Source organism: Anoplolepis gracilipes, chromosome 4 (genome assembly GCF_047496725.1).
Source record: "Anoplolepis gracilipes chromosome 4, ASM4749672v1, whole genome shotgun sequence".
Classification (NCBI taxonomy): Eukaryota; Metazoa; Arthropoda; class Insecta; order Hymenoptera; family Formicidae; genus Anoplolepis; species Anoplolepis gracilipes.
Window position 1 is genome coordinate 6,397,387 of NC_132973.1, and position 144,179 is coordinate 6,541,565.

The following is a 144,179-nucleotide window of genomic DNA, read 5'->3' on the forward strand; positions in this document are numbered from 1 at the left end:
CACGAATTAACGGCGCATTGTTCCGCCAATGTGTAGCGTACCGGGATCTCACGACCGGAACCTTTATGTAAACGCTCGTGACTGGTATCTTCGAGACACCTCCGAGATGATTGCCGAAGGATATCTGCTTCTCTCCGGTTAGTCCCGTCTAATTAAAGTCAGGTAGCGGTAATCGTTGCACTAGATTGCCTTCACGTGTACATCGTCATTTGTTATTTCCAGCTGATTATTATGCTCCTACCTAACTTAGATCGCGTTCAGTTATACTTACGTTCGAAGGAGATTGCGCAACAGAACTCATTACGGCTTCTTATTAGCGATTATGAGGAAATCAATATCGATAATTGCGATAACTTGCGCTATTGTATATTGAATAGCAAGTAGGAAATAATGTTGGAGAATTTTGCATGTAGGGTAAATTAAAGTATGATGGCCATAGGCTGTAATTTTTTCAATAATTGCTACATAGTGCGCTTTTAATCATTATCAAAGATAATCGATATTTGCAGTAGTTTATGCGCATACATTATTCGAAATAACAATATTGTGAATCTTATATCATATTTTTACTTTTGACTACCTGCAAAGTTCTTCATTTGTCCATTAAAAACTGTTATAACGTCGAATAAATTATAGTCAAGCTATCGTAATCGACGTTAGACATATTATAAAGATATGTAAATTGTTATATGACCTATAATTTTTATTTTCGTTTTTACTATTTTTTTATAAATATTATGGCCATCTTTCCGTGGACCACTATGGTCATCTTTTCTTTAAAAGTTGGACTATTTTGATAATATAAAATTTCTATTAAATATATTTTCCTTTTAATTTCGATAATATTACGTAATTTAAGCTTCAGTGAAGATAATATGTCAAACATTATTAAAAAATAACAAAAATAAAAGTATGTTTTTTGCATTTTAAAAACCTATAGCCATTTTACCCGAGTTTACCCTATATAAACCGCGTTGGTATTCTCCGCGGCTTATTCTACAATGCACCATTCTTTTGAGATTGATATAAAGTGTTTATTAGGCAATAAATTTTTGTTTTTAGATATTATATTTAGAAACATGAAATAAATTTTATAACACAATTGTCATGACATATTGCAGTCATTAAGAGGCCAATGTATATATCGAGCTTGTAATAATTAAATACAGTACGCGCGGTCGATGTTCAACCTATCTTTCTATTTTTCGAACACGGGAGAAGAATCAGCATGCCTCGAGGCTCATTGATCATCTTATAAATAACCATGAAGATTCTAAAAGGACAGCTCTCTCTCTCTCTCTCTCTCTCTCTCTTAATGAAAATGTCAGAGATCGGGCAAAAACTTATCGGCGAACGGAATTATTCGATACTCATTGCAGTCTGCCAAGAAGATACGCGTCATTTCTTGTCGTCGATTTTTCTTCGTCGATTTGCGCCTTATCGATGTTGTACTTCTCATCGTGAACACTTCTTGTCTCGATCACGAAGGAAACTTTTTAACGTTTCACGAATTTCTCTCGTGCTCGCGACATTCTTGCCGGCGAATCATCATGTGGGTGATTCGGATTCTACGGTATATATTGCGTGTATCGTTCTCTTATAATCCACGAGACGTATGTACCTTTCCAATTTCGAGGTGAAACCTGGCAATCCATAGTGTTACTACGAAGTGAATGTCATTTCGGATGCGTTGTCGGTTTTTTTTTCTTGTGCTACGGCATTGTCGCGAAAATTATAGCAATTTTGTCTTTCATGCTTTTACAAGTGTTTAACTTGCATTTTGTCACGGTGGCGTTAAGAGTATTCCGGGAATTGCCGTAGCGAAAGGAGAATTAGCGTTGAAAACATCGAGATTGCTGAAGAAAATTATACAAATTCGTGCTAAAAAAATAACGCACTTTCTTTTATTAAATTAAAAAATAACGCTTTAGCCTCAAGACTCGACAAATTACAATCATGCGTTAATTACTTTTGAAGAAATTTTTACAAATTATATAAAATTTCTGATAACTTATTTTCGATGTCATGTGAAGGCTGTAATTGAAGCGCGTGCAATAGCATTACTCAATTGCACTAACACACTGCAGGGTATATTCATGAGCATCTCAGGTAGATGTGATCGTCTGTTCGCCTTTTAAAGATTTCTTGTCGCGGCAGACCACGGTAACTCGTAGGAATTAACACGTCCTGGAGAATAAACGTCGGAAGATAGATTTATGATGGCCTTCGGTATACTTTTATAGAGGCCACGCTACTGCAGATAAATGCATGAGTCACTCTCGCGATTCTTGCTCGTTTTATTTACTTCACTATAATTACATATGCATAAAGTCATTTACAAAAATTAGCAACACGGACGTAATGACAAGATTACTACAACTCAATTTATATATCGGTACGTGATTTATAATCACCATTATAAATATCATTCTAACATATTTCTTATAAATAATGGAACCATGTTAGAAAATATGTAATAAGTAAACAGAAAACAATACTAATGTTTGTAACAGAAGAAGTCATTCGAAATTCTATTAGATTAATTCCGTAACACGTAAATAGTAGTTTCTTGTTATTTCCGGCATATTACGTATTAAGTTTACGCTGTGTCAAACTCGATGTCAATTGCGCGCACGCGACACTAACACATCCGTAAGAAGTATCGGAGAAAAACTTGAACTCTCTCTTCTACGTCGACCGGCCGTTTCTCGTCGTTGCACTCTAACGCAGCAACGCAGAAATAAGTGCAGCGGGACGCGCTACAGAGCGCCATGCGTGAATCGATCCAAGGCTCAGTGCGCACGATCCTTGCACGATAGTCTTACAATCAATAGTATACAACTGCCATCGCGTTATTACGCGTATGCTCGACGTATATCTAAATCAGTTATAATCCGATGAGAAATTGGGATAACTATTTTCTCACAGAGAATATGCAGCTTCCACGAGTTCATATTTGCGCGTAACGATATAAAAAGACAGATTGAAATTATAAGCTTGCAGAATATCGAAGTAGATATCAATATTTCAATTAAAATGTTCTAATATATTAAAAAACATAAATAACTTTTATCTTTAAATGTACATATTATCACCTCAACATGTAAAACTTCGGTTTTCTTGACGATGTGTTATATTACGTAAATTGATTTCATTTCCATTAGCGATATCAAAAATATTCCGACGCTAAGCACATATATCGTAATAATGACAGGCTGGTGATTATATTGATATTATCTATTATTTAAACAGCATCACTTCTCTTAATAATATAAATATAAATTAATAAATTAATATGAATTGACAGTATATATAAACTTGGGTAATTTTATCAATCTTCTATTTGTTTTAAACAGTTAATTTTGTGACAGCGCGTTTAACAGTTTTATATTTTTTAAATTTCTCTGTTGCATACATAAGTTTGGATGTTTTTTTGTATAATACTTAACGTATATTTTTTTATACTTTCTGTATTTAAAAAAAAATCATTTATTTACTAGTATATCTTACCGTAATTTGTATTTCAATGCAAATTTTTATTGCAGTATGTCATCTGTTTTCCTCATTCACTTTATTTACGAAGAAAATTACTTTGAATTTTACGAATCGATAATGTTTATCTGACAATAATAATGTAAAGACACAAGGCAGCGAAGTTTTTTTCAACGTGCCGTAAAACCTCAAGTGGCGACATAGATTTCGTAATACCGTAACGACAGTAGTTTCCCTTTTGTTCGCGCATTCTGCACTGCGTAAGCATGCGTGGGCGAGTGTAACCGCACGTGCAAGTGAGCCACGTGTCGGAACGTGTCGTACGATACAACGCATAATCCGCTTGCTCACGTGTCAATAATTCGGTGAACGAAAATTGTTTTACACGTGGATTCTTTAACCCGTGAACGCGTGTCGCATAGTTTTATGCTCATAATGTTTATGCGAAAATTTAAAAATTATATCTGCGAGACATAAAAAGTCAATGTAAAAAGTTTTTTCTAATAATTGTTTATCGAAATAAATCAAAAGACAGGCAAGAGACAATGTGACACATAGTTAGATCATTCTTACGATACGCGGCAAGTTTTTGCCATACGTGACTATAAATGGAGTTAATTCAAAATACCAATACGGTAAATAGTAGCGATTAAGTTTACGGCGTACTTGCAGTAAGGTTGTGCAAACGTCGCGGTCGATCGTGTTCGCGAATTTTATGGCTGACAAAGATCGATGCTTTTATGTAGAGGTTTGCGTAATCGCGAAGAGACAGGAGATGATCGTGAGAGATGTGAGGGACGAGTTGCCTTGCTTTTCTTAAGCATTCATACATATTAAACGCCTCAATTTCATTCTTGGTCGTGTACGCGCCATCTTTGGCTTCCATATTCACGTTAAATTGTGCAACTGCACGATGATGCATCGCGTACGCGCATTTCTGACCATGCTTGTCCGTCCGACGTGCTCTGGTCATTTGATCCGATTAAGATAAACTTTCGTAATTGTGAAAAGTCTCCAACGTGGGATTAATATAATTATAAATAAATAATTCCGAAAATTTCCAATTCTTTATTGATATATGTATGTATAAAAAATTTGACAAATATTTAGTTTTGCAAATTCGCTCATATACAATTTAATCGTCAAGCAATTTAGTCAATGTTTTTTTTGACGTAATAGTCAGGTACTCGTTTATTGTTAGACATTTTACGACGGACAAGATAGAGGCTTTTTCTCAGAAGCTGAACTAGGTCAGAGCGATTATTGAGGGCAGTATTGCGATGTTAATATTGTATAATTCGTAGAATGTTTTCTACATAAAAGTCTGCGCACACGTGTACCACTACCGGCCGAATGAATAATATTACTTCGGTATTGTTCGCAATTTTTATCCGCCGGATGGAGATAATTTGAGATACGCCAGGTTTTATGAATGTATCGCGAGGCAAGTAAAGAATGCCTTTAAATGTCTGCTACGGTCTTAGCCAATGGTTGCATAATTTATTACTTCGCAAGATTTACAAACTGATTAACTGTTCGTTTGTATCTGATACAACAGTCTATAATTTTATTTAAAACAACGAAATAATTTATGTTTTTTTGAATATTTTCAGTGATCGCATCGAAAACTCTCTCTTTCTCGCTTGTCCGTCAAATTATTTTAAATGTCATTAAAATTAATTCTCTTATAATATGCGTTCAACATGCAAAAAATTAAAACAAAATTAAAATTTCTACAATTTTACAATACAGTAAAATAATAAATAACATATTTAATATTAAAAATATATAAATATTGTTAGAAAAGTATGTCATATTTATTCCTGAGTTTTAGAAGGAAATACATTAGAGTACTTGAAGTTAAATGGAAAGTGAAAGCGCGATAAAACTAAGAACATTTGCTTTTATCGCTGCGGAAAATTGATATAATACTGCATTTGATAAGGATCGATAACGCCAGTTCGATCTATGAATCAACGACATTATTTGTCATAGCATCGGCCATCGGATTGGCCATCGACGCCTTTGCGATAGAGTGACCGGTTGTGTTCCGCGTGCCCAGCGTGTCTGGTGACCAGAGTAGCGTGCAATCGTTTCTGATCGACGGAATATATCCACGACCGGGTTGTTGTATATACGATGCCGGTTTTATATACTGCCACGAACAAGCGCGCGGCGCATTAAATTACCCATATCCGTGTCAAACGCGTCGTTACGGAATTACTTATAAACCGTTAAAAACGGCGGATAATGCCGCATCGTTCGATGATTTTCTTAATCCGTCGACGGAGCTGCGCATAAAAACAATTGAGAGATATGATGGAGTGAATTGATGGTGATTATAATATTTCCGCTTTCTGGCACATACTTTTAACTGCACATTCTGTAAAGAAATTCTGCGAAGAATGTGAAAATACATTTTCTTAATAAAAATTTGATGATTGGTTATCATACAACGCATTTTTTGTTATTTTATTTTAAGTTTTAAGTCATATTTTAAATGTTAAAATTAATATATGTGTACATGTGCGCGTTAAAATAAATAAATCAATTAATTAATTAATTAATTGAATAAATATATACATATACATATACATATTTTTTTTATATAAAAGTATACAGGGTGTCTGGTAAAGTTTGAATCAACGCTCGTGAGTAAGTAGAGCGCATTAAACTGAACATAAAAGTCCTTTACCGTTTTGCGATTTTCGCAATAATTATTGAGAAATTAATTAAAAAAGATCGACCAATTCGTGTGAGTATTAGCACGTGGCGAGAAAAGCCAGCCCGCTGTCATACGGTTGCTAGTCGCACGCACAATAACCATGTAACAGTTCTTGCTGTGCTCCTAGCGACCGTCTGACAGCGGGCTATCTTTTTGCAGAGCGCTAATTATATCGCTCGGCGCGACTTGGTCGATATTTTTTAATTAGTTTCTCAATAATTATTGCGAAAATCGCAAAATGGTAAAGAATTTTTCTGTTCGGTTTAATGCGCTCTACCTGCTCACAAACGTTGATTCAATCTGTACCGGACACCCTGTATATCATGCAAAAAAATTACTTGACAGTTTTAAAATTTGTATATAACTTTTAAATAGGACAACAATTTAATAATGAACATTCTGGAATTCTATAGCTATAAATTGAAACTAAAAAGTATGAAAAAATATAAGTATTTTAAAAACAAAGTATGAAAAGGTTTTAAAACTTTCGAACGATTTTTAGTGCGCACAAATTGTTTTTACCATAGTGTCGCGAGACTGCGTTGCATGCGTATGTTTTGATGCCGCGTGCGTTGTAAAACCGGACGGTTGCCTAATACGATACTCGTGAATCGTGCGGAAATCTCGGATTAACGTGAGAGCTTGACGAATAATCGCGCGATGGCGCAATAATCTCGTGAGAAACGTTCCCGCTTTTATGATCTATATCGGACCCGCGGAGGTTCGTGCCTTCCGGGTCTCTGAACGATCTTACGAGTCATCCCGACAACACGCCGGCCGCATGAGAGATGATCGAACTAATGACGGAAATGATCCCGGCAAATGACAGTGTTGGACCCGATAAGAATTCGCTTCCTGATATACTAAGAAAGATACTTCGGGAAATGATATGCAGCCGAGTTCTTTGAGAGATTGTCGTTAGCACCTCGTATATATTCTCGATTGCGTTGATTATGAAACCATTTGCCAGATACGTTGCGTAATTGTTGTAATAAATGATCCTTATTATCACAGAGAGGCGCGCAACAGGCAGGGCGTGAAAAAAACGGTAATTATGTGCTCCCGCAATACGCGTTAAGTCGGGGCCACTATACATCCGGAAATGTGTGTCGTGAGTCGTTTATTCAAATGATATAATTTATTTGATCTCGATTAACTTCACCATTGATAAGTGTCATGTTACGTATGTAAAACTCATAGTATTCCTGAGAATTATTCAAAGATTAATACATTTTTTTAAATAAATGTTTAAACTCACATTAGTAATACAATTTTTCTCCGACAAACGTAAAAGAGAGAGAGAAAAACAGAAAGAGTTTAATGTATGTGTGATGTAAAAAAATTACTTAACAGCTTTAAAGATATTGAATATAGCTTATAAATAAAATAAAAATTTGAAAATAAACATTTTATTTATAAATAATATGATTTATAAATAAATATCTAGAATTCTACTTCTACTATAAAATATAAGTTTAGATATTTTTTGGAACTTTAATTTACGAAGTTGAGCATGTGGACTTGTTTTCTCGTCTTATATACTTCTATTTCGAGTACGTTAGCGATGCATTTTTCTTGGTTCAACGCAAAGTGCCGGACATGCAACGTTACATAATGATAATAATAAGCCATCCTCGTAGTTTCAGCCGTGAAAGCAGCGTTGCGAGGTAATTATTATTGCAGCGCACGCAGCTCGCAAAACTCTAGGAGAAACGTCGTGAAATTATTATCTAATGAAAATAAAACGTCGCACACGCAGGCGTCATCCGACCATCGTTGCTGAATCGGAAAAAGTTTGCCGACCTCGTCGTAATATCTCGCAAGGCGAAACGCACGAAATACATTTACGCAAGAATTCACGTTTTACGCTTGAGAAACGCATAACGGATAGGTCCGAGTTATTGATTTATTTCTATTTTTTACGTATCGTTGCGGAAAAGATACGCGCAAGAAGCAACATCATTTCAATTATCAAATCTTATTTTACACTTACAAACGCGTGTGCGTTTATCAGTTTTTGGAAAGTGATAATATTAAACAGTCAATGATTGTATCTGTATTTCTCCAAAACTAAAAATATTATATAATTAAAATAATGACAATATCACAATATTTAAAAAAAAACTCATCTTTTAATTTGTTTAATAACATTTATAGAAACATAAGAGATTATTGCGTATTACTTGTGTATCAAATTAAATCATTATTAAAATATATTAGTTGATTTAATTTAGAATACATTTTAGCAGTCTATTCAAACATTCGTATAACCCTATATGCATAACGAAGTCAGGTTTACTCAACGTCAATAGTGTACTCATGTCGTGACTGTACACGTGAATGCTGAAGCCGGTAGTTAGTAATAGATTTACCTTCATTGCCGACAAAGTGGCAGGGTCTTTCAGAGATTTTAATTACTTGACTTAAGCACTCGTTAGCTCCGCTCAATTATAGGAAGGAGAAACGAGGAAGTGAAATAAAGTTAACGCCAATCGCTCGGGTCCGCATTGCTAGGCATCTTGCCGTTGGTTATCGGATCCCATTTATTTATCGCCTCTGCCTGACAAGCCGATATCTCAAGTGTCATAATACGCTACTTTAAATGGCATCGAATTTTAAATTATTTGATAATGAATGAGATGTAGATAAGACAAACCGAGCTTTTTTTTTTACGCGGTATGAATTATAATCAATTTTTGAGACAAACAAAATTTGACATTAGTTCGATTAATTTTAACACGTTATATGTTGTGCTCATAATATCAATCTTTCCTAAGTGTCGCAGAAAATTATACAGCTATCATAAAGTGAACCCACTTAACATAACTCTCGACGGAAAAATCGGATGGAGACTGAAAGCTATCGAGCCTTAAAATTGAAATTGAAAATTGCCGCGTAGGTGTTCGAGTGCTGACATATACCAAAGACAATGTAGCGGACAACATCGCCGGCAATGTAACCGGCTTCGATATGAACACGATATTTTCGCTTCATCCATGATCCGGGCGATTCACTCGCACGAAGACGAGACGCATCGCGTATTCTTAAGATAGGGACGTGCAAAATGCGGCCAGTCTTCCGACTGTGAGCTCTGTCGCGCGAATCTCATTATGTGATTTGGTTTAAAGTCGTGTTTAAAGGAATCCAGGTAAAGTCCCGCGTAAAAGCAACGGAGTATATACGCTCACATGTGAGCTGCGCGCGAATAAAATGTTTTCGCTCGTTTAACGGCAACAATCGCGTTCTCACTTTCGATAAACCGCTCGGACATAAATAACGACCACTGGGTGCTGTATGCATAGGACGCCGGAAAAAAAGCCCTCACATATGCGCAAGGACGTGGCCTGCTGCGTGCGCTACGCTTGTGCAACGTGCATCTCGCTTCGAAGAATTCCCGGTTGGCGTTAGAACTTGTCGGTGAACGGATACGCCATGAATATAAATTATGAACTTTACTGATGTATTTTCAGAAATAGATAAAAAAATGTGATCTGGTTATACAGTCTTTGTATAAACGTACCAAAAAAATTTTCATTCACTTAAAATTATCATAAGTATTTTTAGTATTTGAATAGGATGTTGCTTTTTGCATACAGTTATTATACTCAATATGCAAAAATATTTTTAAATTAATTTAGAAATATTTTATGTATAATTAATATAGTGTAGGTTTTTCTTTTAATTATACATTAATTTCTATAGTGATCTTGCCATTGTCGCATTATGATAATACAACTAAAGACCAGACACAAGACCATGGCGTAATGGAAAAAAATTGCGATTTGTAGGACTGAGTAGTACAGAATTTCAAGGATATCTGTTTCTTCAGTAGTAAAGAGAAATTTGCATTTATGAAATACTTCTGCGCCACACAAGTGTTCACGTGACAACGTCTCGATTATCAAGTATATGGTTAATTTCAATGACGAGTGAGTTGCGAGTGGAAAAATATTCTTTGCGTTGAAAAAATATAAATCGCTGATATTTTATTCTCGTTCTCGTCATGCGATGAGAACATAGCTGTGTGGTTGCACGGAAATTTACTCAATTATCTTGCTACTTGAAATACATCCACTGGACAAGAGAAAAAAATAGAGATTCGTTTCATCAGAATGATTTCACAACCCATATCAAACTTCTCTTGGAGTATCAAGTAAACAACTATGTGAGAAGTCAATTATTCAGATTGTTTTCGTGAGATAAGACCTATTATACCGCTGTTAAATCTTAATTGACGGCCCAACGTTCGCGCTCTTATTCCATGTTTATCGGAATAACACTGTCGGCTGTACTCTTTTGCGTCTCGATGTCCCGGAACGTCTTTATTATTACTAAGCCCGGCGACACCTCGCCACGTTGCATGTTCGTCGATGTCCGGACGATAGCCTGATCGCGATGAGAACGAGCTCTGGGGCCGCGGGCGATCGTTGCGGATAGAAAAAAAAGTCGCAAAGGAAAAGAAAAAGATAGCCGTCTTTCGAACTTAGCGAGACATTCATCCAAACTGGATCTTGATCTGGGCGGGGTCGGCTATCGAATCGATCTGAAAAGAGACAGCGTCGATTTCTCCACCGCAAAACCCAAGCCGCGGTGCGTCGCATCGTTTCGATTCCGTTCTCTCGGGGAGATATATTCGCGGAATGAAAGGTACGATTGAGTAGAGAGAAAAAGAGAACGAGAGAAAAAAAAAAGCGAAGCACATCGAGAAAAAAGAACGGACCGAAGAGGCGCGAAATGCAAATTGATCGCTCCGTGATTGGCTCTATTCATACTGTCGACGTTTGCGGTCCTTTCTGATCCATTGATTGATGCATCGTGAATTTGTTCGTCCAATATCTGACCGAGATCGATCCGTCTTTCCTCTACGAGTTGCGCGCGCGTACGTCCTAGCAAGGATACGCACGCGTACGTCAATGCACACGTGGGTGTATGCGTTTAGGTATGCGTGTAGTAGAGTATGCACTTTGGTCGATGCGGAGACACACGAGAGATCGTGCATTATAGACCGTGTGCCGTACTCGGGCGAGGCTCTTAAATCCTCGACGACGAGGCTTAAATCAATCACCGTAATTAACGTGTGCTTTGTACCGCTAGAGAGCAGATTAAAGTGTTCTTATTGCATACGGCAGAATACGATCGTTCGCGCTTGTTCGTTATGTCGGGTAATGTCTATGTTCATCGTTCGTTAGTTTAGTCGTCAAAAATTCGAAAGGCGAGGTTCCGTTAATTGGAATTTAAATTTCATAATCTATGAGACTATATCATAAATTTATAAATATTCTACGTCTTAATTTGTTTAATCCTACTTTTCTCTTTCAGCACCGAATGTATTTTAAAAAAAGAAAATTTTTTATACATTGTTTTATTATTCTTTTTATTATATTTTTTCCTTTTAAATTAGATTGATACTATTATTAATATTGTGTGACTATATGTAGAGATTTTATCTACTTGTAGGCACACGACTTTAAAACGATAAGTATCCAAGACAACTTATAATTATGACACAATAAATTCCATCATGTTAAAGTTATTAGTAATACTATTTGGAGATAAATGTGATACGTAGATTGGCACAAAATTCGCGATTATTATTTCACGATACAAGTACGTAAAATTTATCGCATATCTCTGCGCAAGAGTCGGCAATTAACCTCTCGACCTAAAATTAATACAGACGCGACAAATAATCGGTCACACTCCGATAATCTCGAGACGCGGTGGTACTCCACGACAAGCCATGCGTATCGCAAAAATTTTAATTTCGATCAGTACAGTCGATCGATAGCTCAAGACTTAGAACTTATTGTTAGTGTCGCTTAAATCACTTTTGATTATGGAGTTGTTGTACCCGATATTCCGAAGTTAATTTTTTACGTATGATTCCGGCAGAGAATTGACCGGCTTACTGTTATGCGGGCCCCTATTCAATTGCAATTGTACCAATACACAAACGTGCTATTTACGATCGATGTTAAATGTTCATCACTCATGCGGGATGACACGTGTGACTAATAAAAAACCGCACAACGGATAGAAGTAATGAAATTTTATTTTTGTAACAGGAGAAAGCGATAATGCTTTATACATCGGCGAAATAATCTCGAAAATAGAAACGCTGTTAAAAAATTTCGCTTCACTTTCGCCTCTCTGAGACGAATGTACTGCACGCACGCATCGACGCGCGAAAATAAATATTAATTTTACGTAATCTCTGAGAGAGAATATTTTTATCGCGCTCTTGCGAGGTTTGCGAGTAAATATACCCAAGGCTCTCGGATCCCTAACTTGTAAATTAATCTTCGTAAATTCAATCGCACTCTATACTAGCTCTCATTATTTCTTCACGGTATGTTCAAGGTAACGCGAGCCATTATTGTATTCGAACGCTCGTGCTTTGAGTTCCATTCCCCTCCAGCGATTCAGTTCTCTCGCCTTTGCGCGAACGGTATTTTAAGTCGGTCGAGAAAAAATCCGCTGATACTCATCGTCGTATTTTACACGTGGCACGAGAGGAGAAGAAAAAAACCTGTAGATTTTTCGCGAGTTAACAGCGGTCTGCTGCCCTTCGGGATAACTGTAATCCCTATTCCATTCTCTGGGCGCATGAACCGTAACGACGGTTGACAAGCTTATCAAATTGCACGCCTATTTGAGATTCTCATTACACGCATTACAATGGATGACGTGGTGATATCTATCATTATGCACACACACACATACACACACACACACACACACACACACACACACACACATACGTGGGTGAGGAAGGCCGGTCAGTGCTTTCATCGGGTAGCGTATGCACGCGAAAACTCAAGAACCGCAAGGTCATCGATGATGATATAATGAATGTTCAAAAGTCATTTCGATAGATCATCGTTAAATGTTTATCTTTCAACGTCGATTAAATAATTGTTATGAATCATTTATTATTAATCGATAGAAAAATACTTTGATAAATTTTACTTATATTTTTATTTTACATTTTAATATTATAAGTAAATTTAAGGAAGCGTTAAATCATACGCATTTCATATCACATACATTTTACATTTCTAATATCTGATTTAGAAGATGGTTTTATATATATTATAGTTTTAATTTTTTCTACATAAATATACTGTACAATATTATTCTCAAAGAAAATTCTCTAAACAAATGTATACAGAATAATAATATAAATATTTGATATTATAACGTGTTCAATATCTAGCACATCGTGCGGACAATTAATGTGACTTTGCACCGATATTGCGCTCTCGCACGAATATCTGCATTTTGATACGCCAATTCTGTCAAACGCAGCACAGTGTTGGAAACTCGAGTCTCATTAATTCCGTCGAGCCGGTAGCATGTAAATAGTCGGCAAGCAATCCACGACTGGCAGCTTCGGTTGTTTATCTACCCAAGCGTCCTGCCTGGCTGATTCCGCTAGAAATCGTACAGGAGAACGTATCAGCGCATGTTCTAGCAAAATTCAGTAACGTTTACTTCTTTTCGATGCAGATCGGATCTATTAAATTTAATCAGTTTCTCACTTAAAATTCATATCAGTAGATTACTATGCATTGAAAAATGTAATATAATTTTTCGATGAATTTTTATAATTTGATAGTTGGTAAGTTTTTATACCTCGTTAAACAAATTTTTCTTTATTCAAGAATAGGAATGTAAAAATGTTTATTTAAAAAAAGAAACAGAATAGTCTTTAATGATTTCTATTCTCAATGTGAGTTTACATCTGTGTTTTCTTCTTCCAATTCCAAAGGATTCCTCTCATTTTCCTGAATCCGCATACAGATAGGCTATTCCATTTACATGTGCGAATATATATTCACACGCATGGCCACGTGTGACAGTATTATCTGGCGCGCACGTGTATTTGTCCGCTCGCACGGTCTTAAACGGCACACCACTGCTCTCAGCAAAACAAGTGGTCTAGCCAGTCGAGCAAATTACCAACACTTATTCCCCGGCTACGTACGTAAGCGAGCAGCCAGGACGTCTTCATCCCGGCATCAGCGGGCTGCTGTTGCTGCAGCAGCAGCCGGTGAAGCGCGCGCGCGCGCGCGCGCGCTCCAGCCTGTCCCGTTGCTTAGCCGGCCATGATTTTTCCGATCTCACGCACGATCGATTCCATCGATAATTATCGAATCGACGTTCTGCTTCTATATCTGTGACGTGCCCCGTGACTCGTCTCCGACGAGTCTCGAGATGTGAATATGCATGATCCTTCCCGTGAGACGCTGATCTGCTCGTTTCCGCGAGATAAGCACAAATAAATAGTTTCTTTAAATACCAGCGATAAAACAAAGCGATCATTTAAGAGCTTTAATTGGTTCCATAATTTTATAACTATATATAAAAATTATAATTATTTTTATTGTGGCCACTAAAAGAGTGAAATTCTGCTGCGGTACGAAATTAAAAAAAAATGAATGAGATTTCATCTTTGCATACTGCATTCGGATCATGTTTCACGGATGAAGCAAAGTCAGTCCCACAGATCCCGGTTTTAGCAATTTATCTGTCGGCGATCCTGTTATTCCTTTGGTCGACAATCTCGATGAATATCGCGATCGGCGCGATAAAGCGGCGTCTTTTGCTGCACAATGTCGGCGTTTGTCCTTTTAAATGCGAAGCAACAACCGTCTCGCAAGTGAAATACGATGTCCGCGAAATATGTCGCGCGAGTTGCGTGTGAAGTTAAATATATGACAGGGATTAATGGACCATTTTATATTTTTCTGCAACTAGATAACTGGAAAAAAAGACTACAACTGATAAATGTTCAGAGTGAATCGTTCCCTACGGGATAATTTCGCGCTTACATGTGCTTCGATGCTTTCGTCTCGTCTTGTGCACGTTTTTCCCTTCCTTCGTAATTAGTTAGATTTGTACGATGTTTTAATCTTGAGATTTTACGGTAATATCAAGCAAGATACGAAATAACTGGATATTTACATGTTAAGTAGTCAGCCTCACCGTGTGAAATTGATGATCGCCTTCTAGTTGCGACTGAGAAAATTAATAGTGTCTCTGTGTCAAAAGCGAAAAATTAAAATTTTTTTATACACACACATAATGATTTGTGATGCGCTCTGAATGATTATTACAAGGGCATGTAACTTTAAAATAGTACAAAAGAAATTATTTGATACTCGGTAGATTATTTTTCCACGATTTACAAATTACACAATCGTTATTTCTATCCGAACTCTCATTTTTCTTCTACTTTAGCCGTTACGTCCTATAGCTTCTTTTATTAGTACGCATTAAACTAAAGTAGCTGCGTATTTTTTATAACGTCAAACGGGTCCCGGCGCCGCAGCATTCGTTTTTGCGCCACTCGCATGTGAGAACGATTCCCCGCGCTTGAACGACGGGTGGGCTTTTCGGTGCGACATAGAAAGGTAGCCGTCGTCGAGGAAAACATTATCCGAATCGCTAGAAACGAGTCTGCCCGCATTTCTCGCAATTAGTCCGGTGTATACTTGTTCCTGCGATATCGCCACGATGCGAATAAAGCACTCGCATAGTGAGATGAGACCTGAAAGAGCGAATAGAAGCGAATCGATCGGACGGACATCACGAACATCATTCATTGCTCGTCCAAGAACCGGCCGCCATGAAATTGCTATCGCGATAGAACGAATACGCGGAAACGATGCACTCCATTATTGTGACGCTTCAGTGTTCATAACTGTCACATGCTTAACGGTTTCACTTAGTCTCAAGTTTTTCAAACTGCATATTTAAATAGATTTAATCCTCACATTTGCGAGAAACAACCTGCGTGGGCCGGTACCGATAAAGATATTAATGCACAAATTTATATATATATATATTTTTATTTTTTTTTTTTTCACTGAGAAGAGAATTATAAGTTGGATTTAACTATATTATAGAGATACATTATGTTTAGTAGTTCGATATATATTGAATAATATCAAATTTATTTTTAGATATCGAACGATCAATAATAATATGTGTATAATAATAATAATAATATTCTTATTATTTTTAGTCGTTCATTTCGTTGATTTTTGAGAGACTGAAGAAATCATACAATATTCAATGACTCGCTTCGTTGAGTAAGATTGATTGAAGACAATGTTTATGGCAGCAAAATTATTTCCAAGCGCTTCGCGCGATATTTCGCTTGACTGCTTGATATCATCGGTAATTCGCACGTGCAACCGAGCCTATCAATGCGTCTTCTCTTAAAGGCCACTTATAACTTTCGACATGATTTCGCAATATATGATAGAGCAATGCGAAATAGTAGTCCGAAAAATCGATGTATTAAAATTTTCAAAGATTTTTATCTCATATGCAAACATTTTTTATCTTTTTTTATAAATAATCTTTCGATCGTAATATTATCAGTTTCAAAACATTCTATGTATATTTGTTTATCGTTAAAAATATATTAACTATTTCACGGATAAACACGCACGTGCATCGGCTTATGTTTCCCGCGCTACTAAACATCCATTCGGATGGAACATTGGGCAATATATCGGGCAGTATCAAATATTTTTCCGCAATATAAGTAAGAAGATTATTTCGAATGCCGTTCTCTTTGAGAGTTGTAAATTTTTCTGCACCGATTTAATATGTCATTCCATTTTAAAATAGAAAATAGATGTGAGAAATTTTCAAGCTTCGGGTTTAGTTAAAAACTTCCTTGAAAATCTGAAAGAATTTTTTAAATGTTTTTTATCTCTTGAAATAATATGCAGATAACACGGTTCGATTGTTGTAATTGTGCATGACCGATAGACAATTAATCTCAATACGGACAACGTGCATGTGGCTACACGTGCGGTTGCATACATCGTGATACTTTCATACGATAGGCACGCGAAGGAGAAAAGGTTCAGTTGTTATTGTGAGTAATCGCGCTAAAACAAGGCGGTTGATATCACGTATAAGTATTTCTTAATCAGTGACAGTAACAAATGATTAATTGATTAATGATTTTAATATGCAACTTGAAAATGCTAGGTATGAGAGATCAGGATACTAATAGATATTAAATATATTAATCAGATAATTAATTATTATGATGTAGAATAATTTTCATAAACGACAACGAAGATTTGTAGAAAAAAGATTATTCCAAAAAATATTTAAAAAACCTAAAAGGTTTTATAAAATTAATTCTCTAAATTCCAAAATTAATACATTCTCTAACGAGCTTGTGATTTTGAGCGTGTTACTTCACGAATGTTGCGAGGCAGATATAATTAATCCGTGATTAAGGTAGCTGATAAATTGTATATGCCGCCGTTAGTCGATCGTCACAGTTTAACGCTTTTTGGTTTCTACACTCTACACTCGCGCGCAAAAACTTCGCCGAGTCACTATCAGCGATCCTCGCGCGAATAGGAATTTCAATCTTTGCGCAAATGGAACACCGTGGTCCTATGGCGTAAAGGTCACCAACCGAGTACGAAGTGGCGGACGACTTGATGATGCTCCAGGTCGTAGCGGTCCGAGCGGTTGTTACCCAGACTAAGTGGTCCGTCGTTACCATAACCAGAGTAAATGCTCTACATTTCACGTGTAACCCCTTCGAATAACGAGGTAATATACGAATATCGTCCACAGAGTCCTCGGCATCAAGGCAACAATTTAAGAACAGCGCGCAACGGCATGCCACTTACCTTGGGTTCTGCCCACGTCCTATCGATACTAGAACTATCGTCATATTCTGCTTTGGTAATCGAAAGTTAATCGCTATTTGCGCGACAAAATGAGAGACGGGTGTGTAAATTTTCTCATTATAATACAGATAGAAGAGATAAGCTTCAGTATGACAGATTAATTAATGAATTAAAAAAAATGGATGCTTAATCGATGCTGAACCTAATATAATAAAAACTTTTTATTTCTTCCATAATTTCGATCATAAAATGTTAATTAATAGATAACAAAATAAAAAAGTTTAGATAAATCTTCGCGAAAAATAAAATTACATCGCAATCTTGATTTGCAAGAAACGCGCGAGATGCATTTTCACGCGCTGTAACTCTCTCGTTAGATTGTATTATCCAGTATTACATGAAGAAACTGCAGCGTTATTTCTCGATTGTTGTGTCACGTTCGTGTCGTTTTCTCAGCGACAGCAGACAAGACAGCGACGGCGTCCAATGGTGTTGTATGATTTCGCGAAGATTGGAGGGGAAATTTGCGCGCTTCCGCGTGCGCCGGCAACAATGAATCGTTGAAATAATCGTCCTTTCGTAACGTTCGACGGCGTTCCTCGCGCGACGATGGCGGAAGGATTCAGTAAGTCACTCAGTCAGTAGTCGTGAAGACGTGGGATCGGAACCCGAGAGGTGCGACGAGAGAGTTAATGAGTGCTCGTTACGCAACGCGGCTCGTTAGAACGGCCATTTATCCTTACGGTTTCTAAGACAAGATTGTAGACGCGTCCTCGACGGAAGTCCTTGTGCAGGTGTGACGTTTTCTTGCGACATATCTCTCTTTTTACGTGACAATTCGTCGACTTAAACCCTACCCACGCATTTAGAACGTCGTTACATTAGAAGAGAGCTGCCTTCGCGCGTCGCCAGATTAGTACGTTCTTGAAAGGCGTGTCGAAAGACGACGCACCTTTTTTACGAATAGACGACAAAGTTTCAGATAGTTTGGCAGTTCGCATACGAAAGTAGTATATATGTCGTCAGAATCTGGATAAAAAAAAATTGTCATAAATATTATGAGAAAAAAAAAGAGAATTCTTTTCTAAATTAAAACATTTATTAAATCTTATTTTATTATTGACTTATGATTGATCACTATAATATAAATTTGTTGTCTAAAAAATTTAATCTCTGATAAAATATCTCTCTTACTAATAAATTTATTTTTTATACATTCTTTATCGGAAATATCTCTTCAAGAATATCATATTGCTATAAATACTCTTCTGCGATAACGAGCACGGATAACTCGACATTGTACTGGATAAAAATCATACCAGTTCACTACTTCCACGATAACTGACCGAAGAAGATATATACCAAGAAATTCTTTAACGACAAAGTTCTTCTCAGGAGAGACTGGTCGCTCCGGTCTTGCCCCAGTCTCTCCAATAATTAATCGACGCGAGTATTGGTCTTGCAGATATAATTAGTCCAGTCTTTGTTAGATTTCAAAATTAAGGTCTTGGATTACACATTTAAATTCTTTATGAAGTTTTCTATTTAATCGATCTAAAAAAGGAGCAGTTCTTTTTTTGGTCCTCGTATCGTGATATCTAAACTGTTTTCATCATCCTGCACGGATGATGTTAATTATCCAGTTTTATCGCAATAAATTCTACTTCACATTTCAGCATACGCGAATTTTTATATAAAAACAAATTAATTGCTTCTTCCCTACAAGATATTCTTGAGGAAAAAACTGGTCTTGTGTGATGGTAAAGATAATATCGAGTTTCTCGTTTAATCTACTCCAAACTTGGATTTTCATATCGTCTCGATACACTTTAGCTTTATAAACAGGCTCCTCTAGTTATCGGATAATGAGAATTTCGTCTCAATACGAATATATGGGCAAGGGTGCAGCCGAGCTGCAATGCGCCTCGCGGGTCAAAGGGCAGCACGTTTCTCTCATTATGTTCTTCGCCTCTTCGAAATCCTAACTGTACAGTGTACTCACCCCGCCCAAAGGAGTTGCCATCACCACCGCCATACATGCAGGAACGTGGTCGATTATTTCGCCGAGTCCTCGACGAGGGATCGTGCGAGAAGGTCGAACTGCACGATGCGCGCTAAGGGTCTCTTCGAGAATCGGTCATCGTAATTTACGACGACGGAAGCGACCGACGTCGCTTCGATCATTAAACTCTGTCGATTTTTACGGAACGTAAATTATGATTTTTACGAAATAGAAAGACACGAATATAAATATACGCGAATCCGAGATAGGATTTTATTGCAGTTGAAGATTAAACGTTTACATCTTTTTGTCGTTTTGATTAAAATTTTTGAAATCTTATATACATATATATTTACGTAATTTATTTTATTCGAATAAAAATTTACGGATTTCTTATTTAAATTCACGGTATAAATATTACTTTCTATATCAGTGTTCATTACAACTCATTATCTCATCGTAACAATATAGATAATCTATGCAGGATGTCGGTTTCGAAATCGCGTTTTCTCGCGAAGCAACTTTGCTGGAACGAAATGAAAATTTGCAATTGCCGGCAGAGAGGCCGGATAGATTAACATTACGTTATTAGTTGGGAGATTTCTGAAAGAAATTCGAAATCTCCGTGAGTTGCGCGATCGGCAACACTCTCTCACGCGAGAGATGTTAAAGACCGGGATATCTGCTCTTTCCTTCGTAGCGATGATCCACGAACGATACATGTCGAGTAAGTACGTAACCCCGAGGTGCTTTCTTAGAACGTAGGGCTTATTAATCGGCGATAATGCACGGCAAGGTTGCCATGCGATGGCGCCGGAGTCACGCCATCTCGAGAAACACCGTCGCTTGCCGTGCCTTCTAATATACGACATCCACTTTTCTGATATACGATTACGTTACGACGATAGAAAGTATTTTCATATTTTTCCCCGACAGGATGATATAAATAACGAATATAAGCGGTCGTTGCGTGGGTCGTGAGTTTCCAATCAGCCCTGTAATCGTTTTAGAAAAATTATTTAAGGAAGAATCGCTTTTTCAATATGATAAACACGCGTCATTTACACATGCCTTTAATAATATTATCAGCTAATTATATTGTGACAAGAGTTTAATTAATTACTTTTTGAATGAAGTCATAAAATAACAGCTGACGGTTGGAGAGTTTGCATAACACGATATCGCATAACGTGTAATTGCCCAGTCTGGTCATTTATTCGCTAATTTATCGCCAAGTTGTCGCTAATTTTATCGATATTTATAGATGGATATTATAAAGATGAAAAAGTGCAGTTTTAGGAGAGTATTTTAATTAGCCTGCATATAACCGAGCTCGCCCGGAATTGTTGATCATGATAATGACATTTGCACGCGAGACGTTGGAACTGGTCTAGCCGTAATCCGTTAACGAAACTAATCTCAATTAAGTCGGAAATACCCTTCTCCCCTCTCTCCCCCTGCTCTCGCGCGCAATAATGAGGTTCACCGCGCGCCATCGGCACAAGGTACACGACTAGTCGTCGCGACTTATCTATACTTTCACATTCCGCTGAGCGCGAAACGATTTGCCTCCGGTGCTTTATTAACGGACTTTAATTGCAAGTGCAATAACCCTCCGTATTCGGCGGCCATTAATCTCATTTGTCGGCGCCGTGCATATACTTTCCGGTGTGCGAGTGTATTATTTCACAAGCGTTAATATAATCTTGCCTAAAAAAAAATCTCGACGTTGCACATGATTGATTTGTAATTAATGCTCGAAATAAAATTGCAGCTTCGAGGTATCTCAAATCATAAGAATTCAAAGAGTCTATCTCGGGTATTAATTATTATCGTCTATTTGCATGTGGAAATATATTTAGAAATCTTTAAAGAATTGTAAGATTAATATTGTGTTTATTTCGCGTAAATTTTTAATAATTTAGAACAGCGAACTGAGACAGGAAATATCAGCAATATGCTGACAAATAAATTAAAGAAATAGCGGGTTAATTACGAGCCAAGCATAAGGTTATGAATGCCAGAGTGTAAATAAAAATAATTTAAAAATAATAATAGATAAATTTATCTTACACTTGGCTCGTATATTAGCTTATTATTTCTTTAATTTATTTGTAATACTCCGATCTTTATTTGATTCTTATGCTGACAAAATTTATTTAGCATATATTATAAGTATGCTAGTATGTATGCTGATTTGGTGTATATTAATTAAGAGAATGACTTAGTCTTCTCTCCCAAAATCACCTTTATTAGAATTTATTGTTTAAAAATACAATTATGTACTCAATTATTTATTTATTTTAACACATTTTAAATGATTATTGAAAAAAATATTACAGACATCGTTAATCGATTATAAAAGATTCGGTAAAGTTCGCTGCTGATCCAACGGTCAAGAACCTCGTGCGCGTGATATCCATGAGAAAAGAAAATAGCAGCGGGTGTAAAAGAAAAAATCCTTCCCGTATGCACAGGGTCCTCGCTCAATGAAAGATTTTAAAGTTGTACTCAAATACGATCGACCGCGCGACTAACAATAAGTTCCTATAATCCGACGTAACGCGTTGCAGGAATTTTATTTATTAAACAAACTAATTACCGCGATTAATTATCGGCGAGACACGCGCACTCTTCCTTGCACGCGTTTCTCCACGCAAAGATATTCGTAGGATATTTGAGATTCCTGGCGCTTATAATGCCTCTGGAATACTAGTTACTCATAAGTAGCTCCCGGAAAGATTAAGGGCTTATTACGACTATGACGGACGATTAATGAGTCGGCTACCACAGCTTTTACACGCACGCTATCTAAGCAGCACTGTACAAATAAATTCATCGGCTTCTGATTGCAACAAAAAACTTGCGTCGTGGACGTGTGTTATTTATCGCAGCTCATTCAAATCTCTAATCGAAGCGTTCCAATCGCGTTGTAAAGTCGCGAGTTTGTGTTCAATTTCTAAGATTAAGCTTGTCATCAATAAAGAGCACATTATTACAATCGATATTATTCGATCACCTTTTTTCTTTGAATCTCGAGGCTATTATAATTAAAAAGAACAAAAAGCGAATTATGGAAACTTGAGAGAATTCTTTTATAAAAATTTAGGAATTGATCTTTGATTTCGAGGATTAGATACAATATCATAAATTTTAATTCTTTTTAATATATTTTTTACTTTTAATTTTACTCATCGAGATTTTAATATTTAACATTTTTATCAAGAAACTCAAACCATATAATTATATATAAAATATTTATTAGGAAAAATCCGAAAAACAATTTAAAGATTTTATGATTCATAATAAAAAGCGATATTAGAAACTGGACAAGTTTCTCGAACGATGACGCAATGATACCTACCAGTGAAAAGGTGCAATTTTGCGTGCTACTGCTGCATTAGACAATTTTAGATAATTTACTTGACCTTCGGAAGGAAGAGAAGTGCGGCGTCGAGAAATTATTCATCTGGTTGTTAAACGAAAGCGAGTTTGTTGTATCCATGTGAAGAGCAGCACGAACTCGCCGCGCGCAATATCATGCCTTATAATCATCATCTTACCCAGTACGATGAGCGTACCTTCCTTTGAATCGAATAATTCGGGGTCCCGCAAAGGCGAATGAATGGTTTTGTCTATGACGGAATTCACATAATTGCGAAACGTCCGTCACATTACCAAATGATATACAGACGTTAAAAAGTGGATTTAATAACCGGTTCGGTCTAAACCTTTCGGACCAAACCGCGCGACAACATACGTTGATTATAATTAATGTCGTGATTAGTGTCGGCCGATCGGTAGTCGATCAACTAACGTCACAGCAAGACGTTTCAAAATTTATCTACGACAAATTTGATTGAGTCATCGACACATCGATGAATGTCGAACATTTTTGTATTTTTTATTTTTCGTCGGTATTTTCTTTATTTTTATTTTACCTCTCATTTCGTAATTTCCTTGCCATTACTTATCTTGCCACTTTCAACCGGTTCTGACATGAACATCTTTGATTTTCTTCGAAATATATTATCGACAATGAAAATTATTTAAAATTAAAACTACTCTAAGGTATATTAAATTCTATTATAAGGAATTTCCTATCCCTTTCTTTTCTTCTTTCTTTATTCTCTTTTTTTATTTAATATACATATACATATGCACACAACTAATTTAGATCACGAACAGTTTCGCTATGCTTTGCAAAAAGGTTTAACGCTCTTCACGATCTCTATTTCTATTTTTCCGAGAAAATGGGGCTGTTTAGGTAAAAATCTAGCATAGCGCATTAGAATCACGCAAGGCTAAAATTGCTCAAGGCTGTGCCAAGCGCAACGGAAGTGGCGATATTATTACAGTCGCACCTGGGAGTGAATCGCGAGACGGAAATGTGGAAATATTTTGCGTGCACGACGTACATAAAAAAACACATTAACAAAACGCTCGACGTTCAACAAGAAACTAAACGGACATTCTCAAAATATCGTTCATTATTGTTGATATTCCAGGCTATAAATTCATTTAAGCAAGAAGTTTCACGAACGAAATTATATTTCACATTAAATTAAGAAATGTGGGAACAACTGTAAACGTGACAACGATAAAGCTTTTACGCTCCTTGGTTTCCTGCTAAAATAATACGTGACATATCACATATTATCTTTGTGAAGTTAACACACTAATTTTCAGAATTTGCATATAATTAATAGAATTATTACGATGGGAGTAATGGCTCTTTAATTATACATAAATTTTGGAAATAGGATGCTAATTTTACAGAAGTACTTGATGTTACAGCAATCCATTGTTGCTATTCATGTAGGTTAATAAATACTTGCGTAATTATTCCGCGTTAAGCGAGTTTATCGATCTTGTTGCGATCGTTAGCGTGATACTAAAGCGAGTTTTATAAATATTAATTAATTTATTATTCACACCAACAATAGTTGTGCATTAATATAACACATAACTCTTGCTTATTTCTATAAGATCTTGTTACTGTTTATATTATATATCTCGTTGATCATAATATATACGTTATGAAAACGAGTTTAATAATGAATGTTAATTTTATGATTGTTTATATATAAACACACGCGTTATATTTATATTAAATATTTATATAATAAAATAAAATATTGTTATTATATAAAAATTATTAACAAAAAAAATTGTATTATGTCTTTAATATAAATACGTTTATTTATTATGAAGGAGTGAATAAAATGTTTTAAGTTTGTAAGGTTAAGAAGTCCGTCATTTTTTATTAATTATATATTTAATTAATTAAAAATAATAATAAAAATTAAAAAAAATAAATTATTAAATTTATGAATTATATTAATTAATTAATTATTATTTATTTATTATATACATATTATAAGATACATAAATAAAATATATAATTATACTTTTATATAATAATACTTTTATCTTTATACTTACCTTAAAATATATAATTACTTTTATACATATAAATATTTTAATATAATAATACTATCTTAATACATTGATCTTTATATTTTTTATTATTACTTCTATTTTTAGCGTTTTTGACAGATCGTATATATAGCTAACAAAAAAACACATATTAAAATTAGTGCCGAGCTTATTACCAAAAACTATCATGCTAGCACGTACAGCAACACAATATTTCAAGTTTATATAGTTAGTATGACTGCTAGTAAAATGTCTCGTATGCGATCTAGTACGAAAAATCGTATCGTGTGCCGCTAGTTTTATATATTGTACACACAATGAATGATATTATGTATATGTGTAAAAATATGTATATTTATTACTTTCGGCAAAATTCTTCACTTATTATTTCGCGTTCCCTTTATTTAAGAAACGGCCAATAGGATGAAATATTATCATTTCAGTGGGATCATCTTTCGGAAAAGATGATCTCTCTGAGAAATCCTGCTAGGCATCAGCTAGCTTCACTAGTGCATGAGAAAGAATTGCTACAAAGACATTCGTTATGGTTGCTGCCACACCCAGTGTAACCAAGAACGACGAGTCTATTACATATTATTTCGTCGATCGTTACACGGATACCAACACGTGGAATACGTTTCTTTTATCTAGAATGGAGACGTGCGCGTACATACACATAGATGTAATTATTATACATTTGCAGATGTCCTTAGCCACAGCTTTCAACGTTCGTAAAAAACACACTGACCCCGATGCTTTTACGTGACCGCCTCTACAGGTTAAATGTACACACGTAACGAGTGGCGTGTGAATGTTTGCTCGCCGCGAAACGATTACGTGTGAATTTTAAAACGTGTTGTTTTTGATGCGGGTACATTCCTGAGCAATTTAATTATACAAACTTGCACTTGCTTACAAACTGACCGTCCTACTTAAGCGAAGTTATGAGATCGTCGATAGAGAGCATGGTCGATGTTCTACATAGTTAATCTTCGTCCTTGGTAAATCAAGAATGTAAAATTTCATATAATGAGAAATGTTTTGTATCAAGAGATTGATTATTCATTGTAATATATAAAAAAAAAAATATGATTTCTTTTTAAATAAACTCTAGAACAAACCTATTGTCGTGAGAAAATTTCATGCGTACTCGCATATGTGTACATTTGTAAAATCATGTATGTATTCAAGTACATTCAAACTATTCGTTTCATAGTAGACACGGCATTCTCCTGAAACTCGCGAACCATTCGAATGCAAAGACCTTCGTAAAGCCCCTGATGCATTGTCGGTTGTTAAAAGATACTTTGTAAGACTTGGTACAGAAAACGGCTTTACGATTCTTGGCGAAGAAGCGATCTTATGGTCTGATATCTTTTGTCTCGAGACACGCAAACCGATTTGTATTGCGTGTATGCGCGCACTTTAAGTGAGATTTCACGTCGCTCGTTTGCTCGAATAAACTCTTGGTCAAATGTCATTTTTTGAAAATGATGCTGCATGATTACATTCGTCCGGTATGCGATCTGATCCGATATGTCTCATAAGACGATATATCGAAATTGCGCAACGAGATCAAGAACAATGGATTTTCGGATTTAAAACTGACAAAAATATGTATTGATATATATTAATTCCATATTCCAATATTAGATATTACATTAAATAAATTTTATATTATTAATAATTACCATCGCGATATAATGTATATAATTTTGAGTATGTTTATTATATATAATCGTGTGTATATATAGATTATTTCAAATATTTTTTATTTTACGTCAACGGATTTAAAAATATCAGGGAAGCAATTGTTGGACGGAACTCTTAAACTCTTTAAGAAGAAGCTAGAACTCTAATCAGAACTATAAAAATTGCATTTTGGGGTGTTAACTTTACACACCCGGACCAAAGGCTTAATGGAGCGAAACATTTGTAACGACACGGCCTACCAAGCGCGATCCAAGTATTCTGTCCGAGTTAACCAGTACCATTTACGCAATCTTCTCGCATCAAAGATCGCGCCGACTATTCGTTTGACTTTCCATTGTGCACTGTATAAGATTATATTGCACTACCGCAAAATAGTATCATTTCTCAGATTTATATTGCTAAGCGATTTTGCTAATTAAATGGTACTTCGCTTAAACGCTTCAGTGATATCCTTTACGTAAAGAAAGAAATCGGTATATCGTAATAAAAATATATAGTCGATAATAAAATTTCAAGATTAAGTTAGATTACAATATCGACATTATATTACGTAAATTTCTTATTTGGTGCGTATAAAATAAACAACGTCCGCGCAAAAATTTCTCAAAAAAGAGAATGAATGGACATAATAAACTTTAACTCTTACCACATTGTTGCGAGAAGGTAGAGTTTCACAATCCGGCCAAGATCGTGATCTTGCGGCGCACCGGTGCTTATTCGACTTTCCATTGCTTTCCATTTCGTTCGATACGTATGCACATAATACATTATCGGGTCGATTGCTCGTCGCGTTTAAAGGCGCCGCGATTATGCATGCGTCTGAGATATATTTATGACCGTGCACAGACCGCAGCTTTACGGGATTTTTTCGGCGACGTTAGTCAAGCGAAAAGAGCGAGTGGCAAAAAAAAAAAAAAAAAAAAAAATAAAAAAAAGGGAAAAAGAAAGAAAGAAAAATAATTTATACCGAGTCGTAAATCTTGCCGGTTGACGCAGATAAGACTGAACAATTAAAAGAACCAGGATCGAAGTATAAGTTGAATAATCGATTATATTTGGTAAAACATTTACAAGGTAATAAGATTTTTTTTTCATTTAACGTGTGTTACATTTACAGGCAAGGCATCCTCAAGAACCGTACCAACTCTACAATAATCGTAGTAATGTATAATGTTACTTATAAGAAAAGTATGTACCATCAAATTATCATTATTATTAATATTAATATTTTTATGGTATATTATATTATACTACTCTTATTATTTCTTTAGGAACAAATACATATTTTTTTTTATTTAATCAATATACACCGATTCGCGACTATATATATAAACTGCACTTCCGCATAGGCGAATTAAGGTACACACGACGGACACTTTTTTATCGAACAAAAAGAAAAAAGAAAAACATAGTAAGTGTCGCATATTTCTTCGGTCTCTATAAACTTCCTTCTTTATTTCGTCTCCTTCGTCTTTCCCTTTTCCTTCTTCGTGTTTCGGATGTGCCATGGATCCGAATTTTCTCCAAAACGGGCAACGTTATCGATGACACGATCAATTCGATTCGATTCTTATTTAATCGAGAACAACATTCAATACAATAAATTCTTTCATTGCTTTACGAATTTTACAAATGATAAAATCGTCGAGGCATAATTATAAATCACTATCAATTATCAGCAGAGCGCGCAGTGAACATTATTGCTAGTCGGACTTGCGGGGGAGGGAGAAATATGTATGTAGTTCGCAAAAAGGAGCTTGGTCCTCGCGAATATGTGGCTACAAAGATCTGAGAGGTGGATTACATATAAATGTACAATGCTAGTGGTAAGATATAGAACTGTTGATAGCTTATATTGGTAAAGAAATATGATGCCTGCTTGAAATTAATAAGACAATGCGGAGAGGCGTTGACGGGAGGGATGGCTGAGCTGAGACTATTTACGTCGTACATGATAGAAACATGATTGTGACGACGATTGATAATACACGGTATCGCTATAGACTATTGCACTGTGTCGATTAGAGACATGTCCGATTACTACGATATATGGGCGAAAAATTGTATTCGGCGCGATGTGTTTGCATCATCATCGCAAGAGTATTCAAAGTTTCATGTGATTGAAGAGATTAAGAATTAATTTCAATTGAAACGCTTTATTCGATACTCTCTTACTAAATGTGCCGCAAACATTATTGTGAGTTTGATCGCGCGACGGCGGGCGCACTTTGCCGTGACGATCTGCTTTGCAAACGGAAAAGGAAAAAGGAAGTACTCTTTCTTTCGTCGGTCAATAAAAGTCGCGATTCCTATAGAATCTTCGATGAGTGCACGTTCAGCGATCGCGCATGTACGTTACGCATACATACACACATGCATACATTTTTCTCGCTTCTCTCTCTCTCTCTCTCTCTCTCTCTCTCTCTCTCTCTTTCTCTCTCATGTTTTCTTTTCTTTCTAATAATATTCTCTCTCTAACTTTTCGTTCATCATCGTGAATTCTTTTCATATACTTCTCTGTTTGCTTTGCTCCCATTGGAATGTTCTGCATTTGAATTTCAACGGTGATAGCAATCAGCACAATCTCGCATAAAGATATTTTACATTTATATATATATATATATATATATATATATATATATATATATATATATACATACATACATACATACATATATATATATATATATATATTCTTTTTTTTATATCTAGTTACTTAAACAACTTATATCTATATAATTTTTATAATCTGTATATGTACTCCGACAATGTATATAAACTATGTACAAAACAACGACAAAGCGTAGACTTAACAAGCGGAAATTTTCTGTATAAAATAATATTGGAACTATTAAGAGACACAGAGCATCTCGCTCTATCTTCTTGCTCTTCGAGATTTGCAACCAATAATATCATGATGACGACAATCATATTAAATGACGATGTGATGACGATAATAATAAAAATACAATAATAACGATAATTATCGTAGCAGTGTAACAATGTGTTAATGATAATAAGAGAAATAATAGGTAAACTCATCAGAGATGACATATACAGTTATCACGTAATCCACAAATAGTTATTATCTTCGTATGATTAAGAAGAAAATAATTTCTTGTTTTTGTTAAAAAAAAAAAAGTCTAAAAAGTCTAAAAAGAGAACGGAAAAAAAACGCGATCCTTACATAGTATTATAGGTACATTAACGATAATAATTAATGTTCTTTGGTAACACAGTGATGCGTCCGGAGACCACGAATACGAATATAACGTATTGTCCGATCGTGACAAGATGGTCCCGAAATTATATTCTCGATCACTACGCTCCTTTCCCTCTGGTCTGACTATATTACGACCACGTTGTACAATTATCGTTAATCAATTAATCAACTAATTAACTAATCAATTTCCTTTGACGAATTCTCTGACGCATCGCTAATAAAAAAATCCATCTTGTCTTGCAATCTACTTATTATATACACGTGTATCAATGCATAAACAAATTTCTTGGTATGTACACGTACGACTGTCGTAAAATCTTCTGAATTTATTTACTTCAAAAATGGCGAAAAGTAACTTTGATCTCTCCACAATACGCATCTCTATCTGTCATATTATTTTAAGTTTTCTCTGAAGCGCTTTCTGAAAATTTTATGTATTCGCCATTCTCGAAGAATAGTGCGATTCACTCGCACAAATTAATCGCGCTCTCTTGTGGAGTATCGTTCATTCGCGTGAGAGTAACTATTCGTATTATAATATAATTTACGACATATGTACATAACAACAACAAATTAGCGACAAGATTAGCGAAATTAGCATCTTATAAGAACACGTGACGGCTTCTTTATCGGCCATCATCAAAACGGTGAATATACTTGTAGTAGAATTATGGAGCTCACGAACTGTTTTTCGAAGCTTACGAATCTGAATAGGAAAAACTGCAAGCGCCATCAGCTGACTTTAACGAAGAAAAAGTGACGCTTCCATTTAGGAAAAATATGTATTAATACATAGTACATACTTTCAAATAACTTCGATCCGATAGCTCTCTCGACATTTTTCATACTAATGTATACGGTAATGCGTATGCATTCTAATTCATCGCATCAATTTTTAAGTTTACCAGTAATTAGATAAATCTTTTGTAATTTCTCTTTATGCACACCCTTGAATAGGTTTTTAGTCTAAAATTAAAAATGTCTGATGGCGACGCATGTAATGAAATATGCATTTTTTTTTACTTATTTTATATTTTTTCTTGGAGAGAAAAATAGTTCTCTCTAGAAAGAAAGAAACATATTTTTTTTATTTTACATATATATTTTACGTATATATACATATGTATATATTTCTTTAATATTGTCGCTAATTTGTTGTTATGCAACTATAATGTAAATTATATGCATAATATTAGTTATTCTCATGCGAAACAACGTCGATACTCTACAATCTACAAGAAAACGCGATTAATTCGCAACTTTAAAAATCGCGAATACATAAAATTTTCAGAAAACGCTTCAGAGAAAATATAAAATAATGAAAGAGAAAGTGATACGTATTATGCAGAGATGATCAAAAAGTTACTTTTTGCCATTTTTGAAGTAAGAAGATAAAAATCTAGACAGAAATTTCGATAAAAAATTCATATTATTTTTTCTCTGAAAATATGAAATGACAAAAAAAAATGCATATTTCATTATACGTCGCTATGATACATTTCTAATTCTAAATTTAAGGGAACTATTCAAACAGGGAATACGTAAGAATTATGAAATATTTATTTAATTGTTAATAAGTTTAAAGGATGATGCATTAATCTAAGAAAGACATTGAAAAAGCTTTTGGATGACAAATCATTTGAGAGCATGTAAGTCTGTCGAAAAAGAACAATCTTTATGCGGATTCGTCATTGAGTTTGATTAAAAGTATCAAAAATATAAATATACAAATACATATACACCCATATATATATGTATATGTATATATATATGTTACGTATATATGTATATACATAAACTTGTATGTATAACTTTATATTTGGGACTTTTAATGAAATTATGACGGGTCCGTATAAAGATTACTTTTTTCTAGCAATATGAACCTTACGCTGTGATTTCAAACTCGACCTTTAGCTTTACGTCAAAGAAATTTTTTTGTCCATTATAAAGTAACTCTGATTAATTTTTATAATTATTCTCAAACTAGTTTACCGCTTAAATATAATTTTGCACTCTTGTCTTATTAGATCGAATCGATCTGTTTAGCGCACTTTGCAGCAGAGGGTAAGTTTATGAGAAAAGTCGCATTTGCCGACAGAGTACAAACGCCCTTGAAGAACTATTAATGAATCTGCGTTGGATCTGACTCCAACGTTACTCTCGATGATCAAATAGAACTCGCAGTGCTCATAGCACGGTATATCAATACTCGCATCGCTTTCCCATCGACTATTGTGATTATGAGCCAAGCGATTGAGCGCTGGCCATATAAATGTAGTTCTATGGTTGCTGTAGCAACAGTTGCTCCAGCTCGTCGGCGGACCTGAGCAGAAAAGCGGCAGATTCCCGATATCCAGTTATCAGTTGTCTCACCGCGGTCATTTCTGTCGCGTTCAACTTATGACTTAGCAGTGGTTTCGTGTTCTTCATGCTAAGATCCGTCGGTCCTGCAAGGATAAAGTGGATTTAAAATCGATTGCAATTTGAACGTTATCATAATTTATCAAAATATACATATTCTATGTTAAAATAAATTTTCCAGTGTTGTTATTGAACTTTGAAGATTATTACATTGTCGTAAAAATAGAAGGTAACAAGCAAAAATTTTTTAAAATTAATTTATGTAATTAATTTTTGATTAAATGTCAGTTCAAGATTAAAAATTTAATATTTAAAAAAAAATAAAAAATAATTTTAAAAAAATAATTGCTTGACACTAAACCTGTTTGAAGACATTTCGCAAGTTGATTGTAGTTATAAGCGAACGTAAAAGGACACCAATAACCAATATTACTTTGTGTACCGTTGCTCAGTAGGCCCGATGTGAAACTTTGGGTCGGATAGAGTCCGGCTGAGAGGGTCGGCGGTACCGTTGTAGGCCCAGCGCGTTGGAACGCCTGGCTAAAGTTAGGTCTGTACATGGCTGTCGGTGCTCCGCCACTGGCGACACCATTCACCGTCGATGAACTGACTATCGTCGCCTGGCTGAAAAACGCAATGAGAATGAGATGCGCGTGAACGATAAAGGCCGCACTGATTAGCGCTTCACGTTCCGTTAAGGACGTGTACCCGTTTAACGAGGCGTCCGGTGAATTTTTGTGCCATGACCTTTGACCGAAGGCGAAGTCTTATCTACAACTCGGCGACGGAAATCTTAGCGTCCGATTGCGATAATCGGTTACGGTAATTCAAAGAGAGTTAATCGTAATCATACTGACAATGAGCGAAAAAGCGATAGTTTTCTTTCATTTTTTTTTTTTTTTTTTTTTCCCAAATGAGAGAGATTCAGTTAATAATATGTAAATTGACGCGAATAGAATTTTTGACTCGAGAGAAAAGTTTATTTTTGCACTTTATATCGAATCGGCCTTGCTGCTGCTAAGCAGTTAAATAAAAAAAAAAAAAAAAAAAAAAAAACAGATAAGAGTTTGATTCTACTACGCCGCTAGTAAGAAAATACGGATTTCATTCGTCTTGCCTTCGTCGTAACTAGTTCATCGTACTGACCTCATGAGACTCTTGTTGTCCGTTGGCGTGAGCAACTTTGACGCGGATGCGAGCGACAAAGGCGTGGAGGAAAGGGTGCTGCTCGGTAAGTTCGCCAAACTGGTTAGAGGTGCCAGGGACGTTAGCGATGCCGGGGGAGTGTCCTCTCTCTTACCCGGAAGTGATTTAATCGGTGTGCTCGAGAAATGGTCCAAACTTGATCGAACGTCAGTTTGCTGTAATCGATAAATAATAACATTATTGCAATTAAATATCATTATAATTTTATCTTTAATAATTTTTAATTTATCCATACGTGAAATATATATGTATGTGTATGTATTTTTAAATAATTTATATTTATGTATGTTTATATATATATATATATATATATATTTTTTTTTTATTTTTAAATTTATCAAAAATAAAACCTCGATTAAAAATCTATTTCTTAACACATCTTGCGCGGGAAGCGACTAAAGTCGTTTTGTACGGGAAAACACTCGCGCAAGATGTGTTAAAATAAACGGAACGTTTGCTAATCCTACGTTATTCTTAATGCTAAAATTTTATATATAAATAGCATATATATATATATATATATATATATATATATATATATCATACATATGTACATATATTAATGTATAAGTACTTTTAAATTTAAATTAAATTAAATTAAAAGTTTATTTTAAGAAACCATTAAGAAGAGCTCTCTTAAAAATAATAATATTTGGAACATAAAGTGCTGTAAGTGCTGTAGAGGGCAAAGACTCAAAACAAAATAAAATAAAATAGGATAACATTAAACCAATATACAATATATTCTATCAACTTAGATATACATATGAAAATAGTTAGTACAAAACATTATATAAAATTTTAACATTAAGAATAACGTGGGAATAGCGAACGTTTCGTTTATTTTAAGAAATAGATCTTTTCTCGAGGCTTTACTTTTGACAAGTTTGAAAATAAAATTGATTAAATAAGATAAAATAATATGCTAGTTTATATTGGAGGACCGTAATTATTAGTTTCTCATTCACAAAATTCAAATTGCACACTCAAAAAAAAATGATTATTTTTTTGCTTTAATTTCTTATTCAATCTAAAATTAGTACGATTGTAAATTATCGTGTTGTTTTAGTACTTAATAGCAAACTACTACTTTAGTAGCAAAATGTTAGAATTTCGCAAATTTTTCAAATTAATTTAATTAAATTAAGTATACTTTACTCTAACAGCGATTATAAATGATACAAAAAATTTAAGATTTATAAATCTATCTAGATAAGATATAAAAAAAAAATGTTTTTCACTTCATTGTAATTACATTCGGATATCGAAGAATGACAGCGCACACGGAATAACGCCATGAGAAATCCTATATATAATACCTGCTGAATTTGATCGTGATCGCGAACCAGCTTGTGAACGACCGGTAGATTCTTTTTCCTCATATTTGAAAATAACCAACCGATGTCTCGCAAGCACGTGACTAATCACTGAAGCAGCACGGACACTATCGATCGTTTTACGAATTATCGATCATCAACCCCGAGAATCGTCCCGACATGAGCTAATTGAACCTCGATTATACAGTCTATCCGCTCTCGTTATCAACACGATCCCGATCATCGAACACGATCGTATTCACCGCTATGAGCAACCGAGCGTAACAAAGCGCGCCGGCAGTTTCTTCACTTAGATTTCCTCTTCTGCTTCTTCTCTCGGTCTTCTTAAACTTCTGCGTTCGCGCCCCACCCTGCCTACTGGCGACGTATCGACGAACGATAACAATAACGTTCGCGTTTACTCGAGCGAGATTCAGAAAAGCGAAAACGTCGTTCTCGATGAAGAAAAAGGAAAGACGAAACGAATGAGGACGATGAGGAAAAAACGAGTTGACACGAGGGAGAAACGTCAGGAACAAGAAAAGAGAATGTCTGGATGCATCGGAACGAAACGATGAGGTGTGAGTAAGCTCACAGAGGAAATTAATTCGTGGAAACAAGAAGGAAGAGAGAAAACAAGCATCAGAAGAGAAAGAGGAGACGAGAGAAGAAGACTGCTGTGAATGTCAAGAGGTGACAATGTGCGTTTCCACCACAGAAACGGATGACTTGTTTGGTGAAGGAGGAGATCGAATGAAACGCATACAGAGGGTTGGACGAGAGTAAGAGTAGGAGGAGAAGGAGAAGAAGTGCTGAAAGATCGCGGGAAGAGGGTACGAGCACGACGAGAGCACAGAGGAATGAAATCTTCAAGCGGCGTAGAACGGATGTAGGGAGGTGTTTTTATGAAAGGCCAGCAGTGTACGTTGACGTCAATTATATAGGTGGCCACGAAGCACAGATAGCCGGCTTCGTCCGACGCGCACGAACCCCGGTATATACGTATATGAAAGAGGTCTTCTCCTTAATGGGTTAGGTTTAGGTCGTCGGAGAGGTTATCGAATCTTTCTCTTTCTCTCTCTCCGTTTCTCCGTCTCCTTGTCGGCCAGGGATTTTCAAAGTAGATAAATCGGGGCCGCGATGGATAGGGAACCGCGTGTGCGCTTCAGCCTCTCGTTTCGTACCGCGAAGGGGAGGGGGCAGAGCAGACAGAGTGAGGGAGGGCGACGGTGTCATCGCGGCATGTTCGCCAACTGCGAAATTCACGGTAGAATAGAATCGCGTGGAGAAAGAAACGTGCGGAGATACCAAGAGAGAGGCGGGAGGGGGGGAAGAGGATTAAATGCGCGATAATTGTGCGAAATTGGATGATTCGGACCTATCGCACTGTATCTACAACATCTCGTCCGAGAGAGAGATCGTACCGTAGACGAGATCATTTCCTGTTCCCGCTTTTTCGCGCTATCTTATTAAACTCTACACACGCTTAATAAGTGACGAACAGTTTAACCGCATAACGTTGACGCTGTCGTAATTGTTTCCATATCACCGAATCGTTTAATGCTCTTGTCGCGTAGATTAGATGGTGACGTCAATAAGAGTGATTCGTGAGATTGATCAATGCTTTTCGAGTGAGCGATCGATTCTCGAGAAACGATCAGTCCAATTTTATCCGAAAATTTCGCGGACATCTTAGCAACGATTTCTCGACGTTCACTTCTCGAAAGCCAAAGTCTCGATCCGCATAGCTGACGTAATGTACCGCGAAATTTACGGATACACAAGACTAATCACACGTCGTGCGATCGACGTATTCCTTCTTCGGCGCGTGAAAGCGCGCGCAAAAGTCCGCGACGGCTTTTTTTTTCCCTTCCCTTCTCTTCCCCTCCCTTGCCCGCATCGCACCGCGCTTTTGCGCCGCGTTTCTCTCTCCCGAGAATATTTTCAGTTTCTTTCGTTCCGCATATACGCGCGATCGTTTTTATAAAGCCGAGGTTGTGCTTACGCCATCGCCGGCCCTCCATAGAGCGCGATCTGTATACGCGGTTGTCAGAGTGGGAGAGGTGCGCGACCCGCGGGTTATCAGTGGTCTCTCTCGCGGTACCTATATCAATCCTAGCTCTCCGTCCACGTATATCTTCGCTGCCAGGCGTTGCGCAGGAGCTCGTCGAATTTTCACGCGCGACAATGTAACGTGAAACTATACGCTCTCAAAATCGAAAATCTTTCCTTCTTGCGCATTTTTAGTTCCTCATTTTATTTACGTTAATTATTATTTTCAGTTTCTTATTTTTTACTCATCTTAATTTTTTTTCCTTCCTCTCGTAATGTTTATTTTTTCACGTTAACGTTAATTTGTATTCATTTTTAACATTTCTCAGACTTTATGTATCTAAATTAGGCAGAATAACGAAACAATGTTAAATGACAAACTAAAAAGCGAGCTTAGCGAAATGCTTATTTATTTTAACAGCTTTGGAATCTTCTGCGCGTGATTACGAAACACAAATGCATTAAACGGAATGTATAAATGAATTAAAAGATAATTAGGTAAATGCATAGCCCCTTTCTACGAAGATGAGGATCGATCGAAATGCCAGCAAGCTGTGCATACATTATTTGTACACGCGCCTACTGCGTGATACGCGTCGCTGGTACACGTTTGTGAATAAAATTGCAATAGTAAAAACTGAGACAGATGATGCTTTTTTTTATAGTTTAAAATGTTATTTACTTGTTTATTCGATACATATATATATATATATATATATATATATATATATGTGTGTGCAGTTAAATGTTATCTATTGCTTTTATGAAAAATACTTACAATTAGATTAAAATATTCAAATATTTTTTCATATCTTTTTACACACTATGAAGTTTTGATACCACAACGAGTAATTAGTTTATATTCTCACAATGATTCACACGTTTGCATCTGTCGCGATAAATTATTACTTCCCGCATTAGTTTATGATTCATTAAGCGTGTCGCGGATACATTCGCAAGTTGTCTAAAAATCGTTTGATTAATGAATCCCATGTTCTTTGTACGCCAGCAAGAACGTCCGAAGGTTGCGCACGTGTAGCATCTAATTACGGTCAGCCACGCGCATGCATTGTTAGAAGCACATCCGTAAAGACACGTGTGATTCTCACGAGGCAATAAAAGAGAGCATTAAAATTAATCGGCGATGCATTTCGATATCTGTGTTACATCGTCGTCTATATGCCTGCTGCTGCAGTCTAGAATGCATTGCGACACGTAATTATTGCCAAGTTAACGATGTTGAAATGTCTTATTCGCCGGGGGCAACAATGTCGCGTGTCCCTCCCTTCGCGTGTGATTATTACTCACCGTTGCGGCCGGAAGAGTTGGCATAGGCTGCGACACAGGCTCTAGACCGACTCTCATGCGTTTCGCGTTGTCGCTCTCGTTTTCGCAGGCAGTTGCCAGAATCTGCTCGGCCTGCACGGAGGTCAAGTGTGCTGGCGTGGGTCTGGCCTAAAAAGAAATGCGTACGTCACACTCGTGCCCATAAGTCGTATCGAGCATGCGCTTGACTCATGCCATGAGAATGCCCGAGTTTTCGTGAACAAAATTCGACTCAAGTATTTCAGATACATATCCATAAGTCTTAATTAATAAAATAAGCAAACTCCAAGACATCTCGAAAAACGTAAATGTGAAATTAAAATTAGAAAAAATTGTAACTTTGAACTTGAAAGCGATATTTTATCTATCGAAATGGTTAGAAAAAATAATTCGTAAATAAACTGTACATTTTACATTTTACATTTTACATTTTACATAAACATGGTGGAAAACTTACGGTATCCCAAGGACCTTCTCTGCCGCGTTTGTTTCTTCGACAACTCTTCAGGTACGTTCGGATCCTCTTTCTGGCCCTTTCGGCGAACTCGGGAAACTGTCTCGTGCAACTGTCGATGATCGCCTGTATCTTCTCCTTCGGCTGCTTCGAGATCGGCACGATACGGTCGAGATTTTCGTCGACGAACAGCCTCACGAACATCTGCCGCAGAACACAACGTAGCGGCAACGTTAGTGAAATGAATTAAGCGGGAGTTGTTACGCGGCAGTCTCGCTAACCGCTCAAGAAATTAAGAATTTAGTGGCAGAGTGGGGCGCGCAACACCGGGACTCTATTAAACTAATTGTAATTAATTAAGAAGCTGGCCGGCACATCAGCGGCAACCGCCGCGAAACTACGACCGCTTAGCTTTCACGAGGAAAACGGACGAAAAAAAAAAAAGAAGAGATATATGAGAAACGGGAAACGAGGGGGAAAACCTAGAGAGAAGCGGCATGTGCTGTTCCCCTGTTCCCTTGAGCCTGCTCTCTTGGGGATCGTACACTCATAAAACTTTACGATAATTAGGGTTTTTCGGGAAAGCTCAACGCGCCGCCAATATGCCGACGGCCTTAACTTGTGCGCTCATTCTCCGTTGCCGTTCTCTTTTCCCTTTGCATAGTTTTTCTATGGCATAAACGACGCTTTTCTTGCAACGATAGTTGCATAAAGTGACCGGTTAGATATGCAACTAGGTGTAATTTAGTTATTATACGTCTTCCATTCTCTGAGATTTCAACGTACAATATTTGCAGCAATAAAGATACTAACTAACGCTACTGTTTAATTATATTTTAAAATTTCGAATTCAATATTTTTTGAAGTCACGATATTTAGAAATTTTCTTCTCTTATATAAATTTCTTTGAAGAAGGCAAATTTCATAAAATAACACACGTATAAAAAAATAAAACTGTATATATGCTTACATTGAACGCCTTGAGACGTTCCGGATCATGATGTCTCGGGTCGAGTCCTTCATCCGCATCCATGTCATCATCGTCTTCATCTTCCTTGTTGCCACTACTGCTGGTTTCATCGTGGGCGCTTCCCGTTCCCTCGCCACCGGGCGGACTGGACTCTCGATCGCGATCCGATCGCGAGGGCGTTGCCGACGACGCCGGCGGCGGCGTTTTCTTAAACATGGTGTAAGATGCCCACAGGGAAGCCATGTCCTCGCCGCCAACGCCCGCTACGGCGCCCAAACTCGGAACTGTTCCCGCTGGCATGTCCATCAATTCCGAAGAACCGTTTCGGGAATCTGCAAAAGTAAATGTCACATAACGATTTAGCACGTGTATCCGTAATTAGGATTTTTGTAGGTTCTATATTAGCGAAGCACGTATGGATATAGGTATAATTAACGTTTTAATAATGGTAATAATAATACCTGTTATTATTTAAATGTCATTTATTGAAATCTCTCGGCCTTGTTAGTATTATTAGCATCAATAATGATTGTAATATGAACAATGATATTTTTAATAATTATTATTAATTAATAATGCAAATTTGGTGATAGAAACACTTTGCGTTCGCGATCGGTAATTATCTGGTAAAAGAGGGAACTTCTGCCGGGGAAATAATAACGTTCTCGTTGAATGCCCGCCGTGATGATTAGATCGCTGCCGCGCGCTGTTTCGATTTATGAATAGAGAACGTTGCAGATGGAACAAAAGAAGAGAATACTTTTTTCCTTCCCACGCTATGGTCAGATGAGGAACCAGTCATGTGCGGCCGGATAGATATTCTAATGGTGAGAGAGAAGGAGAGAGACACGTGGGTGGTATTTATCCCTTGAATATAATAAGCACAGTATAAACGCGTTCGGCTTGCGTGACAACATTGATTAGGAATGATCGACTAACAGGAGTAGCATTTATGTTAACCAAAATTTTTCCCTATAATTTGTTTGCAAAAAATTAATTTGAAGATGAATCAAATAATCTTATTGAGTATTAAATAATGCTTTGTGTCTTTTTCAAACAGTAAAATGTTTATAAATCGATTATAATTAAATATGAGATTATCAATTTTTTAATGTTTCGTTATCTTCTATAATAAAAAAAGTTCTTTGTAAACAAGAGAATAAATTAAAAGTATCTATCACTTTTTAAAACAATTATTAAACATATAAATATGTATAATAATATCACACATAATAAATTTCTTCTAAATTATTAATAGAAGAATCTTCTAATATTTTATGCGTTTCTATAACACGTTAAAATTATTGTACGACAAAAGTCTCGTTTCTTCTTTCATTGTGAATATTACGTGTTACATTTTATTTTCACAACTATGAAAATATTTTTTCACTTAAGTTTTCTTTTCATTTTAAGCCAAGATGGTAGAATCAAAAGGAAGAAATTATATTTCACGTTACTTTACTTTAAACTTTACACGTTAATATGTACTTTAAGACTATTGCACGAATGTTATATATGTGTATTTATTATTGTTGTCAGTAAAATTTGAACTGATGTGATGAGAAACTTGGCATATAAATGTATACATATAATATGATTGTTTGAAATTATTTTTATAACTTGTCTTAATATTACTTAATATTACTGTATTGATTTGAAATTACTTATTGTGGAAAGCATTTTCTGTTTATAGTTTTTTAGTCTTACTTATTTTAAATCGAAAATAACATATTGAAACAACTATAGAATGTGAGAATATTATATTCTCGCAGAAATAATATTTATTGTTGTGTGACATGTCATATTTTTCGACCGTCAGCGATATTAGAATAAGACATCTGATAAATAACGATTGCATGAAAAACAGTAAAAAGGAAAATAATTTTGACAGATGACGAAAAAAAACAGATAGTATTAATTATAGTGCAGTGTCTTGGCAAAGTAACTCTGTTTTGGCAACTGTATATCACATTTTGGATCACAATCTCAATTACAGAGATATATAATAGTAGAGATATAACATGATATATCTTGAAAAATAATTATGTTAGAATGTTATAATTTTATTGTATAAATTCATATTTTTTTTTATATTTACATCAACTGAATTATAAAAACAAATTATAAACAGAATTAAATATGCAATATTAAAATTCTTATGAAAACTTCAGAAAATTCTTCAGAAATAGAAATAAAAATTTCAGCGCATAATTAAATTTTCGGAACAGGTAAGTTTGTGTCGAATATTTTTTGCGAAAAGCAGGCTAAAATTTAGTGTCAATTGTGTCGATGACAACAGTAAGATTGGACCGTCGTTCGACCCACGTTTCTTCTCTACGATAACAATAGCGACCCGTTTTCAAAACCCGTAATAAGCTCCGATAGCATGTGTGAAGTGTTAAAAGGCGGTGCGGTCTTCTACTGTCACGATCTCGGGAGAGAACGTACCGTAAAGGCGCTTTCACGAAGAGGATGTCGACGGGGACAGGTACGAGGTCTCTCGTGGCCGGCGAGAGGCTTCATGTACGAAGAGGCGTATGGATTGTCGGTAGGGAGTGCCGCAGGAGGATCGTAAAGAGGCTACGACGAGCCTCGCGGACTTCTTCCACCTGGGGCTCTTCTTAGTTCTGATTAAAAAAGGGGCAGCCTTGTGGCTTTACACATTCGCACGATCGATAGAGAACGACGGGAACGTCTATACAAAGCGGACAAGTCTGCCTTAATTTTCACACTACTCGAATTATATTTTCGATGTGTGCGACATGTACAATATTTTGAATATATATATATATATATATATAAATACATAATATATATAAATATATAATATATATAAATATATAAGATATATAAATATATAATATATATAAATATTATTGTGTAAAATATTTATTGAAAAAAAAAAAATATATATATATATATATATATGGTTTAAAAAAATCTAGTTACGTCACAAGAGAGAATGATAGAAAAGAAAAAGAAAAAAAAAAGGTACAATATAAATTTTTTCAATAAATATTTTACACAATAATATTTTTAATAAATATTTTACATGTTAGAGATAGAAAATAGATATATATGATAAGTAAAATATTATTTCTACTGATCTCATTACAAATATGTAGGTTGAATATTATAGAGACACGCTAGGGAAGATGATGTAAAATAAGAATCTCCCTCTAGACGGATGATACGATCGTGTTTGTTTTGCTGATAATCTAGCTCATCTCAGCCAAGCGCACAATTTTAGATGTACTTTTCTCGCGATGTGCGCGAAGTAATCTGCATTCTAGAATCGAATTCTTCCGAGTGTAGTTTCCAAGACGCCACTTCGCCGTCGCGTCGAGGCGGACGCATTGCAAGGCAACGTCTTGAAACATTTGCATCGTCGCGGAGCAACTTTCTGCCAGGCTCTTCAACTTCTCTCGCGCGAAGACGCGAAGTCTATCTGGTCGTAGCTATCTCATGAGTGCATGAGCGCGCGATTCTGATTTCTCGAGTCGTTCAGCGATCGCAACGTATCTTTCTAGGAGGATTCCGGTAGAACCAGTAACTGAACGCGCAAACGGACGACCCAGGAAACTGGACCCTCGTCCAGGAGGCGTGCTGACGATGCTATACACCGTGCGTTTCTATCCCTCCTTCCCTGCTTCGCTCCCCCCTCCCCTCTCTCTCTCTATCTCTTCTCCGTCTTTCTCTTATTCTTCACCGGCCCTCCGGAGGTTGCTGCACTACGATTCTCACACGCACACGCATACGGTACACGTAACTACGTGGAAAAAAGCACGTGCGTGCGTGTACATGTGTATACAACACTCTAGGAGGGTACGGCACTGCGCACACCGAGAGAGGAGGGTTCCCGGCCTGCGGCGAGGTATACACACGTCGGGTATCGCCGAAGACTAGTCGTAGAAGATAGGGAACAACACGCACATAAGCAAAACGCTAAGGCTAGGCCGCCCCGTGCACGGTTAGAAAGCCGGTTACCAATCCCAATCCCACACCGCCTTAGCACCGTTCCTGAACTCGCCTCTTGGCCGCTGGCCTGAACCTGAAATCAGTCGGCGGCGCCCCACCCGGCACTTCTTCGTCCTCTTCTTCGTTCCCTCGACTATGCGCGCGTTCCCGCAAAGGGAAACTAATACCACGGCTTCTACGACCATACCACAGGCACTTCCTCTTTTTCTAGGCAAGTCTCTCCGCGCCTGTTCTGCGCGCCTCGTGCGTTACAAAATTCGCAGACAAGCTAACGTACGCCCACGGGCCAGGTATGAAACTGTCTACCGCTCGGATGCCAGCTACGATAGGATGGTAACGTGCAATTGCGAGGACGATAGACGAAGACGTATTATCTTGTCCCTCATAAATGTCACTGACCATAGTAGGATGTCGCGCTTGATGGCATGTGTGTGCGCGTCGATGTGAAAGAGAGAGATTCGGAAGTTCTAACTCTAATTACGTTTTACACGATAATTAAATGATTTCTATCAAAATATTTTCATTTATTATTATTGAATCAATTACTTTCATTTTACTAGTTTAGTTCAAGTTTGCAGAATTTTCTCTCTGGCTTTTTAAAATAATATTTTTACAATTTTCATCAAATTTCTCGAATTTGAATTAATTTGTTTATTAATTTGCTCATTAATTTATTTTTCTCTAACGAATGCAGTGGTAATATATATATATATATATATATATATACCTTTTTTTGTGGTTACATTTTAAATATGATTAATTATTTAAAGCTATAAAAATTTGAAATAAAACATTATTTAAATATTTAAAAGAAATGTATATGATTATCCTGATGTATATGTATATACGACGTAAACAGAAGGAAAAACGGTAAACATAGAAACTTAAGATATTGTGATTTTGTGACATATCGCAAACATATCGCATAATCGTGCCGCGTATGCGCCCAGGGAAAGTTGCGCGTCCGCTGTAAATTATAAATATTACACCGCTGACTCTGCCGCGAAGTACATTAAAAGATGAGAAACCAAGATGTCCTCGCGACCATCATTATGTCTTTTTTTATCAAGATCTCTGAGTGGACGAGGCTTTATCGAAAAATCGATGTGCAGGGGGAATCTAAAGTTATTTTTATAAAACTATCATTTTGCAGTTTAAACAATTTTTTTGAAAAATTATTCTCTGTATCAATTATTAAAATAAAAAATTAAATATTTATATAACGTATAATTTGAAGATTAAAAAAGTATTTTAATGAATATAATTTCTAATACATGTATATTAAAGTATATTAACTGGTCAAAAGAGAGAGAATGTGTAAAAAATTATAAGAGAGAATAAGAGAATGAACGACCGCGAATTCTTAGCTGAAAATGTAAATTGCGCGAAAGCAAGATTACATTAAAAGATCGCAACGCAGATTACATCGCGCGATCAACCGACAATCTTTGTCGCTTTTCCCGCTCGAGATCGCGCGGTAGAAGTGGCTCTATCGAGAAATCGATTTGCGAAATGCGTGTCTATGAAGCAGGGTCCGGTGAGAGAAGTCCTGCGCGAGATGCGGGGAATCTGCGCTGGTCATCACGTAGGAGGGAGGGAGGGAGGGAGGGAGGGAGGGAGGAAGGCACGAACGACAGGAGAACTATCCGTTGTAAAGTGTGTGTATTCACGTATATACGCGTGTATGTATTTTATATATATACATATATATAAAATACACTCATACATCCACATACATATCTACTCGTCTCTTCGGCCGATGGCTGGTTCATTACGCAATGACTACGTCCGAGATATAGAAGCCCGCTTCGAAACCAGTTTCAAATAGCTGGCAGGGAGTAAGGTAGAAGAGGCGTACCGAGACGGAGGGGCACGATGAATTATCCTTCCGCAACCTGGTCTAACTGAACAACAGGCGAGTCCCAAGGAACGTGCAGTACTGTGCGGAAACGCTCGATGCCTTGGAGAACGTTGCGCGATTATCGCGACGTTAAGGACGTGTGTGGCAATTAACGCGTACGCCTTCTCGCTGCTAGAGATGTTTTCGAGTACAGGGAAATTCACAGAGGAAAACGATGATATTATAAAGAAAATTGAGCCATTTTTTGCACATAGCTATTTGCATTTTGTAAAATGATAATTTTTGATATACAATAAAACTTTTGAAACTTTTATTTAATATATAAGCAATATGAATTTTAGTGAAATTATAAAATTTTAATAAAAGTCAAATTTTACAAAAATATGATTTTAGCTTTGTGTAAAAGGAATTTTAAATAATTCCTAATATAGGAAAATTATGTAGGAAATATAATATTTTCTCGTGTATATGTAACATTGTCCTCTATAACATAATTTTACTGGAAAAAGATTACTTTTGCCACTCTTGCATCGAAAAAATAGGTAGCCCGCGAAAGCATTAACAATGCGCCGTATGAGACTATAATCCAAAATCATTTTAAGAAATCCACTTGCGATACCGTAATAGTGCGACTAATGGACTTTTCGCGCGCACACTCTGCAATTTTCGATATTCAACTTTCAATGTCCATCAGCCGACACAATTACCACGTTACATCCGTCGCTCCCATTCACATAACTCGCTTCTTTATTCAAGAAGGCCAGTCGAGCGCGAGGTATCAAAGTACGTCTAGAAATATACTTTTTCTCCTTCTACTTATATACACATACGTAGAAAATTAAAAATATAACTGATATTTTAATGCATATTTTAAAAGTACAACAGTTAGACAACAGTTCTTTAAAGAACACGGTATTTAAAATTTAAAGTTTCGACAAAAGTGGAAAAACGATTTAAAGAGACCAAGCATAAATTAAAAATTTTAAAAATTGATTTCTTTTTTAAAAAATGGTCGAGTTCGAACGACGCTCAGATGAGATTATAATTCGTTTACGAGAAAGCACGCGAATTTCCGCCACACCGACGACGATTACGTAAGGATTAATGAACGAGGATGAAATATCGCTGCGCGTACCGCAGACTCCGAGTGGTATCGATACCCGAAGGTATCGGTTGCATTCCTCATCTGGTACACGGCTTTCCGCCCGCACTGATTCATCGCCGGCGGGGGAAGAAGGAGGATTCACGGCGTGCTTCACCCCCGTGATTCACCCTGACGTGGATTTCGCCGGAACGCGTGGGTGTGCAACGACGGAGAAGGTGCTCGCGTGTACACGCACGCTCACCAATCCACACATACACACACACATATATATATATACACACATATATATATATATATATATACACACACATAGATGAGAGACGCGTCGAATTTCTCTTTCTACGCCACGGGGTACGTTCTAGGCCAGCGATCCATTAGTCACGTCGCGCGCGACGACAAAACTTTACGAGCTAAATGGCCGGTACACCTTGGCCCCGCGAAACCTGCAATTCACTCCGTCGCACCGCACCGCGCCGAGCGGAGCCGAGCCGAGCCGCGCGTTGCACGCGCGCGCGAGAAGGACGCAAAACTTGAGCATTAAAGCCTCCCGGCCCCGGCCATGCGCTTACGCCAGGCGGAGCAAGGTTCTTTTCATAAGTAGGATTTCGTCAGTCTAGGCGACATCAATGGGACGTTGGCGTACGTAACTTCGTCGAGTCCTTTAGCGATGGAAAAGAAAGAAAGAAAGACGTCTAGACGTCCCGTAATGGATTCCGTTAAACGTCGCGTCTGTCGATTTTGTGAGGCAAATTCTTTTTTTTTTCTCTCCTCCCTTCTTATGTGACATTCGCGCAACCACAAAGTCGTGATCGACATCGCGCTTAGTGCTACCATGACATCAACGGGTTCTCGTATACACTAGATTTATGAAGAATAGTTAACGGCTTTAAATCTAGGAATATATGAGTTTATAGTAAAAATTTGTAAAAATTAAAATAAAAATAAATTTGAAAAATCTTTTCAAACACTATTATTATAATTCCAATAAGTACTAATAAATGCTTTACTATACTATTAAAAAAATAATTTTAGGATAATTGTTATTTAGAAGTTTACATCTTTCTTACATTTCCTAGAATTAAAAAGAATTTTGAATTCTTTTAATACATATTTTTCTCTTATTAAAAATCATAAGGATAATCTATAAAAAGAGCAACTTCGAACGTAGAAAAAAATATTTATTCGCAACTCGCAGATATATTCGCATGTGACTTAAAATATCGCGATATCCGGCAGCGCTATATGTATATATCCTGCTTAGTGAAATAAGGCATTACCTGTGAGTGTAGAGTTGTTAATAGTGTTGTTTGCCGTGGAAATGGCTGATTGGCTGGTGACAGGTGTGCCAACGGTAGTAGCCGTAGTAGTCGAAGAGTTATTTGGCGAAAGGGCGTTTGCTTGTGCCTGGACCTGTGCCTGCGCCTGAAGATTATAATTCCACGCGAGCAGCATCAGCTTCAGCTTATCCGGGTCTTTCATAAGCGAGCTTGAAACTAAAAGTAAATCGATTCGCTTGAAACAAGTTAAAAAAACATCATGTGTTAACGGAAAGACGATAGCGCGTGCAAAGCTCGCGTTGGCCAAGTTCTCTTTATGACCAAGGCTCTTTCGAGCCTTGTTCAGGAGAGTATAGTCATACATCCGGACACGATTTCATATCGCGAACGAGTCTCGACATTCGTCATCTATCTCTGGCAAACTTCAAGCGCGCCGGAGGCCATTATCACTTATCAGCTACCTGAGCTCGAGAAGCGACTTCAACCGAGCGAGAAGCGCCGAATAAATTAGATTTACAAAACAACAATATCGTCGACTCGATTTAATCGGTGCTTAATAACGCAAAAGGTTTAATTACCCGAAACTGATAAATCGGCCGCGTAGCTCGATCGTCACAGCTGGCGGCGAACTCGTATGTACGTTGGTTACGATTATTAATCGATCGGGTAATTTACACAGACCCTGACAAAAACACGAACCCGCGGGTGAATGAGACTACGATTAACTCTCCGCCAAAGTATGCGCTCATGATTTATCCTCGGACATGCTCGAGCCGGCGAAAGCAGATCGTTTGTACTTATTGATCGGCGTCGCGGTAGAATTCGATGGCACGATTATCGATGCTCTGTCTACGATTCGCTTGGTGAGATATATACCGGCAAGATCTACGAGCCAGTTTTAACGTCGTACACGCCACGACTCGTCGCGATGCATCAGCGGACTGATATCCTAGAGCCCGCGATGACACGTGCCTTTTGGCGTTCTTCCCGCTCGCGCAGATTGCATCTCATCAAGCAAAACGACAAACAAATAACGCGACTCGCACGGGTCGCGTAATGGAAATAAAAAATGAAACCCTGGATGACGATAGCTTTCGAAATCGTCACTGATACAAATGAAAGCCACGCATGCATATATTCGCGTGCGATGAGCGATGAGCGATGAGTAATGCATGCTGCAAATATGTTTTCCGGCAATATTATACACGCACTGATGTTTCAAATTTGATTCTGATACATCTGAAACTGATAAAACTAAGTTATTACATATATATATATTTGATAAATAAGATTTACTTTTTGTGTTTATATATGTAGTTTCAAATAAATTTCCTCCGAAATGATTAGCAAGCTCAGTTATTTCATCATTTATAGCTCGTAGTGCGTTACTTATCTCTTTTATACGATGCCTTAGGCATAATTCTTGAGAATTATTACAGACAGAATTAAAGACAACAATTACAGTATAGTTATGAATCAGAAAAAGAGTTATCTAACGAAAGAATTGAAACGCAATATTCTATTCATAAAAAAAAAAATGTAGTCAAAATAATCATTTTATATCGATCTGAAAACTTTGAACAAAATTTTTCGTTCATTTGAATTTTAATGATAAACCAGATGTTACTGTCGTCTTATAATTTTTTACGATGATAATTTCATCGCCTCGTATGAATAAAGACCTTTGACCTCTTTCTAGCAAGCAGCATACTTTAAATAGTCGATTTTTTAATATCTCTTAAAAAGACTCTTTCGTTTTTACGTTCAGCAAAAAAAAAATTTCGACTTAAGCAAACTCATTGAACGTTCGGATTCAGTATCTATGTAAATACGTTTTTGACATGTGCGTATATTTTTTGTGTTCTTCTCACGAAATCATTGATCCTTTCTTTTTTTATTTAATCACAGTGTGCGTATGACACAGTTTCATACACGTCCATCCCTTTTCAAACATTGAAAACAACCCGTACATCGTAAAATCATAATTTATAAGCCGAATAACGCACATTCGACGACATTAATTCGTTATATCGATTCGTGCACGCGAACTGCTGCGAACGTACATGCGGATCCATCAAAATCGAATCTCCGATATTGATCATTAGATTATAATTCTTTGATTTATTCGTTAAAGTATTATTTAAAATTTAGAAAATATTTAAAATATGTTAGATAGTCGAGTCAATAAATAAACTATGTAAAAGGATTCGATAATCTGTCCTTTAAATAATTTGTTTTCAATTTGATAAGAGATACAACCTTTAATAAAGATTTGTAAAATTATTTTATTTTATTTTTTTATTCTATTTTCAATATATTCTCATTATAAAATCTCAACTATATATACATGTCTAATTTTTTTATAAATTATCAAAATACTGTCAGCTTCGTCCGACTTGTCATCTTCGTATTCTGAAATTTATGTCGATTTGGGATTATCATCAGAGCACATTGCAGACTAGGCTCAATCTATCAATGATTAATTCAGCTTATTATAATAACGCGCAGCAGTAACAGCAACAGACAAAGTGTACGAACGAGCTTATTATTAATTCGCACAAATTCCACGGGGATGACTGAACAACGATGTCCCCGTTTCCTGCGCACAACCGCATGTAATCGGACTGGAAAGTTCAAAAGGACAATCCGCAGATTTTCTAGCATATCGCACGGGTGCGGTTCCGTTTGTTCGTCCGATGGAATTAGCAATGATACGCGGCGGATGCTTCGGCGACGAGAGTAGAAATTTATTAATCGGCAAACAAACCCGCGCGCAGAAATAGATAAAGGAAAAGAGAGATGGACAATTGCACGAGATAGCGGAGCGATAGCTAAATCATTTGAGACTCGATTCAATAATTTAAAAGGCCGTGCGACGCTACCATAGAATTCGGGTCAAGATTCCCGAAATGGGTACGACCTGACCTCGCGGTGAAAAAACGAGACGTTTCTTCCAGAGGCGAAAAGTATAATACGTTCGAGTCGAATCGAATCGAGTCGAGTCGACGAAGTGACGTGGCACGCCACACGGATGAGACTTTGAACGCGTGCACACGCATACGTCTTTACGCCTTGTTTTGTAAAGGGAATTCGTAATCTTTTAGCCAGGAGGAAGTTTCGAGAGGCGACCACCTCCGATACTTACAACTGATATATGGCGAGACTTACTCTACGGGAGAGATATAGATAATGAAAGATATATTCTCTCTCTCTCTCTCTCTCTCTCTCTCTCTCTCCCTCTCTCTCTCTCTCTCTCTCTCTCTCTCTCTCTCTCTATCTCTATCTCTATCTCTATCTATCTATCTATCTCTATCTCTCTCTTTTTGTCTCTCTACTCACTTGGATAGTGATCGTCCTCGGATATGTCGGCTGGCTCCGGGGTCGAGATGTTTTCCTGCAACAGAGATACAAAGCCGTTAGGTCCCGAAGCGTTTCCTGCTCGAGTCGTAGTATGATAGTCGAACGATTTCGCTGTGGACGCTTTCGCACGATACAGACGAATAGGACAAAATTCTTACAAATGCGTTTACAAGTTCGCGAAACTCATTTTCCGTAACTGCCGGTTATGATAATACCGCGCGAACGTAGCCGCGACCTGACCACATCGTTATTCAAGGACAGATGCTCGCGACCTTATTCAATCTTGCTATATAGCATCCACGCCATTTTTGTGTAAAGAGGTATCCTTTAAATATATTAACATAAAAAGTATTCAAGTAATTTCATCCTTCATTATAGATCAAAGATTATGATGCAATATAAGATCATCGGACTCTATAGTTATTTTTACGGTAATTATCTTTTTAAAAAAAAAAATATATATATATATATATATATATATATATATATATAACTATCCGTATTTAATTTTTATATAATTATAAATTACAACAATTTTTTATTGAAATTATTCATTAATTTTCATTTTTTGTTAATGTTGACAATATTGATAATATATATTTAATTATTTTAATTATTATTTATATTTTTATGTGTATTCACACACACACACACACACACACACACACACACACACACACACACATATATATATATATATATATGTTATATTCTAAATTATCTAAGAAAAAGAAGAGAGAAAAATGACAGAAATGACAAATTCTCACATTTCTACTACATTGTATCGCGCACAAAATGTACGGTTGAGAAGAAGCTATCGAAGGCTGTTCGCATTACCATACCGCCTACAGGAAGACCGTGGACTTTATTGTCCTAGATCAAGAGCTGGCGGCGATGCGCGATTCGTCGAAACGCAAATTGCTTACGCCTCGGCGCTGCGGCTATGCCGCACCGCGAAGGTAACGCGCGTCAAGAATCTTGAATCAGTAGCAATAGCACGAGCAAGCATTGGCTCTCAACCCTCCGATTTAAATACCACCTTATATGCACAGAAATCTTCTCTAAACATAATTGGTTTTACATTCATTATTAAGAAATTATTTATCATTACGTGCACCAAATTTTAATTCTTTATCGTAATAACACAGATACAGCAAAAGTAGATAATAGATAATCAGATTACTTTTTCGATAAATTTCCATTTTCGCTACATTGCAATACTATGATAGTATAACGGTTACTGAACGGTAGAAAAGGCGAATAAGAGCGAAACGCATTATCTGAAATAAAGTGAAAATAAAATATCTTTATATTTCTTTTAGAGTTGTACATACAAAATCCACACATTCGTGATTTATAATATTACAATAAACGCTTTTTAATTCAAACGTATATATTATTTGGTTTTGGTCAATCTTACGTTATTTTATATAACCCGTACATACACAGCATATACGTCTTATACAAATATATATATTTACATCACAATATATACTATTTAAATCATAAACATACTAGCGTTCAGATACTTTCTCGTAGCTGTGTAAATGTATACGTGTTACATGTGTACAGAAAGGAAAGAGACAGAGGTGATAGTATTTACATTTTAATACTAAACATTTTTGGAAAATACTTGCTTTTGATGACATTTTAGTCGGTAATCTTACAATTAGATTAAATACGTGCTTCGAGCTGCTGTTTTTTAATCCTTATCCAACAATATTTGATTTTGAATCTCTTCTGTAAGCTCTGTAAGTAATTTTTAATAATTTTGTCTTTTTCTAAATTTTTAAAAAATTTTGGAACATTCAAATACATTGTCATATATTCCATGTAATTTTATACGTTATTTAATATATTTATGAAACTTTGTTCAAAATATTGATATCACTGTGAGAGTGAGTCCGTATATATATGTATATAGATATAGATATAGATATAAATAAAAAACGAAAAAAATTGTACAATGATTTGCAATTTTCATTTTGTGATATTGTAAATATTTTATGCACGATTGTATTACTGATTTCTATTTTTGTTTATTTTAATTTTCGCAGTTTATCATAATAATGTCGAAACTCGAACAAATCAGAAATCATTTAAAAATAAAAGATATACTTGAAGAGTAGCAGCAGGTATTGTTATAGTGGGAACTAATGCTGCGTCTGTAGCACAAGGATTTAAAATTGAACTTGATATTTTAAATCAAAAAGTAGATATCGTAAAAAAGAGAGACAAATTTCTTAAAACAAAATCTGATTTCGAAACAGCAGTAAATTATATTTTAATTAGACAAGAGACACGAGAATACATAAGAAAAAGAATTGCAGATTACTATAAAATTCACTACCACGCTTTGAATTTGGAAATAAAAAATTTCCAATCTAGTGGAAAAGAAGAATACGAATACGATGGATACTTTAGAAAACCTAAAATTTTCACTTATAAGGAAGAGATGTCATTCCTGCAAGAATTAAACAAATGGAAAGAGTCTCAATCAGATGCCCCCTGCCAACTTTGTGTAAATGCACCAACTGCGATGTCTAATTTGGCAATCCATTCAAAATAAAGATTCATATGTTCAAAATAATTATAACGAGATAAGATATCTAATAGAGTTTGAAATGACACATACCACTGGTATGCATGACTTATTAAAGAAGAGCGAGTTCGATTAAGATTTGATTCTTGTTTTTGTAAGTATCTGTCAGCCATATTTAAAAATAAGAACAAAGAAAGTTCAAAAATATGTAAACATAAAAAAATATATATATGTATATAAATACATTACATTGGCAATTTACGTATAAAATGGTAAAATAACTAGTCCGACTTATAAAAATAATTACTATACAAATATTTTTTTATAATTTTAGAAATTAAGTAAGCAAAGTAGCAATTCTATCATATCCGACACGATGTATCATATTGACGCAAATTGACGAAGAATTTCGAGTTGTCGAAATTGAGAAGAGATATATGTTAGAATAAAGCACCAAGAAACCCTTTGATGTAAATACAGACAATTAATAAGTATATTATGTATTACATATAGAAATTAAATCTATAAAAAAATGTGTGCAGTCTTGGAACATGTATCATACAAAGCATTCTTTTCTAATATTTGCGGGAATCTTGAATGTTTGTCCGCTCTATGACATTCCTTCAAACTAGTCTCTTGTTTACAAACTGATTAAATACGCGTCTACACAACTATTTAATTTGTATTCAAAAGAATTCGTCATCTCTCTTGTAAATATTTTTTTGCAAAATATATCTTTTTTCATTGTTTAAAGAGAATTTTTGTTAAAAATTGAAATATACAAAAATTTTTATGTGATATTATTTTTAGCATATTTATAAAATCTAACAAAATTAAACAATTAAAAATTACGGTATCTTCAATCAAAAACTAAGCTGGACCAAGTAGAACGACATGTTTAAATATGAAGATATATTTATATTAAAGATAAAGGTATACGATAGAGCATTAAGGAATTATATATGCACATCTTTAACGAAAAGTTGACATCATGAAAAAATTCTTTTAAACGATTTCACACTAAGTTGGACGTTCCATAGAATGGTATAAAATGTTTCGAACGTAAAAGAAACTATTACCGAAGCCTCAATGCAGACAAACCGCAAACTTGACCCTAAGATTTTAAATGAAGAAATTGATCAATAAAAGAAATTTAAAAAAAAATCGTACGTATATGACAAACTTATAAATGTTAATACAGGAATTTTCACATTTTGACAAGAAACTATTGTTACTGATATTAGTGGCTGATAGATTTTGAAAAGATACACGGCATTAGACTTTTAATGTTTTCACATAATTGTAAAAAAGAATTATCTCAAGCTTTAATAAACGTACAATAATCTTTGTTATTATTTAATAAGAAAGACATGTTTTCAAAGTATCAAGTAATAAAGCTGTATGAAAAATTTTATTTATATATATATATATATATTAATCCAAAACGAATTTTAATTGATTCAGTGTAAAATTACTACATACAAATATCTTAGAAAGCATTCACTGTTTTCAGAACTAGTAAATTAATGGACCTATGAAGTAGCCTGATCAGAAATAATTCTTAAAGAAGAGATATTCACAGAACCCGCCAATTCTGTAACTGAATAGCATATAGACTTGCAATCAATTAATTGTAATTGATAATTTTAACATTTTCAGAAAGTTTTGAAAAAAAATTCTTAAACAAAGTATGCAAGGAAAAAAAGTGATTTTACATAAGTACTTCGTTTATTAACATAAATAAAAAATACATGTGTTTTCCGTTCCTCGAAAGCACATGTAATCATTTCTAATCAATATTATAGAAAATTCAGATATATTAATATTGCAATAAATATAATTGTTTATAATTCGGCGAATGTAATGTAACATTTGATCAATCATAATTATAGTAACGTCTAAATAGGTGAATTTAATTATTAATTTTTTTATGATATGATGCAATTATTATTTTAAAAATTGTAAAGCGAAAATGTAAAAAAGAAAGTTTTATATTAATATAGTTACACATTTAAAACTTTTGGCTCTTATTCGCCATTTAATATTGTCGTTGCTTGCTTTGAGTCTATTACTTTTATTATGATAATATAATTTTATTGTTTAAAATTTTTCAAAATCGATACTCATGATGCAGAAATAGATTTCTATATCACTCATCCAAAAAAAAAAAAGAAGAAGAAAAAAAAAAGACCGTTTTCTTTTTACGCTACTGGCTGAGATCGAGCGGTCAGGGACGTTTTGGGGGAATAAGGCCGAGGCTCGTCGAGTGGAGGATCCTCTATATGGTCAGCTCGTTTTTCATCGAAAAGAGCAGCGCGAAGCGTTCTCCGCGTTCCGCGATATCGCATCACGCGCCGTGGGTCTAATCGATCCTCGCATCGAGTCGCACGAGGTAAGCTTTAGCGGCGCGATTCTATCTCGCTTTGATTGATTTTATGCCGACGAAATTAACGGGTTTTTCCCCAGTTGAAACGAACGGCCGACCGGCCGACAGTTTCGCAAGGCATGCACTACGTAGCCTGTGCGATGCCTGGGCCGACTGGTTCGCTGCGCGTTTCTGCAGCGGCACAGCCTCTCCTATCTGTGTCAGGTCTCGTGTTGCAACTCCAGAAGGTCGACCGGTATACAACGCGGAGAGCACGGCCAATTGATACCGGCCACAACTTTGTCCAGCAGGCTTGTAGGACATAGGCGGCGTGTAAGCGAGCGAGCGAGCGAACGCGCACGCATACGTGTGTCGGTGCGTATCAATGTGCGCAGCGCCGCAAAAACTCCTGATGATGTAACCGAGAAATTCCGACGCGCGGACGAACGTGGAAATCGCGAGAATGACGAGGAGATCCAATCGCGACGAAATGTCGCGTCGCGCTTTTTTAAGCGTGCCTTCTCTTTTCTACAAGGAAAAGAATTATCGTACAGAAAAGAATCTTGATACATTCTGCGATAAAGAAATATATTTTACAACACGTTCACGATTTGGTAGTTTTGTTATGAAAATACTCTCGAAATGTTGCGGTTTTTTTTCGCATCGCTTTTATCTATATTAAAACATATATATAATTCCGTTTATTTCGTTTATATATATATATATATATATATATATATATATATGTGTATATATCAAAAATGCATCAAATTTAGAATCACCAGTTATATATCCTATATAAATAAGCGAGTCAACTTTTCCCCCACCTATATTTAATCTATTTCACTTCGGGTATAATTTCAGCAAATTCGTTCTCGATAATATAAATAGCGTATTTTACGTAAAAACTATTGCATTATATTAAATTTTTATTCTTTAAACGTTGCTTTTGATCCCGTTTGTATTTTTTAATCGGCCGAAACGGATCGGGATGGTGTATTCGGAAGTTTATCGGTATTAGATAGAAGCACAGAATCTGTTTAATAATCGGTGGAATTTATTGGCCGGATATCTCACTCGCTCTTTTTTTTCTTTCTAAGTACATCCGTTGACTTGAAGCTGCATCCGTGGAAGGTTATTTTAAGAATCTTTCATTAAGAATTTAATATAACCCAATTTTCATGAAATCGGTCGCGGAAGTATCTATACGTATCTATCGATTATAACGAGCCATCTTTATAATCTAAGAAATGATAATTCGACTGATGTATCATAGGAAAAAAAAGAGAAAAATTACAGATTTAAAGGTGCAGAAAAAAATACAAATAAAAATATATAAGTACAAAATAAAGGAACGGGAAATAAAACTGTTATCGCAAATATACTCGACGAAAGAATTCTCCTTTTCCTGTCTATTTCTGATAAATTAAAGTAATCGATATTCTCGTATCTGCGATTTGAAGTCTTGCAATCAAGCAAGCCACTTGTCCCGGAGGTCTCGATCTCGCTCTGACGGCTCACCGTCAAGGTGTCTATCATTAAAAATAATCGCGGCAGGTTACCTTCTGAGAAAGAGTCGATCAGCGACGAGCGGACCCAAGCGGCATTCTTGTAATTGATACCATCAATACAATCGTTGCGAGTTATCGTGTGCACTAGGATATCTGCGAAATGTTGCGTTTAATTTACGACAAGGCCACGAGCGATATGGGAAGCCTTCGTCACGTGATACTCGTCGAAAGGCAAACGGTACTGTAGTAATACTGGATATCACACAATCGTACCTGAGGTATTAACATTTTCCTTTTTTCTTTTTTTTTTTTTTTTTTTTTTTGCATTAAATTGTTTTCTCTTTCTCTTATAAAAAGCTTTACAAAATTTATCAATTAAAGTTTATGAAAATAAAATAGAGATTTATAATCTTTAAAAAGAAATGGCTCATAAGCAACGAATTTCGTGAAATAGTGAAACTTGTCGCGAATAAATATATACAGATTATTTTTATATGTCTATAATATCGAGATCTGAACGTGTCATGCTAATTTCATTCGTTGCGCCCAAGGACCCCGACGTGATGTCGCAGGTATTAATTTATTAATACTCCCGGTCTTCCCACTTCTACACGGGGCTACACGCTCTTTCTCTCTCTCTCTCTCTCTCTCTCTCTCTCCGTCTCTCCTTCTCCGTCTCACCTACGCACGGGGGCCGCCCCACTTCCGGCGGATGTACCCTGATAAATGGGAATCTCAGTGTGCGCACGACCGGCCGGCCGTATACCTACACCTACGACGAATGAGAAACGATCCGGCGTCTTCCAGACATAAAGTACAAGAACGAAGACAGAGGCGAACAGAAGGAGCGGAGTAAAACGAAGCTAAGCGTAGCCGTTACATCGCGCCGTTTAAGATCTCCTGGAAGCGTCGAGCTAACGATTGCGCTCCGGCTATCTCGTTGAGATCCCGACGATGATCGCGGAGATGAGAATTCTGTTGCGACGTTGGTTGGTTACCGGGGTCACGTCTCATCGCGCTATAACGCAACGAGCGTACCCGCTCGATTCGTGCGCACGCACTCGTACGTGGGAACATACAATAGTTGGGATAAAAAGAGAAGAGAAACGGAGAACATTCTTAACTCGCGCTGCCAACTCCGGAACGAGGATTCTCTCTTCTCGTCTCTTCCGTAAAGAAAAGAGATATATAGAACCAGATCTGTATATAGAGAGGGAATATTGCCGCGAAGCAGGGGAAGGAGAGGAGAGCCGCGCTCGCGGACTGGATACGGTTGGAACATTTGTTTAGTTGGCTGCAATTAAGCCACTTGGCGGCAATTGTTTGTCGCTCAGCACAGAATTCCGCTCCCACCGTGGCCGCCGACGTTGTGGCTCCACAAGATGCGTGTACTACACGGTTACGCGCGCGTGTACAACGAGAGGAGGCGATGAGATGAGGTCTCCGCGGGCGGGAGCTGCGCGTTGTGTTGTACCAACTCGCCACCAACACAACAATTCCAGACGATAAAGGCGAGCGAGTTGCCGGGGTTAGGGGTCAACCGGGTCCAGTAGCCGGTGTACGACCAATCAGCGGCAACCGGCCGGGACACCGCCACGAGATCGTCCGAGATGATTGTCTTTCGAGGCAAGCGAAGATGCTGAATTACCCGTCGAAGCTGCGCGATTAACGAACAAGATCTTCAAACCAGTTTAAAGGCGGCGTCCGTTTCTTTCAAGAGTATCACTTTAAGGCGGTGTCCGTTTTTCCGAGTTTTTCTTTGTCATGTTTCTAGAGTAATTCGAGCTTTATATCAAAGTGCGTGATAAAAAACTTCAAATGTGATAGTTAAAAAACTCGTAGCGTCTTTTCAAATATATTATTTAAGATGAAATTAACTAATAATATATATAACAATTATTTTTTATTAAATATTAATTATTAAAATGATATTCTTATACATATAATATCAGAAATGAGCAATAAAACTTGTTTTTTCGAGATAAGTACCGTTAGTGATACGATTAAAAAAAAAAAAAATCAAAAGAAAATATAATTATTAAAATTCTGATTATATAGTACTCAGAGAAATTCTCGGGTTTGAAAAAAGAAGAAAATAAAAATTCTCTTATTTTACAAAATATTTTTTTCATAAAATGCGCTTTTAGAAGCACGTAATCTATATGATTAATCGAGATAAAAAAATCGTGCAACATTTAAAGCAATTAAACAACGCAATAAAGAATAAAGAAAAGGTCAAACTCGTCAGGGACCCGGAACACGACGACCGCACCGGCCGCGACGTAAAAGGAGGACCGAATTGGGCCCGTTAGGATGATTGCTCGTGGAGAACGCTCGCTCGAGTGGTCGATTTAGTTGCCTCTTCTGGGTAGCTCTTTGGATAATGGGGAAATGATTGTGGCCTACCGGTGATTTCTCCGCTATATGTTTTAACCGGGGCAAAACACCTACCGGCCGTCGCGATTCAACCGTCTGTCGCCGATCCTTTTCTTTCTTCTTTCTCTCTCTCTCTCTCTCTCTCTCTCTATCTATCTTTCTCTTTTTCTTTCTCTATCTCTCTTTTTCTCGCTACGTCGAGCGATTCGGTGTACCGGGCGACTCTCAATTTCGGCTCATTTGCCTACCAAATCTGGCGTCGCATAAATACACGTAGGCTTTTACAGTGAACGGGTCTCAAGGCCGCCGGCAATTACCGACGCTACGCCCTCATTCGAGGCGCTTTTATTTTCCTCCCCCCTGTACTTTTACCGTTTAACGCGCCTCACTCGTTCTCTCGTCGTCCGTCTTTCCCAGGATTCTTATAATCGAATTCTTGCTACCGTTGCGAAACGCCCTCGTCGCTGCAGCCATCGTAGAACCGAAGTAGCGGATCTCACAGAGAGACAGACAATCGCTGATTTCTCTCGGGACTGCAAAATTCAGTCGTCACAGTTAACGCATCTACAAGAAACGCAAACCTCGACGCTTTAAGACTCATCATCGCTGCGAAGCAAGATGATTGTCCTTGCGGTAACCATGAGAGGTTGCGAGATCCACGAAGCGAGTCATGTTTGTCGAAAGATCGCATCGAGATATGTATCAAGGAGGGGACAGATTCTTCGCTTGATTTTTCACGCGTTTGCCCTCCAAGAGTACGCGAAATCGTCCGGTACTCGAGAAGCAGAATCGACGAATCATTCGCCGATATATAGGTCGATCGAGAAGAGAGGAGAGGAGCGCGTGACGTCATTGGCATACGCTTCTAAAGCGGCGCGTCCAGGTTGCGTCAGGGGGAGATCGGCGGAGATCTCCGTTGGAGGAGTTCTGATCTGGAAAGCAAATGCGGAGTAGGAGGAGGAGGAGACGGTAGGAGGACGACGGGGTCACCGTCAGCGGGATAACCTCACACGTGTGCGCCCCAAAAAAAGAAGAAGAAATAAAAAGACGACGATGGCGACGGCAACGGCGGCGGCGGCGGCGGCGGCGGCGGCGGCGGCGGTGGTGGCGGCGGACGATCCCAGTGGCGTCGACAGGAAAGGCGCGCACTTTGCCAAGCCTTCGTTGCGCTTCGCTGTCCAAAGACGACATTGTAAAAGCACGGACACGAATCGATAGACGAACGAAATTTATTCTCCGAGATCGTGCACAGAAACAGTATATATAATTTTTGTTTTTCAAGAAAAAACAAATCACAATCTTTTTTTCAATTTACATAAATTAAATGAAATCAATAAAATACAAAGATTATTATGTAATTTATTCTGTATCTTTTCTAATATATCATTATATATATTTTTAAAATTTCCCTTTTAATTATAAATATCAGCATTTCTCCCTTCTGCCTATAATCGTTCAAGATTCAATTGAGGCTAATAAAAAATAATTTCACACGTAAATTTGACCGAGACTAGGCGCGTCATAAAAATCTTTTTTATACCATCTCGTTCGCGATAACAGGGGAACTTGAAAAGTTGAGATTAAAATGCAGTACGATTGCGAGTGCATTGTCAGAACTACGGACGACCACGGTATCCGGCGTGGCCGGTTGGCTACCTTACTTGACCCCTGCGCAACGAGGGACAATTGGGTGTAACAGTCTCCCATTCGTCTGTCCGTCCGCCTGTTCCCTCTCATACGTGTTGCCCCGTACGTGTCCGTGTTTCTCTGAATCCTCGGCCGTGTAATACATCCATTACTCTCGAGGCGTATAATGTGCGTATGTGTATCTCGTCGAGCAGTATACGCGCACGCACACGTGTGTGCCGCTCTGCCTTCCACCGAGGGGAAAAGTCCAACGACGACGACGACGACGACGACGACGACGACGACGACAACGACGACGAAAAGATCCCTGCCGCGTGCATTAAACGAAGAACGTCGGGGTCCTGAAGTCTCGCGAGCATTAAACGTGAAAACTGCAGCTCGTTTGCAAGCAAATCTTGATATTCCAGGCATTATCCAGGTAACAGGTTTTCTCTATGATCGATTATCTGAGATTTAACGTGGAAGACGATAAATTCAAAGCAAAAGAGAAATTTTACAATTATCAAGATGATTAATAGATCAACAAGCAAAATGCAAACTTGCTTTGTAAAGTTTATTGAAATTTAAAAGAAATAAAGAGTTGTATGTTAGAGTTCAATGATTAAGAGAACGTCTTCTCGTTCGCGTAAACTTTCATTCGCGTAGCGATATTTTCGATATCCAAGAAATCCTCGCAGAAGCTCGCTCCGTAAATAAGATTGTAACGATGAAACGTTAAAAATGTACGATGCCTCTAATTACGTTACGATGCTGAGCTGTAGAAAGAGTCAACTACGATGTAATGTCTTCGCGGAACAAATAATCGCGCGATTTACACGAGAATCACAAATATTGCAAGCCCGGTTTCTCGATTATTATTAAAAACGATCCGTCTCACCGCGACGGGACGGGACGGGACGGGACGGGACGGGACGGGACGCGCCGGGAAGAGGATTCATATGATGAATGCGTTAAGCATCGGGAAACTCATAACGGATCGAGCGCGTCCCGTTGACGCGGCATTCAATATTACCTGATGGCGAGACCAAAGCTGAAGAGAAGAAGCGTATCGGTCGCGTACAAGCGAACGCGTGGTGTCCAAGTATCCTCCTCGCCCGCGGGGCGAGCAAAGGGCGCGTGGAACAGGAGGAGGGAAAAGAAAGAGGAGGATAGAGCGCCGGTTGGTTTCGAGCACGCGCCCTGCTCTATTTGGATCTCCCACGTAGCCGTGCCGGTTCGATTCATTTTTTCCTCCAGTCGCGTCTCGCCCCGCGAGCAGGAAATGCGCGCTGTTCGCATTTTACTTGTCGTCCTTTTCCTGCTTTCCAGCCGTGGTACACTGCGTGTGTTCCGCCGACGTAGCGCGGGAAAAAACTGTATATGCTCTCCCGCTACCGCTTCTTTTCCACGTTGCGAAACCGTTAATTTGCACCGTGGATTACGCAATAAAATCTTTCCGCAAGTTTTCAGATTTATCGCGACTTGCAGCGGATGTATCGAGATTATCAACTGTTATTTTAACCTTTCGAAAAAAATGTAAATATATTAAAAGTTTCAAATAATATTTATCCGAAAATATTGATAAGATAAAAAGTAGAACAACTTTAAAATAAAAAAAAAAAAAAAAAAATAGATCTTAAATAATATTAATAAGTTTCTCTAAATTTCGATGCTGTATAAAGACATGGATAGAATTTAACGATGCAATTTATTCCTCTGCATCTCAACCATCTCTTTCTCCGACACTTTATTTCCACTGACAAAGGCTCGATAATTAAACTGGACAATATCTCTTTCCTCTTCTCTTTCTCTGCATGTATAGGTCTATGAACTAATCCAGGCAGTTGTCTCATCTCGATATCACGCCTGCCTATTAATATGCGAAGATCATTAGCTGCGGTCGCTTCCGGGTGGCATGACTTCGCAACGCTCGAAAGCTATTCTATGCATCGCGCGATCGCCCACAATTATCGACGACGATCCGCTGGAAACGTACACGTCCCACGTGCTCTAAGCAACCAGCCAGTGTTTCAATAACGCCCTGGCCGACCCCGCTGTTGTTTCTCTCTCTTCCCCTTGCCTGCTTGCCTGCCTGCCTCAAGCACCTCCGCCGCGCTCTATCTAAAGGCCGAGCATGCGTGCGTGCATGTGTATGCGTGGACACGCGGGGGCCCGGCCCCTCCAGGTCTCGAGTTGAACTCACATGTGAGATCCAGCGAGCCAGGCCTGCTGGTCTGCCAAGGGAATATTATACTTGGCGATGACGCGTACACGCCACGAGGAGGCTATCTCGCCTCGACGAGAGGCTCGGTAGAACGAGAAGGGGAGTAGGGAGGGACAGCAGGGGGAAAGCTTAGGGTGCGCCACAAGGATGAGGCAAAAGGTAGAGAATATAGGGACGGAGAGCGAGCGAGGAGAAATACAGGCGCCGAAGGTTTAATCAGAGGGAGCTATCGACATCAATCTTTCCTCTCACGCGGTTTCCAGAGAACACCACGATCACCACGATCACCGCGATCGCTTAGAATTGGTGGAGATGTTGTTGAAGATCTACACGTACGATCTATGTTTCGCGGAAAAAGTTTGTACAACAATACGTTTTTTTTTTTTTTAAGTAGAGTAATATTCGATAAAGACGAAATAATGGATGCGTACCACGGTAGTTTTGATAAAAAAAAAAAAAAAAGTCATTCCAGTCGAGCCGAACTGTTATGAAACGAACTGATAAAGTGTCATTTCTTACGATGATGAAATAAGAACTTCCTCGTTAATATTTGATCAAAACATAGTTTGAACGATATTCCCGAGATAGTCGACGGTGATCTAAGTTTAAGTCGAAGTGATGTGCGTCATGTACACGATTAATCCCCTGCATAGAAAAAAAATAGACAATTCCATATAGGAGAAAAACGTTGACACCCGTTCCAGGAATATTCCATCTGTTTTAAGAAAATCGTTGCCTGAAATAGGATCCGTAGAATAAAGTTCAATTTCTGCTATTCGAGGCAGAATAATCGATAGAAGCTGGGTTTTAATTAAAGCGTGAGAAATTTTATTAAATTACTAATATAACATACAAATACAAGATTGATGGAAATTCTTTAAATAATATTACATAACTATAACGTGTACGAAAATCTATTTGTGCAATCTGTTTCGAGCTGAAATCATCACAATTGAGATATAATTTAGAATCTCTTGTTTATAATCCAAAAACGCTTAAATTCTCTTTTTAAGATCCGAAAAAGCTTTAAATCTATAATTCGTGACAAAATTTAATATAGAAGTCTATTTATAATATAATATAATGTAGCATAATATATATATATATATATATATATATATATATATATCTAATGTATATAATATAGTATAGAAAACAATTTTGGAAAAATTAAAATATAAACACATAAAATATATAAATATATTTTTGTATTGCATTCTTCAGTCGTAAATTATAGATTATTTAAAATAGATGTATGTTAAGAGTTAATGAAAACGTTTAAGAGAGATAAAAATTATAATCTTATTTAATATGTTAAGTTTTAATATAATTTTATTTTTGATAAAGTATATATGAAATATCTCTTTGTTGCTTTTATAGCAAAAATTTTCAAAGTAAAAAGTGTTGGTACGACTCAGGCAATACATTGTCAGCCGTGTGGCAAAGGACAAATGCATTTTCCAACCGTGACACATACGCTCCAGTAACATTTCTCGGCGGAAGGTGACTGTCCTTGAGCTGGTTGTCCGAATGACAGGACAGGACAGGGCGAGGCGAGGAAGAGGCAATGGTGAAAGACATCTTGAAAAGGAGCCTCGAAGAAAGAAATCGAATCAAGCGCAAATCTCGTCCTCCTGCTATCGTTTTGACCTTGTTAAAAAAATCCGCATTCTTATACCAGAGTCACGTATACATTCTTCGTTTCTCATTTCTCATTCTCGGTATAATGAGCGCGATATCGAATCTAAGCATTTGCAAACGTTATTTCTCGCTCGTAATTCATGTCGGCATAACTTCTAATCACCTGTCGTTCTCTCGCATATATAGAGCCGGCCTACCATTTTACTCTGCGCTAATTAGATTGAATAGCGCAGGCGCTATTCGCATTAGCGTGACGCTTGTTATTGACCGATATTAATCCGCGAGATTGAGCTATCCATGACACTTTTCACTCGACCGAACATTGCGGAGCGCGATCTATATGGCCGAAAGGAGGGGACTCAATCGCCTCTCACCGTCCAATCCATAAACCGAGAGAGCTACCTCCGTTTTGTACTTCGCTAATTGCCCTTGAGGGGGATCGGTTTCCCAGAGACCAATAAAGAGCCCGTTTCTTTTCTCTGCCCTCCCCCCCCCCCCGCCGCCTGCCACCATCTGACCGTTCTCTTTCTCTTAGCCCCTTTCTTACTCTTTCTTTTCCTCTCTGTCTCTTTCTCTTTCTCTTTCTTTCTCCGGTCACGGACCAAATGGGACAGAAGGAGCACGACCGCGATGGAAGGAGAGAAAGAGAGAGAGGCAGGCAGCTAGAGTGCCGTTTTATTTTGGCATGCTGTGAGGAGAAGAGGATCCTTTTTATTTCTTCCGTAGCACTGGCGGCTACGCTCTTGCCTCGCTGTAAGGTATTCTATGATGCTTCGTCGGCTCCAACGGTGCCCCTGCTAAATGGAATACGACCGGAGGCTGGTTGAAAGGAAAAAGCAAGAGATAGAGAAAGAAAAAGAGAGAGCAACGGAGATAGGAACAGAGAGAAAAAGACGCAGACGAAGAAGAGAGGCGACGAAGGGTGGGAGAGATCCCGTGTATATAACTCTCCCCTCGGAGTCTTCTCCTTTTGTCCCCTCGCCGTCCCCCAGGCCTTTTCTAGCCCGGCTATACTTCCTCCTCCCTCCAGGGCCACTCTTGCCCCCATTTCCCCTGGCATTGGGAATTTTTTCGAGGGCTCACCCGAGAGAGGCGGCTCGTAGTCGCCAGGCTGCCAAGCGTGAGCAGACCGACCGCTCTCGGGTCGAACCCACACCTACGGCTCGAGGTCGATACACGCTTCTCCGTTTCGCTTTACTTATTCGCTCTGTTGGGAGGACACGGTATCCGACCGAGAGCAACCGCAGCGAGACTCGCGTGAACACGAGCAAACGAACAGAAAACTAAAACCGGCTCCGTGCAATAAATAAATAAATAAATAAAAGAATCTACCATGTGTGTGTGTGTTAAATCAAATAATAAAGCCGCAGTTGCAAAACAAGAGATCACTTAATTTGCATGTTATTTAATATTATTATTACATTATTTTTAGATTTCTGTTAGGTTAGGTTAAATTATCTGATGATACAATTTTACAAAAAAATCGTAAACAAATTGACAATTTTTCTAATAACTTCAGGTTTTTCTCGAGTATTTTTTCGCTAGTCTTATAAAAACAGAGTTTCTTCGGAAACATATACCTGCCTCACAAAACGAGAGACCGCATCGCTTTTACGAGATCTTTTTCCACGGTACTATCGCTTGCGTGATGCAATTGACGAGATGACTCGTTCGCCGAGTTCACGTATGCGAGGACCATTTAAGGGAGTGCACGTAAGCGAGTTATCATCCCGCACGAAGTTTTCCTTACTCTGGCTTTCCGTACACTCAAGTCCAACGCTAGGTACATCTGTACGAGCATACAGCCCACGTCGACTTTTGTATAAGAGCAAAACAGGAGAGAAGAGCACGAGGAGTGAGAGAAGCCAAGAAAGTGGCGTCGAGAGCGGGTGGGGTGGCGGTCGTTGAGCGGGTGGGTCGCGGACACGGGGCGAGGCGCGTGTTGTAGGGAGGGTCGGCAGGGAGGAGGGTGGGTGTATATTGGAAGAAGCAGTAGGAGTCGGAGGAGAGTGGGCAGTGGGAGAGAACCGAGAACCGAGAACTCTCTCTCGGATTGAGAAAGGGAGAAGATACCGGAGACGAAGAGTCCTGTAATAGCAGAAAGAGAGAGAGAGAGAGAGAGAGAGAGAGAGGTTGGAGGGCGGGAGGAGAGGTCAGGACAGAGTCAGAGAGACGGCAGAAGTGGGAGTCAAGAACCCTACAAGGAATTAAGAGCTTATTCGTAACAGGCACCATGATGAAGATCCTATGCTTCTAGAGAGAAAGAGAGAGAGAGAGAGTATGAAAGAAAGAGAGAGAAAGAGAAAGATAGAGTGAGAGGGGACGGACGGCGGAAGATGAGAGAGGAAGCACGAAACTACCTCGACTCTCCCACACCGAGGATCTTTGGAATACCAATCAAGCGGCTAATGCGTTTGGCCATGCGGGCGTCCAATTGCTCTCAACGAGTCGGCCCGCGTCGAACTTTCGATCTTACCGATACTATATACCGGACGAAACTTCCTGTGAGTACATCATAGTTCCCCGGGTGCTCGTTAGAAACCAGATGTAGCAGGATTTTGAAATATACTAACTACTACTAATATAGTTATAGATATAATCGTATCGAGAATAGTTAGCACACACGACCATTATAAAGATAATCTCATAAAGATTAAACCCTTCAATCTCAATGTAATCTAATGTAATATAAATTTCCGAAAGGCTATCTTAATAACAATATTATACTATCATTAATTAAAAGTGTAATCTTAGAATGCGATATCCAACACGAACTTCATATATTGATATGTTTTTAGAATTGAGTTGTATATACAATATATGTATGTATATATAGAATGTTACACGCTTGATTATACGCTTGATTTTGCACTTTGAGATATAATATTAAATATTGATAATATTAAATCACGTCGATGTTCTTTGTAGAGTCATAATACATTAATGAATCAACAAAACAGAGCGACGAACGCGTTAAATGGAGAACTCTGCGGGGTGCTTATACCAGTAATCATTACAATAGCATCTCTATGAGAAGGCTCTTGTCATCGCCGCGCCTGTGAAATAACTCGCGTAAACGACGAGATCACGGGGCAGTTTACGAGAAATGATCAGTGTCGTGGAAGCATAACAGGTTACGAGTTACGACAGAGGCTTAAACTTTTACTGGTTTAGAAGCGTCAGCGTCTGAGATGTGTTTGTTCCACCGCGCGTACCCTTCTTCCGTCAATATCCATCTATCTCGCTTTTCCGCCGCATCATCCTCTTCGTCTTCGATCGCTATTATTCCGAATCGAAATTCATACGCGTGTTTCGTTTTTCTTTTACGCTTTCGAGTTTCGAATTTCTTCCATTTTTTTTCCGCTCTAAAATGTTGGCGAAAATTGAGCAAAACAAAACACAGAGTTCGAAATTCCACCCCGCTTTCCTCTAAAAAGGAATTCAAATAGAACGGAAAATATTGACAGCGCGATGGTGAGTGGGTAGCAGAGGAAGAGAGGCGCCTTAAACCGGCGCGGCAGAGTGAGATTTTATGGGAGTTTATCTTCCGGTGATGGGAATGTTGGATGGGAATGGAGCCGTTCAAAACTGCTGGCGGTTATCATGGCCAAAAAGACGAAGCGAAGTGATGTGCACATGCTAAGTCGCCGAAAAAAGAAGAAATAGAACGCGCGGAAAGAGATGAAAACGCGAGACGGGAAAGAAAGTCGATTTGAAGTCGATTTGTAGTTACACGTGCGAGCTTGCTTTGTGAATCTCGATGAAAATATATAGAAAACGCATTTTCTTGAATAATTATCAATTTACGCATTTTCTTTAGAAATATGAATAAAGAAATATATAGCTAAAACTTGTTTGTCTAAATAAAAAAAGCTCACTTTACATTCAATTATTTAGATATAATTTTTTTGTTTTAATTTTTTATGCAGAGAGAAAAAGAAAAATTATTCTTGTTCAATAAGACATTTTCAATTAGAAATAATCATTAAATTCTGTAAAAATTACTAACTTCTATGATTTTTGCAGTGTATTAGAGATTTGCAAATTTTTTTATCTTGCAAATAATTCAAAACCTTATGAAAACGAATATACATATAATATATATATGCGATAATATATTTGTTATGTCGCGTTGTGTATTTAGATCCCAAGAACACCTGCATGGAATTAGCACAAGGCTGAGTTATTAACGAGGCTAAATATCGAATAAGAAAGTAGCGAACGAAAGTTGATTCGGTCGGTGTTCCTTGGCGCCTCTTCGCCCTTCGGCTTTAAGTCATTGACGCGATTCAAGCGGTTCGTAATGAAAGCGGAACTCCGTAACGAAGTCCTACACATTCCTGGTTTAACGAACCATCTCCAGACGTATACGCACCCGCGCGCACGCGCGGCAGAATATTCAAGGTCGTCGTTACCGGGTGTGCGGCTTCCTGCGGACCAAGAAACTTTTAATGCCGCCTCGCTCGCAGAGAGAGAGAGAGAGAGGGAGGGAGGAGCTTTCGAATTATTGTGGTGGCTTGCACGACAGAAACGCGTGATGCCGAGACGACATAAATCGACATTGAACAAAACGCATGAAAGCGATAAAAGCGTGGAAATGGCAACGCGTACAACGTTCACACCCACGCGCGCAATACGCTCCCAGCCGGATACGTACGATCCCTACCTACAAGTAATATGAGTTATATTGAAATTACCAGCGCAGCAACGCGACCACCCTCGCAGAATAAATCTTGTAAGCGGCTTTTTTTTTGAATTTGTAAGAAAAAGAAAAATACATATTTGAATTTTAGCTTAATTGTTTCAAATAGTGCGAGATATACGAAAGAGAAAATGGATAAAAATTGAAATAATTTTCCCAAAGTTAGCGTAAAGTAGGATATTTCCATAAAAAAGGATTCGAAATAATTTTATTCAAAGTAAATACATGTTACGAGATTAATTTTGTTATGCACGATAACCATGCATTTTCAACGGAAGCTGCGAGAGACGAACGATCTGATTGATAAATCCTCGACGTATGAGTTGTCGAGAAATGTGATAAAGCAAAAACTTTGTGATTATCCCGATAGCGCGCTTTCGTTGCTCTATTAATTTCCCCGGGTGTAAAAATAAAGCCCGCGGCTGGCTCGATGCGGACCCTCTCAGCGGAGAAACTCACCGATGCGTGACCCGCATCCGGTACCCGAGGTGTGCCGGAAAGGAATCGCGGTGGCGGCGGCGGCGGCAGCGGCGGCAACGACGACGACGACGACGACGACGACGACAACGGCAGTACGGACGATGAGTGTCGGGGTTTATATTTAAACCGCCGCGGACTCATCGGAGTCGCCGTGTCGACTGACGCGCTACGTAAGACGCGCACACGCTCTCGCACGGAACGGCCAGATAACCCACGTGACCTTTTCCTCCCCCTCGCGTCTCACCGCCGACACCGCCTCCGCCTCCGCCGATGCGTCGGCGTGCAACACGCGGCGCCCCCGTTCGCATCGCCGGCGAGAATATCGCGCAGACAAAAAGTAGGGGTGAAAGAGAGACGATTGACACAGCGTGCATATCGGCAGGGAGAGACGCAGGGGGTGGGTGGTGATTCGCGCCGGGTCAGACAGAGAAAAGGGGTGGTGCGACACTGCGTAGTGATAGCTTTCGGTCGCACGCATACAACTAAAACTTGAGCAAATCAGATAATTCATTCGACACTTAATTACGCTTTAAAAATGTGTCATAATCTAAATTATGAACGATAAGTTGTATAGAAGTGTAAAAAAAAGCTTGAAGATTAATTAATAATTTCAAGCGATTAACATGTAAAATCCCTTTAATATTTAGTTAATAAATAAATAAATAATTGCAGAAATAAGCTGGAACGTAATCTCTTATAAGAATATTGCATTAATTTTATTTTGTTATCATTGTAACTTTATATCGCAGTTTATATTTATAGCAATTAATGATAAATCGATTTAAAATTGAGGACTCGCGTATCCCGGAAAAACTATCAAATGACTGGACATAAGATAATTTCCTTCTAGAGACCACAAAGAAATTAGCAAGAAATTAGAATAATTTTCGAATCAACAAATGTAATTTTCTATTAATTTTGATGGGTCTTGGTTTAACAATCAAAAAATATCGATGTTATGTTCTAAGCATATTATAAAGTGTGTGAATCGACTTTAAGAACTCACAATCCAGTAAACCTATAGTAGATGAGCATATAAGAATAATTGCTTCCTACAGCGGAAGGAGGAGAGCAAGTTGAAGTCGAGCGAAAGTATGCGAGTAAACTAGCGGATTTGTAAGTTAAAGTTTAAATAAGTTCGTAACTCTTCAAATCACATTACTGCGTTAAAATTGCCGCGCCGAGTTTTGCAAGAATTCACACTTTTTGCCAAATCAGTGCCAAACAAGTATCTATCCGGCGAATGTCGACATCGATGCTATCGCTAGCAGCGATGCGTACGATAAATCTACGGGGTGTGCGCGGTGACGGGGCGGAGGAAGAGGAAGGGATGACGCATGGGGGTGAAGACCGAGCGAGGGGAATCGACGTACGCGGCGGCCGAAACTCAATGAACTACTATCGATTAGCTGCTCATTTCGCGTCGCGTTCGTGCGATGGACTCGTTAAACGATTCGGCCTCTCCTCCTCCTCCTCCAACCCTTTTCCCGCCAGCCTCTCCTCTTCCTCCTGCACCAACACGATGCCGACGTTGCCTCATATATCCCGCCGTGTTATTCTTCTTTTTTTTTTTTTTTTTTTTTTTTTTTTTTTTTTTTCATTGCACGCCATCACGCCGTCCCGCCAGGGTAGTAAAGCGAGTCAGCGGGGTAGTAGGTCACCCGGGATTTTCGAAACGAAAGACGAGTCACGAGGATGCACGCTCGTTCGAGTTTCACAGGATAGAAGGAGAAGACGAAGGAGGTGAAAGCGGGTCGGACGGGAGGTTTTATAAAGTCCTGTTCTCGCATCATTCCTTTTTCGCTGATAACATAGGAAAATAGTAGATCTTGATAACGTATTCGAGAAGGATTTTAATAAGGCTTTCGATAGATTAAGTTGGATTACTGAACCGTAATCGAGTAAGATGTCAGTTCAGATTTCAGAAAGGAATGATTTTAAAACATTTTTCAAATACATTAATTCATCAAAATATAATAGTTTCTTTTTCAAAAAGAAAAAAAAACACTAAAATCTTTTTAAATATTTTTCATAGGATGATCATATGTATATAGGAGTTCAGTCAATGCAGTTTTTCAACTTTCGTACATGCGAAAAGCAAAATTTCGATAAAATATAACAAAACAAGTACGTGCGTACAGTAAAATCTTTCTTCAAGTGAAAGCACCTTAGAAAGTACAGAAAGAAAAATATTTATTTGTGTACATTCCAAAGTTAGAACAGATGGACGGTAACTTCGAAGCACTTTGTGTATATCTTTTATACTCCGTACATATGTAGCAAAAAGAAGACCTTGATTCTGGGATCTTCCGTTTACAATAATATCTCTCAGTCTGTAGACAAGTTCGAGATCATCGGCTAGGAACGTTGGACGGAACAGGAAATTTACGTGAATCGCGACTCGATTTAACGAGCGATCGTGTTCGATTTGGCGTACGTCCAATCGTCGTCGGCGCTTATGTTGAGAAGGAGAGACGGGAGATCAGCAGCGGAGCTTGTGGAGAGAAGGTAGCGCACGATAGGGAGGAAAAGGAGGAAAAGGAGGAGAAGGAGGAGGAACAGCGGGTGCGTGTCGAAAGGTGCGTTGTACTCAAACAAAGTGAGATATAATTAGACGGCGTGCATTGCGCATACGCTCCCGCGGGAGCCCACGTGTGAAAGTCGCGCCCGTACACCTCGGTCATCGCTAAAAAGATCTCCCGCGTCGATTCGTGCGCGCGACTGGCAAAATAATTGACTTTTTAGGGGAGACCTTCTCCCCCCGCGTCGCGTCTCTCACGTGGCGCCCGAAATCGCCCCCGAAATAGAACGTTGCGGTCTCTCGACAAGGCGAGAGACACGTCTCTCGTTGCGGCTCCGCGAGTGACTTCCTCTTTGCTGATTTTTATCCTTCGATAAAAACTGCGTACTAAGTTTGTTTATTTTTGTATGTCTTAATTTTATGACAATGTTTATCCGATGTTTAGTATTCTATAGTTGCTTGTGTTACAAAGAATTTCATGATTTTATTAGAGATATTTAAATTATCTTTTTAATTATCATTTATTACGGTTAAAATAAAATTATGTTATTTGAGAATAATTGAAACTGAAAGAAATGACCTTAATCTATTTTCAATTTATTTTAAAAATCCATACTTCCTAATATGTAGATATCCATTTTGCAGGTTAAAAAAATGCATTTCAAAATTAAAGCATAGATTTTGATTTTATCAACGGCAGATTTTGCCAATTATTGATAGAAACAAATTAGATATATTTTTTATATACGCATAAATATGCCGATATCTTGTTACATAACCGTTGGAATAGTTCGCTGGCACCAATTTAATTTTCCTTGGAATGGTTAAACGCAAAAACTGTATAACTGGCGAACACGAAGGAAGATTCTGAACGGATATCACATCATAGACGCGCGGCGCCTCGGCTACATTCTGCAGCCCCCGTAAATAATGGAGGCGATTAAGCGTAATATAGGGTACACAGGCTATGCGCCGTAATATGGTCCGAAAGGGTACGATGTTTCTGGTGTCGCGCCCCAACCCTCGTCATGAAAATAGCCCTTAGCATCGAGAAGCGACGCGTGTGCCAACCTTTGCGAGCATACAGCGCGCAATATCTCGCAAGAAGTCATAGCAGAGCCGAGAGCTACATAAAACTCCATCCGACGAATACTTCTTTCGTGCAATGGCGTTACACTCGTTTGATGTATATCACGCTCGAGTTTATTAGATTTTCTCATCGTCTTTCGTAGAATTGCATGTGCTAAATTCGCGAAGCTTTGCTAAATTGCTATTATATTTATAGCGAATATTTGAAAGTTTTAAATATACAAAATTAAAATAATTATATACCTCTTGCAAACAGTGAAATAATATCTAAAGTACTATATAAAAAAAACCCTTTTTCAAGTCTACTTTTGCAAGTGAAATTTGAAAATTACCTTACAAATCTCGAATAAGGTCTAAGTCAGAGTAGATGCATAAAACAGATTGGAACGTAGGAAGCGTCTCGGTTTTTGTTCGCAGCTCCGAAGAGACCGGCATCCGACCTCATTTCCACAGCGTTCAGAGTCGCTTCCGTTCTCGGATCATCGATTTTGCCAAGATTCGCTTTGTTGCCGTTCAAGCTATCGAATGAGAGCCGCTGTCGCGTCGAGACTCATTGTCAGAGGTCTTGGCAACTTTAGGAGAGTGGGCGTTGCTGGCAGTGGTGTAGAGCGTCTATCGGTAGTTCGTACTTTTCGTACGGTCATCGTCCGTGTGTGTAGACACACACACACACACACACACACACACACACACACACACACACACACACACACACACACACACACCACACACGCATCCGTGCTGTATGCACGCGACGGATGTATCTACCTACGTGCATGCGTGCATACGTTGCATCGCGTTCCAATGTGAGAACCCGTTACGAAGATACCTTAATGCGTATCTCGCACTTGAGCCTTCCCTCTCTCTCTCTCTCTCTCCTTCTTGATTGTGTATATAACGCGCGATAACGTGGATTCCCTATGAAGTGAAGTAATATCGATGCCATGTGCAATACGTGTTTGACTGTCTATATCGGAGACCGATGTGTATGTACATACATACGTAATGTTCGTACATGTATGCAGCTGATGCATACGCTTGCAAGGCTAACCTTGTCTTTTATACCACACGACGTATGGTTTGGCTTCGGGTCTTGCGTTATGTATCGATCTCTCGCGTAGAGTGTCGTATCGCGACCGAGTTAAAGCTGCTCGAAAAAAAATTTCTGCAGGCTTTTCGAAAATCAACAGGGCGGGGGCACTTACGAAATTACGGTTAAGCGGGACACGCGTATCAATCTATGATTTACGATCGACGCCGCGAATATTTCGTAAACTCGCATTTCGTCAGAGTGACGCCGAGAAATTCAAGTGTATCATCATCCGTTAAAATCAAACGCAGATATAGCTTTATGTAAGAGGACTCGCGCGTGGAAAGGACTGGACGCGGTCAATAAGTTGATTTTTGTGGTCAGCTAATTTCTTACGTGCAAAGATGTTCCTCTGGAACTGCATATGAAAGCCGCGGTGAGAAGATTTACATAACGAATACGTCTTAATTATACCCTTGTAAACGCAAGAGTCATTTAAATTTACGTCGTTTAAATTTGAAAGAATTAACACTGCTAATGAAAAAAAAAAAAAAAAAAATTATAAAAAATCGGAAGAACACGGTTAAAAAAGAAACTATTGAAAAGTTATAAAAATTATAATAGACTTCTGTTTCAGAAATCGATTTTTTCATATGTCAGAAGATATTTAAAACCTGAGAGAAGTAAGAAATTTTCCGGTTTTTTATTTAGAGTTCTGGATAGCAGCTTACGAGATAAAAAAAGACTTTGAAGACTTTAAATGATAAAACTAATATTGAAAAAAAAAAGAGCGAGTTTTCTTTTAACATTTTTGCGAAAATCTGACAATATACCTCTCATCGGACGATCATATAAATGTGAATGAATTAATTAACGCTGCTGAATGAAAAGAACTGATTAGAAATCGAGAGATTGGATTAAATCTATTGGAAAATTTAAAAAATGATAATAGAATAGAGCTCTGCTTCAAAATCCTATTTTATTATAATTTCTATAATCAGCGTACCCTATCTAATTCAAATTATTCAATTTAATTACGATGCAAGACCTGAGAAAGAATGCAACATTTGATAAATTCACAATTTATCTATCTATTCTTGATGTTTTGCGAAAGACATGTATTTTAAGTTTTTTTTTTTTTTTTTTTTTTTTTCATTTTTGCCTCTAACAAATTAAATTATCCGTAGATAAAAATATCACCGTTTGCGAAAATACTTTCACTTTCCTTGTGAGTCCCCTACTCATAAATCACGCTCGGTCTGCGTTTTATTCCCCAAGTTCACGTACCCGGTGTTCAAAAAATGCTCGATGCACCTCGGATGATGTTAAGTTAGTACGTGCTTAAAGAGCCTAATCATCTAACAGGCGCGATCCAGCCGAAACATAAACGCTGAATGATGACGTTCTACCATATATTGGTTGCACCTTCATCTTTAACGCATGTATGTATACTCGTAAATGTATGCGCAGCGAAAAGAGAGAGAAGCAGAGAGGTATTAGCTAACTCATCTACCTGACTCTTGAGAAACTTTTTGTGACATTTTATCGTGGCAAACCACGAAGTAATCGCAATCGATTTTCAACTTCTTGGAATTATACTCGCGATCGATCTTATTTAATTAATTTATTACAAGCATAGAAAAAATTGTTTTCTAATTCAATTGAAATTAATTTAAGACTAAATTAGTTTTAGATTTTACAAGTTTGATTTGTTTTATTTTAGTTTAATTAATTTTACTAATTTATTTATATCGTTTTATTTTAGTAATTTATATTAGTTTAATTAATTAATTAATTTTAGTTTAGTTTAATTTAAGCGAGATTCTTATTGAGAATATCGTTGATTTTTTTTATAACAAAGTCAGAATAAAAAAAAAAAACTAATCTTATAATAATCTTGTGTATGCTACGTGAATACTATGATATAAATAGAGATAATGACTCGTTTAAACTATGATTATAGTTAATCGCGCTATTAGTGATATCGGCCAATAGTTGATAACATTGCTAACCCAAAGCCTTTAGAATCCCGTGACAGACATAATGATTAGCAGAATGCAAGGAGGAAATCCAGGCGGAAATCGGGATGACTAGCGGATGTTCCAAATTGTGGATGAAGTAGTGCTATTTCCTCCATAAATCAATACCAGGTATAGTCGGACAAAACACGCATGATTAGGAATTAGGGATCACGCGATTGCCAGTTAGGGAATCTTTTAGAAATTGGAGAAAAATAGTCCCCTCTATATAACATCTATATTATATATCATTTTCTTATCATAATTACGTATGTGCACATATTGATTAATTGTGATTAACTATTTATTTTTCTATATTCGCTATTGGACTACGTCTCACGATTAATATAAACATTTCGTTTTTTAGCTAAGAAAATTTAAAAGTTAATTAGGCACTAAATTCAGAATCGTATTAAATTATGCCAGAAGTACTTTATTGCATCATTTCTTTCTATTGTTTCGTACTCTATCTCATTTTGGTTTTGCGACACCAAGTTCACAATCATAGATTTCAATTAGTCGCAACGTCTCATCCGACGCATCTCAAATGTAACAGCATGCATCAATGTCCGATGTCTACCGTAGGGTTGGAATATCCTGGCCGGCCCGGCGGCGGCGTGCGCATAGTACATAATCGAAATGCAAAACGGCACGGGTGCGTCTCTAGATCGATGATATTAGGCGTGATAAGTTATCTCCGGCTCGCCTCGTAATAACGGCACCGCGGGAACGTGATTGATGCACTCGCGCTAGTAAGACACTAGGATCGCAGTTCGCACGGCATAATTAATCGCCGCTGCCAGATTAAACCTGTGGGGCCACAGAGATGTTGATGATTTTACTGAAATGCGAGATGCGGGAAAGGAAGGCGTAGTTCTGGAACAGTTATGACCTTCGGGCACCATTGCAGATTGTGATTTTATAATCACGATCGCATCTAAAATCGCGTTTCGTTGAGCTTACGAGTTAGATTCTGATTAGATTGTGAGCGACGAAAGAGCATATGATTTTCCGAATAATTAATGCAAGTGATAAATCGATCCCAAATTTTGATCGAGTGATTACGAGCGCTAATAATTATGGCAATCGATCATAAAGCGGGGAGTGAGTTACAGAGGGGAAGGTGGCGAATTACCATGCTACTCTCTCCTGGATAATTGAATATCTGCTCGATACTTCGTGCGAGACTTACATACGTGGATGTGTATGGTAAAATTAAGCATAAAAATCCCCTTTCAAATCACGCCCTATGACCGTGCACACCGATATTACGGGGCATTACCATAACTACCGCAGCATTATGGCAATTTTCAATTTTGCCGCGCTCTCGATCGAGCCTCCTAAATGACTTCACTGCTATCATGCTGTACGACGAAAGAAAAATTCGTCGGATGCAAACACGGGGAGATTCAACGAAGAGGAAGTCATCGGGAAATCCGTCTTGCAATATATCGATCGCTCGCGACAAAGATGATTAAAGATTGACGCATCGTTAAGATATTAAGCAGGTACTCTATGGATTATCTATGTTAAAAGTTAATGTAATATATTTCGAGATTCATGAATTTGACATTGCACAAAACACTTTTAGCCTTTTAAAATATAAAATTAATAATTAATTTGGCGATTAAAGTAAAGATTTGCCCTAGAATGTAGAATTAAAATTTTTATTTTCACGAATTTTTGTATACAATCACTATAAAATTTTCACGACACAATCACAATAAAAAATTGCGTTCGATATAAAATATTTGTTTTTGAGATTAAATTATATTCTACAATGCAACTCTTTATTTTAACTCACAAATTAAATATTTTATATTTTTAAAGGCAAATGTGTTTTGCGTGATGTCAAATTCATGAATCTCTGTACGAAGTGTATTAGACGTATTAACTCTTGACAGAAATGAGCCGTAGAGTTTCTCCTTAAATCTTTTCTCGCACAATAGATAAATTAATCTTACCTTTGTTTCGTTCAGATCATAAAACCGGAGTGGTATAGCTTTGTCTTTTGTACTCACCTGAAAAAAGAAAAGACGCATGTGTTAATACAAATTAATTGACCACACATAATGACAGTCATAAAATTCTTTTCAACGTGTAATGACATGACTCTTTTGACTATGGCGCAATAAAAAGTTTATGCGGAGATTGATGTGTTGTTATGATCGATTAGATCGATTAGATGAAAGAGTAAAACGTGTGGTGATTAGATACGGTGGTTTTATCGAGCTCTCGCGTAGTTGTTTCTAAAAGTATATCTCCGATAACGGTATAAGATCGACAGAATTCCTTCACGAAAATAACGGAAAAGGGTGGCATGAAAGGTCTCGTTTCTCCGAATAAACCTATACAGCGTAAATACACCTTCTCTCACCTTTTTCATTCGAATTTATGCGGAATTTCAAATCCGTAAAACATTTTCCAGAATTTATAACCACAAATTTATTTTAAAAAAATAAAGTATCAATGTGAAATATTTTAAATTTATCCCTCTAATTTAAAAACATAGTATTTATAAAAACACATGGAAAATATGTGTTTTTATAAATAAAATTGAGATTTTTTTTTCATCAATTTGCTCAAAGTCTCATGGTTATATAAAAAGAATATAAAATTCGATATTAATGCTCGATTGTGATTTGTGCTTTCGATACACGCTTTATTCTTTTACATGTGTTCCTTTATCTTTTTCCGCTTTTTAAAAAGTGTCATACATTGCGCGCAATCAAACGGCAAGAGGGTGCAACTCCTCTTATTTTTCTCGCTCGCCTGCGTCATCCCGTTTCTCATCTCTCATTTCCTCAAAGAACCAACCATCCGCCGGTTTCCACTCCGACCTTATTTCCATGGTCGCCGTCGTGTCGCGCATCGTCTCGCGAGCTTCCTGCGAGAGAAGACCGACTTCCAGGAACGTTACCTCTGACATTCGCGAAACGAAATGCATGCTGCGTCGCCGTGAAAGAAAGCCGCGGGCATTGCGGCCGCATCATAAACTGACTCTCGATGAGATTGCTCTGCACCGAAGTAAGAATTCGAAAAGCGAAAAGTTCTCGCTATATGTATTCGACGCACATGTACATACGCACGTGTTTTGACACATTTTCAAAATTATTTGCAATCTTTTTTTTTCATGCAGTCGTAGTCTTTTGCTATCTCGGTTTGCACAAAACAGCCCGATAACAATATTAATTCTATTCGCGTACAAAGAGCGAAGGATATAATATTTTACAATTTATATTAATAAATTTCCGCACGCGCGCTAGATTTCAATGATTTAACTTCTGTTCTATAGCATGATCAAAAAGCTCACTATACGCATTACTCGTGTAAAGTAATACCCTCCACGAAAAAGAGCATGCAGCAAAATGAATTGTGGATTTTATTAACATCAAATTTCTGTTTTTAATATCGAATTTCTAGAGCGTCGTCGATCAATATGAACCACTGTTTATTGGGCAGAATTTTTAAAAGTTTGACAGAGAATTTAATTTTATTTAAATAATTAAAAGTTTTTAAATATTTTTTTTGTGGATACTTTTAAGTTTCACAACTATAATTTGTAACAATTATAAAAGTCTCCTGCGAAATGACTTATGGACTTTAATATCGCATTTCCAAGAGTACTATCATTCTTGCTTTCGCGTCGTTGCAAAAGATGAGTAATATCCAAGTATTATACTTTTACCTGTATACTTTTACATTTTTCTTCATTTCTTACATTTTAAAACTTTACAAATATTGTAAAATATATTGATAAACTAAATTTTTCAACAAATTACACAATCGTACTGCTATGAATTCAATTCTATCTATTCGCGTCATTTGCTAAAGATTACCGGCAAGCGATTCGATGACCCAGTGGCTTCAGTTTTCAATCATTAAGAACGAAAGGTAAACTCGATAACGTTCGCAACCCCTTCAATCGCCGTGCTGCAAATTACAGATCCATACATACAAATATACACGTATACGCATACGCTCTTTCTCCCTACGAATTATTCGCGATGAATAACCATTACTTAAGTGCGAACAATGCCGGCGACCCAACCCAGCACGCAACTGAATGTACAGTTTATACGCGCGCATGCAAATAGGTGAAATACAAGCGAGAAAAAAAGAATTCGTTCGAGAAGACACACCCGCTGAAATATCCTCGACAAAGTATATTTTTTTCGATGCATTAAAATTAATCTTTAATGTACGGTGGAAAATTCTCTCCCGTCATAATTTAATAAAATTCTTGCACGAATTTGGACAATTAATATTTTTATTTTAAATAGTTAATTTATATTAATAATTTTTATTTATATGTAATTTATTAAAACTTCAAATATATAAATATAAAATTATTAAAAACTATTATAGCTAAGCAATGCTGCAGTCGTCACACACACACACACACATACACACACACACACACACACACACACACACACACACACATATATATATATATATACATGTATGTCCTTTAATGACGTGAAAATTCTCGCAGGTCTTCGTTACATATCTAGGTGGTAGATCGAGCGAGCGCTACTAAGAATTCAATTAACGGTAATTATACGGTGACCCACCCCTCGTTACTTTTCTCCCGTCAGTATTTTCCCAACCCTCCGCGAGATCTCCCTACCCAACTGTCGACTCGGACGCAGCTGCAGGTGTATTCGCATGTGCAAAAGAGGGGAGCGAGTGAAGGAGGGTCCCTGCCAGAAAGTTTGCGCAAAGTCCCATTTGGGATGGTTGAAACCGACCAGTCTTTCTGCGCTCCTTTCATCCCTTTCCTTCCTCTCGTCTTCCCTCGTTTCTTTCAGACCATCGTGAAAATGGGGCTTGCATTTAATGCTCGACGGAAGGTCCTTAAGAATTGGCCGCGGCATCCGTGGGTGTATACCGACTGGCTAATTGTGTGTTCCGAGTTTTGAGGTTACGGCGGGGTTGAATCGGCGCTTTTATTCCCGCGTCTGGATAAGGGTAGCGGCGGCAGTGGCGGAGCCTGCCAAATCCGACGTTAGCCCCCGGTCTATAGGTGTTTCGAAATCCTCTTTACCGCGGCACATTGCAATGAAAGGGCTGCAACGCGGATTTCCCCGGGAACTTTGGCCGCATATTTAATCTCCTGGCGGGCTTTCAAGAGGACACTATCTTTAAATAGGCATCGTGTAAAATAAATTTTGACTTTAAATGAACATTTTCGAAATTATTCCGGTAGTTTCATTGAGCTCTCTTTAAGATATAAAACTTAAGATAAAAACTAGCCAAACTTTAATATAAATGAATTTTGTAGAAATGAGTAGACAATACAAACATATTAATAAATCGAACTTTAAAAAGATAATATTTGGAAAAAATCGTAAAAATATACTTTTAACTTTTAAAAGATTGATTTGAAGTAACGTCTTTAATTATATAAACGTGTAATTGATTAAAATAAAATTATTTAATTATTTTAGAAATGTTACGATATCTATTTTAAAAACTGTGATATATATATATATATATATATATATATATATATATATATGAAAAATATTCTAAAATGAATTTTAATATAATCTAGGATTACAATGTTAGACCTCAAGAATTAGATCCTCAAGTTTGATAGGAAATTAAATTAGCTCCGTAGAATATTGATTTTTTTCCTTCGAATGTTCGACTAATGCATATCAAAGAGATGATTAGAACTTACATTATCAAATAAATTACAAAATTATCAGAATCTATCGATAATTCTTAAGATGATAAGAGTCGATATACCTTAATGTTTTCTACTATATCAGATCACATCTTGCGAATACAAGTACGATAATATCCACCTTTAATAAGGTTTTCTTATGGCACACATTTGAGTTAAAACATGCCTTTTTTTTTACTGATATTTTTTTTTCGTTTTAGTTACGCAATTTCGGGCGCGTGCCCGTCAGTATGCAGTCGGACGCCCATATGTCGAATGAACAGGCAGTTATCGCCGGTAAATTTCGACGCGCGCGATATGTAATATCAATTAAAGCGCACAGCCATAACTATGCTGCGAGGGGGAAAGCTCGTGTCGAAGTACCGTAGTGAATATTTTCCAATTCTGTGCGCAGTTGGGGAAAAAAAAATCACGAAAGAGGTGAAAAAAAAAACGGGACAGAGATAGAGAACCAGAAAGAGACAGAAGGGGGAGAGAAAGGGAGAGAGAAAGAGAGAGAGAGAGAAAGCGAGCAAGCGCACCCGTTTTTATTGAGTTTGCAAAAAACATATTCGTTTTCCGCGTACTTCCGCGAACACCTTCCGCTTTCTCCCTCTCACCCCCTTCCGCCCTTCCCTATCTCTCTCTCTCTCTCTCTATACTCGTTTTTCTATCCTCTCTATTGGCAGTGACGTCCTATCCGCCACGCCATCCACCAGAAGAGAGACAGCTCACCTAGTAGGGGAAGATAAAACAATTTGATAAATCGCTCGTGGCGCGAGGGGTTGCGCCGCCCTTTACTCCCGTGTCATTGTGTACCGTGAACTATATACACACGCTATACTCGTTCGGAAACTCGTCGTGGGTTAACCGTTAAAGCCGCGCGGCAGCGTACCGTACCGTAGATAAGTGTTAGGTATCAACTTGTTGCATTAATTACAGCGGGAAGGCTATTAGCCATCGATTCGCGCGAAACCTCGCCACTCTATATAGTTAGCTCTCTTCCACGTTTCTCCGCACGCGGTCGCGCGCGCGCGCACGTTGTATCCCGCTCGCAATATGTATCCCGTAATGTATATACACGTCCAAACACAGATGCGACACACGGGGCCACATAGTCTCCTCAACTTTTCGCGTCACTTCTTCTTGCGGCGCGACATGTAACTCAAGTGCGACACACCGGAAAGTGTACACGAAGAAGATCCGTGATCGACATCGAACGATGCCAGGAATCGACAATGAAAATGATTTATCAGTCATATGATTCCGTATTATTTTTATGAAATAACTTGCGAATAAAATTCGAAAATTAATATTATATTTAAGAGTAAATAATTAAAAGTTGTAAAATTATAATTTAAAATTATACAATGCTCCAATTATTGCGTTACAGCTTGTCAAATCATTTTATTCGATAATAAATCATGTATAAATTTATGTGTGCGGATTTCATTGAGCAAATAATTACATATATAAGATACGCATAATGTTAATAATTAATGCATAGGGATAATAAAAAATTCTCTAATCGAGAGGCGCACGCACCGATTAATCTTGCACGGTTTTTTTTATGATACCGCGTAGTAGGTATATTCGCCTCGGATGCAGTTTAAGCGAAAGGAAGGTGTTTGCAGGAGCGGATACGTGAACCGGAAGTGGTCGCTAACACCGCGCCTGGCTGCCGGCAATTACGCGAACCCATCTCTATCAACTCAACAACGCGCGCGAGTGTAAATTCTCATGTGTATTTAGGTCCCTAGTCTGGATAGTGCGTGTATGCGCGTATATCGTGACGCGGTTACTCCTCGTATGTCTTATAGTGCGTGTTGTGCATGTGCGTGCGCATATGTGTGCGTTTGACCGCCCGATGAAAAGAAAAAAAAAAAAGCGCGCTCTTTCTCTCTCGCTCTTTCTTTCCCCTTCCGTCCCGGCGGTCGGCTCACCTTGATAATGCGAGATATCACGCGAATGCACACGTAAACACGTGCACACATTTCGTACGTGTAGGTGAGACGGCAGGAGAAAAGAGAGGCCAGTAGGTATCCGTAATTAGAGACTTGCCGTCTGCTCCCATATGCGCGGTCGACGAATTGAAATTAATTATTCCGTTTCTCTATCTCTGATTTCACAATCGCGTAGTTTTTTTTTTTTTTTTTTTTTTTATTTCTAAAGAACACTCGATCAATGAAAAATCGCTATACTTTGTTGACTTTTGAAATTATCAAATAACCAAATCGTATTTGTGATGTGAAAGAGTGATCCGCACTTTAATCGTCGTACAAGTACATTTTGTAATGGTGATATGTTTGCGAAAATTTCTGTAGATAGGGATTCCTAGGACATAAACCAACCCTCTTCATTTCCCGAATGCCAATGTAGAACGTTGACATGCCAACGTTCGATTACAAATGAGAAAGGGAACACTCGATGCCCGCGGCATCATTAGCGCGATCGGAGTCGGTTTCTGCGACTCGCGTGTATCGATGTGTGTGTGCATATATGGTATCGAGTTACGCGCGTTAAATTCAAAAAGGTCGATATTTTGAAATGCCATCGCCAGGGGTTGACCGGGGGCTATTTTGAGTGTGCCATACGTAACTACATAGAGAGAGGGAGAAAGAGAAAGAGAAAGAAAGACAGAATGTGTGTGCATACATATGTGTCTGTACATGAAAGAGAAAGAGTGAGGAAGAGAGAGAGAGAGAGAGAGAGAGAGAGAGAGAGGGGGGGGGGGAAACCCGAACACACCACCCGTCAATAATCCACTGAATAAACTATCGTCTACCCCCGCCCGCACAAGCCACCCACCCGTCCACCACACAACTCCACTCAAGCGCCACGTACAGCCAAGGCATATATCACACACACGAGGCCTGCGCATGCCTGTATATGATCGTAGGTATCGTGCACGCATATATGGTACGGTACGTGCTAATATATATATAGCGGCCAGAGGCCTGAACGGACATACATTGAGCGCACGTGTATGATGTGGCGGGAGATGGGAGGGTGGAGACCGTAAACTCGACCAACGCAAGGTAGTCACGCGGAGAAGACGCGACACGATGGCTACAAACGGTCAAATTTTAGCGAACAAACTTACGAGATGAAAAGAAACTCGAATGTCGAAACTCTAAAGATATATTGCAATAATAATTATACGATTCTATTTCTCGCTTTCGAAGAATTGATAATATTTCAGAAATTGGCTGTTATATAATTTCAATAATATTAGCTAGGATATATATATATATATATATAAATTTTCACAAAATTTTAGTCAATCTTATGCATATCGCAAAAATAACTTTTCTCTTTCTCTCATCTCTGCTCTCTCGGTGGAAATAATTAATGTTTATTTAATTAGCTTCCTTGTTCGAGCTCAAGCGTCTATCGGTGCAACGCTGGCGAGTCACCTATATACGAAGAGCGCGATGTATTATTGACACCGCAACCCCCAATGTAGCCTGCCACCGCCAACCCCCTATGTGCGCACCCTTGTTCGGAATCGGACAGGTATATGCGCATATATGCACGCATGAATATATATATATATATGCAGACACACACACACATATTATATATATATATATATATATATATATATATATATATATATATATATATATGTGTGTGTACGTCTGGGCATTAGTACCGGGTGGCAAGTTGCAAACTGGCCAACTGCCGTTCTCGCCTCTCTTTGCGCTTACGACTGTCATACGAAATGTCGCGTAAAGTGCGGTCATTATGCGTCGCGGCGTTTAACTCGTCGCGCATCGATTTTTCTTATCGGAGCGTCTCGCGGCAAGAAAAAGAAACTTTGTCTCTCGTGCTTTAAAATCGCTCAAAAACTCGATATATCTCCATACCGTATCTTCCCTGTTTCTCGCCTTTACCTCATAAATTAATCATGTGGCGTTTTATCGCGTGACTACGATCGCGCAACTCGATCATTTCGACTTCGATTATCGATTTATCGGGAAAGTCACTCTATGAGCTGATACTTTTATTTTATTATTAATTCTATCCCAATATTTACATATAAAAATTTTTGAAACAGTAGATATGTCTTTATCATATTTCTTGTCAATTACGTAGCTTGAGGTAGGTTTGAAATTCGGGAGCTTTGAAACCCTTTCAGACAGTCTCGCGGCTAATTTGCCGGATCGTCTCGGTTACTTCAGACTAGCTTCGCTACGTCCCGAAGAGAAGCAACCGCATGACTTACCCGCGTACCTACGTATATGAATAATGAAATTCACGAGGTTTGGTATAATTACCAGCAGCGGAGCGTCGCATCCGGTCTCGATTCAGACGATCGTCAATTTTCGGGATAATCGGCGAATCCGGTCGACTGGGGTTCTGGATATTTTCAGGGACAGATTTAATTACGCCGAGGAGAGTCGGACCGAAGTCGGAGAAGAGCAAGAGCGGAGGAAATCAGCGGAGGGAACGACGAAGAAGGAGAGAAGACGCGGGAGGGTAAAGAGATGCCAGAGATCCCTGACTTCGTGCCTATCTTTGGATCAGCTTCTCCACCCTTAGTGACGAAGTACGAACCTACGTCGATTAGTCGGAATTAACTTCCAGCGCGCGCGTTCAAGCTTGCACACCCAAGAGCCCTTCGCTTGGCCCAGGTCCGGGACCGCGGATTACCCGACGATAAACGAATTCACTCGCTGTTAATTGACTTCGGGGAGGGTAATCACGAGTAAAACTTTCACGTCGCGCGCGATCTACGAACGCGCTTGATTGGCAGCGCAGCGGGAAGGAGCGATGCTGAGAAGACTGGGAAAGCAAGAAATTTATAGGATCGCGTCTGTGCTCCCGAGATATTCTTGAATTAAGATTCGATGCCTCGTTTTTCGCGCGACGCACAATGAAATGTTTAAATATTCGCATTCGTACGAGGACAAATTCGTCTTTTATCTAAACTTGTCTCACAGATAAAAAAAAGTCGCATCACATGTCGTCAGCCGTCGATGATTTAAAATCATCCGAATTAAAAAATTAGCATTTTCCTACAAGACTTTATATATGCTTATAGACTTTAAGATTTTGTAATATATAAATTGAGATAATTTATCTTATTTTATTACATAATGATGCATTTTATTATATCAGGAATTTTATGACATTTTATATTCGTATAATAAAATATTCGAAAAATGCAATTATATCACTTAGTACTTTCACTATATCAGATATCGGTAATATAATGTCCCTCGAGTGTCCTCAGCAAAATGAAACAAATGTTCGCTGATAATTGGTACCCTTTTTAATTTCATATAATGCATAAAGATAACTCATCCTTGTATCACTCTTGCAAACGTAACCGAAAATCATCGATGATTCACGATTCAAACTATACTACTGTCGTACGTCTTTGTCCCGAAGTACAAACAAGTTCACTGAATGTTACTTAAATACTGCTTCTTGTTAGATTTATCTCATTGTCAGTAACTTTAGTCTCTATCGATTTGTATCAAGTAGCGGACCGATTGAAATAGTCCACGATCAGGTTCAGTTTTGGTTCGAAAATTTTAGCACAGTAGTACGTAAATGGTTTGAAAAGTTTTCGACTAAGAAAACACAATTTTTTAGTACAAAATAAAATTGATTTTTCAATTAATCTCCTTTTAACTCAATACACTTAGAGCACAATGAAAAATATAAGGAACTAGAGAATAGATATTAGAGATAAGGAATAAGAATTTAGGAATAGTGCGTTTCAACTTTTGCAAATAGGTGGTGCAATGCACAATAAAAGAATAAGGAACTGATTTCTATTCCTCCTTTCTTAATTCTAATCATTAATATCCTTTTCTTATTCCTTATATTTTTCATTGTGTTAGAGCTCTTACTCCAACATTTTTCTAGACTTTTTATACCTTCAATAAAACACTTTTGTTTAATTTAGAAAAATAGTCATTCACAGCATTTTAGAATTCGATTTTTTTCCGAATCATTTTTTTCAGATTCGGCAACAAGAAATTGCACGAGCTTAAGCCAGGTTAGAAAACTTTTCAAACCACCTATCTATTGAGTATCTTTTGGTATTCGAAAGAATAGAAAAAAGAAAGGAAAAGAAAATAAAGAAAGAAAAACACAAGATGGTGTGGCCGTCTTCTTTCTTTTCTGTTTATATAATAAAAATCCTTTTCAAACAATAAGAGAGAAGAGAAAACTCGTTAAGCATTGCTACATGAAAAATATACTAAAATGTACTAAATATGGTCCCTTGTTCAAAAACAGTCGGTTTTTAGATGCGCAGATGTATAAAGTATAAACGGGATTTTTTAAAGACCTTTTGTCGCATTTTTATATTTTTAACACCTATCTTCGATAATACATATAAATTTTTTCTTTCTTCTGTTAATTTTTATAGAAACTTTAAACTATTTTTCGGCAATGTTCAATTTAAAATTATGAAAAAGATTTTTCTATTTTTTTTTACAAACTTATATCAGCAGTCTATGCCTGTAGTTCTATTTTCTCAAAAGATTTAGAACGAAATTATTTCGTTGCAATAATAGATAATTAAATGTAATTTTAAGGATCTACAAAAGATGTTGAAAATAAATTCTTTTATATTCGTTTTACTGCGTTTTTAAATAATTTATACACAAATTTATTTAATCAAGTTTAAAAGATTTTTCTTTCTCTGCAGCTTTTAAAAATATATAGAATTGATAAAAAATTAATAATATAGAAATTATATGTTACACATTAGATATAGGTATACACATAAAATATAAAATAAGAAGCAATGAAAAATTGGAGCTTCCTAAGAAAAGAGAGAAAATTTATCTCCCAACATTTTTCACATTTTTCAAATTTCCTTTACTATGACATGTTTATTTCAAACGTGTAAAGTATAGCAAGTTCGCGAATAATTCACAAAGCCATGATGAAAAGCTCAGAACGTAAACGTTTCAACGCGGTCCAAATCGCGGTAGATCGATACGTAACCGAAAGCGAACCGGATAGAGATCGTAGAGCCGACGCATTATTAAGCACGCGCGACTGCGATACCGGATTCAAATCGCCTCGACCCGCACAGAAGTCGTTTGCGGGTTAAGCGAAATCGCGAAAGTACGTAATCGCACGCATAACGGAGGTAGTGTTCGCCGCGCCGGTCGTCCGCGCACATACTTGCACGCACACGCGTGCTCGTACGCACGCACCGACATTCGCTTCGCCGAGAGAGCACCGCGACGATAAAAAGCACACGAGCGCATCCGCGGCTTCTTTTCCTTTTTTTTTTTTTTTTTTTATCGTCCCCTCTCTCCGGCTATCATTCGCTCTCCTCTTACTCCTTTCTATCTCTCGTTCTCTCTCTCTCTCTCTCTTCGTGTCTCGTCTCTCCAACGATCATGCGTACGCGCGCGCGCGTTCTATATGTGTATACTCGTGCTCGTACAATACGGTTCGTGTGCACGTGATGGTGTAAAAAGAATACAGAACGTTGCATATGGACGTCGCGGACGATGCGGTGTACCTTGACACGGATGGCTCCCTGAATCACCCGGCGGCTAGCAACAAACATCACCTCGCGCTATCAACACACGCCTACCGCCTAACACAACGCGTGCATACGTGCGTGCGTGAGCGCTCGCTCTCGCCCGTGCCCGTGTAAAGCGGTTGACGAACGGCCAGGCCGGCGACGTCGATAAGCCCATCATCAGGCTGCCCGGCCTGCCGACGACTTGGTAGGAAATTCCATTTCCTCCGATTCGTGTCGCAGTACGTGATTCCCGGTTGGTTGGTTGGTTGGTTGGTTGGTTGGTTGGTCGGTCGGATGGTCGTCGGGTTGGAAGCGAGAGCGTAGCGAGCGAGCGAGAGAACAATCCAAAGACTTCGGCCGCGTTGATTGCGCGGCTCTTTCCGCGATTTAACGCAGTCTCTATAGTCAAGTTGCTATTCTTGACATACGTGTGTATACGAATATAATTTTAGAGATTTTTCGATTTTTAAATTTGAAATTATTTCCTTGACGAAACACTTCGTGACAGGTGTTATTATATCATGCTTGATTTTATATTTAATCTTATCTACTTGAATAAAATTTTGGTAAGGTTGTAAATTACATTTTTTAATAAAATGAATGTGTATTGACATTGGACAGTAAAGAAATAATTCGTAAAAAGAGATAAAATATATATATATATATATATATATATATATATATATATATATATATATATATATATGTTGAGAAATGTGTGAAAATAAATATATGATGAGTGATAAGAAAATATTAATAAATATGAATTAAATATTGCAGCTGATATTAATAAATTAACATACAAAAACTAAAGTATTGGCTTCAAAAAAAGACTATTGAATTTTATATTCATGATTCTGTGAGACATTAAAGAATAACAGTTGAATATACGCGTCCCAATTTAAGTGGAGATCATCGGTAATTATAATACAGAGTCGAAATCTTGCATCTCAACTCCATAATCCTCGATATAACGAGCTTCTCTTGGAGTCTCTTTTCAGAATTATCCGTAAAGTGTAATAAAACACGTCAGTTAAAAGAAAATGAAAGTTTGGTAAAAGTCAACCATCAAGTGTGTAAATTTGCCGTAATTTTATCGATCGTTTGCTCATAAATATTTTTCGTTGCACTGTTCTTTCTCTCTATCTTTCTCTTTCTCCCTCTCTCTTTCTTCTTTGCTTCTCTTTTGGTATGCCACGCTGTTTCGGGGTCGGTAATATCGGTCTGTTCTTCTCTCTTGGCTTCTCGAAGGAAAAGATAAAAATAACCGTACAAAGAAAGCAGACGGGTGCTAGGGTAGGCGATCCCTGGACGTGAACAGAGAGAAATCTGTGACCATGGCAAAGGAAGGACGTGGGGGCGTGGTTCCGAGCCGAGTGCATTACCGCGGAATGCATTTTTGGAACATATCGCGCACCATTTTCGGGGTAATGTCTCTCGAGTGTAAAAAGCGAAGGCGAAGGCGATAGTCCATTCAATGTTCAGGTACGGAGCACGGTATGGTGCCTTTTCATAGTTTAACAAAAATATAACAAGTGAAGAACCGTGGAAAAAAAACGCTATCTCTTCTTATTCTATGCGATATAATTTAGAAAAATAAAGTAGTAAAGTCGTTGAAGGAAATTTTCATAAAATTTTTAAAAATTCACGAAAATAATATTTAGATAAAATAATAAAATACTTGGGCTGGAAACTTATTATTAAAGAACCAAAAGAGCCTTAATCTTCCGGATGTTTACTTTTGTATTATATCTTAGATTTTTTTTTTAGTTTCCATGTGTATAGACTCGTTTCTATACACATATATGAATGCAAAGTCTCATACGCATAATAGGGATTTCGAAAAACGTGCACGAAACGTGCCGTGGCGGATTCGAGGGACCCTAGGTCAGATATATTTGGAATGCGCTGTACACCGGCGGGAGGCAGACGGCTTTAAAACGGGGTGAGGCAAACCTATCGTGGGGTAGCTGGAAAAGAAGCCAAGTGCTTCTACCTTCTTTCTTTTTCTTTCCTTGTATTTTCGCCGTCTCACTCTATTCTCTTTCTTCTTCATAACACATATTCGTTCTCTTTCCTTTTTCTATCTTTCTCTGTCTGTCTGTCTGTCTGTCTCTCTCTCTCTCTCTCTCTCTCTCTTTCTCGCTGCTTCACTAGCTTAGTATACCGAACGGGCACACCCTTATTGTCGTGGTTCCAGGCACCAGCATACCTGATCTTATGAGAAATCCATACTGGCCCTTCAGTTCGGTGGGAATACTAGGGTTTCGCCTCGCACCCTGCAACGAATCTTTCTTTCTCTCTCTCTCTCTCTCTCTCTCTCTCTCTCTCTCTCTCTCTCTCTCTCTCTCCTCTATCCGCCAACTCTACAAAGCCTGTTACCCGCTTCTTTCCAATTCTTGTCGAGGTGTCCGCAGTGAGACTACACGATCGTGCTGAGACAGTCATAACGAGGACATGTTCTCGATGCAAAAAGCGCGGCGCCATTCTGCCTTCCGCGTCGCGAAAGCGCTATAACGATGCTGCTGTGATTAAGCAGAAGAAGGTAAGATTTCTATATTTTTAGTTCTTTTTAGTTCACAAAGGCGTAGCAATTATCTTAGAGCAGAAATAAAAAAAAAGCATCGTCTTCTTTTTAATACACAGAGAAATCAACAATAATATATTTAAAAGAGAATTTTTTTAATTACAACTTTATATTTGTAAATGTGACTTATAGCCAATAATATGATCGATTACTTTAGCAAAATACGTTTCTTTTCTTTTAAGTTAATTAGAATTCTAATTCTAATTAAGCAAAAAAGGAGAATGTAATTGTGATCAAGATTAAGCAATGCAATCAATCATTATAGTTGAAAGTATGGGTACAAAAAATGATCTGTGAGATAAACAGACTTCTGGTAAACATATTGCTACTACCTTTTACCTGATCGCATCAATATACGCTTCAATTAATTATGAAAAGAGTAGGGATGCCGGATATACGTAGAGCCGCAGAACGCAAAACGCTGAACGACCTTCGTAATTGGTAATTACCTTCGATTTTGATGACGATTTATTATAACGCTGCGTAATTGCGATATAATTGTGCGTTATATGAAAACACAATTTGTATTCCGCAGTGTCATTATTCGCCAATGACGTTAAACAATGGCGACATTAATTTCGCCAAAACATTATCAAGCTCGATATTCTAAACTTATTAAAAAATATTAGAATTTTTCTTAGAAATTGTCACACATGGACATTATAAACACTCCAATATTGATAAAGTTATTGATTAAATAGCGAAATGTCTGTTAATATAAAGTAATGTTTTTATTATTACATAAAAACGAAATTTAGAGAAAAAAAATTCAAAGAAGAAAAAATTATTAAAATAGGAATTGATGATGATGTGTATATTGAAAATGTATGAATCTGAATAGAACATAAATATCGAGTGACCAAGGATCTCTTTCGATCGACGAGATTACCGTTATGCATGAAAGCGCCTTACGTATGTCGTCGGGCCCTCAGGCCTTTACTGGCCCCGCCGAGCTCCGTAATTTAGCCTCTTAACGAGAGAATCGCACGCCCCATTAGCGTTCCCTCCCATGATTCCACGTGCCTTCCGTTGTGAAAGAATTAATTTGGAAGTATACGTGATCATTTCTTTTATACATGTATATGTATACTTGCCTCGTACATATATCTATATATGTATCATAAGTCACAAACTTTTTTTGTCTATTTTCGCAAAGAAATAATAACAAATAGATTAACTGAAAAAAAAAGTTGACTCATTATTTTATAAACTTATAAATTTTTAATCTTGGAAAAATACTGGAAAGAAAATTTTATAAACACCATAATTTCACCTTTTCATTTATGCCTGTCGAATAAAAAATATTTATCACCTTTATCTATAGATGTAAGGTAAATATATTATCGGAGTTATTCGATGGCCAATTTTTCAGCTATTCCGCCAAAAAAACGAATTGATTAACGTTTAAACGTCATACATGACAAGCGCAGCATGAATATAACGATATGTGAATAATGACGATTGGTTAGAGCGGACGAGTGAGGGGGGGGGGGGGGGGGAGTGAAAAAGGGAGATCTTCGATTTCATCCGATAATATACATCGCCGGTCCAAGAAGCGTTTAATTGAATAGCCGTTATTCGACGCGAATTATAACATGATTATTGCGGTGCGGCTCGTGCGGTGTTTCATGCACTAACGGCCGCGAACGTGGATATGGTCGAGCTAGATTAACGCGCGAGGGACGAAGGATGCACTTATACTGATTAAAAAAAGAAAAAAAAATGCGAAAATATACTTGTCGCTGGAATGCTTTTAACGAATTAATATCCCCCCCCCTCCCTTCCCCTCTGGCACTTTTGCGATACAATATTTACTTTTGCTCGGTAAGTCGTGTTTGTTCGCGTGTGTGTAGGCGGTCCCTATGCCGTTTAAATCATTTGTCGCAATTTAATAGAATGAAAAATAAATACAAGTAACACGAGCTTTAATTACGGCGTTAATTATCCTCGCTCGCGCTCAAGTCGCTGCTCCACCGGCTGGGAAGTAAGTTACGGGGTTATTATCGAATCTTCCGAAAATTATTCGCAAAAAATGCGACTATTAATCAACACCACTCGTTGTCACTTGAAGAAACACGAAAGTTCGCGATTTATGGTAAAGACAATATTGTTTCTTTTTCATATACTCTATAATAATTCATAATTTTATAATTTAATATTATATTTATTAATATTATATTCGCATTATTATCTTATCAATAGTGGAAGTATTTTAACGAATATTATCGCCGGAAGTTTTCAGGTTTATGATTTAGTCGGAAAAATATCAGGTTTAAAAAAGGTTTCCAGGTTTCGGGCAAAAATTTCCTAATACGACAAAAGAGGTAAATTCTCCGATAGGTCAACTTTGAAGGTTTTACCATCATGCGAACGCAGCGACGGGAGGCTCTCGTTGTCATCGTCAACGACGACGACGAAACGGAAACATGTGCCAGGATAGAAAAAGGACGACTGTGTACGATGGTTTAAGGGGAATAGAGACCGAAAGAGGCAGTGAGGAAAAAAAAAGAATGGACGGCGAAGGGTAGAGAAAGGGGAGGAAGAGATGCCGTTGTGGAAAAATATAACCTGTTGGACCGCAAAAGAGCGAGAGCCACGTAGGCAGGCACATGTTGGAGAGAAGGAAAAGCACAAGAGAGATTGGAGAGAAAAAGAGAACAGATCTGTGTGAGAGGGAGAGACCTCGGTAGAGTAGGACAGCCGCAATGAAAGAAGAAGGAGGAGAAACGACCAGGATAAATGCGTGAAACGGAAAGAGAGGGAGAAAGAGAGAGAGAGAGAGAGAGAGAGAGAGAGAGAGAGAGAGAGAGAGAGAGAAGAAGGACGCGTGCAGGCACCCCGACCTGCCTCAACTTCGACTCGACTTTCGTGGTTCGATTCTGATCTGATCGATCTAGCTCGTCGGAGGTAGCAGCACACATCCGTTAGTATTTACACTTTGCTTTCGCTCCCTGGCATTATGCTGTTAGTATATGTGCTGTTTTTCTCTGTTCGCCTCCGCTCTTTCATCATCCCCTTCTTGTTATCCTTGAAGTGTAACGAAACGAATCGCGCTTCAAGAGTGGAAAAGGTAACTTCTGTTTTTCGAAATTCCGAAGGGCACAATTTATTACATTTCTAATGTTATGCTTAACCAGGCACCTGATGGTAACGTTTACTGTTTCATTTCTCGACGCAAATTTAAGTCTCTATTCGTGTTTCGCGTAGTTGTTCATGAATATTATTTTGATATAATATAAAAATAACTTTAATAATATAATAATTCTAAAAAAAAAACCTGAGATTTTTTATGAAATAAAATATATATATATATATATAACGCTACAGAAAATATTATTCAATATTCTACTTTTAATGGGTTAACTTATCGATTGATTAAAAATTTGATTTAATTTTTACAGAAAAATGATTTCTTTTACAGAACTTGCATTTATCGGTCAAAATAGGCTTTGACATAAATATGAAACGCGTAAAAATGGATAAGCGCATAGTATTTAACATAAATATGCGATGAGAATCGAAACAGGTATGAGTGACGGCATGAAAAAGGAATATAATTCGGATGGTGTCATCGGGAGCAATTTACACTGCGCCGAGCACGTCGATCGATAAATTAACGAGGCGTGTTCGATATGCGCTCACATTTTTATCGGACCCGCTCGTCGTGGAACCGCGTTTCGACGGCTGTTATATTATCACTCTGAAAATCGCATAGACGGATATTCGAAAAATTGTTAAGAGGCATACTGCTGTTGTAATTCGTTTCAGTTACGGACGCTTGGTTCCCTTTTTGTGCCGATTTTCACTTTATCGGCCGATAAACGCACAGTTTTTTAATCACGCGATATGAACGAAGATTAACGACGAGGAGAAGGATAATGCTGTTTCGAATGTTTAGCAGTTTGTATTGCTTGTTTTAGTTCTATTCCCTCGATAGATTTGTTTAGGAATTTACTTCCTTATGTGTTCGTTAAATCTTGTTTATAAAAATATTTGAGAAAAAACTGCTTATTTACAAGAGATAGTATTAAATTGATATCAAAAATCTTCTTAATTTCGGCTTTATTATTCAGTCTTATACATGCATCATTTTATATTGCGTTTAAAATTAAAATTAAAAATTACTCTGATTACAAATAATTTGTTTTTTATTTCAATATGCATTTATCAAATTACAAATTAGTTATTGCTTTACATCAGAATAAATTAAATGTTTTACATAATTTTTAGACAAGGTGAAAATAATATATTCCGTAATTAATTAAAGGCAATAAGGCGGACGGCAAACACGTGCGCGAATTTGGAGCATATCTCGCGTCGCGAAAATACCATCCGGGGATTATCTTTCATTTAGATACGTGGGTCTAATCTGGCTCGGTTGCTACGACCGAGGAGAAAAAAGTCGAGATAAGTGCGATCCGACTGAGTTCGTCATTGAATTGCGCGATTCGCGCCGGACGTGTGTCATCGAGGTTCACGCGATGATCGTCCGTCGATATTCCCGATGATATTTCGAAGAAGTGGAAATTATTTACTTATGATACACGAACGCGAACTTAAAGAAACGATCGCTGACCTCTCCACGTGCGTGTCAAGCGTGCATATTAACAGTGTAACAGCATTATCAATATGTGCGTAATTATAAAAGTGAATAATATTGACAAAAATTAAACAGCGAAAATTAAACTTGTAGATTGGAAGAAAAATTTGTCACATATTCTAATAGTTTTGATATTGTGTACTGTGTGCTTTTTATTTATCACTTAAATAGATATTAACATATTATGTAAGATGTTTAGAAAATTTCATGTTAACTAAAAGTTTAATAATAGATTATTTGACGATTTTAAGAGAAAGAAGAGTTCTGAAATTTAATAGCTTTATTTTTATTTTGCTAAAATATTATTGATTAGTTATAGAATGCAGAGAGAAAAAGCGGAATAATAATTCTACAAAAAATAACGAACTTTATTATTACGGGGCGCTTTTTACGTCACGAAAAATCATTTTTTCTTGATTGTGCGAGAGCTCCCGTTTGTATCGCGAGCAAATATTATAATTAGACGTACGAGCTGATATAAAAGTCAAAGAGAAGCAACGAACGCGTTGTACGACGCATTTTTTCCGAATAATTTGACGCGTGTAACGCCGAGCTCTGCGCGGAATACAAACGGCACGAGAACAATTTTTTTGAACTCGGCGCACTTCACCGCACCTCATCATGTCGTCGCCGCCGCACGGGATTTACACAACTCTTTCAATTAAAACTTTTCTGCAGTTTATCTTCCCGCGCTGCGAAAAAAATTAGGTTCCACGCGCGCAGTAACGAGTTCCGTTAACAAAACGCACGGTTGTTTCTGAGCTTTTTGAGCTTTCGCTGGGGAAAAAATCCACCATTCGTCACGCATCATAAAGAAAAAAAAAAAAAAAAAAAAAAAAAGAAAAAAGAAGAAGAAAGAAAAAAGGAGAAAGATTAAACAAATAAATTAACATCGTCAAGGTTAACGCGAAATTAAATAAAGCTGTCGCTACCTGAGCGTATCCTCCCTTCATTTAATGTTTCCGCAAGGAAACTTTAACCTTGAACTCGGCGATTCATTATTTCGTTGGTGGTCCAACGTTTCTCCTTCGTGTCGATAAACCGGAAAAACATTATCTAACTCGGCTCGCCGAGTTGCCTCGTTCTCTCTCCTTCACGATGAAAAAGTACCGATATATCACGTGGCACGATATGAACGTACGTCTATATATACGAATATACGTGTGTACGTGTTGTAAATATGTGTATGTGTGTACGTATATTAAAGACTCACCTTGTGGTGCTGCATGATGGCAGTGGACTTTCGCTTGGCGGACATATTCAGTTTGCTGGGATGCCCCCTCTGTTCCCCCTTGGTGAGAAATATCTGCCTCGACGGTCTCTATCGGCCTGTCCGCCTCTGTCCTCCTGTCTCTCTATCCTTCGCTCTTCCGTCTGTTTTTCTCTGCTACTGACAAGCCATAAGCGAAGGCACGGCGACAATCACGAGGAACACAAAGGCGGGGGACAGGCAGAAGGGGGAGGGGGGGGGACGCAAGAGCGCGAGAGTGACAACGATAGACGAATGCACGCGGTGACGCACTCTCTTTCTCGTCCCTTTCCCGTTCCCGTTGTTTCCTCTTCTGTCTCCTTTCTTCGCTTCCGCCCGCTGGCTTCCTCCGGCGCGTGGTACGATCCTACTCTCGCATATAGAGAATGAGGTGTTCTCTAGTGCGACCGGCACGTCGCGAGTAAACTTTCTCGGAGTATCGTGTTTCGTTTCTGTCCTTCTCTCTCTTTCTCTCTCTCTCTCTCGCTCTAGCTCTCTCTTTCTCTGTCTCTCTTTCTTTATCCCGCACGCGCGCGCGCACGGTTGCACTCCGTCCCACCTTGCGCTCGCAAACTTCAAGCTCTCACCCCGCGCACACCACACGGCACACGGCGGCGCCACGAAAGTTCCGCGATAAAACTCCCCCGCGCAGTTAGTTGTTGCAGTTGTAGCAGGTGTCGGCGCCGCGCGAAATTAAAACAAGCCCGCGCGTTACCGGAACAACCGAAAGAATGTCTGAACACTTCAAACTGAGAAAAGTCTGTTTTTTTTTTTTTTTTTCTTTTTTTTTTTTTCTTTATATTGTCTCCTTTCCTTCACTCTCCTACGTGCGTTTCACTGTTTCTGTTTGCTCTGTCGTCACGATAGAGGCGCGCACAAGGCTTCTACACAAAGTCCATTAAACCGATGAAACGGTATAGCGATCAGCTGATTAGTTCCAAACTCTGAATCATCACACGTTTAACTCCGATGGAACGAATAGTTCTTTCGTATCGAGTTCTTTCACAAACGTGAAGAGAAGAACGGAATCTAATCTGGACGATCCTCGTGTTTAAAAGTTAGAACGACGACCGTTTGATAACTCGCTCGTCGAAGATAAACCGAGAAGACTCCCGACGTCCTAGTCACCCAATCTTGTCCGCTTTCTGAGGAATCCTTTCCTCGATAAGGAAAATCGAGCGCACGACCCGTCGTCTGCGTGTCCGCCCGCTCTCTGTGTCGTTTAAAGCGAGAAGTAAGAGTGCTCCGCGCTCGCTGACGTGATCACAGAATGTCCTCGCATTACGAACGCTCACGGCGAACTGGCGGCTGGCGACGCGGCGACGACCTCCTCTTCTCCTCGCGCCGCTGCGCCGTCGCCTCCACGCCTCAACATGCTTCCCCCCCTCCCTTCCTTCTCTTCTCCGGTGTCCTCACCCCAGACCCACGGTAGAGAGCCTCACACCACTACCTCGCTTCACCCATACCCCACTCTCTCACTCGCCGTCAACTCATCCCCCTTCCGTCGGTTCCTCCCTCTCTCCCGCGGAATCCCCTCGCCACAGTCCTTCGACGACCCGCACCGCTCTCTCACTCCCCAGCGGCCCTCTTCGAGCGCGTCAACCCCCCTCGCTCCCTCATCCCCCCCTTCCTCACCGCGGTCGTCTCTCTCTCTATCTCCGTTTCCCTCTCGCTCTTTCACGTTCCTGCTTCGCTCGTCCCAGCGCCCTCGTCGGCTCCCCCTCGACCCTCCCCACTCGGTTCAGTGCGGCGGCGGTGGCGGCGGTAAGGTAGGGTCTGTCACCGTCAGAACATCGAGGGGGCCGTTGGACGAGTAACTCGAGGGGGAAAAGCGGGGCGGGGGGGGGGGGGGCAGGAGGAGGCAAGAGATTCAAAGGGGCGTAAGGGGCCGCTGTCGGGCATCCGGTGGCGCGGGGAGGGGAAAGGGTGAGGTAACGGGCGGCAGGGACCTTTCCGGACGATGAAGGTAGGGCGGAGGGAGAGAGGAAGAGGAGTAGTACAGCGTAGAGAGCGAGGGGCTAAGGGGTGCCAGCGCTCATCGGCCGAAGGGGCTTCTACGGGTGTGTTAGGCTTGTGCTTAGAAGGGTATGTGCCCACCGCTTTGCTCCTCCGATGTACATGTGCGCATTGCTACGTGGACGTACGGTATCTACGGTCTCTTCTCTATCTCTATCTCTCTTTCCCTCTCTTTCTCTCTCTCTCTCTCTCTTCAGCCGGCCTTCTATTCGAGTATGTTGCGCTCTATCTATACTGCTCCTCTGTTTCTCTCTCTCTCTCTCTCTCTCTCTCTCTCTCTCTCTCTCTCTCTCTCTTTCTCTTTTTCTTTCTTTTTATTTTTCTCTCTCCGTCTGTCTATCTTCCTCATTCTCGCTTTAATCTCTCTTCGTTCCTCCGTCTCTCGTCGTCTTCTCCTCGGCATCGGACTCTGTCCTTTGCACCATACTGTCACGCTAGTGCGCTACTACCGACGATACGTAACGCCGCCTCCGTCGCCGTCGCCGTCGTCGTCGCGGCTTTGCCGCGATACTTGAGAGATGTAAGTTACGCAGCACCTCCGACAAGAGTGGTCTCTCCCGCCTGTCCGTTTGCTTTCTTGCCTGCCTACGTGCGACCTAGGCGAAAGAGCACATTGGACGGGTTTGCTTGCCCGATGTATGCATTTTAGGGGGAGCTCTCTCTCCGTTTAAATCTTCCGTATTATTAGCTTAGTCGTCATCGTCATGCCACCGGTCTAGCTTAATACCGATGTCGACCATCCACGATCCAAATAATAGTCGTCTATAGTATGTCATGTATTTATCTTTTTGCACGTGATCTAAATAATTCAAGTGATTAAAATCATGAGTTACTGCTTGTTGTTGTTCAGCTACTTTATTCGTAAAGCGAACTGCCTCATATGTAGATTATAAATAAACGTTCATCATTGACTAATACTTTCGCCGGTACACTCTGTCGGGTTGAATATTCAAAGTGCAATAATAATCATGCAATGATGAGTTCGATTTTTAAATGTACGCATTACTCTTCTCGCCTTTACTTTTATTTTTTAGATATATTTCCCTATTTAAGCCTTCCATATTATTAACCATTCGTCGTGTTACAGATTAATACCTTGTTTACAGCTGGCGAATGTAAAGTCCAATAATTATAATATCGGGGCGGAGCGATTGTCAGATATACGTTCGTTGACGTTTTTACGTAATTACAGCTTCAAGCTTGTGACCCCATCCAATTCACATGATGAATCATTAAAAATCTGGTTCGCAAAAACGACGAATGTAGAATTATCTGTCTTTGTAAAATGAACCGCTTCAAAATTTAAAAATCAAAAAGAGTTTTGAACGAGTTCCTAAAATGTTCCAAAGTTCTTAAATTGAAATTAGAAAGCAATATGTATATTTTTTCTAAAAGTGATGGAGCGATCTTATATCTTTGCTGACATTAATTTTTGAAGGTATTTTGAACAAAATTCTCTTGAAAACTTATCTAGAATTAGAGAATTATTTCTAAAGTTTTACAGAATTTTCTTTAAAGTAATTGCAATTTTTACATAATAGAAGACATCGCGAAGTTAACGCTCTGGTTTTGATGTTTTCACTGTTTTAAATGACAAAACTCTTTGTAATTAAGAATTCTAGAACTCTTCAAGGAACAATCAGAATTGTAATAATTTATTTTTAATTTTGAAAAAAAATGAAATGTTTATATGTAATAACTCTCACTGAAAGTCAAGTTAAATCAGAGTATATATTATACATATGTTTTAGATCATCATTTGTAAACAAACAAAACGATTTACAGTGATACATGAATCTTGAAAGACTGATGATTCTTTAACAAGATCGCGATTTCCTTTTATCGTAAAAAGAATGCGACTGCAGTCAATCGTATTCACTGATTTTTTTTTATCAGGTCAAGAACAACCATACGAACAAAGCTACGGAAAATCCGCGCTTTTTATAATATAATAAATAAACATAAGATTACGACTATTTCTGTCAATATTGATATTTCTCGATCGAATCTTTTTCAGGAAAATTTTTCTGTAATATTATTCGTTCAAAGTAAAAAAATAAAATACGTGATAATTATTATATCAACAAATATTAATATAAAACAAAAAAAATTAATTTAATTATTTAAAACGACTATATATAGAATATATTTATGTATACAATAATCTAAAATCAAAATTTTCAAATCTAATGTACCTCGTCTACTTTTATAGCAGTACAAATAATTTTGTAAAACTTATAAAAAGACATTTAAGCTTTTAAAAAATAGCAAATTTCTGAATCGCATCGCCAGGTATTATCTATGCGTGAATGTGTTGACAAAACATGTGTGAATAAGTTGATAAAAGGGGCTAACATATTAGAAATGATTCTGCAAAGAATAGTCTTAAGAGAAATGAGCAGGTTATCGGGTCGGTGCCATAAAATGCTTTTTCTCTCGACTTTACGATGGTTATACCTTGCGCACAGACGTCCTCGGGGCTCCACCTGTCCGCTCGACTTCCTTCAAAAAGACGATCTTTTTATTGGCCGGTCCGCGTACTTTATTTACGATGTCTTCTGCAAAAGCTATTTTTTTCTTTTTTTTTCTTTCTCTCTTTTTCTACTTTGAAAAGCAAAGGAAACTGCAGTCGCGATAAAGCGCGAACTTGTTGGAATTAATAATGTTTTCAACAATACCGTACGGAATGCACAGGCATAAATAAATAAACGAATGAATGCATGCGCAGCACGCCTACGCTTTTACGCTGTGTCGTCGACAATGAAAGTCATCGGCTTGTCAATTGAAAAAGTCGAAAGCGTAGGAAGAAAAAGCACGAGTGTTTTTCCCTCGGTAGATCTTAAAGAGATTATTTCTAATTCCTTCACGTCGATGGGACGAACGTTCACCTCTTCCTTATCGCGCCGCGATACGCGATAACGATCTAAGCAACAGTTTGCTTCGACGGGAGTAAGAAAACTTCGGGACACAAGGAGTGTAAAAAAGTTTAAAACTTTCCGGCGAAAGTGCGATTTTTCCAATTCAATCCAACGCCAGATGATCCATGTCTTACCTTAGGGAGATACACATAATCGTTTCCTTATCATTATTACCCTCATTATCACTCTTGTAAACGTCTTTATCAGTCTATTGAAGGATATCACGTGGCTCCTGCATGAAACGAGAGAAGCGGCGGCTGCTAACTCAATTTATTACGAAAACTTTTCTTAACGCAGTAAGTTATGTTCGTCTTTTTCTCTTTTACGTAGAAGTAACGATAGCATATTATCGGTGTGATTAGCAATTAAATCATTAATTCTATCGCAATGTTTTTTTTATTATCTTTAATATTTTTATTTATAATAAGAATGTCCAAATATATGTCTTGTTTAAGATCAACGTCATACGACTTTACTTACCGCAAGCTGTGCAACAATCAGCCGAGTCGAGAATGTGGATTTATACATACATATATATATATATATATATATATATATATATATATATATATATATATATATACGTTGTGTAAAGAAAATAGTTTTCTTTCTTTACCTGCGTATCACGCATTTATACGCACACATGCACGGGTGCGTCATCTCAGCGAGCGAACAAAGTCCACTTCGGCATTAGACACCCTTGGTTTCTGAAGCCTCGGGCGGTAGTTCCCCTACCCTTTGCCGTGGCACCCCTATGGATCTCTCTAGTTGAGCTCACCCTCTCTCTTCCTCGTAGCAAGACCCTTTCTACCTCTCCCCTTCCCGGCTGTCCCCGCTCTTTCCTCGACCTCCCACACCGCCTTCACTACCTTTACCCTAACCCTCCGTCTCTCTCTCTCTTTCTCTCTCTCTCTCTCGCTCTCTCTCTTTCTTTCTTTCTCTGTCTCGCTCCTTCAGTCCGTTCCCTTCTCCGTCTATGTTTCTCATTCCCTAGAGCAGCCCCTGCTTGCTTGCCGGTTTTTCTCCTTTCCTCTTCTCTCCCCCTCCCTCCCGCCGCTGCCGTCGTTCCTCACCGTCGGCAGTCGCCCGTTCGTACCCTACCGCCCCCGCTCCCCCGTCTCCCCCCACATCCGTCCTGCGTACCCGCACACCCTTACAAAAAACCCAAGTCCAGTATGGGCGCAACGGGGGGTTTCTCCCTTCGCCTCCTTTTACCCTCTTCCCATCATTTCTCTACCTCTCTCTTAACCTTTCCTCGTCCCTTTTCCTCCCCTTCTGTTCCCGCTTCTCTCTTCTTCCACCGCCGTCTTCCGTCTCTCTTGCGAGTCGTCTCATCGTGCTATACCTTTGCCTCGGCTGTTCGTTCCCGAGTCTATTGCTCGGTCTCGCTTCAACGTGCTTCTGAAAGTTACCTCTTGCTCCTATCCGAGCGCTAGTGATTCTCAACCGTCGTCGAACGCAGATGACTCCACGACTGTTCCATGTTTTTCGCAAAATTGGAAAAGTCATCCTGTGTGTTATACATCGAAAAGAATTTTCTCGAATTTCTTTTAATTTCCTTTCGCGCGTTTTGCCAGCAATGACGAGTTTTAATCAAGTTAATGTCACACCGTCTCTCTCTTCTTCCATTTCATAGAGTTTTTCTCTTTAATACAATATTTATTTTATTTTATTTTTCTCTGTGCCTTTATTATTCACATACTGTATAGTATATAATAATACATTCTTACAAAAAAATGACAAATATATGTAATTATTTTGTGAAAGGTGCAAAATAATTTTATAATGTCTCTATGTAATTACATATATATTTATACAACTGCGGACAGGTGATTCTTCGGCATCGAATTCCACATGGCTTATTCGCGTCGCTCGTTCCTTGGATTTGACGATGAATAATTCGCCGTTTTACGAGGCCCAACGACGAATCGCGATGCAACGTCGCAATAAACGACGGTTTAGTGCGCTCCGATTTCCAAAACTGCATCGTATAGTCCGGTAGTCGCGCTGCCTGCCCTCACTTTGCATCGATCCCCCGTAACCCGCGCTCCTCTTTCGTCGATAATATTCGTAACGGGATATACCGGTACGTATAACGCCGACTAAATATATTACGCGCCAAGAGATGTACCGTTAAGACGCGCGCAGGATATAATCAGATAATCCCATTACGGTCACCAAGCTTGAAAAGTGAGTGCGCCAACTGCTGTAGGAACTGATTTTACGGCGACTCGGTGAGGAAAAAAAGTTAAGACTGCATCGCCAAACTATTCCGATCGATTTTCAAGTTCAGTATAACTTACGCGCAATTACGCGGGTGGTCGTCATTCGTGGTGGTTGATTTTTTTTTATCGCATCGCGCGAAACGACAATTCTAATCGACTTATTGCAATTAGATTCATCATCGATATATTGTAGGCTACTTTTTTTCCGATTTTTTTTTTTAACGACAAAATTTTTAATATTAGAAAAAAAATCAATGTTTTACTAAACTCGCAAAGATAATTTCCTCGTGATCGATGACTATTGTGTAATGTATAATATACACGTACGAAGTAATCAGACAGCTTTGGACTTCCTTGGAAAGGATGCGTCTCCTGCACAGATTGCGGGCGGCAAGATCAAGCTACTCTATAGATAGAGTTACGCACGAAGAAAAAATATCGGCAACAAGATATCTCTCTTGCTCGATCGACGAGCCTGATAGGAGAGAGTGAAGAATTGCTTTTTCGGTGTTATCAAGTATTTTCGCAGTCACGTTTATATTTCATCTTAATAATATTCCTGTGTAAAAAATATTTACACCATCACATTGCTCGTTTCAGCAATAAGGTGTATTATTGTAGGCGGCGGCGAATATCACATGGCAATTAATCAATAGTATCAGATAGACCCTTCCGATGCGTGAAATGTTCTACTGGAGTCACAAGACTATCGAACTCTGTAAGCTTCTATTCACCTAACTTATGACAAAGAGATATCTATACACGTATGACCCAAGTTTCTCGGACATTATGTTCTCCAACTGGAAAAGGAAATATTACGGAAAATAATGTTTTATATATGTTTCGTTTAGTCTTTCAATTATATATTAATAATAGAATCTGTAAATAAGATATTATGATACATTTTTCCTGCAAAAGTTGTTTAATTGTGTTTTAAATTTTACTTAAGATTTGAAATTTTTTTTTTTAATTATTACATATATTATAACAAATTCCCATCTTCTTTAATGAATTACTCCATCAGAGCATGGATCTGATAATGGTATCAGAGGATTATTATTGCATTGAAATGAGAACGAGGTGTCAAATACTTTAATGCCGATCCACAATCTTTATAAAAGAAGTACTTAAAGAAATTAAATTTATGGAAAATAGAAAGAAAATTCGTTTAAATTATAATTTATACCATGAAATTTAAAGATATATAAATGATTGGAGGTTCTCCGTTATTTCATGGTAGAATTAATTTAATCGTTCAATCCTTAATTTCGTCTAATTATAAATATAACGTTGTCCTTTTTTTCACGTATAACCCCACGAAAATTTGTCAAGGCGAGAAGGTAGAATTCAATCGCGTGACTGTACATTAGCTCCGGTCGCGACCGGAGGAGAACCATTGTCGCGGCCAAGTTTTCCAGGTGCAAGGTTTCCAGAGAGCAGAGAGAAGACGCCGGCGCGCATTCCCCTGGCCCTTATGTACCACGATGTACATCGACCGGGGCGCGGGGCGCGGGATACGCGAATGTGTGTGCACTATGCACTACGTCGCAAGAACCGAGAAAGAAACTTCAGCTCTCTCTGCCATCACACATGGTGGCCACGTTGCCGCCTCCTCGGTGCGCTGAGAGACGCGATGCGATGTTCTCTCTCGTCTCTCCCCTTCGCCTCCTACGCCTCTTCTAATGCATTCCCCAGCGCTAATACGCGAGGATGGTTCACACCGTGGCCACTCTGTCCCCATCGCGCGTGTAAAGACGTAACTCTGGCCCGTACTTCTCTCGCCGCTTTCTTCGTCGTCGTCATCGTTTACGTTGCCATCGTCGTCCTGGTTATACCGGGTTATCCGGGTCTTACCGGGCTGGTGGGAGACTCCTTTTAATAGTACCGAAGGAGGATGGCGGAACATACTGGAGACGCATTCTCGAGATATGATCTCTAGGTGATATTACACTCGTTCGAGATACGTTTCTTGATGAAGTCTTTATACTAAACTAAGGAAAACGTGTTTATTGAATTAAATAGTAAATCTTACTAAGGTCACATGAATAATGTAGTGCCGTTTTGAAAAAAGTGGATACAAAACTTAAAAATTTGCATTTTTTTTTTTATAAAAAGACACCATTCTTTATTTCGTATTTTCAATTCGATTTCAGTTTTCGAATTCAGACAAACGAAATATCGATTGTATTCGGTAAAACCTTTTTTGACCGTATTTATATATGTATGAGCCAAGGAGGAACGAGGAGAAAGAATGATTTTCAAAACATTGTTCAATAGCGTACTCGCGCAGCGATCATTGCACTGCGCATTAATATGCAAAAGCATGTGCGGCACAAAATGACGGCTAATAATGCATGGCACGGTTATGCGAGAGTTAATTAATGACTGGCGAATACAAAAGGTTCTCAAATATAAAAGATAAATATCGAATTTTCTCTCGCTCGTTCGTTCGCTCGCTCGCTCACTCGCTCGCCAGCTCAATTTTTCCAACTTTTCCCAGACTTTATTTTGATCAAAATATTTATTTGCAAAAGTTGCGTCACTATAAGTCTTGTATTATAAAGTTCATGCATATATACACACACACAATATCTATATACAAGCAGGTAAATATATTTTTCCTCTTTATTTTACAAAATTATGAAAATTAATTTTGAAAGATTATATTTACATGCACAAAATTTGGAGTGGCAGGGATCTAATATTGCACGTGCAATGGAAATGTGCCGTTTTCTAAAATCACAGACCTCGAAGGATCTAGGATCGGTCGAGTTCTGTGTGTAGCTCTCGCTTAATTAATATCCAGCATACGATTGGCCGAGATACGTACCTAACGAGCGGATGAAACGCGCATGTCACAAAGTCCTCCGGTAAACGGTGAAACTCCTCGCGAAAGCATCCCCGAGGAGGTGCGAACTTTCGCCGAAGTTCGTGAGCGAGTATCCGATCTAACGGGGGATTTGACGTAAGGGGCAATTTGATGCATCGTCGGATTCATTACTCGTCCAGAGAGATGCAGTTTTGTCCCGTTGGTCCGACTAGCCTATCGCGATCATTTTATCACTTACATCGAATAAATCTAAAAACTTGGAAAATTATTATCTCCCTCGTATGAGATACGGTAAACGAAATGAAAAAAAATCGCAGTGAGATTCGAAAAACTCGCAATGAGACAATTTTCCTATTGTAATCGTTAAAGAGAAGTAAGATGAAGAATCGTTTAATTTATAGTATTATGCTCTCGTTAGTCGTCGTCATTATAAAATACTATTATTGTAGATCTTTGTCGACTATTCTCGGAGCATCGTGAATTAGAATGCCCCGGTTCGCGAATGTTGGAAAAACTAAACTCCTTTCCTCTGCCGCGGTTTCAAAGGAACGCATCATCCACGATGGTTTCGCGCACCGACAACGGCGCGCACAAATAACAGCACGCTCGTTATTCCCGTTGTTCCCAATTAGGCAGCGGGCGAATCAACGCGCGCGCGCGCGCCCGCTATTCATGAGAACCGGATAGATCTGGATCCGGTGATTCCGCGGGCTAGGCGCCTACGATCATTGCAACGCCTGTTTGTGTTACGCGACGTGGCCAATGACGGGTTAGGAACGGGGGCGGGGGGAGGAGGGGTGGAGGGGAAGAGGGTGAGGAGATGATGGGAGAGCGGCGGGGGCACGGGTGATCGGTTTCGCGTTCGGTTCGATCGCGCCGACATGAATTATTTACGCGGGTTTTGCGATATCGCGTTCGCTCCCGCGCTGCGTGACGCCCAGCGTTGTCCGTCGCGTTACCTCTATAATTAATATCTCGTAATTTGGATAGTCAAAGCACGACAGCAGAATGTGTTACACGAGCATCGTACGCTGTGCACGCTGTATATCGCTAAAAGCGTGATCATGGTAGCTCGTTAATGCTTGATATGCACGAGTGCAATATATATTTTTATTATATTATTGTATATTAGAAATATATTTTATTTCCTTCTTTCTTTCTCGTTGATTTTTTTTTTTTTTATCTCATTTTAATTTCTTTTTTCTTTTATTTCCTAGTCTATTCTTTTTTTATAATTATTTGTGAGATGTGAATTATTATAGACAAATGTGTACGATTGTGTCAATATTTAATGAAGAGAAAAAAATTATTAACAAATTGAAAAAATTATTGTCCAATTTCTGAGAGTCTTTAACTTCTATCCATTTGAATGTTACACGTGCATGCAGAATAATAACGTACATGTGAATCTAATGACCATCTATGTGTTTCATGCTTAAGTACGAGTTCCTTAAGTATCCATTTGCTATTCTGCTATCTTATGTCTTTGTCACAAATTTCTCAGATAATTATACTTTGAGGATCATTTAAAGTCCGCTTATTTCTTATTTCTTGTCACTCGATACTCGCCACATAATACGTTAGTTCGTTAGCCGGTGCTCGGAACCTTCTTGCTCAACGATGGCGGTTTTCACAAATAATTCACAATTCTTTCTTTAAAAGCGCATAAATAGAAACTGAAATTATCCTTCGCTTTTCCGTGGATTCATAACCAGCAGTAATATCGAAATAGCCGGTGCACCGAATCAGTCGCGCGAATAGATCGACCCTTTTCGCAAACGGACCAACCCAGGACATCGAACTTACGTCACTCGGCCGTTCCCTAGAAAATCTATAGGAACCTTCTATAATTCACGTCGCTGCGATGCTCTCGATCGAAACGTTCCACCGCGCAGAAAACACTAACGCCATTTCGAGATCGCAGACAAATAATTTCAGAATCGATAAACCGCGAAACTCACAATTCTTTTTTTTTATATGAAAAAATTTATGAAAACGTAAAATAATAATTATATTTTTCAGAGCGAAATATTTTGTGATTGATCACAAATTTTATAATAAATATCTCGATATTTTATGAATTTTTTCTACTAAAGAGAAAGCGCAAGTTCTCTTTCGCATAATTTATGCGTGTACATTTAATTATCTCTATTACAATTATACATATCAAATGTATAATATACATATATTATACATACATAAAACACACACAGACACACACATTGCAAGATTTAAATAATCTATCAATACTCTTGCACTGTGATATCACCTTTTATCTCCAAATTTTAGAATCTGCTCACCATATGGTTGTTTCTTCCCGGAACACCGTGTATAATTGCACGTACGTGCATATACGCACACACACAAGTCTTGCTATCACCGCACCGGCGAGGTGGGTACCACCCACTTCAGGATCTACCTACTCGACCGAGTCGATCGTCCTTTGCGTTAAAGGGGGGACCGAATGCACTGTACCACACGCGCATTCACGTATGATCCTCACGCACACGTGTGCACGCCGAGCGGGTATGATCCTATACATGGAACTCGTATACGCGCAGCGTGGTGCATCCTGGGTTACCGGGTTACCACTCCCTGGACCGTCGTAAACGCACATATACAAGGTGTTTCGATGCGAACGTCCGCAAAATCCCTTTAGTATTCCGTTCAGTAATCCTTCAAAGATATAATACCTGCGATTCGACGCGCCTTTCGATCAAGGATGCGAGAATCCGATAACGTTCATCTCCAAGGCATTGAAATTGCTCCAGATGCATCGTGCATTAATTTGCGAATTAATCTATAAAGTGACAATATTGTCAATAATAATAATAATTGTTTCTTAGTTGAGACGTTTTTCGCTGATATTTTAGTTCTAAAATTTTCGTCTAAGACTTAATTTTTCTTAAGAATTAACGAACATATTCTCTTCATTTTTAGATCTATATTTAGATCCATAGAAACTAATAACCGACAAAAATTTGCTCAGTGATGCAAATGCCACCTCACGCAACATGGCGCGTCCTCTTTAATTAAGAATGTATGTAGGATAACAGCTGTAAGATATCGAGACTTAAGATGTTGAGACTTTCTAAACCAAGCGGTACCAATTGAAGGGTTTAGCAAAACGTCTAACCCACTTTTGAAGAACTTTAGGAAATAAAGTCTCTATCGTAAGAGATTTGAGAAAATTAAGTTTTATAAACTTTAATTTTCTCAAATTCTTAAAAAAAATAGATTAACTTCTTTATTCTTACACTAAATATCTTTCATTTCTACCCGGACTCTTATCAATAGAACGTATATTCACCAAGAGAAAACCATTGACAATTCGAACGAAGTAAAGATAAATACGTTCCAATTTTGTTTCAGAGCTTGGAAGGACACAGTCTGTCGGCTAATATCTGGCAAATTCGTATGCACGTTCACGCACACGTGCGATTCGATACCAAAGAGGAAGAGAGATAGAGAAAGAAGGAGGAAGAGGAGAGCCGCGCGTGCAGGAACAGCTCGCGCACCGTTGCCAACGCGATAAAACCAATCACCGAAATAACCGCAGACCACCTCAGCCGGCTTCCCGTCACGGACACGTGGCCTCGCGAACGCACACATGCACGACATCACGACCCGTGCCGATACGACAACCACAGACAAGCTCGATACCTATATTCATATTCATCTCGATATTCCCCCTTGTTTCGTCATCATCTCTCTCTTCGTTCGTCTCTCTCGGTCATCGATTACAGATCTATAGAGAATTGTGTTTATGCATTTGTGAAAATCAAGATAAAATACAAGTAAAAATAAATCTTATACATGTAAAATCATATACCGATAAAAAAAACGGATTTTATGTAAAAGAACCAAGTATTTCTTTTTTTATACACACACACACACACACACACACACACATATATATATATATATTATATATACTTTGTACATGTATCTTTGAAACTCGAAGAAACTCTCCACTTAAATCTAGGATCTAGAATTTAAATGATATTAAACAAATTATATTATCAATGTATCACGGAATCGTCGCTTACAACTTTTTCATATGAAATAAATATTAATGTAAAAAAAAAGTTACACGTGTCAAAATATAACATTTTTGTCAAAATACTATTTCTTTTTTTAAATACAATAATATTTGTTTACGTAATTAGAAAGCATACACACATACATATTTATATGCAGACAGGCAATAAATAAATGACATCAATTTTATTCAGATATTTTCTAGGATATTGATGAATTACTACGACCCTGCCTCTTCATCATCCCATTCACCCTCTCAGCCTGGATATCCGTTGATCCCCCTCCGTTTCCTCCTCTCCTCATACATACCGTATATATACATATATCTACGTATGGGAGCTGGAGGCGTGCGTACCTTCGAGCGCTGCGGCTGGCCGACGGTACCGCTAAAGGTTTAATTAGCGAATCGGTTAATCGGATACGTGACTATTAGCGTGAAATCCGTGGCGCGAGGACGGCCACGGAAAAAGCCCACTTCTCGCGCGTAGACTCGTGACTCGTTTGTATTTAGGCGCGAGAAAAGGCTTCGACATCTCTGAGTTATCGATTTATTGTCCGATGTTATCCTACCATGTATATAAGTGCTGTGATAATGTTCCGGCAATAATTCTCGTCTAGAATTAGATATAAATTACAGAGCAATTATATATCGCCTCGGAGAAGGTCAATACTTGAAGTCTTAATATTTTATTACTCAGAAAAATATATAACGATAACAGATCATATAAAGTATCATTAATATACAAAAGTAATTAATTTATATTAATAAAATTATACAAATTCTCCCTCTTGTCAATATACCGCGAAATTATCGATTGGCTTAAATCTTTTTTTTATCAGCGTGTGATCGGAATACAGAATTTTTTTGTACGGTCACGGGAAGGGCTAACACCGCTGGACTCATTGACCAACATTCTTTTCATGCATTCGTTGGTAAACCAGAGTTTAAGAGAGCGTGGCGCGCGCGTAACGACGACAATTTATGCGCCCGCTCGGGTTTATACGCATACAGAGGGTGAGGACGGGAGAGGAGAACGGCGAGGGCGGAATGAAATAAAAAGAGAGAACAAGAAAAAACGAGAGACGAACGAGAATAAAGGGGATGACCGTCGGATGCGTTTTGCGGCACTCGCTTCTCTAACTACCGCATAAACTTTCGCCTCCCCTCCCCCCTCCCCGAAATCTTAAAATAGTCGCAATAATTTATGTGTCCTGTTGTAGCACCTTTGCCACGGCGGTTTTCTTCGTCTTTTTGAAATACTCGAAATTATCTTTGTTAATGCGATTTTAAATTCAATGTCTGTGCTGGACGATTTCTCGAAAATATTTAATTTACAATTAGTATAAATATTTTCCAAATTAATTTTAATTCACTTTTTTTTTTTATACGTAATCTCTCTCTATGATATACATATAAAGTATTTTAATCCATCCAGGGTTATGTAATCAGTAGATATACATGTATTACATAGATAAATTGATTCTAAAAACTATTGAGAGAGATGTATGAAATATATTGGCAGAGAGTCCGTGAACTAAAATCGCACAACTAAATCATGACATGGAAACATTTCAATGTTCGTACGATTATCACGCGTTTGTTCCAGCAGAGCGGTAGCAGTGCCAGTTACCGCGGGATCTCGCCGCGAAAGCAAAGAGTTCTCGCCGATGCTGTTTTATAATGCATCGCGTTTCCGCAGCGAAAAGTTTCCGCTGGAAACCCACTGCCACCGCCGCGTAGCGAGCATCCGCGGCGCAACTTCGCGAAAACGCCCGTCCGTGCGGTAGAATTTATGCCAGGTCTCGTTATGATGTTACTCAAACGCGCGCGGTTCTCGTAATTGTGCGTTCGGCGGCGAAAATGGAGAGGCGGAAGTTTCGCTGCGGCAAAATACCGTCGCGATAGAGACGCGCGGAAATTTTCGCGGCACTGATATATTTCCGCTCCCGTGCTAATTGTTAATTATCTTCATCTCGAGGACGCTCTCTTTGTCAGACTCTCTATCCTAACAGACGTCCGCAGTATATTTATTTTTGTTACGATTTCTTTTTATTAAGTTACTGATTTTTAATTCCAAATCGCTAGTTCAAAAATCATGACATAATGGAACATCCAATAGGAAGAAAGAAAAAACATTTGTCATTATACTAAAGTGTACACATTGTTTTTGATAATTATATGCACCTGTCAACATCACACTATATTATATAAATTTATCATATATGATAGTTATTTCGATTTTTGATAATAATGCTGTTTCCAAAATGACCGACACAATGGCATTTTAAATAATTTAAGTATACTTCATGCACTTCCATGAGACCTGATACTTCCTATATTCGATACGAAACGCTTGCTACACAAGAGCTAAGATGGTGAGACAGGTATCTTTGGCATCCACTTCTTGGTGAAAAAGGCGTTATCTTCCGAAGACAGATAAAAACAAAGAGAAAAGTCAACTTCACTTTTTATTATTTGTTTTCATAAACAATAAAAAGAAAAAACTATGAAAATTGTGTAGATATTTAAAAAAAACCGTATATATATTCTTTCTGATATTTCTCAGAAAACGTCTAAAGTCTAAATGATCAATATGTTTGTGGGTGACATAAAAATATTACACACACAACGACCAGCATATTCGTTCTTATTAAACGACAATAATAAATTTGGAGAAAATGATAGAATACGTATATAATGTTGAAAATTGATAGATCGTGGCGAGTTACATTGGCGAGTATCTCAAAGACGAGTAAGTTCCTATACTGGAATATGGAAATTAAATCAGGATTTCACTTAGAGAGACTGTATTATATATCACAACGTACATCACTATCAGATTTAATTTTATACGTGCTAGTATGTTATACAAGCTGGACTAAGAGAAAAATCTCGCTCTCGCGTTCTCGACGCCTCAATTATCGTTAGCGCGAGCGACGTACGTTAATGTAAGTTACGTTATCATACCTTATTACACGAATGTAGCATAATGCATTACCGCGTCCGTTAACGTTCCGCGCTTTCTCGCCATCGCTTCTCCGCATGCAGATGAAACAAAGTGCGTAAGGTGGAAGCGAAAGGGAGCTATCGCTTGCGCAGGTAAGACGATATTCGCGACTAACGGTGAAAAGCTTCGTTCGTTATGCATGCTTTCGTAAATGAACATGTTAATTTGTAGAGGGAAACTAATTAAGGGAAAATAAATTTTATTAAAAAAAATTACCCGAATTATTTAATTGCGTTTACAAAGTAACTTTACGTTTAATGTGTCAGATTTAAAAAACAATTATATATTTTCTAAAAATAAAATTTAAATTGTTACATTCTTATAAATCTCATTTATTGAAACAATATATTTATCTGCGACGATAAAAAGCTTTGTTTATTATAAAAATTATTATACTTTTATGAATAAAATAAAATTGCAAGATGGTCGTTGAAAATAGTTGATGAGATAACGATTTGTAATAATTTGTAAATAAACCTTATGCTCCTCCATAAAGGTATTTCAACTCGCAACTTATTCTTGTTCGTTTCTCGTTCTCGCTAACCCCCAATTTTTCTCGCAACCCTAGCGTCAACGATAATCCAGTCACGGAGCCACATTTTTTTATTGCGCACCGTAGAGGCACCGGTAAAACCACAAAGTATCGTCGTAAAATAATTCCTAAGAAGGGGCTGCAAGCTAGAAAGATCTGTCGAGAACAAAACAGACCTCGGAAAGTTCAATTTTTTTACGGTATCCTTTGTCGGCGATCTTTCGATTGTCTCGACACGTCGCGGACCGAGTATATCGAAATTATTTATAGTCCGCGATCTTTCTCTACATTCGTTACGTTACAAGTGGATTTTTGCCAGCTGGTTATATTTTATCGTCGACGCAGAGAGCGACGAGGGACGAAAACGGCACCGCGTTATTTTCCACAGGGAAAAGTCACGTAAGAGGCGGGAGGATCCTTCGACTTTCAGCAAAAAAGGATGGAGGGTAGATGAGAAGAGGAGGAGAGGGGACTCGTTCTATCCGGGGTTCTAACCGAGTCTCTTTTCTTCGGAGCTCTCAGGACCAGGCAGGACTACTCTAGTTTCGAGGTTATCCCTAGATAGAGAAAAAATGTCTCGGCCACAGCAGCTGGGTAAAATCGTATCTCCTCCGCTATCCGCACTCCCCCCCCCCCTCCCTCCCCGACTCTCTTTCCACCCTGGACGAGAAGGGGTCGTCCTCGTTGTCGGAGAGTATTGGCCGCCACGAGCAAAAACCTTGGAGCCGTATGTACGTGAGCACGTGTGCACGTGTGTATAGCGCACGTGTGTATGCGCGCGGCTCTTCGTTTCTACGTGTACGTGTCGGGGAGAACGAGAAAGAGGGTTGAGAGAGGAGAGAAAGCAGGCGAAAGGTGGAACGGTAGATGGGAGAGAAGAGAGACGAGAAAGAGAGAAAAAGAGAGAGAGAGAGAGAGAGAGAGAGAGAGAGAGAGAGAGAGAGAAAGCGAGAGAGTGTAACCCGGAGTAAAAGAGAGCCTTGTAGGGAGCCACAGGCAAGGGGAAGGGGAGTGAGAAAGAGCATGAGGAAAGCGGACGATAGGCAGGAGAGGGAGAGAGCGGCAACAGAGGAGAATTGGAGGGAGATGGGAAGCTCTGTGAGATTCGTTCCAGCGCACACAAGCCATCCTATATTACGGAGCCTCACCCTCTATCCTGCCGCACCCTCCCCCCGCCTCTCCGTCCCTCTAGCCCCCGAGATGAAACCCAACTTCTCTCTGCTACCTCAACTCACACTCCCTCGCCACCCTTCACTCTCCCTCTCCCCTCTCCGCTTTAACCGCCCCGTTCGCCCGCCCCGTGCCCTTCCATTCCCTCTTCCCGCCGTCTCTCTTCGCCATACCCTATGTCGGAGAGTAAGGGAGTCCTTTGGGGTTGAATCGAGGGAGCGGTGAGAGGGCACGTCGGTGCGGAGGAGGTAGAAGGACACGGCCGAGAGAGGAACGTATCCGCGAAGCGTTGTATGTATCGTCGTCGTTATGTATGTATGTGCGCACTGTCCGGTATATGTAACGGTACATGTGCACGTGTCGTGCGCTGTGCGCTTACATAAATGTGTATATGTATGTATGTGTGTGTGTGTGTGTGTGTGTGTGTGTGTGTGTGTGTGTGGGTATATATGTACGTGTGTGAAGAGGTGAACGCCGCCGCTGGGCGATATTAATTTCTCTGCGAGGGCTTTCGTCCACCTCTACCTTCCCACACCGCTCGCGACTGCATGGACTGCGTCCCCCGCGAACCAACTCCCTACGACCACCACCCTACCACCCACGCACCCCCGCGAGAGAACGCTCCGAGTTGTGACTTTCGGCGGTCATTTCAAACCGCCCGCCTCCCCCTTCGTCTCTATTCTCCCTTTACTCGTCCTCCGTTCCTTTCACATTTGTCCGAGGTTCGTTTCGCTCTGGGCATGTGCAGCATGCGTCCTTTGCAAAGTATATCTTACACTTAGACGAGCTAATCATTTACCTAGGACTCGTAAATAATAATGAGAAAAAGGAATGTAAAAGAGAATCAATGTAAAGAATTGTATTTGAAAACTTCTATTCAAAAGTTACATGGTCCCTGTTTTCTAATATTCCAAGTCAGAGCTTCATTCTTACGCAGGTAAAAGTTTTCATTGAACAAACAAAAACGGGGTACATTTCCATTTTTCCCAGAAACATGTGGAAATCATTTTGTGACCGGATTTAAGAGCCACGATGTTTTGTTCGTGAGAAGTGTAAAATCATTATATTCAAAGAGAATGAAAAGTTGAAGGCCTTTTACAATGCAGGGAAATAAATTAGATATAGGATTCGTCATTCTTCTGTATCTTATCATGTGTATGTGTGTGTGTGTGTGTGTGTGTGTGTGAGACACTATGTCTATAATATCGAAATGTCCTTGAGCCCTTTGGAGCGTGTTTTTTTGTCCAAATCAGAACATTTTTTTGAAATCAGAAGAGTTTAATCCTCATCGGACATTCATTTCAAAATTCAAATTCGATATTGAGATCAATGCAGATAAACCGAGACGCTAATTAAAGTTTTACCTGTATAATTTAGACAAATGTTAAGGTTTTATAGTTTAATGCCATTAGAACTGTTAGATTGATAAAATAAACGTTTTGATTTTGTAAGAAATTTATTAAGTAAGACTCTATTTTTCGATTTTTAGCAAAAAAAATGTGAAAAAAAATCAAATTGACACTAATATCCGACGAAGGTTAATGGCACTTAATAGTTCATTATATTTCCCTCATCGAGAAAAGATTTGAAATGAGAATTTGGGATGGTGCGATCGCCTTTTATCGTCTAATATCGAGTGGCTGCACAAAGGATTGCAAAGTTGCGACCGATGATGTTGCTCGGTACAACGATATCCGCGCGCTGCCTTTTATTTCATAGATCGCTAGTTACGGCCCGCGGCATTTGCGTGAATTTAATTAAACAAACAGAGTTACGCGCTTACGGCTACACATTTTGCAAACAGAAACCTCCGGTAATCGTATCCTCACCTCGGTAACCGGAGGCTAACTATAGGGTAAGGTCAATCTTGCGATGCTGCTCCGAAATAGAGCCCGATCGATTGAAACGGATTTGAATATGAACTGTTAACGCCGATTGCCATGAAAATAGAATGTTAAAGGTATGCATGCGATTAATGGATTGAAATTTACTAGCGATATTGATAGATGTGATTTTTTATAATTCTAAATCGATTTTTCAATTATCAAAGTTAACAATTAAAATTAATTAATTAATTTCAATAACGTAAGATATATTCAACACATATTCAAAAGTAATCTAAAATGTGTCTAAAATATCTTTATATATTGTTTATATAACAAACTGTATATATATATATATATATATATATATATATATATATATATTTTTTTTTTCGTGCGTAGCATTGAAAATTCAGAACTTGATATAATTCTAATGAATATAGGCTATAATAAATAGAAAGTAATAATTATATTAAATATTGTTGACGGAAGTGTGAAATGTTGAGGAAAATTTGACGCGTTTGCGTATCTATTAGCTTGATCATTCTACCGCTCTCTTGGTGTGTTCTAGTAAATATAACTTTTTTGACAGGAGACCGGATATTTGTTTCGCCCTCCACTTAAGTGATATATTCATCGCGTGCGTCCGGCGGCGACGTGAAAAATACTACCGAAAACAGATCGACCGGATTTAGACCTTTTATATACTCCGCTACTGCGCGGCAGGGCAAACGGGAGCGCGCTTTAAAGTTGCACGCCGCACTTAACGTAAATCAATCCACCGTCAATCTAGCGCGCGAATCCGCGGTAACGGAGGAAATTAAATTATTCTTCTATTTAATATGAGACCGAATGCATTTGCCGCTCCGGCGTGAATAACGATTTTCGCCGGGAGGTAGGAAAAAACAGCGTCGTCGTCGTCGTCGTCGTCGTCGTCGTCGTCGTCGTCGTCGTCATCCTCGTTCTCGCGAGAGACAGACAGACCGCCACGAAATTGAATTATAGCTGACAGATGAGGAGCAAGATTACGAGTTCGGCCAAGCAGCAGCGCCTTGTCGTGCAAAAGTCGAAAAGTGGAGCGCGCATTCCACGAGCGCGAGGTCCTTCCATCCTACCATCGTCTTGCCATCCTGCTTGGTATGGACCGCCGGTTCGGGAAATCCTTTTGTGATCTTGTTGGGGACGATCGCGCGGTCCATCCCCGAGGAGGCCGGGGAAGAAGGGATCGCCAGAGTCTAAAACCCGTGATATAGCCACCCTCATCGCTCGCATAAATCACAATAGAGGCGGAAAGTGGCGTGGAGAACTTCTCAAGCAGGGATATGTTCTCGGTGTAGTTTTCTTCCATCCTCCTCTCGTCTGACCGACCTTCTTGCGTTCCTTGGTCCTTGCCAATACTCCCGGTCTCTTCTTCTGCTTCTTCTTCTTCTCTTCTCTTCTCTTCTCTTCTCTTCTCTTCTCTTCTCTTCTCCTTCTCCCTCCTCGTCCCTCTTTTCTCCTCCGCGCCTTCTCTGCCGACTCACAACCAGTCATCCTTTTTACGCGACCCATACGATTCCCCTCGCCAAGTTCTAGCGAAACAGTGACACTGGGCTGGAACTGTCACTTGATTTATCATAGCATTTTATATCGTGCGTTGTGTAGAATCACGCACAGACCATAATATCAAAATAGCAATTTAAACGCGAGAAAAAGAAGCAGTCGTAATTAGGATGTCATCTAGAAGCGACACGAAAAGAAACACAAGGAAAGCACAATTAAAGTGTAAGGTTTTTTGAGCTCGCATTACATGTGTGGTGGAAAGGTGGCGAGCGGGGGAGGGGAGGGGACGGAGGGAATGGAAAATTTCACGAGGGCCCTTCGCGGAAATTTTCTATCTCACGTAGAGATAAGCCGCTGTACGTTAACGGATTTAATACAATGCAATATACGTGTTTGCAATACACGTATATATACATACACACGCGCGTGTGCACCTGTATATATACGTTTATCCCTATATAGTGCGAATCTTATATAGACCCAAGAGCGAAATACATGTGTACACATGTATGTTGGACTCTTATTCGTATGTGCACGTCTGTGTGTGTGTGGTGTAGGACCGTACTAGGAACGGGGAGAGAGCGGAAGGGACAAATATAGGGGCGGAAAGACCGAACGTCGTCCTTTATACCTTAGGTGGTCCCCGTGGATCCTAGCTGAGTCCTCCTTTCGTATCTTTACTCCCATTTCATCTCCTGCCACCCCACCGGCTTCCCAAGCCGCCCTTATTCTCTCCACTAGCCTTTACCGCGCTCTCTTCTCGGATCGAGTCTCTTAGGTTGGGTTTCTGTTCTCCTTCTCCCTCTTCCCTTTTCTCTCTGACCACCCCTCCCGAATCGCCCGAAGCAAAAAACCTTCCAGTCTTCAACGAAAGGGTAGGAACGACGATGAAGGGGAGTGTCACCGTCGTCGGATGAAGGTAGACAGTTATCTTTCAGAGAGAGAGTTTGGCCATGATTTTTGTCGCCACTCTGAGAATCAATAAAATTTTATGACGCTTTTATATATGGAGCCTTGATTAACTGAAGGTAAAGTGACGTCGGTAAAATGGAATTATGGAATTGTATAAAGTATCATCCAATATATATATTCACTGCTAAAAGCAGTAGCATTATGCAGAAATTATTACGACAAGAATAAAGACTAAGAATATATCTATTTCTAACAATAAACTTTGAATATTCTAAAACAGAGTTAACGAATTAAATAGGGAGGAAAAGTAAAAAATTTTTATTTTATAATATTAAATAAAATAATAATAAATTGTGCGTGTGTGTGATATTTTCCCTGTATTATTGTTAGCTTAAACAATATAATAAAACTTTTATACAAAAATCTAAATTGAATAGAATTCTGAGAAACAAAATTCATAGAATGTTAACTTTGATCTTTTATTTTTGTCAAAAATATTTCTCGATATTCTAGAAAATTCTGAAATCTCGAATATTATTCTTTCGAGAAGAAAAAAGAAAAAGGGATTATAAGAAGAATACAAAGAGGAGATGATTGAAAATGTTACGATTGAAAAAGTTGATAAAAAAATTTTTTTTTAGTATCTAAATTGACCCGTCCCAAAATTTTCAGAAAACTGATTAAAACACAAATTCTTTTCATTCTATAGCTTACATATTATTTTCTTGTCGTGAATTGTCGATATAATAACCTTCCCCACGTATCAAAAGCTTTTAAAACTCTAACAGAAAATATTTATTTCGTGTATGTGTACATTGATATCAGTGATTATGACTAATTTGATTGATTAATAATAACGAGAAATATTTTATTACAATAATTTTCCTCTTCTATTTTATTACAATAATTTTCTACAATAAATTTTTGTTTAACGAAATAAGTAAAAAATAAAATAAAAAAGAAATAGTAAGATGAAAAAAGTATATAGAATTTGTGTGTTGTTTTGAAAATTTCTCATAAGTATTACTATTATAAAAAATTGGACTTTTTATTATTGATTAATTAATTCGTTTAACAAAAAAGTACACATTTTATCTCAAATTTTATTTATACTAATTGCGCACTCAGACGCATATTCCCGACGATTTTCCGTAATGTGGACAATATTCGACAAGCGTGTAACACGTAATCATTCATTCGTTGATTTGTTCTATTATTCTTATTAATTTTATGAACGTATAAGGGAGAATATGTCGAACGCGCATGTCATATTTTTATTTTTTCGAATAGTATATTGTCGAACTTTGCTAACTCTTCATGCTATATGTGACTAATTTTCAGAATGTAAAAAACGAGGACAATAGAATCAACCAAGTACAATGCTAGATGACCGCGCAGTGGTTTCTTCGAGGTAACACGTTGGGATTAAACATTTCTTTTGTTCGTTTCGAACTCGAGTCGTCTGTGCGGTCAGTCTTATACCCTTTTGTTCTCTGTGTCTTTTTGCAAAGAACCTCTCTTTTCAACCTGATCGTCTTTCTCGTTTGTTCTTCCTCTCTTTCTGTTGGCGTCTCTTTTTGTTGACCTCTCTTTCTTTTACTCCATCTCTATCACTCTCCCTCGCTTCTACGTTCTTCCGCTTTCCTTCTACAGTAGACCCTTAGGTAATACCATCGTAGCTGCCACCCTGGACACCACCAAGTCCCCCACAATTCCGATCTCCACCCTTCGAGACCGAAACTCGCATCCCGGCTTCCATCCAACCAACGCGTATTCCTTCTCATCCCTCCGTATTTTCGCTCTCTCTTCCCGCATTCTCCGTACCCTTACTGTTACTATCAACCTCCTTCTCTCAACAGGAACGGTGGAACAACGTCGGGACGCTGCGCGGAGGGACGCTTGGGCGGAAGGGTAAGTTTCTTGTTAGGGTCCAGACTCACTGGCGACTCCTAAGTTGCTGTAGGCATGTGCCTTGTGGGGCAAAGGAGAAGCGACGGGAGAAGGGAGGAAGAAGCGGCCAACGTAGGAGCGAGTATAGTTACCGAGACACGGGAGAGAACGGATGGACGGGAGAGGTAGTGAAGGGTGCAAACAACCGTGGCTGGACAAACAAACCGATGGACCCAAAACCTCGTCGTGATTCAGATTGTTTGAAGATTAAATCAGCCTCGAACTACGACCGAGTTCGACCACTCGAGCCGCGACGGACACCCGACGACAGAGACGGCGACAAGCAGGAAGATCTCATCGGAAAGGTTTCCAGCTGGTGGAGATTTACCTGATCCTTCACATGAATTGACAATCGCTTTTAATGCTCGATATTGCGATGTTCCGAGTAGAAAATTGAGGTGGATTTGACAAATGGTAGCTTTCGAGGTGCATGAAACATTGTAGAAACAACTAATCAGTATGTCAATTAGTCATGTCTTATTATGCGACATTTTTACGTAATAATTAGTACATTTAAAAGATATTATTACATCAATTCCAAAATGGAAGGAATATTTTAACTAAAATTTAATATTTTCGATTTAAGAACACTAATAAATAAGATAATAGTTTTGAAAATTTCTCTCATTAAAATTCATTGTTTAAAAACTGAAACTGTTAATGTTTTCATAAAATAAAAGACATCAAACTATATTTAATTTACATCATTATAAAATGTTACGTAAATATGATATATTATTCAATAGTATTATAGATTGTGATCATGAGATTTTTAACATGTTTTTCTGAATTTTAATACATATTTCAGCAGTAAACCTCTCTTTAATTTATTTCTCTATATAAAAAAATTAATTTAATACGTATTGCAAAAAAAAAAATTGGTGTTGTGCAATATTTCTTCGTACGTTACTTCTAAAAATATAAACGTTTTTTCATTCATAAATTAATTGACCGTTATCAGCATCTATCTATTCCTCTCGACTTGGATCTCAGTCGGTTACGATGTTGCGGTGCGATTTATTACACAAGATAGATGGAAAAATCGATCGTTCTTCGATGGAAAGCGTGAACCCTGAACTCGGCTAGCAGTTGCACGAAAGCCGTGGATCGAAAGCCTGTTCGATCGCTCGGCTGTTCATTCGCTCGCGCGGCCTAGACTCCGACGGCTGCGAGAGCGAGGTGAATGTTCTTCGCTCGCCGGCGCGCGCGTACGGCCGGACATTATTTAATAATGCATTACTACGTACATTAACGCGATACAGTGGCCATATGTGGCGGTGCTTAGATACATCCTCGTGCGCGCTATCGCACGTGCGTTCCGCGTCCGCGTCCGCGTCCGCGTTGCGCGCCTATATACGTGTGTGTGTGTGTGTGTGTGTGTGTGTGTGAGTGCGCGATAGCGTGCTCACATATATGCATGTCTCCTATCCTTGTATACCTTTCAACGTGGTGACGAGCGAAAGAGGGGTAGCTATAGGGAATCAACCCCTTCCCTCTCTTCCTCTGACTCTCTCGTTCGCTTACCCGTCTCTCGCTCTTTGTCTCTTTATCTTCCTTTCCCGTTCGCTCTTCTGTCGTGTGGTATGCCCCTTCACGTATACGTATCCGTGTGCACATAGATATATGCACACTCATACGCCCGTGCTCGACACACGCACGCGGTACGCGTTTCTAGTGGGCTGTATATTTCAGGACTGCGGGCATAGTTACAGTGCACCGTGCAATATGCACACTGTGGAGGGTGCGGACTGTAGCGTTCGAAGCCTCCGAGTGCAACGTGCTAGAGCGCAGAGAGAGAGAAAGAGAGAGAGAGAGAAAGAGAGAGAGAGAGAGAGAGAGAGGGTGGATAGGGGGAGATGGCCACATGGGAAGGGAAGGGTGGGTTTAAAGCGAGGTGCAGTGGACAGCGCGGTGGACTAACTGGGGCTCGTGTTACGGGGCCGCACATCGGCGAACTTAGCGTACCTATATGCCTGCAAGCAGAGAAACGAGGCGGGGTACAAGGGCGGCAGAGAGAAAGGGACGAAGCGCGCCGATCAGATAGGACGGTGAAGGAGAGAGAGAGAGAGAGAGAGAGAGAGAGAGAGAGAGAGAGAGAGAGAGAGAGAGAGAGAGAGAGAGAGAGAGAGAGAGAGAGAGAGAAAGATAGCGAGAGCGGACAAAGGTCGTATGCGGGGAGCAGGGGAGAGAGGGATGGGGACAAAGGGAGAGGGAGAGTACACTCTAACCAAAATGTTAATTATTTAACTAGCAGGTAGCTCGGCTAACGAGTCGAGTATGCGGACCGGAGTCGAGGTGCGTCCGTACAGATCACTGTAACTCGGAAACGGCGGTGGAGCTTTAGCCGCGTCCAATTACCGGTGCCGGAAAAGCTGGTCTGAAAAGAAAAGAAAAGAGCTTAGAACACACAAAAGTGATATTCTCAGTCTAAGGAAACGCGTTTCATCTAGCCTTCTATGCGTCCAAATTTCTGCGCTTGAAAAGAGAGTTGAAGAAAGAACATTTTGTCATTCGTAACAATCTATAAATATAAAGCTTATTGTTAGAAAAAAAAATGAAACTTATTGTTAGTAAAAGCGCAATTTAGAACGCTTTAATATTTTTGGGTCACAATCAAATTACTTTTTCTCTTTTGCCTGCTGTACACATAAAAAAAAAAAAAAAGGAAACAAATACACGGCACTTTTAATTTACGAGGGGATCAATGAAGGGTCGGCGATGCGATTATTCACCGGCGCGTTAGCCGCATGACCGGCACTTCAACCGCGGTCTTTGTTATAAAAAAAATCACGCGATAACATGTATATCAACTCACGATGCTGTGGATAAATAATACGATAACATGATTGTCTCGTTCAGCGATGCCACCCCGTAGTGCTCTTCAGCCTACCAACCCTCTTTCCATCCCGTTCTTCCGTATGCCTGACTGCCGCGCTGCCGGCTTGTAAAGCTATGACTAGAGTAAGGACGAGAGAGAGAGAGAGGAAGGAAATGAAAATAAAGAGAGAGAGAAAGAGAGAGAGAGAGAGAGAGAGAGAGAGAAAGAGAGAGAGAAAGAGAAAGAAAGAGAGAGAAAGAGAGAGAGGCCCCTTGAGCGAAAATGGGGTAAATCGAGATAAGGGCCGGGAAATTAGTGCGTGGACGATTTTATTAGAGCGTCGGCGTGTAATGAAGATTTTATGAGCGCCGCTCAATTATTGGTTATTTAACATCTCCACGCTACCTAGTAGAGGAGAGAGGTAGAAGTGACGGAAGAGAGCCAGGAGGGTGAGTAGACCACCCATCCCCGTGTCGGATTCATAATTGTTTTGCAGTATCGAAAGAGCGAGTGGAGGGGAGATAGAGGTAGAAAGAGAGACAGCAGAGAGAGAGAGAGAGAGAGAGAGAGAGAGAGAGAGAGAGAGAGAGAGAGAGAGAGAGAGAGAGAGAGAGAGAGAGAGAGAGAGAAAGAGAGAATGCTCGAACCCTCACCGATAGGATCTCTCTCGATACCGCCAAATACCTAATTACCACGAAGCGCGTGGTCGCCATTCATCAGATAGCGCCAGTCGGTCCTTATGGAAATTAGAGAGGAGAACCGAAACATACATATCGCGAATCCCACCGTTCTTCATCCCCATATCAATTCCGGATCCCTTCGTGTTACTGACCCTCTTACGAAACAAAAGGGAATGAAAGAAATTCATTCCGCGAAAATATTTTTAGAATAGAATAAACCACTAAAAATTTAATGATAGAACCTTTTATAAAGAAAAATAAGAATTAGAAATATTTTATGTTCCTCTTTTTGCAAACAAGGCAAATATAAAATTCCATTAAGAAAATTTAATAAATAAACATTCCATATTGAAGAATGAATAGTGAGACAATAAAGAGCTTAAACGAAATAAATAAAAAGACACAAAATACATATATATTAATAATAATTAATAATAACCATACATTTTAATTATATTAAATATATTAAAATTAATTAATAATTCATAATTTTAAATATACATAATACTTGAGAAAAATGGATATGAGATCAAAGGTCATATATAATTATATCCGAAATTTGGCACAATTGTATATGCACACATACAATCGTGCAAAATTTCGAATATAATTATACATGATTAAATATCATCTTAAATAATTACATAAGTCCATTTGTTCTCAGGTATATAGTAAATAATATATAAGTAGTAAATGTAAGTATTTATGTATAATTTATTAATTAAATATATTTAAATATAGTTTTATTAATGAAATATATTTACATATTTATATATCATTTATAATTGAGTTTTATAAATTTAGTTTCGAAAGTAACATATGAGAACAAGTACTATTGGCAGTGAGAAGTGTTTTCAAATGTTGAAAATTTTATTTTGTATATCCTTTAAATTTATTATCTCCAAAATAAAACACTGTTTCAGTTACAATGCCTTCCAATTTTCTAAAAGTTAATACTTCATTATCCACAGAGCAAAGAATTCTCGTCGAAAGTTGCAAATTCCTAAAGACTGGGGTTGCATACATCATCATCTATGCGGCATAACCGAGTTCTCGATGCTGTCGACCACACTCTCCGGTTATCCGATCTCATCGTACGAATCTATGTCCTTGAAGATACCTTAGACGGAAGTTGGCTCGCGGGTAAATAAAAGAGAGAATGCGAGAGAGAGATAGAAACGGCAGGTTCATGATATACCTTGAACCACTGTCAGGTTGGGAGCGGCCATTTTGCCCCCTCCCCCCCTCTTTCTCTTGCTCATCTCTGCTATTTATCTTTCTCTCTCTCTTTCTCTCTCTCTCTCTCTCTCTCTCTCTCTCTCTCTCTCTCTCGTTCTCTCTCTCTTTAGGTTCTCCAACCCGCACTCCCGCAGCGGGGGTGGTACGAGGGATGGTGGATACGGGGGTGTTTGAGGTGGGCTAAACGGGGTGAAGGCACACAACTATAGAATGTTTGTATGTGTGTGTGTGTGTGTGTGTGTGTGTGCCTTTATATACTATATAGATATCTATATAGTATATAGATATCTGCTCTCTGCCCTCCAGTACCGGAAACAGCTCCGTCCCGAACTCAACCAACGCCATGGTAGCCAGCATGGCGAATCCAGCGGTGCTCATATTTTCCGGACGGGTCGCTTTGTCGGCGCGGTAGTGACAACGGTGAACTTTGCCGGTCATATATGCAACGGTTAAAGCGGAAGCTAGATGCATATGCATCGCCTACTACCGCTTGTTGTATTTCAGGTGTTAAAGGTCCGTCCGAGGAACAACGTGTCACCGCCATCAGAAGATCAGCGGTGACGTGGAGATCGCGCCAGTTCCTCTTCCGTTCACCAAAGCATTACACAATTTCACATGTCAGTTTCAATGCTCTATTGGGAAACACTATCGTATCGTTCACTTTAAAATGGCTGAAATAAATAAAAAATTTGTTTAAATAAAAACTCAATGAGAAAGAAAAACTATTCGTGCAAGTGACTCATGTTTCGCCATATTCATATCATAGTAATACAATTCGATTGCAATTTTTATTTTGATTAATTACCATTTCAATATGTCGTATTAAGAGAATTATACGATCTTATAAAAATGACTTTTAAATTGCATTCATTACCCTCGAGTGTCACCCTACGTCGAGTTCGTCGAAACGTAGAAGATGGGTATAGATCGATTTCATGTGCAACAGATACACGGTTATATTAATTATAATTTTATTTCGCGTCACATGAGCATATTAGCCACCGCGAGCTCTCCCAGTGGATCCATTCTCGTTCGCGCCAGCAATCCGATTAAGATCGAAAAGTTGAATTGCGATGACCCAATTCGCGCTCTGACAAAGCGCGCGCCCTTTTTAATCCGACCGGAGAGCGGCACGGCAATGCGAAGGTATTTCACGTGTGTACGCGAAGCGTGCGCGGCAATATACGTCCTTTCCGTAAGTGAAAGAGGGGAAGAGAAAGAGCTAGCTAATGTGTGCAGCGCACGCTATACGTGGGTGTGACAGCGCGGTCATAATAACACGGCCCTTCATAGCACGATGTATGCCTTCGAGTGCTTAATAATGAAGAAATTAATAAAAAGCCAGAGCAGTGAGGCGTTTTGTTGGAGCAAACGCGCACAACGGTGCAACCTACTCGTTTTCTAAATAACGAGCATACAAATGAGAAGAAAAAGCTTCTGGATAATCGAAACCTTTTTTAAAGAGATGGCAGAATTATGTGAAATTTGAAAGTTTACAAAGAAACTTGCGACTATACCTACATTTTATTCTATTTTATAGAATATTATTATTAGAATGTTTAATTTTCAATTCGAGGCGTTCAATTAAAAGAGACAACGGCTCAAAGAACCAGATATATTATTTGAATTACAATATACTATATATATTTTTTACAATATACATCTAAAATATTGATTGCATTTTTTCGAGAATTTTAATAATTGAAAAAGAGCTTTTTTATCTCTCGAAAAAAGACATTTTTAGTTATTGCGTTTTGAAATTATTGCGTCAAATGAGAGAATGAGTTACAGCGATAGTGTGAACGCGATGAAAATAAGATATTTGAAAATTAAATAATCCGTTGAATAGAAAAATATGAATCGTGCACTTCATGCCTTCTGTAAAAGTAAAAGCACTTCGTATATAAAGAAACGCTAGAGGTATGAGATTCTAATAGAGAGTTAGAAGTATCTGCGACCATACGCTCTTCTAAGTAGAAGCACTCGACACGAAGGTACACATAAATACACACACACACACACACACACACACACGCACACACACACACACACACACGCACGCACGCATGCACTCATGTCGACAGTAACATATAAGATTGGCGCATCGTAGAATGGTTAGTGAGTGAGTATTTGGACTTGCAGACTTGAAGATAGGTACTTTCCGTCTCCGGTGGAAACTGACGGCAAAGGGAGAGCTTTACGAGAAGAAATTGTCGGCGGAAGATACCCGGGCTACGAAGATAGCGATGGCTACGAACCTTTCGGGAAGATATCATTAAATTTCCGGAGCCCGTCCTAGTTCGTCTACCTTCGTTCTAGCGCATCCTGGTCCATTCCGCGGTGTTGCGATTGACATCGTATAGACTGCAACGTGACGATCTATTTTTGCAATAGTTGGATAGGAATCCGAAAACTCTCAAAATAATAAAATATTAAGAATATAAATAATAATGTTGATCGCTCTGTTTTTAGAAGTAACAAAAATGTTCAAAAATAATTTGAATAATTGAAAATTATACAATTTCATACTATTAAAAGATACACAAAATTTCACCCATACTTTTCAATTATCAATCATCCAAGCATTTTAATATATAATGATATTTATTTATACTCTATCTATTTATTCATACTTTAAGATTAAGTAAATCAGAGAATCAAGTTAAAAATATATTGTCTCTAGATACATTTGATACGAATTAGATATTCCGCAGATATTTCGATTTATTACATCAAAATTATATTTGAATAATTATTTTTCCTTAAATAACGTTCTAGTAAATTAGAACATCTTATTTTCGAGGGCTCTTGCCGGGTAACGCGGAGCTTCTCCGCCCGGGTTCGTCTCTTGTACGCGTTTGGAATAGGGTCTTACCTCTCGCCTGAGACGGGAACCAGGATAAACGGGAACAGGGAGGGTCTCATTCGAGTTGCAGGGTCGTTCCCTGCGAAGGTGGAGCAAAGGAGAAGCTTTCGCCTTCGACCCCAACCGGTAAAGGCGGGAGAGGGGGGGGGGGAGGAAGAGGACGAGAAGGAAGAGAAGGTGAAGGAGGAGGGAGGAAGGGAACTAAGAGATCCGGAGGGTTGAGAGAACGAGCAACCCTCAGGATTCGACCTGGACCGACGACGACCCTTCTGCGAAATATCCTCTGGACCAAGGCTGTCTGCGGCATACATACCCTTCATTGGTGTAAGGGACGCACACGTACACATATACAGACATACGCGAACTATACTTGCGAATGTTACATACGTTACCCGGCCATTCCTGCCGCTGCAGTAACTTCGCACTCGCACACACATTGGCGCATGACGAAGTATTCGTACGTGTACGGCCGTGTAAAGTTGGCGAAATCGTTTGTTCCATTCTTTGTGCACGTACGAATGCACCCCCACCGGCTTTGTGTACGCGCATAATAGTCCTCTACGATTCGTTTATTACACGGAGATACACCCGCGCACCTCCTCTCTCTCTCTCTCTCTCTCTCTCTCTCTTTCTATATATATATATATAGACTGGTCGGATTTTTCTTTCGCGCTGCACTCAAAGGACTTTCCGCGCGCGTCGCAGGTCAATAGGTGCTCCGAGGATTTTCGCAACGAGTATATTGACTTTTCCGCATGTCGCTGGCACTGTTATTTTCATTATCGTTCTTTACTAACGTAGTGATTAACACGACAAATTCGCAGATGATGAAATCTTTGATGATAATAGAAATTATTTTATTATCGATATAATTCATTTTTATACTTTTAATTTAATTTTATATATAAACTTTACAAATTATTGATATTATGTTTCAGATTTAACATTAATGGACATTAAGACATTATATGTTGAAAAAGCTAAAAATAAATTTCTATAATTTCTATTTTTATTTAAAATAATAAAATTATAGTACATTAAATATTTACCTACGCATTATTACTTTAATGCATATATCTAACAATAAACTTAATGTTTTATACAAATAATTTTCGACAAAGATGTTATTTTTAAACAAAAATATATATGTATATGTATATTAGTTGTATATCATTTGTATATCAGTGTAAAGTTCTAATATCAAATTGCTTTAACAATTTCGAGACATTCAACGACAAGCTCGCAAGTTTCGACATTAAAAAGATTAAGCCTCGCATAAGCTCTCTCATCATTCTTCTCACGCGCCCGCTGATGCAAAGTACACCTTCTCGCGCTCGCCTCATGCCGTCGCAGTACCACCACCCCCTTCATCTCTTCTGTATCAGGTAATCCGCATGAACTCCGTAGATCCCAATAGTTAAAAACCGGTTCAGGCATCGTCGTCGGACGTCGGAGTTTCACCACGCTCGCGCGTCATATTTTCTTTCCCGTCTTTTTCTCTTCATTTCACCCTCTTTGCCGTCCCCTTGAACCGTCGCACGGGTATGTGGATTTCGGATTTACCAAGCAGGTGGAGGCAACCGAAGCCCTCAGCAATCGTACCACGGAATTATTTAGAACAGTGGATAGTAGCCACGTTGTAGTTAGGTTGGCTGCGGTGTCCAGGACTACCACCCTATAGCCACCCTACCTTTGCCGTCCCACACCACGAGCGGACCCCGATGTTCAACCATCCTACTCACCCTTCCCCCTACTTCCCCTTGCCACCAACCCCCGGCCACCCTTCTGCCCCCGTGCCAGCCAACCATCCAGCCTCTCCTATCCCCTTTGCCCTTCGCCAACCACCGAGTGTACTCCACCTCCAGCCCGGCTTAGTTCAAAGCAGCCCAGCAACCCGCCACCCTCATCCGACTCTCTCTCCCTCCCTCCGCCCCTTTACCGCTCCCTCGCCCACTCGCTCTCTAGCCACCCATCTACCCGCCACCCCCTAGCAGTACCCTTGCGTGCTTGCCTGCCTGCCAGCCTGCCTGCCTGCCTGCTTGCCTGCTTGCCTGCCTGCCTGCCTGCCTGCCTGCCTGCCTGCCTGCCTGCCTGCCTGCCTGCCTGCCTGCCTGCCTGCCTGCCTGCCTGCCAGCCATCCACCTAACCCAACCACCCACTCTCTCCCGACTACGCTACTACCAACCACCCACACTCTGTGCCCCCCTTTCGACCCATCCCCTTGACGCGCACCAACCCTGCCTGCTACGCCGCAACCACCCCCGAACAGAAAACACAGCTGAGCCAACGTGCTCTCGGGCTGAAATGCCTTCCACCTTTCAGAGGGAAGAGTGTCTTGCTTCGCTTTCCGCGCACCCACCTTCCGCCCGCTTCACATTCCCCATTCCACTCCCCCTCCCCCTTCTACCTCCTTTCCGCCGTCCTGTCTCCTTTTCGTTCCTCGTTTCTCGACCTTCCTTCTGCCGTTGACGTCCCGGCTCTTATTCCTCGTACGATATGTAATACACAACTGATAAAAATAATTGAAAATACAATGTGTGTAATACTACGTACTGTCTTTTCTTCTGTTTTCACTTTTCTGTTCTTTGATTATCGCCTCTGTAATAGCTAACAGATGTTATAGGTATATACATGTCCACCACGAACACGGCAACTCAGTCCGCGAATATTTTAGCGAGTACATCCTCCGTAACGGTCTCGCGTTGCGCGCAGTTGCTTCTCTTTCCTCTTGCCGTGTGTCCCCTAACCGAGAAACAAGTCCGACCGTATGCAGACACAACGTTACACAGCATATAACTCACCCGCCGCTCCCAAGTGGCGTTTATTTCGATGGTTAGTGCCTCTTTCGTCGTTTGTTGTGTCCGCGTTTTGTTCGCGAGGTAATTTCATTCGCGGCTTGAACCTTCCATGCGTTTCTCACGATACAAGCCCAATTACACGTTATTAATTATAATTAATCGAATCGAATACAGTTGTCTAATGATAAAAAAGATATTTAAGCTTCTAAAAACAATATATGGAACATGTTTGTATACTCGGTGTCTATTTGTTTCATTATGATTTAAAATCAAACCGAATAAAATCGTAATAAAATCGTTCAATTTCTTACATATTCTTAATTCTTATAAATTCTTCATTTAAAATGTGAAGAAAAGCTAAATGGATATATGTTTGCATATGTGTAAAGCATATTTGTCTTTTCTGTAGCTCTGACTAACTTGCAGAACGGAATTGATTGTCCTCTTTTCAAGATATCGACACTTTGATTTCGTGTTTCGTATTGGACTTCTCGCGGTTCTCGATTATCGTTTCCGTGCCTTATTTCCTACATACATACGTAATGAACATACTGTACAACATAGAAATGCAATTCTTTACATAATCGCGCACTCGAACGATTAGTCCATTTATTTCCTTCCGTTCTTTGTCCGTGTATTCGAGCGATTCATTAATAAGCCGACATTTTGTTTTGTATCCCTTTGTCACTGAAACAATTAATTCGCGCACAATCGGGCGATATTTTTAAATTATCCGGTAGAATTTGCGTTTCGTTCGTGCGGTATCGCTTCGAATTTCAGTTTGTTAATTCCATGCAGAATAGCTACAGTGTTCGAACGGTCCTCCGATACTACCGTTGCGTGAAAGGTATTAGCGATCAATTAATAAACAATTAATCCAACTGGCTGTAACGTTAAACACGTACTTAGCTTAGGGTACACGCGATCGATGCGTCGATATACACCTGACGTTCTCGACCATCCTAAAGCCTGTGTAGAGCATCGTACAGCCGACCAAGCATGTTATCTGTACTTTCTTATAAAAACAAGATAAATTAGAAATTTATTTTTCCCTTCATAACTCTCTCGTAACAGAAATAGAAATTCTCTATGTATAAATAAATTAATTTATGAGAAATGTATGAATTCAAATGACACGAATTTTATAATAGAATGCAATAGAGTACAATAAATCTATAACAATTTTATAACAAAATAATTATAAAAAAAATTAACAGTCCAAGATAAATCATCAACTTTTTGATATCTAAAGCGAATAAATTTGAAGCACTTTTAAAAATATATATTTATATATATATATATATATTCAAAGAAAAATGTATTTATTAAAGGTTGATGTCGCGCATCTCGTTATGTATTATATAATTATGGGAATTTTTCATTAATGAGCAATAGGTCAATTAATCAATTAATTCTAAGAGTAAGCTGATATTTACTATCAAACGCATCGATCGCCACGTGTGTATGTCTCACGTTCCCAATTATCCCTTAAAACCTACGTGCGTAGAAACGCGTTTGGCCGGCCAAAGCGGTCAGGCGAACATATGTGCGACTAGTCACCACCCCCTTTGTATCATCCCTTGAGACTGTCCTCTCCCCTGTTTCACACATACTTACGTAACTGGTACCTGATATCACATATGTGTATGTCTCCGAGAATACCTGTCTCCGCGTAAAGCGGGTATTCCGTATGTATGTCCTTATCTGCCTTTCTCTTCCCCCTCTAAGCCCCACCTTGCAAGTCACCCCCGCAGAGACCGTGTAAGATAGAGATAGGGAGAGCGAGAAAGAGTTTATACCGTTCTTTCTCTTTCTCTCTCCCTTTCTACTTCACTCCGTCTCTCAAGTATGTGTACACCCGCGCGCAAAATCGCACCGACCCTCGTCGTGCGTGTGTCAGAGGGGTTGAGAGAACAGAAGAGAAGGATAGAGAGAGAGAGAAAGAGAGAGAGAGAGAGAGAGAGAGAGAGAGAGAGAGAGAGAGAGAAAGCGGGGGAGAGAGGTACAATATTCTCTATGTATTAGCTACATATCCGGCACATAGAGTAGCCCAGAGTAAATGGAGGTGATGTTTGTAAGGTGTAACACATAGGCGCGACGTATATAAGAGCGCGCGAGCGTTCACACGCGTACACATATATACAAATACATACACGTATATATATATAGCAAACCCTGCGAACACATCCATAGACGTCGTCCCTGTGCGGAGCGTTTTGCGGGGGTAGTTGAACGGGAAGAGCGCGGGTCGAGCGGGTGCGGTGGCCGAGGTAGCGAGGAATGGGGGAGGAGGAGTGTATGGGCAGAGGGTCCCAACGCGGCTGACACACAAACAACCGAGCCACCTCTTCCCTCCGATCCACCCTCGCTCCCCCCCCGCCCCCGCAACCGTCCCCCCGGGTCTCTATCCACCCACCCGTCCACCCCCGCACTAGCAACCAGCCAACCCGTCGACCACCCCAACGCCTGTCCACCCCTGCCCACACTCTCGCAACCGACCCATCGCCACCCACCCACCGACCGACCGCCCGGAGCCACCCTTAACCAGCGTTAGGTACAGCTGAATTACGCACTCCGATGCGAATGCGGAACCAACGGGCAAACGCGCACCGACGAACGAACGTGGAAAATTATGGGAAAATGAGCCAACATTTTCCGTCTTTCGTCGCGACGGACGGGCCAACCACGTCCTGCATCCTGCGAATTCCGCCTGATGCCCGCGGGATGCGTTTAAAATGCGCACAAATTGCCGCGAACGAAAAAACGATGAAACACAATAAGCACGCAAAAATTAGGGGAAATTTCTACGAGCCAATTTTTCCGCTTTTTTGTCAATAGAGATCAGATATGTCCTGCGAATCCTGCCAAAAACTAGAAACGAGATGACCCGAATTCGTCGTGATTTACGTGATGCGTACGAGGGAAAGGTTCGCAAAAACAAAAAACGCGTGACAAGGAGAGAAAGTTCGCGCGTCTCGAGGCTGCGCGTTTCCCGTGCGTCGAGGGAAAAGTCGGACACACGTGAGTGGTATGCGAATCGACTATTGATACCAGTATAACACAAGATACGTGTTGAACCTACGAGTTAAGTTTTTTACCTCTAATTTTAAGGAATAAACGAAGGTATTGATTATCGATGCTTGATATAGTGATAGTTGTCAATATATAAAATATCGAAAATACACCACTCATAGTTCTTCTTCTCCAATGTAAATATTGCAAAGAATGATAATACTGATTTAATGTCAAATGAAAGTTATACTCGAGTAGAATTAAAATATAACGAATCATAAAAGTTGTTGACAATTTAGAAAATTATAGAAAAGCTGTGTAGGTTTACGATCGCATTTTTTATTATTTGCATAGAAAAATGAACTATTAAACATTTATCAGAAAATATAACTAACAAGAGAAAACATATGATGCATTCACACCTTCTGTGTATATTCAATATGTATCTAGAAACATGAAACAACACTATATTACAGTCGTGCGTAATTAAGTTTTCGCTTAGCTTAATTGTCCTGTCTCTTGTACTAAAATATCTAAATCATTCACGACTTAGAATTGTCCCGCCAATATATTTACGATTTAAAACTTTCCTGAATATTACATTTACGAAATTTTATATGTAAATATTTTATATGGCCGAAAAAAATTACGATTTGGGGCTTTTTTCAAAATACTTTTTTTTTTACTATTACATAACATGGAACGAAGCAAAGCGAGAGCATGGCAAAACATTTCTGGTCCCGGATCGCAGGGATTGTTACCGCAAAAAGCTACAAGCGACAAAGCGCGCGCACATGGGCGCCGAATAACCGCGTGAAGGCAAGGACGGCGTTATAAGCCGTACACGCGACGGACATAAATAGTTATCAGCACCTTTTGCGGAAACAAGCCTAATGGATTCGCATCGTCTGGTAACGGTACGTGTGCAAACCGGAATTTTACTCGGCGACGCAAGCCAATCTCTCTGTGTAGAAAGGTCACTCTCTGTGCTATCTGTGGCGATGCAGCTCGGTCTTGTCGATTTTATATCTACCACATGACCGACCTTTTTTCATCAAGACTCTGCCGCCCGATTCAGAGAGCGAGGAAAGAGGAAAGAGAGAAAGGGAGACAGAGAAAGAGAGAAACGGAGAATCGCGCGATACGTGCACCGGGTATTTCTCTCCACTATGAAATCAGCCTCGCATCGCGGAAATCCAGCCACCATCACTCCATCCCTCCCCCCCCCCCCCCGAGCACGCCACCCACCGGTAGCAGAGGACACAGAGAGAGAAAGAGAGAGAGAGAGAGAGAGAGAGAGAGAGAGCCGGCGGGGGGGGAAAGAGGATACGGGTGACACGGCCGAGAGGAGCAAGGGAGGAGAGAGTGGAGAAGGGGTGGATTCCGCATGGATTTCGCACGTTTCAATGGAACAAGGCACGTTGATGTCAACCTACCTGCGTTGGTTGGGTTCAACGCACCTCTAAAGCAACCACACCTCTATCCACCCTTGCGTTCACTACCTTCCCCTCTATTTTACCCTCTCGACCCACCTCCGACCTACGCCACCCTCTCTCGCCCTTTTCCGTCCCCCCCTCCCCCGCTCTCCCTCTGTCCCCTCGCGCTCTCGCCGATCTCCGTCCCGCCGAACCCTCTAACCACTCTACCGGTCGACCCTATCGTACGTAGCCGCGCTCGCTCGTACATACGCTCTCTATGTGCCCCATGTACCTCGTTTACATACATCTGGTACATAAACCGAGGTATGGTATCAAAATGGACGCAACCTACGCCAGTGGGCACCGTGCTAGATACGGACGCATGCACGCACACATATGTACATATATGTAAATACATACGTATACATATACACGGGTTCGCGCGAATACGACAAACCGCATTCACACACACACACACCCACACCCACACCCACACACTCACACGCACAAACATATATACATATGTACATATATGTATGTATATATATATATATATATAATGTATTAAACAATTATATAGTACACTCCCTATTACATGGTAACGACTACCACGACTACTTGTATGTGTTACGCATCTTCGTGACGCGTCTTCGCGCGCGCTTGCGTGTGTCTTATGTACAGAAACTTCGTCATCGTCGTCGTCGTCGTCGTCGTCGTCGTCGTCGTCGTCGTCGTCATTGTCGTTGTTGCGCACAGATACAAACGCGAACGTACACGCGGATTGCGTATCGCCAGCCTCGGCTGATTGTGGACTTGTGCGAAATTGGGCCTCGGCTGCACGGCTACACGGCTACACGGCAACACGGCTATGCGCCGATAATCACAGGTAGCGATTCATCGCCGTGGAATCGGCCCCCGTTCGCTCTGTCCGAGACATGGGTCGCCCTAAAGGGACTTTGAGATATGGTCACGGCTGGTTGAACAGCCGATACAGACCAGACTCTGTCCGTACCAAGGTAGTCTGTATCGTTCCTCGTTTGCCACACGCATTGTCCAAATGTAATCCTTCACACGTATCATGGTACTTATTAATGCACATTTTCAAATTGCTCAAAATAAAAGATTTATTTTTGCTTTATCCTAAATTTATCCTAAATCTGTATTATCCAAAAAATCAATGGATCAATTATATAATGAATGGCATAGATATGAATCAACTAAGTTGATTGATAATGATAACTTAATGACTATTGATAAATAGACAGATAAAATATATAGAATATGCAATAATAATAATCAAAATTGATGTACTATTTTTGTAACACGTACAGAAATAGAAATCTCTTGTAGAGAAATATATTTTACATATTCTTATATTATAAGCACTAAAATATAAAATTTAGTTGGAGTTTAAATTTGAATGTTTCAACCAAAATAAGATTCTAATAGAAATGTAACAATTAGCGATATGTACATATATAACATTGTACATTCTATCATCTAAATTCTAAATTATCGAAGAATAAATTCATTGCAATTATATCGATTTCATATCTGAATAAATTATACAGGATTTTTTCGAGACTGAAATAACTTTCGTGTCGGAAATAGCTTTCTATCATTAAACCTACGATAGGACGCAACTTGTTGAAAAAATACTTGTAGCCTTTTTTGTCACAATTATGTTAACGATAAATGAATTGATGTCCTGCAATTGTAACCTTTCGGATAAAACTAGATCGTTTCCTAATAATTTATCTCCGTAATCGCAATCACGATCCTGGATGTCTCGGAATTGTAACGCATTGCAGGCAGCTTGCAAGCTGCAACTCGGCCCATAACGCAACCCTCGAATTTTTAGTTCGTACAAACATTAAATATTCGCAGTCGCGGCCCGGCCGGGCCACGCCATGTCGTTGTGCGGATTTATTTGGAAATATTCGCGCGGGTCGTGCCGCGTCGCGCGGTTCTTCTCCCCGGTTGTCCGTATAACGTGCGTGCGCGTGTACGTGTGCGGATACGCGCGTGCATAGATGCGTGCATGCGTGCATGCGTGCGTGAGCGCGGCCGCAGATACTGCACAATGTTATTTAAAATTTCGACCATTCATATTTCACCGGCGCGACCGTCGGTACAGGTCCCGCAAATATTGACGGTCGCCGAGCATGTATCGTGCCAAGCCGGCCGTTCCGGCCGGATACTTTCGTAAATATTTAAAGGTCCACCCGGGTGGTAATTAATCGGCTCTCAATGGAGCATTAAAACAATCGCGGAATCGGCCGTGCCGGTATCGGCGGCGGGTATCGACGATGCGGCAACGACTGCGAGAACGACTCTTCGCGCTTACGGACAAAAGCGCAGCATGGACGACGCGGCCGGGGATGACGAAATTTTCGGAAGAGTCGTTTCAATCAGAAACCTAATATTCTTTTCCAATTTCGAGCCAATCGATCCGGCGGTCTGCTGGAAATTCCCTTTGCTCCCGATCCCCCATCCCGCACACGCATTCCCATACATACGATAAACCGATACAGCGCGGACCGCGCTTTCTCCACCCCCACCCCCCTCCCCCTCTCCTCCTACCCCCTATGTGAGACCGCACACATTCTATGTAAAACGTAACTAATTACCAATATCGTTATTGTATGAGTAACGGACCGCTGCAGCGTCGTCCGTCTCCAAACTTTGCATTTACATCTCATACACGGCGAGTGATGACGCGATACAAACTGAATCTTCTTACGTTTTTACAAAGAGATGATTAAAGTTTAATTTGGATTTGAATGTAACGCTGAGGCCGAGAGATGTAATTTCATGTGAATTCGGATACGACGCTACAGCGCGGCATTGTGCAGAATAATCGATTACAACAGGCGGCGTGCAGTCGCATGTATATATATATATATATATATATATATATATAAAATATATATATATATGTATATGTATATATATATATATATATATATATATATCTATCGCAAAAACAGTAAATCCAATATTTTATTATTCTGTAAATTTAATGATTACATCGCGAATGGAATTTTAACGTTTAAATTTAATTAAGTCGGGCATTTAACATGGCTACTTTACTCGTATAGCGATTAACCAGTTGTTGGAAAAGGCCTGATTCTCCTATTGAAAGTAATTAAATTACTCTATGATAGATTCCTCTCTTTCTCTCTCTCTAATGTTTAATTAAAAGTTATAAAAAATTTTGATAAAGTGACAGGATTAATAAAGAACTTTTGCGGTTCGATTGCACTTGGCGAAAATAATCGGAAATTCGTCCTACTTTTATCACGACACGTGCTATATCTCGCCATCTCGATGACACCTTTGCAGTAGGTGAGTCGACCCAGCTTCCTTCTCCCGGCGACGGCAAGGGTTCCGTTAATCTACGATCCGTGGGGTGGAACGGGGGTGCGCGGGGGCGAGCGGGCGGAGGGAAGGTTGACGGAGGGGCGGACAGAACGACGAGGGAACTGGAAGGACCAAAAGAGACTACGAGGGTAGAGTCGAGAAGATGGTTGAGGGAGAAAGAGTGGGCGGAGAGGAAAAGGGACGAACGGAGAACGGCTGCGGATGGGATGAGGGACGCTTGCGGAGAAGCGGGTGACGGGGCTTCGTAGCACTGGGGGCTCTTGATAAAGGTGGGGTTGGTAGATCCGTTGATGAAGGTTCAGGCAAGAGGGTTACTCTCCGCTCTTCTACCCTGATGGTTCCAAGGCGGGCGAACCGACAACGGAGGAAGGGGAGGGAAGGGAAGGGAAGGGAAGAGAAAGGAAGGGAAAAGAGAAGAAGAGAAGAGAGAGAGAAGCGGCTACGGAGGTAGGAAGACAGTCTGCGAGGGTGTGGGTCCGGTGCGGTCCAAGAAGCACTGATTCATCCCCGGAGTTATGCCCCGGACGGTCAAGGAAGATATACAACACCGATGTATTTTCGCGGTGTCTCGCTCTTAGACTCTCACGGCTCTTTTCTTCGTCCAGGCGGGGCGTACAAAGGACTGGTAAGAGAGGATGAAGATGGAACAGCACGGAGATGGGGAGCAGGCGAACCGAAGCCACCGTCGATAACGAGAGAAACGAAACGCCTGGGGAATTGAACACGGGAGACAGGGGGAGTGGAGAGAAATAGGGAGAGACACCGAAAGTGTCGAAATTAATAAGGATACCAATCGCGCGCTGTTAGCGGTAACAATGCGGCGTTTTTCTCGAATTGCGCACTTATCATTCCGACGTTTTTCGCGACGTGGAAATCGATTATCGTCGCGCAGGGATCGATTCGAAAGATTGCGAGTGACCATACGCAAGCTGAAAAAAAAACATTTAATTAGATCGTTGACGTTTATGATGGAAATTGCGCGTCACGAAACGCCGCTATAAATTTTTTAATCTTACATCCCTCTACCTTTTTTTTTGTTCAAGTAATCAAGTAATTAACGTTGAACTTTTGAAATTTTAAGAAACAATTTGGACCGACCTAAGTACGGGAAGATTTGCAAAACAAGAGAAAAAGAGAAATGCAAAATTACCTGGCACCAAAGATTTTTCATCTGCGTTTAATTAGAAAATTAATAATGACGTATTGTATATGCAAAAATGCAATATAGATATTTTAGTAAAATTACAATCATATAACATTTCTTAATATCTACAGATATAAAAATAACGGATATATAATAAAATTTAAATTTTTTATATTTTACAAAATTATCATTTCCAAATTTGTATTACGCTACTTATTTTAAATAAACATTTCATATAAATAGAAATGAAGATTTTCTAATGTAATATTACGATTAAATGAAAACTGAAAATAAATTTTGTGAGCAGTAATTATATAAGAACTTCAATTATTCTAAATGTAATTTAAATTTACTTATTATCATACACCAAAAGTCAATGCATAAATTTTCTTTTGTATTGCAATAATTAATATGATGACAAGATGGGTTATTTATATATAGATCGTTTTACACAGCGATAGATACTTCTCGGAGAAGCCACCTCAGGGAAGTAGAAGGACTATGAGAACATCTCATCTCAAACTAAAACCATAACGAACCTCGAAGGGGGTTAGCCAGAGTGTGAGACCATAACGA

General features: G+C 39.0%; 1 protein-coding gene and 2 long non-coding RNA genes across 6 annotated transcripts; 1 reads left to right on the forward strand and 2 right to left on the reverse strand.

The window, feature by feature from the left end:
• Nucleotides 1-30,176: 30,176 nt before the first annotated feature.
• Nucleotides 30,177-100,587, reverse strand: LOC140664594 (uncharacterized). Of its 3 annotated transcripts, none has more exons than XM_072889832.1 (9): nt 99,242-100,587; nt 51,515-51,569; nt 48,176-48,391; nt 39,955-40,286; nt 38,988-39,188; nt 38,513-38,659; nt 33,777-33,991; nt 33,073-33,254; nt 30,177-32,716 (listed from the first exon to the last, which is right to left on the reverse strand). In XM_072889832.1, the coding sequence occupies exons 1-9, from the start codon at nt 99,284-99,286 to the stop codon at nt 32,550-32,552; spliced, it is 1,560 nt and encodes a 519-aa protein (XP_072745933.1). In that variant the 5' UTR covers nt 99,287-100,587; the 3' UTR covers nt 30,177-32,549. The 3 variants fall into 3 exon arrangements, with proteins under 3 accessions (XP_072745933.1, XP_072745932.1, XP_072745930.1); XM_072889831.1 differs by having other exon boundaries at nt 33,064-33,254; XM_072889829.1 differs by having other exon boundaries at nt 32,992-33,254.
• Nucleotides 53,042-56,033, forward strand: LOC140664610 (uncharacterized). Of its 2 annotated transcripts, none has more exons than XR_012046474.1 (5): nt 53,042-53,286; nt 53,593-54,231; nt 54,412-54,787; nt 54,888-55,243; nt 55,591-56,033. It is a non-coding gene; the product is annotated as an uncharacterized lncRNA (long non-coding RNA). The 2 variants fall into 2 exon arrangements; XR_012046475.1 differs by having other exon boundaries at nt 53,044-53,286; nt 54,412-54,547; nt 55,591-56,032.
• Nucleotides 66,876-76,724, reverse strand: LOC140664613 (uncharacterized). The gene is made up of 2 exons (XR_012046477.1): nt 70,982-76,724; nt 66,876-70,250 (listed from the first exon to the last, which is right to left on the reverse strand). It is a non-coding gene; the product is annotated as an uncharacterized lncRNA (long non-coding RNA).
• Nucleotides 100,588-144,179: the final 43,592 nt, after the last annotated feature.

Coding starts and splice junctions, on each gene's coding strand:
- LOC140664594 (XM_072889829.1), bottom strand. CDS start 99,286: ATGTCCGCCAAGCGAAAGTCCACTGCCATCATGCAGCACCACAAG. Junction 40,287..48,175: donor TAACAACTCTACACTCACAG/GTAATGCCTTAT, acceptor TTACTTTTGCAG/ATTCCCGAAACGGTTCTTCG. Junction 33,255..33,776: donor GACAACAAGAGTCTCATGAG/GTCAGTACGATG, acceptor TGCGTTTTTCAG/CCAGGCGACGATAGTCAGTT.